The following is a 144,179-nucleotide window of genomic DNA, read 5'->3' on the forward strand; positions in this document are numbered from 1 at the left end:
ATAAGTGCCCCGAAGGACTGGTTACATACAAATTCCCAAGGATTTAGGAACCAAAAGAGTAGAGGGTTTGATGTCACGACTTTTCTTCCCTATTGCACTTTCATGGTCTATCATGGCTTTCTTTTATATTTATGATATCCCAGAATGCATCAGCTGCCAGCCTGACAGACGGGTACTACAGCCAGACTCCTCCAGGGTCTTTGTCTGACCAGCTAGATGGAAGCCAGATGACTTCTCAAGTTTCAGGTGATCAAAGCAAAAGTGTTGATTTATTGATAAATTTTAGAAAAAGATGAAGAAAACTATAATGTGGACAAGCTCATCCTCCTCACCCCCAATTTTTTTAAAACGAGCATTTTTATAGTGCAATATCCACTTAACATGCTCAATGAGCTTTACAAGGGGTCCCAAGTCAACAGCAATATTTAACGTGTAGGAGGAGACATGGCGCCTACAAGGTGATTTTACAAATCTTAAAGGATGTCGCATACAGCCTTTTAAGCAGATAGTACATTATGGACCAAAAAAAGTTGCTGCTTACACCTTGAACAACTCCAAAACCACAATATTGAAATGATGTTTCTTTTTTTTTTTTCCCAAACTGGGTTCAGTTCATCCAAAAAAGGAAAAAGAAGAAATTTAAAGGTTTCTCATGTTATGGTAAGGCTATAATAATATTTTGATGTTTATTTCATTTAACTTTCTTGTGTTCATTCACACAAATGGGCAATACAGCAAATTTGTGTTGAACGCGATAGTCAACTATTAAATCATGTTTTGACTATTTCTTGAGGAATTTATGTTTCAAACAAAAATTTTATTTAATCATTATTGTGGTCATAAATGATTCGATTTCTAAAAGTTGATTGGATAGCCACGTTTTGAAAAAAAAAACAAAAACAAAACAACCTCATAGAACTCTTCATTGTGAATGATTTTGAATCAGTCTAAAATTTTGGTTTTCCTGTAGCCATATTTTATCTACATCCAGGTCCTCTAAGTTGCTCAGTTCCTACAGCGGTTCCATGGGGCGTGAAAGATTCCATGTCAGCTGCTCGCAGTCAAAGCCCATACAGTCAGGTAATTTCTACTCGGACGACTCCGTGACATAAGGTTGTTTCTTTTGTAATGCTCGACTCAAAAATACTTCAAAAGTAAGAAAAGTGAGTGGAGCAAGCAAGAAATGAAGTGAGTAGGGAAGTTCCAGAAGACAACAGAGAATAAAAACTTTGTGGCGACGATTAGGGCTTGAACCTGCAACCTTACTGGTACGACAACTCCACCTGGCCGGGGAGATCGTGACTCTACCGTATTCATGCATTGCTGATGGTTTTTCTCGGATACGCAGAAATCCTGGATTTTGGAGTCAGAGGGAGGAATTTCCTTCTGTTAAAAAAAATGACATTTTTCCCAATCAAATGTACTGGCTGTGACAGACTTGATCTGTGGTGGAACAAAATAGGTGCAGTTGACCTACAAAATATCTCTGTCGTCTATCTAGAATTTAGTAATGTATTTGTGTCTTTATTGTTGACTGAAGAAGGGTTTTGAGCCTGAAACGTACCATGTTTTGATATGTCGTTCTTTTTTGAAGCTATTATATTCATTTTTGTTTATTACTTATTACATTCTACAACTTCTGACAGCCTAGTATCAGTATCAATGATAATAGTTTATCATCTTAATTGCGTTAAGAGTGGAGGTTAGTGCAGTACAAATGGGACTTAGAGGCAATCTTTCGCCATTTTCCTCCTTTTTTCACTTTTTTTTTTGGCCACCATCAGCACTGATTGGCTCTTTTGAAAGAAAAAAAAATGTAAAGGCTTTGAAAAGGGTTCAGTTTTTATCAGTTTCTGATAAATAAAAGAAAAATATCTGAACGTTTGGCATTTAAAAAAAATTTCTTTGGTGTTTATTTAAAAAATAAATTTCAAAGACTGATTTTAAAATTATTCCGTTGTTTGTATATATTTTTTTCCTTCTTATTTTATTCTTATTCCCATCACAGGACTCGGAATCCTCCTACAATAGTGCTGTTGACACAGAACCTGGTTTGGCAGAGAAGATGCCGGAAGCAGCAGCAGCACATCAGCCAAATTCTCCATTCCATATTACCATACCATCTTTGTCCATCCCTTCACGACCACTATCATCACCTCCATCCTTATCATCAGGAACTGGTAGGACCTCCCCCTACAGCATTAAAGCTCAATCATCTGCACTCGGCAATTTGAACAACAACAGCCCCAATTATATTCCCCACGAGCTCGTTCCAGAGGCTCACCCGTTTGACTTGTCATTCGAAACAAATATTCCACAAGCCACTTCACTGTCGTCATCTGCATTGTATCCCCCCTCCTCCTCCTCCTCCTCCTCTACCGCTGCTACCACCGCCAGACCCAAGCAGAGGTTGTCAAATTCGTCTGTCACAGGTTTGAGAAAAAATTCGAAATCAAGTTTGGAGAACAGCAGCATGCCATCTCTGGGAAAAGATTCTTGCGATTCATTGAAGGATAAATCGAAACAGTTGACGACGGATAATAAAGAAACTCCTGACAAGGACGATGGAATCAGCAGCTTGCAGCAACAGCCAGACTCCAGCCTGAACCAAAAGAGGTGTGTGTTGCAAAAGGTATTCATTCTTTTATCCCCTTCTACTTGAACTCCCCTCCACCCTTTTCGGCCTGATCTCTGCACCTATTGTGCTCTGGTATTGGAAGACGTTTTTTATCCTCTTCATTATCAAGTCTGTAGGTTTTTTGTTTTTTTTTTAATTCATTTATTTACATTGGTGGGAACCTGGTTCTAATTTGTCGCTAGAATAAAAATCAGGAATTTTTGTATTGACTATTCACCATTAAAAAAATAAGAAAATTAGGTTTTATATAGCACAATATCCATTAAACATGGTCCAAGCACTTTGCAAAGGGTCCCTGAGTAACGGCAACACGTAACTTAAAGAACGAGACATGAGGCCTGTTAGGCGATAATAAAAAAGTTTTTTCGGACAAAGACAACGCTGAAAGGCCAGGTATTCATTTTACACCCGAGTACGGTGAGAGAATGTGAGTAAAGAGCCTTTTCCAAGGACTCAACTATGTGTCGAGTGAGGCTCGAACCCAGGACCTTCCGATCTGAAAGCGAGTGTCATACCACAAGACCACATAGCTGCACAAATCATTGATAGAATGCTGTTGTTCAGAGCTTTAGCAAGAACTTAAGGGACTTTTGTTTAGTAGATTTAAAGATTTTGTTATAAGAATATTTTTTTAATTACCATTTATGTTGTTAGTTTTTGATTAAAAAAAAAAAATAGCAAATTTTGGATATTTAGCACAATTCATATTTACCAACATCTTTTCATCATCATAATGAATATTTAATGACTGATTGATGAAAAAGCACAATGTCTGCCTTATTTTTTTAGTTTGTAAATTTTTTTATTTTTTTTTCATTCTGTCCGCAAGCAAGGTCGTGAACTTCCTCCTTAATTGAAATTTGTGTTTGTTCAATGATGCTTTGCTGAGCCCATCACAAAATCGTTGCTCCAATTTTGTTTGGCTTGGTTCAAGGTGGATTTTCAATGGGTTTTTCTAAGGCTTTTATTATTGGCTGGTGGAGGTTGTCGTGGAAATGTCTGTGTACCCTTTCTCTTTTCTTGTTGGGTTTTTAATTCGTTTATTATTTTTTTATTTTTTTTATTTAAAAAAGATTATACTATGCACCTCTTGATAAACAGGTTGCTTGGTTATGTATGTATGGTTTGATCGATTTCATTAAAAAAAAAAAATCCTTTGAATAGTTATATTCTCAAATTTTCCTTGTCTTTTTTTTTTTTTGGAGGGGGAGGGGGGTGGTGATGCATACAATTAAACAGCGGTGGATGTGAAATGTGAAAGGCTTTGAATAATCAAAGTGACCCAAAATCAAATCATTTACATGACGATTGTATGCTAAAATATATGTCTGGTTATTTTAAAGGCCTTCCGTGTTACTTTTGTATCAGTTTATTTTATAGTTTCAGATTTTTAAACAGCCTTATGTCTCAGAGTGTTGTAAGCTTTCCTTTTTTCTTTTATTTTGTTATCCATATTTGAATGTTTTAAAATCATTTTTGTAGGAGGTGAAAAATGTTTTATTCGTCTTCACCAACCTGCATATTTTCCTGCCGGCAAGCTCTATTCCCACATTTCTCTTTGATTCCTTTTTTCACTGTTAATTCTAGGTTTTCATCACCACTACCACCACTTCAACATCTCATCTATTGCTGCCATCATTATCACCACAAAGCACATTACCAGAATCACCACAATCATATCATTATCACTACCATTACCTTCAGCCAAACTACCACCTGTACAACAACCTGATCATTATCATCAGTACTGATGACTATGTTGATATTATGGGGACAGCGTGGCTCAGTGGTATGGTCTTTGCTTTGTACCCGAAAGGTACAGAGTTCGATCACATGCCGCTCCGCTGTGTGGCCTTGAGCAAGTCATCTCGCCCAAGCTCAATTTGCAGCGCTGCACTGCGGTTGACACCTGGGTCATTCCAGTTTTCCCTTGGAATAGATCCTAGAGACAAATTTTCCCTATGGGGTGAATAAAGGGAATTTTATTTATTTATTTATAACCCAAAAATCAAATTATGAAAATATAACGTTTAAAGTTCCATAATAATAATCTTTCATACAACTTCAACATTTTTGTCTTTCACATTAATTACAATGGGAGTAATTTATATGCATGTTTTTATTATTATTTTTATCTTTTTTTTTGGAGGCCTTGGAAGGGGGTGGGGGAGGTGCTGAGAATTATTTGTTTTGTATTTTTGTTGAAGAAGGGCGTTGATTTAGTCTGAAGCCGGTAGGTAATTTCAATATTTTACCCAAGCCCAAGACTTGTGGGATTTTATAAAGCTCAACTATTGGCACCACTGCAATGTCCATTAAGGTTTTAAAACAATTTTTTTAAAGATTCAAGACAAACTGATCTCCTATAAATCAGGTTACCTGGAATGAAGATCGGATCTCAGACCCGATCTTTGGATAATCAAGATAAACCTTTTTTCAGAACTTTTCAAAGATTGGCTTTTATTGTTTAATAGTTATTTATATTTAGATTTTTGACATTTCATAATGATTATTTATTTTACAAATTAAACTTAATTTTTTAATGCATTTATTACAAAGGTAATCATTTACTTTACTAGTTTTACATCTAGTTTTATTTAGGTATTTTTTAATAATTTTGTTTAGAATGTACAAACCTGTCACATCCAGTTCTCCCATCCCTCACACCCATACTATTGATGTGATTTATCTACAATACCCATTTAAATTTATCATTATTATTTTTATTTTTTAAAATTATATATCTGTTCACAGTTGTTCCCCTGCTTGGGAAGAACTTTATCGGTAAAATATTGAATTATGGAAACATTTATACTAATAAATTTATTATCTTTTATCAAAGAGTATAATTTTTGAAGATTTGTTAATACAGTTTGCTAAAAAAAATATAATTTTGCTCCCATTACATGCTCAGATTCATCGTCATCTTATAACATTCTTAATTATTTTTTTTATGCTGAAAAAGAAAGAATTCTCATTCGCTCTTTAATTGATTCAACACCGCAGAAATTAATCGTCATATTTGAAATTTAGTTAATTCTTTTTGATTTAACACTTGTTTGATCTAATAAATGATTCTTTTGCCAAATTGGTTCATGGCTAAATTATTTTTATTTTAATAACTGATTGATCGTTGTTTGTTATAATTCTTTAGCATTTTCAGTCTTTTGCATGCCTATAACTATAAGACCCAATATGGGTAATCAAACAAATTTGTTCTTCTTCTTCTTCTTCGTCTTGTGGAAACCTCCAATATTGTCGAGGATCACTCCACAGTTTGTAGTGTTTTACATTTTAAACTTGCTAAAACTCTGCACATAATACTAAAACCACATAGATTAAAAAGTCACGTTGTGAACTCCAGCAATCGCGTGAAGGCATGTTGGCAACCGTTTTCAGCCACTTCAGCTGGGAGGCTATTCCATAGTCGGGCAGTGGAAGGGAAAAACGAATACATGTGGGCGTCTGTTTTTGATGTTGGGATGGTTACTCTTGCTGTGTGTCCCCTCGTATTTCTTGTGCCGATATCTTTGATGTCGTTTGGAAGTTTAAGGCACGAATTTTTGTAGTAGATCTTGTGGAACAATTTAAGTTTATCTATCTTTCTTCTCTTTTCCAGAGGTTCAAGGCCAATCCGTTGTGATATTTCAGACGCACTTGAGAAAGGATCGAATGTGTTTGTGATGCGTCTTGCTGTTTTTCTTTGGATGTTTTCTAAGGTGTCGATGTTTTTCTTTGTATATGGGTCCCAAATTGAGCTGCCATACTCCAAAATTGGTCTAACAATAGTTTTAAAAGCAAGGGTTTGAGTTGTGATTGGGCATCTTTTTAAATTGCGGGTGATGTAAGCGCTTGTTTGATTTGCCTTTGAAGCCAGGTGACATATGTGGTCATTCCATTTGAGGTTTTTAGCAAACTCAATGCCAAGGTATTTTGCTGTCTTTACATGTTCCAGGTTTTGACCATGAAGTTGGTATTCAAATGTTATAGGTGCTTTCTTATTTGTGATGGTTAGAACATTGCACTTTGATACGTTAAATTCCATTTGATTTATTGTTTCCCATTCTTGTAATTTAGCTAGATCGTCATTTAGTGTTTTGCAGTCGTCTGTTGTTTTTATCTGATTATATAATGCTGTGTCGTCAGCAAGAGGCGCACTTTTGACCTTATACCTCGTGGAAGATCGTTTATGTACACTAAAAATAGGACGGGCCCAAGGACTGAGCCCTGAGGTACGCCCGATGTCACCATCCCGATAGTGGAAGTCTCGCCGTCGACAAGAACTTGTTGGGTGCGATTGTCCAGATAAGTTGCAATCCATTGTAAGGTTTTGTTCCTGATACCAACGTCATACAATTTCTGGATTAACCGATGGTGAGGGACCTTGTCGAAGGCCTTGGCAAAGTCCAGTAGTACTAGATCAATTTGACCACCTTTATCAATAGCAGCTGACAGATCATGTGTTAATGATAGAAGTTGAGTTTGACATGAGTGGTGCTTCCTAAATCCGTGCTGTTCATCACAAAAAATACTGTTAGTTTCGAGATATTCAGTTATTGAGGATCTCACTATATGCTCCAACAGTTTGCAGCAAATGCAGGTTAATGAAATTGGACGGTAGTTTTGAGCCCTGCTTCTATCACCTTTCTTGTAGATGGGTTAGACAAGAGCGTGCTTCCAAACAATTGGTATGTCTCCCGTTTCAAGAGAGAGTTTGAACAAATGTGTGAGGGCAGGTGCAAATTCGTTACTCAATATCTTTAAGAGACGGGATGGTATTTTGTCTGGGCCACATGCTTTCTTTGGATCTAGAGTGGCGAGGAGTTTGGAAACGCCCTCTACTGTCACATTGATTTCGGCCATAGTGTTGGAATCGTTTTCTTCACCTTGTAGTTGTTGAGTGGTAATTTTGGTATGAGCTTTTGAAGCAAAAACAGAGCAGAATTGGTTATTAAGTATGTCTGCTTTTTCCTTTGCATCAGAGTATAATACACGATCATGCTCAAGGGGCGCTATACCAACCGAATCGCACCTCCTACTTTTTATAAATTTCCAGAGCTTTTTGTTTGAGTCTTCACTAACAAGTTCCTTAACATGATTATGATAGGCCTTTCTACTCTCTTTTTGTGTTTCTTTTTTCAGTCGGGCATAATTGTACCAGTCTTTATTACTGTTGGACTTTCTCGCTCTGCTCCATGCCTTTTGTTTCCGTCTAGATAATCGTTTGATGGTGGTGTTTATCCATGGTTGGTGAAATTTCCTTGAGCTTTTCTTCGTTGGTACATGTTTGGTCATCATTTTGTTTAGGTGGTCGTTGATGGCAGTCCAAACATCCTCAGTGCTTTCTAGATGTTGATTAATTATGTTTTCACTAAAAAGACGTGTTTCTGTCCGCATTTCGGCGATATTTGCCTTTTTCCAAATAGTAATAGGGTGTGATTTTTTTGTGATTTTGTTTGCTTTGATAGTGCTTTCCGTGATGAGAATGTCATGGTCACTAATGCCTGGAATGGTTGTACACTTGACAATTAAATTTGGTCGATTTGTGATAAATAAGTCGAGGATATTTGTACCCCTTGTTGGATTTTTGTTTATTTGACTCAGGCCAAAATCTTGCAATTTGTTAATAAATGCTTGGTTTATAAATGAAGGATATTGGTAACTGATTATTTTTTCTTGTTCCCAATTGATATCAGGTAGGTTCAGGTCTCCGCTTAACCAGAGTACATTTTTCGGGTCTAGGCTATCAATACAGCGTGTTATCTCAGTCATTTGTTCCATAGTTGAGTTTGAAGGTGTTCTATACATAGCGCCCACAGTGAGTAGGCCTTGTTCTGTTTTGATATTTACGATCACCGATTCTGATTTTGTTTGGATGTCAAGCTTTATTACTGAGAGGTTCGTTGTTGTTGCAACCAGCACCCCACCATACCTATCTTCTCGGTCTTTCCTGAACACGTTGAAATATGTCTCTGGTGGAAATATTTCACTGTCCTTTATTTCGGAATGTAGCCATGTTTCCGTACCTATGATTATGTCTGGTTTTATTTCTGATATCAATTTCCAAAATTCCGGTAGTTTTGGAATTAAACTTTGAAAGTTTATGGTCATAGTTCTCAACATGTTTCTCGGTTCACCATTACGGTCACTGTTAGTTTGCCTGTTTGCTATTTTAAGCGTGTTATGATTTGAGTTGATTTGGTGATTGATTCTTTTTATTTCATTTGGCCTCATATTGACCCTTCTTCCCCCCTTTGTTGTTATTGTCTTATTTTCACAAGCCACGTTCTCATTATGTTTATGCATCTCATCAAAATGATCAGGTGTTGTCATTATGTTTTGTTGATATGTTGATGTGTCGTTTACTATTGGCATGTTGTTGTGAGTGTCGTTGAGTGGTATGTTGATCAGAGACCTTGGGCACCGTTGTGTGTTATGTACTTTGAGTGCTCTATTAGTATGAAAGGGTGGTGGTCTGTGACCTATTTGAATATTTATTTTTCTTCGTTTCCGCACACCACCACGACTTGGTCGTAGCCGCTGGATATTACTGCTATTATTGTTACCGTGATACCAAGACGATTCTGTGTCATTCCAATAAATGTTGTCGTAATAAGGATAAAAATAGATATGGCACATCGTGACTAAAAATCTTAACGTAAGTGTAAACAATAAATGGCTAGTACAATACTTCAAACAATGGGATCTACACCACTAAAATGTTAATTTATCTAAAAATCCTCTTATGAATTTCCGAGAAATATATATCACAATGTAGAATAAAACTTTATTAAAACGACTGTATAAAAATATTCCAGACTTTTGTTTTAGAAATCAATAAAAATCACACAATTCGGGAGAGAAATAACAACACGGCTGCCGGTTAGGCGAACTACACACTTATACTCTTATACATGTTTACATGTTGAACTCAAGAGAAAAGATAATTGCGGAAGGTCCTGGGTTTGAACCTCGCTCAGTGCATGGTTGAATCCTTGGTAAAAGGCTCTTTACTTATTTTCACTCTCTCCAGTCTTACCTTATCATACTCATCTTCTGTCCTTCATAAACTCGTAAAGAACAAACAATGTCCCTTGTCCTTTGACCCCAAAATGATTTGGACCGGGGGGGAACCGTTAATATTCAGTAAACAATGACAGTGATTGCTGTAGTAAGCATGCTACACAGGTGTTATACATTGGTTTGCGTTTTAGTAAAATACTTACTAAATCTACCCCAAAGCAATTGAACCAACACACAAGACTATGTGTTATCGTTTTTATTTATAGCCTGATTGAGAGAATCTAGTGAGAAATCGCCCAAATAATAAGATTTAAACTAGACCTGCTTAGTACTACAAAAAATTAGTAGAATTACAAAATTTTAACTCCAATTTTAGAAGTTCACGAACATTTCTAAGTCATTAAAACTTATTGAAAATAAAAGTCGATGCCAGAGTACATAATTTTAAAGGATTTTGAAGTGTTTTCTAATCATTGTGAGGGCAAATTATTGATCTGTAAAGTTAAATATAGCGACTACAATTTTTATATCTTAAAAACTACGAATTTTGAAATTGTCAAGTAGGCAGGATTGATTTAAACATAAACAAAGAGTCACGTGACATCCACCTTCATTCATTCTATTTTTAGTAAACAACCAGCTATTTTTGTCAGAAACGGTCGCAAATCCAATGTCAAAATTTTAGTGTTTAATTTTTTCTATTGCTTTCCTTTGATAAAAAAAAAAAAACAACAATATAAATGTTTTGTTAAGCAGAAATGGTCTAACCTAGTTTGAATAGCTCTTATTTATGATTGAATTGGCAAACAGTATATAGTCCAAGCAGTTCATAAGATAAGCACTCAAGATATGGTTTTGGTTAATGTTGTCAATCATATTGATCAAGTTGATATTCATCAGAATAGTTGTAGGTAATTTAAGAGGACACTTTCAAATTGATATATAGTTAAAAACAGAAGATTTGAAATAAATGCAATTCAATTCCTTCATGTGTCAAATTATTATATGATAAATAGTTGATGCCAATAGGATTCAACAGTCGTGACGTCACTTCCCTCGTAATGACGCATAGTAATTTAGTAACTAGTTCTAAATTATCTGAACAATGGCGGACGCCCTTATGAAATACTTTTCAACAAGCATAAAAGTGTATCCAGAGGAGAAAAACATTATAAACCTGATCATATTTTGACTTTTATACATTCTGATCACATGACATGTGAAAAAGTTCTAGCCAGCATAAAGAATAAGAAGTACCGATTTTCTTTGTTTAGAACCAAGCTGCTCGTTGCATCCTGACTATTGAATCCTATTCTGCTTTAAAAATTGATTAGTTTGATGAATGTTACACATTTTAACTGGATTTGACCCTTTTTTTTTTTTTTTACATTCATTCATTTTTTTTTTTTCTTCTACTTTTCAGGAGCTGGATCTCAACTTACAATGTAACTGATCTGCCCACAAGCTTCAATAAACCTTTTGTATCTTGGCTTCACAAGCAGCTTCTTACATCGGATGACAGTGATGCCTCCTTTGTCACCCCGTCATCCTCCATCCATCCCGAACCGAGTCATTCATCCATATTGGACATCCTGTGGTGTTACGCAGAGCACATGTCTCACCCTGGTGTTTTTGTACCTTGTTGTGTTGTCATCACTCCCACCACAATCTTCTTGGAAAAACTTACCAGCGTTAATTCTGACTTCCAAGGGGTGCCTCATCTCCAACCATTATACATTCTCTCCATTAAAAACATCCAACAGATTATCATCGGTCCTTGCCACTGTTATTTCAGATTGGAAGAATCTTTTGTTGGAAAGTCTGGAACTTTTACTCTAATCGGACTGGAACCTCAAAGTGTACGAAGAGTTGTGAACAATGTCGTATCAATGTGTCGAAAATTAAGTCCAACATTTGATCTAGAATGTGTTGATCTTAGTATGCATTCTGATCTTCTGAAACAGATTGTCCTGTATGAAGAAAATTTATCTGGCATGTCATCCGATAGGCTTGTCCTGATGATTCCCATTCGAATGTCGGATAGTTCCCATTTCAACTTCCTCATTTTATCAGAAAATCAAGTTTATTGTATAGGGTTGAATTGCACGCAGTGGCCACCCCCATCTTTCCAATCCTGTCCAGATGAAAACATGCGTCTCGAGATACTTCACGAGTTTTCAATACTGAATAAAATTGTGGATCTGAAAATTCATCCAAGTACTTGTCAAGATTCCGGTCACTCACCCATTCTTTCTCTCAGCATTGGCAACGATTCAGATAGCGTGGAGTTTAACATGTATCAATTAAGTATCAATGTCTCAGAGTCTGAAAAGGATTGGATAGTTAATAGCATTACTACAGACTCTCAGCAATCAAAGGTTCACAAATGTTACGACTACCTCTTCCCCTCATCCGCTTACAGGGATCTTTTCTTAGACAGATTGTCAAACCTCCGAGCTGAGCATGAAAATCAAACCTACCCAAACGTCCGAGAGGAGCCAGAAGGTGGGAATGAACAAGTGCCTGTTACAAAGTGCCAAAATTATTCCAATGAAAGTGACAGTCAAAAACAGACGATGGTAACTGCATCTGTAACATCCGCATCTCAACTCGTCCAACAGCAGCCATTAGAAATTCCACACAACAACCCGTCTTCTGTTCAGCTTAAAACAGATGATGAACTTTTAGAAGAATCTGATTCTGTGTCAGTAGCCATTATTCCGAAATCCGAATCCACCAGCAAAGATGTTGTCGACTCATTGGCAGGATCACCAAACCATTCCGAGAGTAATGAGTCATTTCGATCAGTCCTCACTGACAGCGATATGTACAAAGAGGCCATAGAATACCAAGAACCCCACGGGAACTCTGCTTTCTATTCATCATCACCAAAAGACGATCTTTCCGTATCCCCTATGTCCAATTTTTCCAGAGCCAGCATTAGCCCTCCACCAGACTACCAAAAATCAAAATCTATCAAACCAGTGGAGGTGGAGGCTGTTCAGCAGAGCAACGATCACCAAGAGCAGGATGAAGGTTGGCGCTATGAGCAAGCCGCTGCCAAAGCAGGTTCTTTACCATCCAGTTTTGACTGGAAAAATTTTTATTTTAAGGCGCCTTTGAATCACCCAGAAACTGTTATTGAGAATTCTCCTCAAGGAGCTTCGGCAATTATATCTTCTCAGACAAACCTGGAATCCACTGAAAAGAGTTTTGGTAGCAGGCTGTTCTTGGATTTGCAAAAAGCTATATCAATGTCAGGTGGAAATGTACCCCCAAAAGATGATACAACTTCAGATACTGTAGATAACACGAAAAGGTCAAATGAGGCTGTGGTTGTAGAGTCTGAACATGACAAATTTCTGAAGCAATGCGTCAAATCTTATGACCTAATCCACACCTTGCCAACAAAGCTGAAACCTTTTTGCCTCATGAACGGAGCGGAATTGCGTAAATTTTTCTACGCCACGATTGCTCAATATTCAAATCAAGAAGGTTTACAAGAGGAATTGCACTTTGTTCTCTGGGGTAGTGTGATCCCATATACAAATCCGAAACAAGAAATTGTCACCTTGATCATGCTAAGCACCTATGCTGCTTATCTTGTTTCAGACACAGAAGTGAAAGTGGCCAAGACTTCTCGGCCATCGTGGATGTCTCACTCTCGTAACCAATCAGACTCTGCTATCGCGTGGAAAACGGAGAGAGACCTACCCGGCAGTCCAACCAGAAAACATGTCAAGTCATATGCTGTGCTGAAATATAAAGAATTACATCAGATCAACATAGGCCTTTTCGACCAGTGTGTGAGATTAACTGGTCCCAATGAAGATTCTGTTTTCACAATCGCTACGAGAGATCGTCAGGTCACCGAATCTTTAATCCAAAAACTGAAGCAGGTTTTGTCGTTGTGCGTCTCATCACCGATGAGTGATCCTAAGAGTCCAGATATAGAGCAAGACTTTTACAAGGCCAGTCGATCTCTGACAGGCAGAAGCACATCCGAGGGATTAGTCTATACTCATCCCAGCAAAGTTAATTTTATTTATCCAGGGGACGAAACGGTTCGTGATATGCTTTACCTTTTAAAAGAAAGAATTGCTTCCGCATCTTCTGCAAAACCCCAGAGTAATAGCCCATCATCATCTTTATGGTTCTACATGCAATGTTACCTTCTGCCTTCTGATGACTCTACCTCGATTCCACTTTCCACCAATTCAAGTCAGGCACGAAGCATCATTCTAACTCCCGTCTATTTTGCCATTGCTGAGGAAGACGTAGTAACCTACCCGTTACCCGACTTTGTACGAGGCTTACCGGAAAATCCGTGTCACGAAATTTTAGAATGTCGACATATAGACAGTCTGAAAAGTATTCAGCTCTACCAGTCCAATCCTCATTGGATGTGCCTCACGTTTGCTGATGAAAAACCAGGAATCATAGTCGATGTTTCCATGCAACACTTTGGGCAAGTGAGGGAGCGGCAGAAGCCGGGCCCCGAAGTCAAATTTAAATTCTACGTCCAGAGCTTGACAGAGCGTGACAAATTGGTACAGGTTATGGAAAAATTATGGAAGCAACAGGTATCTGTAGTAGGAAGAATGTTGGATGTTCACACAGTATAGCATTCTATTTTTCTTAGAAGATTTAATCTGAGTTCACAGATTTTTTTTTTTAAATCGTATTTGCCATCAGTCATATTTTTATTATATTTCAAAGATAGATAGAGAAATTTGTTTAATATGACACAGATATAATCACCATATTTATATTCACTTGTAATATTGTAATATAACAGTTATTACTCCACCCCTAGTGCTTGGAAAGTCCTACCATTTCTTAGTAAAGATATCATTGATAAATGCTTTTGAACCCGTTGAATAAAAATTTCATTCAATGATTGCGTAATGATATTGTCACTCATTTTATTGGCTGGCAAATAAAAGTTGAAACGACGGCTTATTGGCAATCTGAAATCCTGTTTTGATGCGTATGGATATAAATCCAACGGAAATTAGGGATTTCCAAGTAAGTGGAGATTTCTGATATGTTTTTATTAAGATGCAAAATTTTCTAAAATTATCATTATCAATTACTTGAATTCATTGCAAAACAAAGTCTTTTACAAGTTATTGGTGATGAAATATCTAAGAGATAGAATTAAGGGAGTCTTTCATGGCTATTGGTTTGTTAAATTTGTTGTTTTTACCCCGCATTAACACTCACTTGCAAGCTCATGATGTGAAGTGAGTGTTGCGCTAAAAATAACTCTTTTAATAAATTCAAAAGGCATGAAAGAATCCTATAATATATTGCATGTCCTTTGGTTTGAATTGAAAAATAGTCAAAAACATTGGAAGAAAATGAATGGAGGTGAATTTTATCGTGAAATTATTCATTTGCTTTTCTGTGTATTTATGTATGTGTGTGTTGATGTGTATATTCATTGAATGAAAAGATTTTCTTTTTAGAAGATAGATGTCACATATAAAGATTTTGTACCATATTTTTGTGATATGGATCGGGTATAATCTATAATACTCTTAATATTATTCCTCCCCCCCCCCCCCCTTATTATGATCAAACATGTCTATAGTCGCTACTCATTGCCCAATTTGTAGACATGTTTTCTGACTGGGTGTGTGTGAAATAGTGTCCGACAAAACCAGAAAGAAAAAAAAAAATATCCCAAACTATCAGAGCCTGTCTCAACAGCTGATATTATTTTACTCTTTATGATTTGTCCGACATTATTCATTTCAATATGCTCCTTTCTGAATCGGGTTCATGACCTCCCATAGTGGGTAGGGAGATACTTACTGCCTCTTCTATCCTCCTACATCTGTTTTCCAACATGCCTTCTGTCTTTGTATTGGGATGAAATTACTTGGTTTTGTCCTGGCACTGGCCGGATACCCTAGTTGGGAGGGAATCAGTCAAATGTATAGTTAGAGTTTTGGGAGATGATATTTTTTGTCTTATAAATCATCTCTATGTTATGCACTGTATTATGTTTTGTTTACATATTATATATGATTTGTAAACATTTGAGTGTATTCTTCTTAGTGGTGTGCTTGTGTCAGGATGAGACTTTTAAGTGATCTCAAACTAAGTACTTTGACAGTGTGCTTTTGGAAGCTACATCTCTTTCCTATTTGAACTAATTCCCCTTTGTCTTACCTTTTCTTGGGTGTTTTAATTGTAATTCTATAACTTTTTACTATCTCATTTTCTTGCTTTTTACTGGCGCTGATATGACTTTAATGAGCTGCAAGTGCCGTAAAACCCTTAAATACAACAAACAAAAACAACAATATGTTCCTATTCATATTTTAAAAATCTTACACCAGTGCCTGCTCCCCAATTTTTCACTTTCATATTTTCTGAAACGAGAGACAAAGATACCCACAGTTTGAGGCTGTGACAAAGGGTCTCTTTGGGTTTTTTTTTTGGTAACCTTTGACTTGTAAAGACTGATAGATTATTTTGGTGCTGTAGAGAAGATGGTTCTATAAAAATCATCATCATCAGATTTCATGATTGAAATGTTGGCAAGTGATTGAAAAATTGAAATTGGCAAAAAAGAGTATCAGCTGTGGCTCATTTTTTATTTTTTATTATTTTTTCTTATTTATTGAACTATATTTTTAAAAAATTTTTAAAAATTTATATTTGTGTCACGTAAGACATGATATGAAATAACTATTTGACACATCCTCAAATATCCTTTATGTATCCAACAGTGTTACTGAGCTCGTAGAAGCTGTGCACTGTAAAAAGTAATAAACAAGAGTTAATATAACAGCTTCAAAAAATGTTTCAGGCTCAAAACCCTTCTTCAGTCAACAACAAAAAAACAATAAATACATAAATACATTACTAAAAAGACAGATTGGCAACCGAGAATTATTCCGTACATCCTATCCTCTCTTTAGAAGAAAAGTCTTAGATTTAGATTTGGGGCAGTGTGGCTCAGTGGTACGGTTTTTGCATCGTACCTGAAAGGTAGTACCGAGTTCGAATACCCGCTGCGCTGTGTGGTCTTAAGCAAGTCACCTCACCTTAGCTCACTTTGTGGCGCTGCACTGCGACTGATGCCTGCCTGGGTTATTCCAGTCTTCCCTTGGAATGGACCTTATGGGATGAATAAAGGGACTTTTATTTATTTTGTTATAGATTTGTTCTAGCTCAAACTAACTTTATATTGGAGAGAGTCACATTATCGAGTTTCGAAATTTTATAACTGAAGTAATTGTTCAAAAATAAAAGATAGAACAAGGAATTATAATCATAACATGTAGATAATCTGCTAAGATTTTTGCTACGTTGCTCCTACTATAATCCTTATCATTGTATGGAAAGTTATAGTGAATGACTGTTTTCAGGCTATGTATAGAAATCAATGTAACGGTAAAAAAACATAATTTTTTAATCACAAAATATGAAAACATAAACGTTTCAGATATAGTAACGTCACATTTTTACCGTTTTTTTTATTTGTTAAAGAAGGGTTTTGAGCCTGAAACTTTCCTTGTTTGGTATTTTGTTTCTTTTTTTTTTTTTAAGCTGATGTATTCATTTTTGTACATAACTTTTTACAGTCCACAGCTTCTAACAGCTTAGTATTCACTTTCAACCATTTTCAGGGTACAGGTTCTATGACATGGCTTTCAAATTGAACAATCAATGAATGAATTATATTATGCTGAGTTTATTACCATGTTTTGATATGATTTATGAATAAGCCGTTGTTTTATTATGGTATATTGACATCTGGGACGACTAAATACACCCCATTCTCGACCGTCTCAAACTGTATTTCATAATGTGTCCTGTATTTTATTGTCTTGTAAATGAAAAAAAGTGGTTTGTATGATATTAATATGAAATAGAACGAAATACTCGCATCTTTACTTATTTCTCTTCAATAAGTCAGTAAAACTATACTTCTGTCGAAATAGACTGGGAAGAGCCATAATAAGCCAGGCAGCTTACCTTTACATCATGATTTTTTAACTCAAGGTCTAGAACATTTCTCTCATCATCTTTCTTTTATTGGTGCTGAAATGATCTGTAAAAGCAAACAAACGAGTAAAACTATACTTCTGTCCAGATAGATTGGGAAATGCCATAATAAGCCAGGCAGCTCACCTTTACATAATAAAGACTACTTCTGTCCAGATAGATTGGGAAGAGCCATGATAGATTGGGAAGAGCCATAATAAGCCAGGCAGCTCACCTTTACATAATAAAGACTACTTCTGTCCAGATAGATTGGAAAGAGCCGTAAGATAGATGAGGAAGAGCCATTTATCTTTACATGAAGTAATAAACAAAAATGAAAAAATAACAGCTTCAAAAAAGAACAAATTATCAAAACACAATTTTTTTTCTGGCTCAAGATGCTTCTTCAGCCAACAACAAAAAGCAATGAAAACATAAATACGAGAAACCAGATATATGGCAGAGAAATCTCAGTACATGTTCTGAATATTTATCTGCTGTCGATCTGGTGTTTTAGTCATGTATTTATGTCTTTATTGTTTTTTGCTGTTGGCTGAAGAAGGATTTTGAGCCCAAAACGTTCCATGTTCAGTATTTTGTTCTTTTTTGAAGCTGTTATTATTCATTTTTGTGTATTACTCTTTACAGTTTGCAGCTTTGTATCCCTTTACATAATGACATTGTTCCGATACTTAATGAATGAATGAAAAATATGACTCATTGTGTGTCAATTTGGTGTTAGGTCGGAATGAACTACAGTGGAATCCTGATAAAGTCAACTCCGCGGACCAGAAAGATTGGTTGACTTTTAAGCAAGGTTGACTTTATCCATTATCAATGGGACACACTCAGATAGATTAATAACAGAAAACTTGGGACCAACAAAAGGTGTTGACTTAAAGCAGAAGTTGGCTTTAAGAGTGTCGAGTTTATGTGGATTCCACTGTAGATGAAGAAAATACTCTTCAACAGTCATATCGTCACTCCTTTCCTAATGACGCATGGTAACTTAGTAACACTGGCTCTAAACTATCGGAACAATGGCGGATGCCCGTATGAAATATTTCTCCAGCGAGCATAAAAGCGTATCCAGAGGGGAAAAAAACATAAATTTGATCATGTTTTGACTTTTACACATTCTGAGCACAAGGCATATGAAAAGTTCTAGCCAGCACGAAGAGTAAAAAGTAATGATTTTCTTTGTTTAGAACCAAGATGGCAGCCGTTGCCGGGCGGCGTGACATCAGACTACTGAATCCAATTGAGTTGACATCAAAATGATCATAATGAGAAATTTCGACTTTTTAAAACCTTTCCCCCAAAGGTTATGAGACTAAACTTGATACCCTCAATATTTGGTACTCATTTTTATGCTTCAGGTTATGAGGAGACTAAACTTGATACCTTCAATGAAGGTATTTGGTACTCGTTTTTATGCTTCAGGTTCACTCTGACTCTGACACAATACTGGTTTGAGATGTTGGGCCACAAATGTGTTTCATCTTTTATTCAAGCTGGACCTGTGTTTTGTGCAATTTTATACTTTTCCATTTTTGATATGATATGATCTAAGAGCTCATAAGCCAAGATATTCAATTATTTGATCTACCGTCCTCTTTTTCTTGATAGAGTTGAAGGCATCTACAAGTACAAGCTAGTTAGTGTAAAATCGTTCAATGCAAAAATGTTAATGATTAATCATATGAATCTAAACATAGAAAAATAAAATTCAAACAGTGAAAGCATTTAGATTCAATCTTTTACCTTTCGATTCATGAGCAATCTAACTCATTTTTTTAAAAACCGTGTTTAATTCATGAAATTAGTTTTATCAGTTACTACATGTCAAATTGTCAAGAAAGTGCAAAGCACACATCGAGTTCTATTCCAGTTAATATGTTATAAGGTTGCCAATTTTCCGTATGTTTACGGATTTAGTATATTATAACCCTCAGTATATTTTCCAATCACCTACTAACAGGAAAAAGTAAGTGCAAAAGTCTTTTTACTATAGTTCAGCACTCATTAATGGGTCACGCGATTTGTTTGTGTAAAAGTTCAGTAAATTTTTACCTCCCGAATTGGCAACCCTGATATTAAAATTGAACAACTGCTTCCAAATGTTGTCTTTATGAAAGAATACAACAACAATGCTCCTTTGATTGAGAGAATGAATTTGTGGAGAAATACCACTGTTGCATTTACTTTCAATTTCAACAACTTTCTTCCAATTCACTTTGAATCTTGTCTACCTCTCATGGTTTGCTGTAAATATTTTTTTTTCTTCTATGTGTCTGATATTACAATAACTTACCAATTCGGTAAAATCAAATCTTTAATAATATTAAGAATTACACTTGTTCAAGCAGGCAATAGGCTAAGCTGAGCTCTTTCATGTAGAAGTGCAAATGTTACGACTAACTGGAAACTCAAAGAAAGTATTTTTTTTAACCAATGAAGTTGAAATTAAGCTCTGATTGAATTGATAAAGGTGGTTCATACAGATCTGTGGTAGAGGACTAACCTCACAAGCAAAGCGGTCAGTATCAATCCCAGGCACAGTGGATATTTTTTTGTCTTCTGAATCTCCACCCCAACTTGCACAACACCCCAACCCCCAACTCCACTCCACTCTCCTTGCCAATTCAGGGAGTGATTCCCCCCCCCCCCCCCCCCCCCCCCTCCCTAGAAATCAAATTTGAATCGAAATGGTCGTCATGGTTAGAATAAGGTGACCACCGGTGATTGGAATAAAGTGACCAGTGGAATTTCTGAAGGTTTTCTTGTGGCCTCTTTTCTTCTAAAATGAAAGATTTTAAAATTTCATATGAGCTTTTTGTTTGGGAGACGACAATTTTTCCCCTTCTTAAATCATAAAAAATGTTTTTCCAAATTAAAAACAAGAAAAGGTATAAGATTGCTAATCCTCAATTCAGGAGAGCAGGTTAACTATAGCTAAACCTCAATTCGGGAGGGCAGATTTTAAACTGTTATATAAACTATTTTAGCACCGTAATACATTTCCATAAAACATTAAGAAAAAACGCTGTGCATTACCAACCAGTCAGTTGTATGTCCTTTCTTCAAACTATAACAATACTAAAACTAGTGCTGTGTGTATTTTACTCTTACTCGCAAGAAAGCTTAATTTTCATCATAAATTTTTCATTTAGATTTAAAATGAAATTATTTTTTTTTCCACTTTTAATTCTTGGTCCGGTGATTGTATTCATTCTGTTCTTTCCAAAAAAGGAAAAGAAAACATTCCCTTCAATATAACATTCTAATCATTTACATTACACAGGTTTGTCAATTAAAAAATGACTATTGCAAGAGGAGTTTCTGATCACCCTTGTTACTGCCTCAGCGAATGCTGAATGGTTTTAACCAGTTAAATGCCATATTCTAGAAAAACATGTATTAAAAAAATTTGGCCAGAAAACTCCTCCTTTAAATATCGATTGATTTAAATGACCTTCATCTAGTCAAAAACTCTCAAACCCCAAGATGAAGGTCATTTAAATCGATCAACTTTTGAAGGAGAACTTTTCTGACCAAATTTTTAAATACACAGAGTATGGCAGTTAATTGGTTAGAAACCAACAGCTTCTCTGTATATTTCAAATAATTTCAAAAGGCATTATTTCCCTGGAAAGACTTTGCTGTGATATAACTGTACAGAATGTTGTCGGATTTTTTGTGGTTTTTTTTCTTTTCATTTATTATTAACATATGAAGCCTAAAATTCCAGAGCTGTCAAGCACATTGCTAATACTAGAAAACGAAATGGTTTGCGTCAAAAAGCATAATGAGATAAAAATCTGTGAAACATTTATTTTTCTGAACATGATAGGAAGCCAGTTTTTCTCATGAATTATTTTATTGATCGGCAAAACACATATAATATATAAATATTTTATTATTAGTGTTCACTTAGCATTTAAATTGAGTCGCTTGCAACTGTGTCATATATTTAAAATACTTAAAATTGATATTTATATTGTAAAGTGCCCAGAGCTTGTGTTTTACACGAGAATGAGCGCTATATAAATGTGTATTAGTATTATTATTATTATTATTATTATTATTATATTATTATTATTATTATTATTATTATATTATTATTACTGAATTCCTATATGCCAAAACGAAACCCATAAAAATAAAAGTTTGTTTTTTTGTGTTTTTTTTTTTGAAATACCTACCGCATCTCAACAAAATAGAATATATCTGGTCAAGCCAAAATGCCATATTTTGTTTTGTTTTCTTTGCCTCTTCACATACATATTTGACATTTTTAAATTAATATTTGGTATGGTTGTGGTTGAAAAATTGGTTTGTTTGTTTTTTCCGTCGTCACATACATTTGATATTTTGGAATTTGTTTTCATTGTGTTGAAAAATTCTCTGCTTTTCTTTTTCTTTTCTTTTTTTTCTAAATCATCTTTTCTAAATTGATACGTTATCTACCCCTGTTCACACTTCGATCTAATCCTAGCATTTTCCTTTTCCTTATGTGTTTATAATAATGATAGTTGTATAATAATAATAATAATAATAATAATAATAATGATAATAATAGTGTACATTTATATAGCGCCAACATCTCATGCAATATGCGCTCTTGACGCTTATAAATGTTATGAGTGCAATAAGCCCTTTGAATTCCTTAAAAAAAAAAAAAAAGAAGAAATAGACAGATCAGAAATGTCACCGATATTGGCCAGTTTTTAAATTGAAACTTAATTTTCTTTAAAACTTTTAAATGACACATTTATTGTACAATTCCTACTATTTTTCTTATCACTTTTCACTGGCAGTGATATGACTTTCAAGTCTCACAAACCCTATTGAATTCCTCCAACTGGGTGGGGTTCCCAGCCTCCCATATAGTAGGCAGGGAGGTACTGTGTCTTCTATCCCCTTATATCTGTTTTCCAACATGTTTTCTGTCTTTGTCTTGGAATGAGATTACTTGGTTTTGTCCTGGCCCTGGCCGGAGTCCTAACTGGGAGGGAAACAGTCAAATGCATAGTTATTGTTTTGGGAGATGATATTTTTTTACTTGTAAATCATCTCTCTGTTTTGTATTATTATATTTATTTTAAATTTATAATGTAAGCATTTGAGTGTATTCCTCTTCGTTGGATTTTGTGCTTGTTTCTGGATGAGACTTATAGGTGATCTCAAACTAAGTACATTGGTGGTATGCTCTTGGAATCTACATCTAATCCCTATTTGTTCCCAGTTCCCCTTTGTCTTACTTTCTCTTGGGTGCTTTAATTGTAATTCTAGAACTTTTTACTATCCCATTTTCTTCCTTTTTACTGGCGCTGATATAACCTAAATGTGTTGCAAGCGCCGTAAAACCGTTAAAAATAAACAAAACAAAAACAGCCTCCCATAGTGGGCAGGGAGGCAATTACTGCATCTTCTACCCCCCATATATCTGTTTTTCCAACATGCTTTCTGTCTTTGTTTTGGATTGCGATTACTTGGGTTTTGTCCTGGTCCTGGCCGGAGTCCTTGACTGGGAGGGAGACAGTCAAATGTATAGTTTTTGGGAGAGGATATTTTTTGTCTTGTAAAGCATCTCTCTGTAAGGCATTCCTTATTTTCGTTTTACATATATATAATATATATATATATATATATATATATATATATATATATATATATATATATATATATATATATATATATATATATATATATATATATATATAATATTATTTGTAAACATTTGAGTGTGTTCCTCTTCGTGGGGATATGTGCTTGTGTCAGCAGACATTTAGGTGATCTCAATCTAAGTACACTGATTTAACTATGCTCTCGGAATCTACATCTGTTTCCTATTTGAACCAATTTCCCTTAGTCTTACTTTTTCTTGAGTGCTTTAATTGTAATTCTAGAACTTTTGACTATCCCATTTCTTCCTTTTTACTGGCGCTGTTATGACCTTAATGTGTTGCAAGCGCCGTAAAACCCTTAAAATCAAACAAACAAATATCTTCCATTTTACTGACCTAAACTAAATGTGTTGCAAGCGCTGTAAAAAACAATTCCTCCAAACTACATAACTTGAATGTTTTGTTAATTTGTTTTTTCCCCATGACAGATTTTATTATTTTTATTTTTTCTACTTCATGTTTTGCAATAATTTTGATTTTACTCCGACAGAGATAAGATTTGGCCTTAGCTCTGGACTTTATTTTCCTTACAGGGAGGAGGTATAAATTAATTGATGTTGTCAAAATGATTATGATTGAATTATCCATATTTATCGTCATGTCTATCTTGGTCATCATCATCATCATCATCATCATCATCATCATCATCATCATCATCATCATGAACAGTATCACCGTCATCATTATCTACATCATCGTCTTTATCATCCCTTCAATTTTCAAAGAGGTTTGAGTTCATGTTTACGCGGCCAGTTCAATTTCGTTTATATATTTTTATAACACATTCCTAACAGATTGATTTTGTAAATGATATTATTGTTGTGATGAATCATTGTGGAACGTTGAAGGACTCCTTACCATCTACAGCAAAATCGTCACATTTGTTACGACACAGTTTACGTTTTTTCTTATTCAGATTTATTTCTGGGTGGGGTTCCTGACCTCCCATAATGGGCTGTTTTCCAACTTGCTTTCTTTCTTTGTCTTGGAATGAGATTACTTGGTTTTGTCGTGGTCCTTGTCGGATGCCCTTGCTAAGAGGGAAACAGTCAAATGTTAAGTTAGTTTTGGGAGATGATATTTTTTTCCTTGTAAATCATCTCTGTTATGCACTGTATTATGTTTTCTTTATATTATGTATGATTTGTAAAACATTTGAGTGTATTCCTTTTAGTGGGGGCCTATACTTGTGTCTGGATGAGATTTTAGGATCTCAAACTAAGTACTTTGATAGTGTGCTCTTGGAATCTACATCTGTTTCCTATTTGAACCAATTCCCCTTTGTCATACGTTTTCTTGGGTGCTTTAACTGTAATTCTATAACTTTTCACTATCCCATTTTCTTCCTTTTTACTGACGCACTTCCTCCGCCCTAAGGATGGTTTCGAAGCCACCTTCAAGTTTAGGGACTGAACAGTGGAAGACGATGTGATCGGTGGTCTCTGGGGCAGCCTGACATTTCTGGCAGGTATCACTGTTTCCAAGTTTCCATCTGCACATATTTGATGCAGTTCTGCCATGTCCAGTAAAGAGGCGGTTTGAGGAAATCCAGTATTTCCTGGCGTTATTGAATACAGGCACTCTTTTGGTTGGATCTTTAATGATGTTTCCTCCTTTTGGTGTTTCCCTGTTCCACATTTCTCTCCAGTTTTCCTCCACACTGAAGTCTGAGATTTTTGTTAGGTGGAAAGGTCTTCTCGATTTAAGTCTAGTTGTTGAAGGTGCCCCCTTTACGATTGATTTTATGGGAGTGTTGTCTGTGGCTTCATCAATTCTTGCATGCATCCTTTGATTAGTATCTTGTCGTCTTAAACTTGGTGGTGCAATGCCGCTCAGTGTTGGGAGCCACTGAGTTGGAGTTGACTTGAGACATCCTGTTATAATTCTCATTGATTCTCTTAATCAGATGTCAATGCGATTTACATGCGGGCTCCTCATCCAAACAGGGGCACAGTATTCTCCCACACTATAGCACAGTGCCAAAGCAGACGTTCTCAGCACCTGTGGTGAGGCTCCCCAGGTGGTAGTTGCGAGTTTTCTCACCAGGCTGTTTCTTTTTGCGATTTTATTTGCGGTTCCTTCAATGTGTTTGCGATAGTTTAGTTGTCTGTCCACTGACGCACTGATATGACCTTAATGTGTTGCAAGTGCCGTAAAACCCTTAAAAACAAACAAAACAAAACATCAGATTTATTTTGTACATAACAAACGTTGAGGAATGATCTTTGTTTAATTAATATGAACATAAAGTTGTTTTCTAGAGTGTTTGTTTGAGTTTAAAAAATCAATTTTTCTGCTGGGTAAGCCTGCCATTTTGGATCGGTAAGGAGAAAGTTAAGCTAGTTAGTGGCTCTTAATTTACTTACTTCTTTTTTCAACCTTAAGCTCTTGCTTGACTTCGTTTCATTGTCATCCAATTATGTCGTGGTGACTGGGTGGGGTTTCCGACCTCCCATAGTGGGCAGGGAGGTACTTACTGTGTCTTCTAACCCACTATATCTGTTTTCCAACATGCTTTCTGTCGTTGTCTTGGAATGAGATTACTTGGTTTTGTCCTGGTCCTGGCCGGATACCCTGGCTGAGAGGGAAACAGTCAAATGTATTGTTAGTTTTGGGAGATGATATTTTTTTCCTTGTAAATCATCTCTCTGTTATGCATTGTATTATGTTTAGTTTACATATTATATTATATGATTGGTAAACATTTGAGTGTATTCCTCTTAGTTGGGACCTGTGCTTGTGTCTGGATGAGACTTTTAGGTGATCTCAAACTAAGTACTTTGACGGTGTGCTCTTGGAATCTACATCTATTTCCTATTTGAACCAATTACCCTTTGTCTTACCTTTTCTTTTGTGCTTTAATTGTAATTCTAGAACTTTTTACTATCCCATTTTCTTCCTTTTTACTGGCGCTGATATGACCTAAATATGTTGCAAGCGCCATAAAACCCTTAAAAACAAAAAACAAAAAACAAATCCTTTTAATTGTACATCTAGAATGTTTTTACTATTTTATTTTCATCCTTTTTACTGGCACTGATATGACCTAAATGTGTTACAAGCGCCGTAAAACCCTAAAAAAAAAACCCAAACAAACAAACAATGTAAACAAACTTCAGATCAACCATTTTCTAACTTCCCATCCTCATCCTTTTTACTGTCTTTGAAATGACCGGGACATGATGCAAATAGTCTATAATTCTCATAGAAATAGAAGTGGTGCTTGGGTTGTAAAACTCTTAGACTCAAACAATCGGGGGCGTTAACTCTCAAGGCATGTCAGATAAATATATATTATTGTCACAGAATCTAATTAAAGATTAACTATGTATTTAGATTATTTAATATATGAATTATATTATTGTACAGGTGAACAGGCAAAAAACAGCTTATCCTTGCCCCATTTTTATTTATTTATTCTCCTTTTTAATTGTAGCTTTGCGGTAAGGTATATTTCATGTAATCAGATATATTTGTTTCTTAAGTTGTGAATTTCAAAATTAATTTTATAATTTTAATTGCTCTGTTCAGTTTTGGTTCTTCTGTAGACTGGACTTGTAGAAGAGCGATTAATTTTATTTTTGTACAAAAAATAAAATTAATATTGTGATATTGATTTCTGGCCGTTTATTATTGTTATTATTATTATTATTATTATTATTATTATTATTATTATTATTATTATTATTATTATTATTATTATTATTATTATTATTATTATTATTATAGTATTAGTATTATCATCATGATCATCATCATCATTAATTGTTATTATTATTATTATTTTTATTATTATTATCATCATCATCATCATATTTACTATTATCATTAATTGTTATTATTATTATTATTATATATTATTATTATTATTATTATTATTATTATTATTATTATTATTATTATTATTATTACATATTAATAAGTTTATAAAAGGAAAGAATATTTAGTTCTACGAGCTGTCATAACAACAACAACAAAATTTGTCTGTGTTAAAGGGGGACAGGGAATTATACATACTTACCTTGTCGGCAGGGAGGTCACTCTTCCTATGGGTCGCGCTGAATAAATGTGTCAAACATTGCAAAACTTAGAAGAAAAAACAAAAACAAACAAAGCAATAATTAGATATGTGTTAATAATTCCTTTTATTTTATGTAGTTGGACTTAATGGCTTTGCAAAATTTAGTAACGTTGTATTCAAGATAACTTACAGAGAAATATTTCATCATCATCATCATCATTATCATCATCATCAATGTCGTCGCCGTTATGATCATCATGGCCACCATTATTTATCAGCATCATTGTTTATTCTCATTTTCATCATCATCATCATCATCATCATCATCATCATCATCATCATCATCATCATTTTTATCCTCATTTTCATCATCATCATAGTCATCATCATCATCATCATCATCATCATCATCATCACTATCATCTTGACTCATGTCGCCGTGTTTGACTGTGACGTCAAGGTTGAGGTATACACATGTGTATTTAAAATTGTACATTACCATAATGTAAAGATTTCAAGTGTGTTGTCAACGTTAATTTAGGGATTCAGGTGTCTCATTCATCATAATGTCATTCCTAATTCTAAAAATATGAATAAATTACAAACAAAAAAAACAAACAAGATAACAATGTTGAATTAATGTAAGCATTGATGAATCCTTCATGATGAACCTTTTAATTTAATAATAAAGTTTTTGCTACCGTATTATTGTCGTTCGTTATCGATTTCATCTTTGGTTGATTTTTTTTTTCTTCTTTTTCTCTCATTTTTTTTTTTTCATTTTTCCTTTAGTTTAGTTTTGTCTTTTTTTTGTTTGTTTTTTTTTTTTTGCGAGAAAGGGAGGGGGGGGGGGGGGGGAAGGGGTTTTTGGGTTTTTTTTAAATATATATTTTTTTTAATTTATTTATTTTTGTTGTTGTTATCTTTTAAATAAGAGCAATATTAACTTGATATACTCAAAGCATACTGTTGAGCTGTAGTAGTAGTAGGTGGGGTCTTTGACTTCCCATGCTGAGCAAGAGGTCACTTGATATGCCTTTTATCCCCCCCCCCCTCCCTCCTTCCCTATATATGTTTACTTAGTTGCTTTCTGTCTTGTCTTGGAATGAGATTACTTGGTTTTGTCTGGGCCCTTTCACGAGTCCTGGCTGAGAGGGAAACAGTCTAACGTATAGTGATAGTTTTAGTGATACTTGGAAGCTGTGGACTGTAAAGAAAGTAATAAAGAAAAATGAATATAACAGCTCCAATAAAAAGAACAAATACCAAACACGGAACGTATCGGGCTCAAAACCCCTTTTCAGCCAACAGCAACAAGCAATAAAATATTGGCCGTAAAAGATTACTAAATTCCAGATAGTCTTTGTTATCTTCTACTGTTACATATTTTTAATTTTAAATATACATATATTGGTTTGAAGCATTTGAATGTACATATTCCTCTTAGTGGGGACCTGTGCTTGCGTCTGGATGAGACGTTAATGTGATCTCAAACTATCTACACTGACTGGGTGGGGATCCAGACCTCCCATAGTGGGCAGGGAGGTACATGCTGTGTCTTCTATCTCCCCATACCCGTTTTTCAATTGTTTCCTGTCATTGTCTTGGAATGAGATTACTTAGTTTTGTCCTGACCCTTGCCGGAGTTCCTTGGCTGGGAGGGAAACAGTCGAATGTATAGTTATAGTCTTGGGAGATGATATTTTTTCTCCTTGTAAATCATCTCTCTGTTATTGTTATGCATTGTATTATGTTTAGTTTACATATGATTTATATGATTTGTAAACATTTGAGTGTATTCCTCTTAGTTGGGACCTGTGTTTGTGTCTGGATGAGACTTTGAGGTGATCTCAAACTAAGTACTTTGACGGTGTGCTCTTGGAATCTACATCTGTTCCCTATTTCAACCAATTCCCCTTTGTCTCACCTTTTCTTTTGTGCTTTAATTGTAATTCTAGAACTTTTGACTATCCCATTTTCTTCCTTTTTACTGGCGCTGATATGACCTTAATGTGTTGCAAGCGCCGTAAAACCCTTAAAAACAAAACAAACTATCTACACTGATAGTGTGCCCTTGGAAACTACATCTGTTCCCTATTTGAACAAATTCCCTTCTGTCTTACCTTTCTTGTGAAAGCTCAATTGTTTAAAAAAAAGGTTTTGACTATCTCATTGTCTTCCTTTTTGCTGACGCTGAAATGACCTAATTCATGTGTCGCAAGCGCCTTAAGACCGTCAAAAACAAACAATATATATATATATATATATATATATATATATATATATATATATATATATATATATAATATATATATATATATATATATATATATATTATAAAGATATTAGAATACATATAGAAGCATAGTAAGCACTGCTTACCCTAGACTTTCAAGTGCATTGCCTATAATTTTGCAGAGAAAATAAGAAAAATGTTAGGTTTTTGCCAAAATAACTCATACAAGAATATTATAATATTTCCAATCAACAAATCAAGTAAGTAAAATCAATAATGAAGTAAACCAAACAATAATAATAATAATAATAATAATAATAATAATAATAATAATCATCATCATCATCTAGGAAGAAGAAAAAGCACGGGTGACGAACGGCCTAGTGTGACGCGAGAGAGAGAGAGAGAGAGAGAGAGAGAGAGAGAGAGAGAGCCGTCTCCGGTTCCATTAGCCAGAGTTTCATGACAACCTAATTAAAGCTAATAATAAAGTTGAGCTTTTTTTTATAAAGTGCAATATCCACTTAACGTGCTCAAAGTGCTTTACAATGGGACCCTGACCAACAGCAACACGTAACATAAAGAACGAGACATGACGCCTGTTAGGCGGTAATACATTTTTTTTCCCGACAGAGACAACGCTGTTAACGACCAGGCGCTTATTTCACACCTCAACTGTGCGCCGAGCGAGGCTCGAACCTAGGACCTTCCTATCCGAGTGTCATACCACAAGACCACATAGCCGCAGATAATAATAAACTGCTTCCATCACCGCGAGTACCGTGTATGTTTTGACGGGGATATTGCCAGAGGACTGGTATATCAAGAGAGTGTACTTAAAATGAATAAACAAAAATGAATATAACAGCTTCAAACAAAATACCAAACACGGAACGTTTCGGGCTCAAAACCCTTCTTCAGCCAACAACAACAAAAAACAATAAAGTCACAAATACATTACTAAATTCCAGATAGACGACATATAATATAATTTGTAGGTCTTCTCTGTAGACAAATCTTGACGCGAGGGAGACTGAGATTTTTTCCAAGATGTTTCTACAGAGAAGACCTACAATTATCTCTAACGTCTACCTGGAATTTAGTAATGTATTTATGTCTTTATTGTTTTTTTGTTTTTTTTTTGTTGGCTAAAGAAGGGTTTTGAGCCCGAAACGTTCCGTGTTTGGTAATAATTTGTTATTTTTTGAAGCTAATATATTTATTTTTGCTTATTACTTTTTACAGTCCACAGCTTCTAACAGCCTAGTATCACTTTGTACTTAAAATGAGTAGGTACTTAGAAGAACTAAGTTCTGCCTGATAGGAAAATTACTGAAACATTGCAAGGAGCAATTAATATGATGAATTCATGGAAGTTCGTAAAGGAATTAGCATGACATCATTATAAGTTTATTTTACACGCGCATTTACCTACTTTCCTATTCATTGTTTCCCTCACAGAGTAGAAGTTTATAAACATTAAAAAAAAAAAACTTTTTAAAGATCAAATTTGCATCATCAATTTTCACGCTCCCCAATGAGTGCATCGACTTCACTCAAAAACAGGCCTCGATTTAGAGATGAAAATCATAATCACCCAAGGAATTCTATGTAATCACCAGAAAATAATCAAGTATAAAATAATTTTCTTCATGTTACAATGCAGTTGTATCGGATTTTAGAAATGTCTAAAAGCACGTAGACCTCTATAACTGTTTTTATTGGAACCCCCCCCCCCCCCCCCCCCAAAAAAAAAAAACAAAAAAAAAAACAAAAACAAAAAAACAAAACAAAAAAAACAAAACAAAACAAAAACAACCCGATAAATCACTGAAAACTTGCTTACCTCTGTGAGGAGTGTTGTTTTTTCTCCAACACTGTTTTGGTTCTACTCGAGGCGCTGGTTCCACTGAAATTTCTTACGGCTATTTATAGTAACGAACAGGACGTCGTTTGAGAATTGAGAACCGAGAGAAGCGATTGAAGTGAAGATCCTAGATAGTAATGGAGAGGAAGGCCAGCTTTTAAACTAATTTTTTTTAAAGATCACAATAAAGGTAATCAAAATCTAATAAGTTCATAAGGTATTTTGCAATGTTTTGAGATAAAAGAAATCATTAAGTATGGTTTCACCATCGTTCAATAAATTACTGAAGTAAAGTAGAATAGAGAACTTATGAAAGTTTTGCTTCCCCCAGAGTGCGGGGTCAAATTCATACCTTTTGAATAACATATACATTTCAAGACTTAAATTATGGACTAGATAATTATGAACGAGATTTCCTTTCTATCCATAATCAACAATGAGCTGAAAAAAAAAATCGGGTAGCAGGACTGAAACATTGACTTCGAAGTCGAAGAACACTTCTTGCTTTTTATCACGAGGTCTATCTATCTGGGTGGAGTTCCTGACCTCCCATTGTGGGCAAATAGGTACTTACTGTGTCTTCTACCCCCCTACATCAGTTTTCCAGTTGCTTTCTGTCTTTGTCTTGGAATGAGATTACTTATTTTCGTCCGGACCGGATCGGAGTTCTTGGCTGGGAGGGAAACAGTCGAATGTATAGAGTTATTTTATAGTTTTGTGAGATGAATTTTTTTTCCCCTGTAAATCATCTCTCTGTTATGTATTGTATCTATTTTTTTGTACATATGATTTGTAAACAATTGAGTGTATTCCTCTTAGTGTTGACCTGTACTGTGTCAAGATGAGACTTTTAGGCTGTCTCAAACCATGCTCAATGATAGTATGTTCTTGGAATCTACATCTGTTTCCTATTTGTGCCATTTCCATTTGTCTTACTTTAAATGTGCGCTTTTAATTGTAAATCTATAACTTTTTAACTATCCCATTGTCTTCCTTTTTACTGGTGCTGAAATGACACAAATGTGCCGCAAGCGCCTTAAATCCCTTTAAAACAAAAACATATGTCTATCTATAGACAGAACGAAGTTGACGTCACTCTGGTTTTTGTTATTGTTTTTTGACATCTGCGTTTATGAGAACTTCTCACTAAACTGTATTAACCTGACTATAAACACATAGATTTGTGTGTTGGTCCATTATACTTCTGGATGGCAATGTTGTGAACTTCTTAGCCAAGCGCATACTATCTATATTTACTTATTTGAGATTCAAGCAACAACATTTATTGCAGTATACTAATAATTAAAGTACGTGGTACAGGAAATGTTATCTTCCTATTGGATAACGGTCATGATAGCTTGTCTTATAACTTATTTTATTGAAATTGGCGTAGATTTTTATTTACTTATAACATACACTGACTTTATTAATTTTTTTTCCAGGGAGACAATGGCTGAGGCTCCAAAGACTTCTGAAGTAACAGAATCCAACAGTGTGCTTACAAGATCTTTATCCAATATGCTTTATGTTGACAGATTGAATTCTGTAAACGGTTTTTATGGGTTTAGCCTTTGTATACATTTATAAACCTTCCAATATGCATGGCAATACTTAAAGGAACTGTGTATTTCCTACACCAGTATACTGAATAGACACCTGTGTCTTCCCTATACCAGTGTACCAAATACACATGTGTGTATTCCCTACACCGGAAGAGATTAGGTATAAAATATAAAGGCTAAACGCTTCACTGAGAAGGCGAGGTTGCCTGATGTTTTGACACGTGTAATTTTAACCAAGGTGGAGCGTGTTAGGGGTTTGCGTCCCTCTCCAGCCATTTTCTTTTTTTTTACATTTTTTTTGTACTCTCTCTCTCTCTCTCTCTCTCTCTCTCTCTCTCTCTCTCTCTCTCTCTCTCTCTCTCTCTCTCTCTCTCTCTCTCCCTCTCTCTCTATCACTGAAAAAAATTTGAAATCCATTCAAGACTCTATGTCTATAAAGTTGTTTGATTTTGGATTTTTTTCTTTTATCTTGGAACCAGATCAACTGCAGAGAAATATTCAGTATATCCAGTAAGATTTTTCTTCTACAGAGAGGACTTACTGAATATTTTCTCTGCGATCGATCTGGTTTTTTTAGTGATGTATTTATGCTTTTATTGTTTGTTTTTTTTTGTTGTTGGCTGAAGAAGGGCTTTGAGCCCAAAACGTTCTGTGTTTGGTATTTTGTTAATTTTTAAAGCTGTTATATTTATTTTTGTTTATACTTTTGATTTACAGTTGTTATGTTTGTTCTGTTTCTATACCTAATAAAGAATATATAATATAATTTTAATTGAGCTTTTATATAGTGCAATATCAACTAAACATGCTCAAAGCGGTTTACAAGAGGTCCCTGGCCAACAGCAACACTTAACATGTAGGACGAGATATGATGCCTGTTAGGCAATATTACAATTTTTTTCCGACAACGCTGTTAATGGCCATGTACTCATTTTACCCCTGTGTATGGTGAGAGAATGTGAGTAAAGAGCCTTTTCCAAGGAGGCTCGAAACCAGGACCTCCCGATCCGAAAGCGAGTGTCATACCACAAGACCACATAGCCACATATTGTCAAGTCACCACAAACAAATTTTCAGTGCAATTTTGTTTTACGGTGTGTCTTTCATGTTTGTTCTCATTACTTTTACAGTTGATTGAAAAATATGAGAAAAAAGAAGATAAAAGTGGTCTGCTATCTGAGGCTGCAGATGCTATGCAGGCTTGTTTGAGTCTACAGGAATTCATGAATGGAGATTTTGGTAATATATTTGCGTCTCTGACATAATCAGTCACATGGGGAAAATTTTTGTTTTGCGCTTTTTTTTCATTTTTAAAGCCCAATGTCTCCTGAGCAATTTAATCTTTATTTGAAGCAAATCGGGTGAATTTTCATCAAGTTATGGTTATATGCATGGGCTAGGGTGTGAAACCCTAATTTTGAGAAAATCACTTCCAAAGTTGACAAGAGTTGAAATTAAGTATAATAATTACCTTCATATAAAAATTAAAATAAAATATTTAGGAGTAGAATTCAATAAAAATATTTCTTCAATATGTAGAAAAATGTTTGATTTAATGATTTTTGTTGAGAACTCATTTTCCATAAAAATTGACCTCTTGACTAAAATTGTCAATATCTCCGTTCAAAGTTTTTCACCATGCGACTGATTATCTCAAGGACGCCCACAATATATATTGATTATTAATTTCTTGAGGCCCTCCTTAGTCACCTAGTGAATGCTTCTTTTTGTTTACATCCCAAGATTTTTATACAGAAAGGATGTGTCGACCATATTTCTTTCTCTGCTGCTGATCTGGTCTTTTAGTAATGTATCATTGTTTTTTTTGTTGTTGGCTGGAGAAGGGTTTGTATCCTGAAACATTCTGTGTTTGATATTTTTGAAGCTGTTATATTCATTTTTGTTTAATACTTTTTATCATTTACTTACACAATGATTGAAAAATGATTGTTCATATTTATATTTTAATATTTTCGAGTAAAAATTTCTTTGGGAGTGGGTGGGTGTCCTGACAGCTCAGTTGGTAGAGCACTCGCTTCACATGCAAAAGGACTGAGATCGATCCCATGTGAAGTCGAGATTTTTTATCTGACCCCTCTGTCGACCCAGCAGTGATTGGGTAGCTGGGTCTGTTAGATCTGGTGAAAAGTACTTTGTGATAGACCAGTGTCGTATCTAAAGGATAGCATGCAATTGCTATAGTCCTTTTCATGTTTTAGAAACCGGGATAAACTTTGGCTCCTGGGTGGGGTTCCTGACCTCCCATAGTAGGCAGGGAGGTACATACTGCATCTTCTATCCCCTTATATCTGTTTTCCAACATGCTTTCTGTCTTTGTCTTGGAATGAGATTACTTGGTTTTGTACTGGCCCTGGCCAGAGTCCTGGCTGGGAGGGAAACAGTCAAATGCATAGTTATTGTTTTGGGAGATGATATTTTTTAAAAATGTATAATGTAAGCATTTGACTGTATTCCTCTTTGTTGGATTTTGTGTTTGTGTCCGGATGAGACATAGGTGATCTCAAACTAAGTACATTGGTGGTATGCTCTTGGAATCTACATCTGATCCCTATTTGTTCCCAGTTCCCCTTTGTCTTACTTTCTCTTGGGTGCTTTAATTGTAATTCTAGAACTGTTAACTATCCCATTTTCTTCCTTTTTACTGGCGCTGATATAACCTAAATGTGTTGCAAACGCCGTAAAACCCTTAAAAACAAAATCAAAAAACAAACTTTGGCTCATGCCTAAAGGCTCTGTAGGACTACTTACTTAGAATATCTTGGAGGGGACGGGGGTGAAAATGTGAGCTTTTTTTTACAGCACAATAGACACTTATTTTGCTCTAAGCACTTTGCAAAGGGTTCCAAGCCAATTGCAACACTGAATGTGTAAGTTAGAACGTTTTTAATGATTTCTATTTGACAGAGGCAATATTCTTAATTGTCAAGTACTCATTTTACATCCCGAGTATGGTGAGAAAATGTGAGTTAAGAGCCTTTTCCCCAGGACTCAACTTAGCTACCTGCAGTGGAATTCGAATCTTTGACCTACTAGTTGCAAACAGAAAAACATACGACTAAACCACAAAGCTTCTCAACGTAGTTCTCCTTTTGCATTGAAGACTTCTGCTTTGAAAAGCTGCCTGTTTGACTCAAATTAATGGAAATATTTTTGATGGCCTTTTTTACGATTTATTTATTTATGTATTGATCAAATGGATTGACTTTTTCAGTTGACAAAGGTGACAGAGGTACTCAGTCGTTGCCTTCGAAAGCTGTCGAGGATCTAAAAGTAAAAGATAAAAATGAGAAGGTAAGCTTTAGGTTTAAAATATGTTGCAACAAATCTCTTTATTATTTTATCGCCAGTAAAGGGATAAGGTCTTCAAATCACTTTCACTGTGCCGTCTGTCCCCCCTATATCTGTTTTCCCCACCCGCTTTCTTCTCTGTCCTTGTTGTGAATTTAGATTATTTAGTTTTGCCACAGCCCTGGCTGCGATCCTTAGCCAAGAAAGAAACAGTTCAATGTTCCTTTATCTTTGAGAGAACAATGTTAGCCTTTTATATCATTTCTCCATCATTTATTATTACAGTTATTTTTTTCATTGAAATGTATTTTTTCATCATACTAGTATGTCCCGTCTTGGCGTTGATCCTTAACCTATGTCTGGATGGGACTTTTAAGAGGCCTCAGGCTAGGGCTAGGTACACAGATACAAAGATTTGCAGCCGAGCACAATTATAATGAACACATTTTATGTGAATTAACAGGAATAATAAACATTTTTCTATTTATATTTTTTAAAAATGAAGAATGGCTGATATTAAGAACTACTGGGTGCCAGACCTCTGGGCCCGGAATTCCAGGTCGACAAAATTTCACAGCATCATGTACTGGGTTATATAGCATCTTACATGTAAAAAAAGTAAAACGGTAGCACTTTTCATATTTTTACAATTTCAAGGTTGGAAAAATTTTGGATCTGGCACTGGCATCCATGAATAATAATAATAATAATGCTGAAGTCTTATAATATAGTGTTGTAACTCTGAAAAATCAGACTCTTAAGTGCTTAAATTACAAATTGCATTGGCTCAAACACACACACAAACACACACACACACACACACACACACACACACAAACTTATCTTGCGTCTTATACTATCCTCTAACATAAAAAGTCATCGTAGTTTTTTATAATTGCAAAGAAGTAAAGAAGTTGAACATTGCACTGTGCATCTGTTTTCTATTTATAGGTATTTTTTCATTTCTAAAGGTTCACATTAATTGATTTTCCTGTAGTTTTAAACAACATTTTTTGGCCCTTAATGTGGTAGGGTTTTTCAGGAATTAATAGGAATTTTTTAGGTTGGCATCCAGTGTACAACTAGAGTTATGGGGCCTCTTAGATGGATAATGAGGAAATTGGTTATATCCCAAAATAATGCTTTGAAAAGTTATATTTTTGAGAATAACAAGAAATGAAGAGAGTAGGAAAGTGCCAGAAGACAACAGAGAATAAAAACTTTGCAGCGCCGATGGAGGACTCGAACCTGCAACCTTACTGGTATGACAACTCCATCTGGCCGGGAGATTGTGACTCTACCGTATGGGCAATCCACAACCCCCGAAAAAAAGTCGCTTCAAACCTTAGTCTAACTAGAGCCTCTCTCCCCCGACTTCTTGAGGTCATGGGTTCAACACATACAAATGCTACGAAGTTAGTTGGCTTAATAGCTAATATTCTCAACACTATTTTTGAGACCTTTGTTGGCCTTGTTACAACACTTGTTAGGATCTTCTTTCTTTCTTTTTTTTTTCTTCTATGTTATATTAACACATCATATAAGTAAATTTTTGTATTCCTTTAATGAACGTTGACTGCCAGCAGTAATGAAAAAATATATTTGTATTTAATCCATACCCAGTTACCGAGTTCCCCAAGACAGCTTAGTTCAGAAGGTAAGGTTTGTATCTCACCACAAATTGCTCTCTTTGCTTCAACAAATAAAGTTTTAAAAAGCATGTAAGATAAGATGAACTTTTTACCCACTAATGGAAATTTACATTGGTTATTGCCATCGACTAATGAATTTCTGAAAATAATTAGGCAAATAAATGATGAAAAGAAAATACAAAGTAATGACATAGATGTAAATCAACAAAAAACTTGACAATATATATATATATATATATATATATATATATATATATATATATATATATATATATATATATATATATATATATATATATATATATATATATATATATATATAATATCTGTTTCACTCACTCAGTATATAATACTATATTCCTAAACTTCATGATAAATTTTCTTTTTCAAATTTACATTAGACTTTTGTCTTTCTTGTGTATTATAAGTTCAAAAGGTCATCACAATTTTTTTAAAGTCTTGATTTAGCCTATTTTCTAACTTCATTCAGTCGATGTTTTTAAAAAAAGTTCTATCACTATCATTGATTCCCTAATCTTAAGAATCTCAAAATTGACAAATTCAATGAAGAAACCTTGACATTTCTATTTTCATTTGATTTGTTTAAAATAACTATAAGTATTGAATTATAAGCTTCAATTTATTAAACGAAGACAGATACTGTGGATGTTTCAGGTTTCACCTTTATCAACAAAACAGGATGAATGAAACACTACAGACGAATGAGATAATGTGATAGGTGAATCATAGTAGTGTTTCATTCATCCTGTTTTGTTGATAAAGAGGAAACCTGAAACGTCCACAGTATGTCTTTATCTAGTAAATTGAAGCTTAGAATTCAATACATATAATTATTTTTTCCTTCGAGCTTGAAGCATCAACATTTTCATCATTTGATTTGTTTCAGAATCAATCCTAGAAATTGTGAATCCATCTGTCCTGGACGATGAGGAGGTGAGCCACATTTCATATTGACTATGAAATGAATTTATTTTTAATTACCGTATTTAAAAGACATTTTAAAGAAAATGAAAATTGGATATTAAATGAATGTCTTTTATCGTAAAGCAGAGCTGAAAAACAAAAAAGTTTCAATTATTTTAAAGCCCATACGGGCCCACATATATTTAGATTTATTCTATTAGTATGGAAAAGAGCACACAGAGAGAAAAAAAAAATAAAGAAAGAGAGAGAGAGAGGGTGTTGTATGTTACAGTTGAACTGTATAAATTCAACACTCTTAAAATCAACTTCTGCATAAAGTCTACACCTCTTGTTGGTCCCAAATGTTCTGTTCTTTATCTAAGTATGTTCCATTGATAATGGATAAAATCAATCTTGCTTAGTCAAGCAATCTCTCTGGTCTGATGGTTTGACCTCATCAGGATTCCACTGTATATCAAATGCTCTAGATTTTAACTCACTCAACCCTAACACCAACTATATCTGTAGTATACCCGGATTACTTTTACCCCATGCCTATTAATTACATTTTTCTGAGACAAATTATAGGCGTAGTATCAAAGCTAATTTTTTTTTTCATTTTTACATGTTAATGGCAGTTGAATAAAATTATCTATGAACGTGTTCATTTTTAATACATTTTTTCAAATTTTGAAAAGTAGCAAAAATCTTTAGGATTGAGTGAGATACTGATAAACAAATATGTAATTCTTTTTCAGGTGGAGGTGGATGGAGGCCATGTTAAAGGTATTAGAAAATTATATACAAAAGACTGTTGTAACAGCTGATAAATATTGTTGTATTTTATATTTTGATAACTGACCTCCCATAGTGGGCAGGGAGGTACACACTGTCTTCTATCCCGTTATATCTGTTTTCCAACATGCTTTCTGTCTTTGTCTTGGAATGAGATTACTTGGTTTTGTCCTGGCACTGGCGGGATCCTAGCTGGGATGGAAATAGTCAAATGCATAGTTATTGTTTTGGGAGATGATATTTTTTTCCTTGTAAATCATCTCTCTGTTATGTATTATTATTTTTATTTTGAATGTATAATGTAAGCATTTGAGTGTGTTCCTCTTTGTTGGATTTTATGCTTGTGTCTGGATGAGACTTGTAGGTGATTTCAAACTAAGTACATTGGTGGTATGCTCTTGGAATCTACATCTGATCCCTATTTGTTCTCAGTTCCCCTTTGTCTTACTTTTTCTTGGGTGCTTTAATTGTAATTCTAGAACTTTTTACTATACCATTTTCTTCCTTTTTACTGGCGCTGATATAACCTAAATGTGTTGCAAGCGCCGTAAAACCCTTAAAAACAAAAAACAATATTTTGATAAGGTAATTGACTTAAGTTTTCCTTTTAACTGTCGAGTTATTGATATAGCAAGATGAGGACAATTATATTGCAGAAAGATATTGGTCTTGTATGCTGGAAGATTTCTCTGGAAACTTTTTAACGGTAACAATTCCATTCTCGTAAAAGATTAGAAAAATTGTCATCTTATGCCATTTGTCACAATTTACTAACTCAACCCTAACACCGACTATTTGGTGATTATGATAATGATGATGATAATGAAGATGGTAATGTTGATGATGATGATGATTATGATGATGATGATGATGATGATAATGACAGTAAAAATGATAAATAATTTAATTTCTTTGATGTTCCAGATGAAGTTCATATGGGGTCAGATAAAGAAAAAAGCCTGCAGGAAATAAACCCATCTCTGCATTCCACCTCATCGGTATGTTGTTTTGATACCTTATTGTTTTAACGTTAACACATTTAAAAAACAAGCCTGAAAATCAACTCTTTACAAAGTGAATACACAACTGTTAAAAAAAAGAAGAAAACAAAATCAAAAGAAAAAGAAAACATTTCAACTATTTGGTTAAAATTACTTAAAACGAATGGAGTATAGAGAGATGTTTTAAACATTTTACGCCATATCATAAGGATACTCAATCAACCCCTTCCCCCAAATAATAAAAAAGAACAACCAAAAGCAAAGAAACAAACAAAATAAAAAAACTTTTACAAGGGATCCCTGATCAACAGCAACACTTAACATGTGGGACGTGACATGATGCCTGTTAGGCAATATTACAATTTTTCGGACAGAGACAATGCTGTTAACGGCCAGGTACTCATTTTACAACTGAATTCAGTGAGAGATGGGAGTAAAGAGCCTTTTCCAAGGACTCAACTATGCACCAGCTAGGCTTGAACCCAGGACCTTCCGATCCGAAAGCGAGTGTCATACCACTAGACCACATAGCTGCACAAGAGCCATTTATTTTATTTCATTTTTCTAGTAAAATAAATCAAAACAAATGATAATAGTAAATACTTTTTTGACTTAAGTTACATTTATATCATTCCTGCAGTGGATCTCAAGCCTAGATACTAGAAAGTTAATGGATTCAAAATGATTTCAATTTTTTTAGAAAATAGATATATGAAAAGGGCTTGATATTCATCAAGTGATAGGTTTTCTGGCAATGTAAGTAGATGCGTGGCAGATGTAGATTCAGGAGGATGGATATTTGTGACTCCCAGTCCCAAACCAATAGTCTGCAGCGGTGAATCAGATGCTATCAAGTGATTTTTAACTCTCTGACTACCGAACCTTTGGAAAAATTACATTCATTGAATACCCCATTTTCACAGTTTCGTTTCATTTTAACATTAAATTCACCTTTTTACATTGATGTCACTTTGCCATAATTCCAGTTTGATGAGATGGGTTACATTTGTATCTCGTCATTCATTTATTTCTTCTTTATTTATTTTACAGAACAGTGGCATGCTTAGTAAAGATTTGGGTATGTAAAAACATAATATCAACTCACTCATTTAAAAAAAAAAGTCAGTATGTAAAATCAAAACAGACATCCATCTAAACGAGAAACTCATCAAATCAGATTGAAATCCCAGTGAACAAGATTTTCTCTTCATTTTTAACCACCCCCCCCCCCCCAACCCCTACTCAATCTCCCCTAATTGGAACAAGGCCCATGGCTAACTGGAACAAATTTGTCAGATCCTGACACTTAATTTGACAATTTTATTGCAACTTTTCTCAACTCTTCCTGACAAAATCTGATTTGTACACTGCAACATTGCATAGGAATCACTAATGCCTAATCGAAAGGTCAACACACAGATGTATGCTACTCAATAAACGTGTGTCATAGAAAAATCATGTCACAGCGTGTCACAGTTAATGACCATTTATTTGCAAGTTCAGTGCACTCTTGAGTTCTTAGACAAAACATATCTAAAGATAGGGTGTTTAAACTTTTAAAATGTGCTGGCAAAAATAATGAAATATTAAATATTTGATTATTTTTTTGCACACGATTTTCAGAAAAGAAAAAGAACAGTCTTGGAATTGAGTCTCAAAAACAAGATGCGATAAAAGAACATCCTACAGAAGATGAAATAGAGGTGAATATTTAAATTTGTTTGAACCTAATACCAATGAAAACCTTCCAAGTGTTATGATGAATTTATACATTTTTTTCATTATTTTGAAACTTGTTTTCAATATTAATTTATAATTTAGGATCCAAAGGTTGCTGATTAACTCCCCTTACCAGCCATTTTCAGAATTTTCTCCAAAACTTTACACCCACCCAACACACAAAAAAAGATTTTTCTTACCGGTACTCAAACAGAAAAGTAACAAGTACAATTTATCCATAAAAATGTGAAAATGGAAAGGCTTTGGATGCGAATGGTACCGTTCCCATCTGAAGTCTTTCCATTTTCACCTTTTCATTAGTACTTTCACGATCCCAGGCTTCAGGCAGCCCCCACCTCTCTCTACCATTCTATCCATAATATTTTATAGCAAATTGAGCTCTACTACACTGTGTCAATTATTTATAGCTGTATCAAAAATGTTGTGATGTACATAAGAAATCAGAATGATAAGATTGTTGATTGAATCGTACCGAGTGTAACGATTTTCCCATGGTTGGTAAGGAGAAGGTTAAACTCAAAGAAAGAAATAACAAGAGTCAAATGGAATGGAAGCTGCAATTTATTTAAATTAAATCTGTCTTTTTTTACTTACTTTAACTCTCTCAAATTCACCCTCATGGAAAATCGAACAAATTTGTTTGATTTCCCATGCATAAGAACTCGAGAGAGAGTTAAGAAACTAGGGAGCAGGCACCGGTGTAAGATAAAGATCTGAACACGTGTGTGTGAAAGGTGCCAGACAAAGCAAGGAAGAAAAATACAAGAAAAAAACAAACCATCCCACAAAATCAGTCTACTTCGACTGGGGATAGAACTCAGACCTTCTGATTACCGGTCAGACGTGTTTAGCCGTGGTAGACTGATTTTTTGGGATGTTTTTTTTTTCATGTATCTTTCTTTCTTGCTTTGTCAGACACCGTTTATACACATTTGTTCAGATCTTTGTGTTACTTACTTTGAAGCTTCCAATCCTTTTGACTATTGTTATTTAATAATTTAGGTAACAATATTACCCCCTCTCTTCATTGGCTCCGTTTCATGCTTATTTTACTTAAACAGTTTCCGTTTTTGTGGTCCTTATGGTTAAGTTGTACTTTTGTATGAGATAAACTAGGGTTCCAGTCATCCTCTCTTTAAAAATGATGGTGACAGTGATGATGATGATGATGGTGGTGTTGACAATGATGAATACAAAGACGATCATGATGATAATGGTGATGGTGATGATAATGTTAGTGATGATGATAATAATGATGAAGAAAACCAAAGAATTTAATTTGATTAAATAGATTGACTTGCACCTATATAATAATCTTGTATTTTCTTCTCTTGTTACAGAATGATGGATTGCAAAACACTGGCACAGGTATACACTTTTGTTGTAATTGTTCCACTAACGTTATTGTCATCATCATCGTCATCATCATCATCATCATCATCATCATCATTATTTTTCAAGTTCAAGTGTATAAGATGCAAAAGGCACACTGCGTCCATCACTACAAATCTCATACAAATCTCCTAAAACTATCACAACACACTAATCTCTGTCACTCCAGTCATTTAACCTTACTGTGAGGTCTTTGATTTCTGCTATGACAAGTAGTAGTTTACACGTGTACTTTTTTTTTTCCATTCATGTATTGTTTGAGGAAGAAAAAAAATCTGTATTTGTATGTGATTGTTCTTGTGAATGGCTAATAGAATTTGTCAATGTTAAGAAGCCTGGTAGAGTATCTGTTGTTGTGAATTGTGATTGTAGTCTGGATTGTTTATGTCTCAAAAGGATTACAATATTACATAAACATTTTAAACATTGCTTTTGTCCACAGGCAGGTCTAAGACAGGTTCAGTCATCTCTTTGGAAGCAGTGAACCCATCTTCTGATTTCAAATCAAAAGAAGTAAGTAAACCTTGTTATAAGAATGGAAAATAAACGGTGATATTGAATGAATCTTGAGAGATCGAGTGAGTGAGAGAGAAAGAATGAATGATTCATGAATTTTTCCTTTACCCATAAAAGCCAGCCCTTGCCCAGCATTTACTACAATCTATGCCCATTAGCAGGGAGGTAACTCTTTCAAAAAATTACCTCATATCATTAAAAGATGTATACATGAGCTATTTGAAAAAAATACACAACTATAATATAACTATCATCGTAAAGGGGAATGATTGTTCTTTGATTTGAAACTATTTACATTTTATTCTGACTATTAGAAATAGGTTTAGAAAATTAAATATATTAAACATTACAAAGGAATGACACTTTCACTTTAAAAAAAATTGTAATGTGGCGACTAATTTCTCAATTCGAAACTGGTGCAGAATTGTATTGATGCCGATATTGAATGGTGGGGTCACAGATTGTTAGTGGTTAATTTGTCACATCCAGAATGTTGCAACGTTCAGATGTGTGCAGCCAAAATCCCATTTTACAATATGGTCAGAATCATTTTACTCCAGATTTATATTCATTATTAAAGGATCCTCCACTTGTCAAAAATTCTTAACTCTTTCAGCGCCATTGGCCGCCCTGTTTGGCCAGAGCACAATCTGTTCTACTGGACAATGGTCGCTCAATGCGGCCGGTCTTGAAAGGCAAAAATAATAATGTGATCCAATCCTACTTTCTACAAAAGTACTATAAATTGAACCAATGGTATCATTTCTTTCATCAGAACATTCAATTGGCCCTAAGGGGGTATTTTAATTGAGATTATGCGCTGAATTTGAATGTTGCTTTGTCGTAGCTTGTCACTCTCGTGTTGCCTCAATCAGATGTCCACCATTTTGAGGCGGAAATGCGAATATAGCCTCAGCGCTGAAGGAGTTTAACCTTGAACCTATTCAAACAATGTTTTGGTTCATCTTAATAAATGAATATTTGGAGCAAAAAATTTCTGGCTGAGATTTTAAAAGGTGGCTTAGCAGTGTACAGACGTGTTGGCTTTATTGTTTATTAATGGGATAAAACAGTGTACAGACGTGATGGCTTTATTGTTTATTAATGGGATAAAACAGTGTACAGACGTGATGGCTTTATTGTTTATTAATGGGATAAAACAGTGTACAGACGTGATGGCTTTATTGTTTATTAATGGGATAAGACAGTGTACAGATGTGATGGCTTTATTGTTTATTAACGGGGATAAAACAGTGCTTTTGAAATATGCCATTGAAATGAACAATACCTATATGAAATTATTAGATTGGATCAGGCACGTGTGTAAGATAAAATTTAGAAAATTGGTGCCATATAACTGAGAGAAAAATACTGTTTAATATGTTCTTCAGAAAAAACCGTGCTTTACTTTTTTTCTCTATTATTTTCTGACACTGCATCCAGAACCAATGTCAAAGTAATGAAACATAGTCTGAAAAAGACATTTTAAATATTTGATTTACTCTTATCATCTTTTGCTCTTGCAGAGTTCGGATGGAAGAGGTATGCATCCTGCATGTTTTTTGTTGTTTTGTTTTTTTATTATTTTTTGTTGTTGTTGTTGTTGGTTCAATTGTTTTTAGTGGGGTTTTTTTTGTTTGTTTTTTTTTTCTCTCCATTGTTTTGATTATACATACATTGGACTTGACAAACGTTATAAGATAAGATAAGGTAAGATAAGATATACTTTATTGATCCTTGTAGGGAAATTATAATTCTGTATCACAACACAATTCGGTAATATATCAAAGAAATATCAAATGTTAATAAATTAAATAAATATTGGCAAAGAACATTATAAGTCTAAAAAAGTACAGTGGAACAACAAGCGGATATATTTTTATGATGACTATGTGTCGATTATACTTATGATAAAATTCTTGTCAAATATTTTAAAAGAATCAAATGATTATGACAATACTTTATAAACTGGTAACAGTTACATGATATTATACTAAAAATTAGAGAGGGATAATACATAAAAATTCGTGGTATTACGATGATCATCATCATCATCATCATCATCATCATCATCATCATCATCATCATCATCATCATTATTTTTCAAGTTCAAGTGTATAAGATGCAAAAGGCACACTGCGTCCATCACTACAAATCTCATACAAATCATAATAATAATAATAATAATAATAATAATAATAATAATAATAATAATAATAATAATAATAATAATAATAATAATACTTTATTGCATCCCAAAAAGGAAATTTTTTGTACAGACGTGTTATAATTTACACATAAGATAAAAATACAATGGAAATAGGATGTATATATATAAAAAAGGAGCAGCTCTATAACCAGAGCTGCGCTTTATAATATGAATAATTTCAAACACTGTAAAATAGTTAAAACTGTCACTATAAATTGAAAATTGAAAAGATTGCAAAACAAATAAATTAATAAATTAATATTTATATTTTTTTAAAGTAAAAATGAGAAATAATTATATAAAATGATTATTGCTTGTTGTTATAAAGCCTAATACTGGACGGCAGAAAAGATTTTCGGTGTCTCTCTGTTTTCGTTGAAATAGAGAAAGGGCGACCACTTCTTTCTGACATAATAATTGATGGTCTTAGTGGATGATACTGGTCATTTAATATTTTAGTTATTTTATTTATACAAAATTTCTCGTATAAAAGATCTACATCGTCAACATCATTTATATAGCGTTTAATGGATTTTTTAATATTTGAATTTATTTTGTTCCTTTCCACTGCTAAGCAATTGCCTCCCCAAGCTGTTATACAAAATGACAAAACACTTTCGATGACTGCTCTATAAAATAATGTGCAGAGGGTTTTATCTATTCTAAACTGAGAGAGTTTTGATAAAAAATATGTACGTCTGCACATCTTATGCCTAATTATTTTCAAGTGTTCATCCCACTTGAGCCTGTCATCAATCGTTACACCAAGGTATTTGTAGTGAGGAACTCGCTGGACGAATTGGTCCTTTAATTTTAACGGTTCTATCGGTTCCTTCACTCTCCTAAAGTCAATCACTAGCTCCTTTGTCTTGCTTATGTTAAGCTCTAGGTGGTGGGCATCACACCAAGACACAAATCTATCAATTTCTTGCCTATAAGCCACTTCGTTGCCATTTGTTATGAGGCCTTGAAGAGCGGTGTCATCTGCAAACTTTATTAAAGGTACACTCAGGTTTTGACTTCTACAGTCATTCGTGTATATTGTGAATAATACAGGGGACAATACACAACCCTGAGGAGCACCAGTATTTGTAGTTATACAGGAAGATTTGTTTTGTCCTAATTGAACATATTGTGCTCTCTCCGTAAGAAATTCGAGCACCCAAGCAATTATATACTTGTTTAAATTCAGACTAGTCAATTTTTGAACAACCAACTGAGGTTGCATTGTATTGAACGCTGAAGAAAAATCTGCAAAAAGCAATCTGCAATAGCTCCTAGCGTGATCTAGATGCCTGTAGATGTTGTTTGTAAACAGCAAAATGGCATCCTCTACGCCACGTCCTGGTTTGTAAGCAAATTGATGACTATCACTCAATGGCATAAACTGATTCCTAATTTTAACAAGAACAAGTTTTTCTAAAGATTTCATGACTATTGAAGTCAGTGCAACAGGTCTGAGATCGTTCATAGTTTCAAGTTTTTCTTTTTTTGGAACAGGAATAATTTTTGAAGTTTTCCAAATTTCAGGGATCGAAACGCATTGGAGGGACCAGTTAAAAATATGTGTATAAATGGGGGAAAGCTGGTGGGCACATTCTTTTAATAGTTTTCCTTTCAATCCATCCGGCCCAGCAGCCTTCCTCTCGTTTAGTTTCGAAAATACGAATCTCGTTTCCTCTTCACTGACCTCAATAGTCATTTCATCTTCCAAAGCCCTGTCTAATTTATGTTTTTCATTTTCAATATCAAATTTGTTTGCTGTGTCGAAACGTGAATAAAATTTATTTAAAGTTTCAATTTCGATATCTTCTGATATAATCGTGGGCTTTGGATTATAGTTCACAGCAGTTTTAAGCCCCCGCCACGTGTCCCGTATATCCCCAGAAGAAAAGCATTTTTCAATTTTATTTTTGTACTTAACTCTACAACTAGATATTACCCTCTTTATCTCTTTTTGTTTTGTTTTCAGATCTTTTTTGTTTCCACTAGTATAGAGAGTTTTTCTTTTGGTTCAATAAAAGTTTTAGATCTTTTGTTATCCAAGGCTTGTTGTTAGGATAATATTTTATTTCTTTTTTACAAGACACTAGCTGTTCACAGAATTTTAAATACTCACTCACACAGTCATTCAGCTCATCCACACTATCACATGATTCAATAAAAACATTCCAGTCAGTGCATTCAAAACAACCACGCAAATCTTCACACACACTTCCGTTCCAGATCTGTACACTTTTCTTTACTGGTTTTACACGTTTAAAAACAGGGCGGTAGGTGGGGAGTAGCAAGAGCATGCAGTGGTCAGATAAACCTAATGGGGCACGGGGTAAACATTTATAACTATTTTTAATATTACACAGGAATAAATCTAATGTTTTTTTGTCCCTTGTCTCGCAGTCCACGTATTGATGAAGTCCCGGGAGAGTAAAATCGTTACATTGGTTAAAATCGCCAGTGACCATCAATACAGCATCGGGTGACTTAATTTGAATGTCCTGTATTTCTTTCCTCAAAATCTCCTAAAACTATCACAACACACTAATCTCTGTCACTCCAGTCATTTAACCTTACTGTGAGGTCTTTGATTTCTGCTATGACAAGTAGTAGTTTACACGTGTACTTTTTTTCCATTCATGTAGTATTTGAGGAAAAAAAAAATCTGTATTTGTATGTTATTGTTATTGTGAATGGCTAATAGAATTTGTCAATGTTATGAAGCCTGGTAGAGTATCTGTTGTTATGAATTGTGATTGTAGTCTGGATTGTTTATGTCTCAAAAGGATTACAATATTACATAAACATTTTAAACATTGCTTCTGTCCACAGGCAGGTCTAAGACAGGTTCAGTCATCTCTTTGGAAGCAGTGAACCCATCTTCTGATTTCAAATCAAAAGAAGTAAGTAAACCTTGTTATAAGAATGGAAAATAAACGGTGAGATTGAATGAATCTTGAGAGATCGAGTGAGTGAGAGAGAAAGAATGAATGATTCATGAATTTTTCCTTTACCCATAAAAGCCAGCCCTTGCCCAGCATTTACTACAATCTATGCCCATTAGCAGGGAGGTAACTCTTTCAAAAAATTACCTCATATCATTAAAAGATGTATACATGAGCTATTTGAAAAAAATACACAACTATAACTATCATCGTAAAGGGGAATGATTGTTCTTTGATTTGAAACTATTTACATTTTATTCTGACTATTAGAAATAGGTTTAGAAAATTAAATATATTAAACATTACAAAGGAATGACACTTTCACTTAAAAAAAAATTGTAATGTGGCGACTAATTTCTCAATTCGAAACTGGTGCAGAATTGTATTGATGCCGATATTGAATGGTGGGGGTCACAGATTGTTAGTGGTTAATTTGTCACATCCAGAATGTTGCAACGTTCAGATGTGTGCAGCCAAAATCCCATTTTACAATATGGTCAGAATCATTTTACTCCAGATTTATATTAATTATTAAAGGATCCTCCACTTGTCAAAAATTCTTAACTCTTTCAGCGCCATTGGCCGCACTGTTTGGCCAGAGCACAATCTGTTCTACTGGACAATGGTCGCTCAATGCGGCCGGTCTTGAAAGGCAAAAATAATAATGTGATCCAATCCTACTTTCTACAAAAGTTCTATAAATTGAACCAATGGTATCATTTCTTTCATCCGAACATTCAATTGGCCCTAAGGGGGTATTTTAATTGAGATTATGCGCTGAATTTGAATGTTGCTTTATCGTAGCTTGTCATTCTCGTGTTGCCTCAATCAGGTGTCCACCATTTTGAGGCGGAAATGCGAATGTAGCCTCAGCGCTGAAGGAGTTTAACCTTGAACCTATTCAAACAATGTTTTGGTTCATCTTAATAAATGAATATTTGAAGCAAAAAATTTCTGGCTGAGATTTTAAAAGGTGGCTTAGCAGTGTACAGACGTGTTGGCTTTATTGTTTATTAATGGGATAAAACAGTGTACAGACGTGATGGCTTTATTGTTTATTAATGGGATAAAACAGTGTACAGACGTGATGGCTTTATTGTTTATTAATGGGATAAAACAGTGTACAGACGTGATGGCTTTATTGTTTATCAACGGGGATAAAACAGTGCTTTTGAAATATGCCATTGAAATGAACAATACCTATATGAAATTATTAGATTGGATCAGGCACGTGTGTAAGATAAAATTTAGAAAATTGATGCCATATAAGTGAGAGAAAAATACAGTTTAATATGTTCTTCAGAAAAAGCCGTGCTTTTATTTTTCTCTCTCTTATTTTCTGATACTGCATCCAGAACCAATGTCAAAGTAATGAAACATAGTCTGAACAAGACATTTTAAATATTTGATTTACTCTTATCATCTTTTGCTCTTGCAGAGTTCGGATGGAAGAGGTATGCATCCTGCATGTTTTTTGTTGTTTTGTTATTTGAATTTTGTTGTTGTTGTTGTTGTTGGTTCAATTGTTTTTAGTTGGGTTTTTTTGTTTGTTTTTTTTTTCTCTCCATTGTTTTGATTATATATACATTGGACTTGACAAACGTTATAAGATAAGATAAGGTAAGATAAGATATACTTTATTGATCCTTGTAGGGAAATTATAATTCTGTATCACAACACAATTCGGTAATATATCAAAGAAATATCAAATGTTAATAAATTAAATAAATATTGGCAAAGAACATTATAAGTCTAAAAAAGTACAGTGGAACAACAAGCGGATATATTTTTATGATGACTATGTGTCGATTATACTTATGATAAAATTCTTGTCAAATATTTTAAAAGAATCAAATGATTATGACAATACTTTATAAACTGGTAACAGTTACATGATATTATACTAAAAATTAGAGAGGGATAATGCATAAAAAATCGTGGCATTGCGATTGTGTAGATAGTTAATCTGAGGAATAAATAGATTATTTTGCGCGATCACAGTATTTTGGTTATATGCTGTAGTATGGTTTATAATTATAGTCATTGAAGAAAAGGAGGTAAGATTGTTTTTTTATGACACTGAAAAGAGTTGAATAACTGTTTTATATGTTTAACTCTCTCGACTTCACCCTTATTGGAAATTGAACAAATTTGTTCGATTTTCTATTCTCGATTTTCTCAAGAGAGTTAAGGATTACAATAAGCAGGAAGCAATAAAGAAGTTTGAGGTTGTCCAGGGCTCTCTTTCCTATCCTTGCCTTACGTGTCTTCAATTATTACGTTACCTTGATAAATCAAATTGTATGAACAATGATTGAGCAGAAAGAAATACTTTTGTGAAAGTTTAATGTTTAAATTGGTGACACGTCAACATTCATCAATTCTAAGTATGGAACATGGGTGAGGTCTTTTGATCACCCATGGTGGGCAGGAGGTCACTTGCTGTGTCTTCTATCCCCCTATACCCTTTTTTCTGATTTGCTTTCTGTCTTTGTCTTGGAATGGGATTACTTGGTTTTGTTTGGAGTCCTTGGCTGAGAGGGAAACAGTCAAGTGTGTGGTGTTAGTTTTGGGAAGTGTAGTTTTGGGAGGTGATATTTTTTTCTCCTTGTAAAACATCTCTGTTATGTACTGATATATATTTTATTTTTAGCATACGATTTGTAAGCATTTAAGTGTATTCCTCTTAGTGGAATCTTGTGCTATGTCTTGATGAGACTTTTAGGTGGTCTCAAACTAAGTCACTGATGATATGCTCTTGGAATCTACATCTGTTCCCTATTTGAACCATTCCCCTTTGTCTTACTTATTCTCGTGTACTTTCAGTCGTAAATCTAGAATTTATTTTGACTACCCAATTTTCTTCTGGTGCTGAAATGACCTACATGTGCCACAAGTGCCTTAAAACCCTTAAAAACATAAAAACATAAACATAAGTATGTTTTAAAATCATCAAGAGTAAAATCAGTTGTGATTATAAATAAATAATTATGAAACTGTTGATCTTTCTCAAAGGGAAGTGCTTTCACTAAGTATCCTTATATAATTTTGATGATTTATTTTGTTTTTGTAGAAAATTTGTTTCTAGGTTAATCTGTATCGCTTGGTTTGTTTTTTTAATAGGCAGCTCTGAATTAATGGAGGATGATAGCCAAATCCAAAATGATGCCAGTCCATCAGGTGACTCTGCAGTGGATGATGTGAGTATTTTAATGGTTTGGATTCACAAATATAATCCATGATAATTAAGGATGAAATAGAATGTATATTGAAATGTATAATATTTTCTCACATCATTTTCAAAGCCTACAACTTTGTTTCAACAGCCTCTTCACAGCCGAACGGGCAAATGGTCTAACACTAATCACGCCAAATGAAGACCACAGGGGAAAAAAAGTACATTTCACAAAATAAAATTTCATGAGTTATGTCCCTTAGCATATCGTTCATTTGTCAACGTTTAATATGAAAATATGAATTTACTGAAGAAGGGGACCAATATCATGTTAAAAAGAGGAGGAAAAACAAAACAAACCAATACAGAGTAAAGGGCTTCCAAAATTAAAAATTGTGTTTTCTCAAGAGTCTGTGTGACCATGGCCTTTGTAAAGTTATGGCCTGACACTGACCAAAAAATGACGTCAAAACGCCAGTCTTTTGCCACAAAAGAAAACAAATCGTGAGTTGTATTCAATAGTTCAACCAATGAAATAACTTGTTTCCATGAGCACTACTAACGACAACTCACTAGGCGGTGTAAAAAACAAATAATGACATCAAACTGCCAGTCCTTTTGGATTTCAGTGTCAGGCCATAACATAACAATGGCTACACGATGTGACACGTCCCCCCCCCCCCCCCCTGTGGTCTTCAAATGACAACAAGAGAAATTTCAATTGCTTGAAGTCAAAGAAATAAAACTTACTCTCCTCAAGATTAAGATTATATTTTAAGTTTCCGTTTCCCTCTGACATAGTACCATCTTGAGATGACTGAATTTGGGAATTGATTTTTAAAAGGATTTTCTTTAAGGGTTTTATGGCGCTTATAACACATTCAGGTCATTTCAGCGCCAGTACGTATTGTCTATACAAAAACATGATATATCTGATCCAGGAAGAATAAAATTTTCATGGAACAAAGTCGAGCAAATAAATAAATTGATAAATATATTTGTGCTGTTCTCTGTATTTATTATCTTAAAAGTACAACTCAGTTCTTAAAATTTCTTACCAAAAAAATGGGGTGCGGGGGAGGAGCATTGATTTAAGAGAGAGAACTATAATTAAAGAGTCAAGTAAGTACAATAAATACAATTGAAAAAGGACAATGATCAAATTGAAAATAGATAGTTAGTGAAAGCAAGAAAGTGTTTGAAATACATTTTAATTGGTTTCAGTTTCAGTCTTGATGTTAACTCGGGAGACAAATGTCATTTTTACAGCAATCTTGTGACTAATTTAGAAAAAAAAATTCCCTTTATTCATCCCATAGGGGAAATTTATCTCTAGGGTCTATTCCAAAGGAAGACTGGAATAACCTAGGTGCCAGCCTCAGTGCAGCAGTGCAAATTGAGCTAGGGCGAGGTGAGGTGACTTGCTCAAGGCCGCATAACACAGCGGCGGGTGATCGAACTCAGTTTCTTTCGGGTATGAAGCAAAGACCGTACCGCTGAGCCACAGCTGCACCCCCGCCCCCCATAAAAATACTCTTTTCAAATTATTGCATCAAACCATTTAATGTTTCTCTTTATATATATATAGACCTAGCACAAACAGGCCATAAGTCGTAAGTAAGCCTTTGCACTTTTTAAAAATAGTGATGGATGGTTGATTGTATGTCACTTCTGTTTCACTTGCATGGATCAGTTTTAATTATATTATTATATTTAATTTTTCCCCCTCCAGCCTGCAAATCAGGGTGACAATAATTTGACAGGTATTTTTATTCTTGTATTTAACCTTATACTGTTTACCTCAGCTTATTCATCACTAATGCTCATTCCAAACAAAAATTTCAGATACTTTGGTCACTGCTTCATAACCCACCTTGCAATAGCTCAACTTGCATGATAATCCACCATTATCGTGTAATACAATATTTGAAATTGAAACCACCCCTCTAGTATCCAGTTAATGTCACTTGTACTATTATAGTCTACTTTGTAGTAGGGGGGGGGGGCGGGTAGTGCGGCTCAGGGGTAAGGTCTGTGTTTTAAACTCAAAATAATACCAAGATTGATTTCCGTAATGCGCTGAGCGAATCTAACAAAAGTCACTTTATCCTAGCAGTATTTTGATATGGCTTACTCCAGTTTTCCCTTGGAATAGACCTTAAATTTAAGAAATTCTCTTTGGGGATGAATAAATGGAATTTCTTTCTTTTTTTTTAAACTCAAGTTTCAATGAAAATTGTCCCAGTTTGTATTCTGCAACTGAAGGCTGGTTTTCTAAAAAAAAAAAAACCTCAAGTCGATTTTTTTACTTTTTGAGATTTTCTGTCCATGAGCTAAATTGAAATGTTAAATTTATTTTAAGCATCAATTGGCATCAGAATTTCCTTAGATTAATATGGATAGACCTATGTAATCCTTATTATTTTTAAATGGGAAAAACGGAGATAAGGAGTTTTGGAAAACCATTCTTCAATTTTAAAATGACCTCTGATTTAACACTTATATTCTTCACAAGACTACACATTTCCATTGTAAAACTCTTCCCACTCCAAAACAAACAAACATTGAATACAAAAGAACGAGGCCGAAGACTTACATTGTGAATTGTCAAAGTGACAAATTAAGGAGCAGGCACTAGTTAAAGATTGATATCTGAAAAGGTGTGTATAAAAAAGTACAGCTCACGTATAACAGCCTCGATTGCGATGGGAACTCAATCAGCTACAGCAGGAAATTTTTAAATACCCATTCTACAGCCTATATAATTCATATAAATCATGCATGGCTATAACGGGGAAATATTTCTTGGAACACTGTAACAATGGGGGTGTGAGTTGCAAGTTTAGTACCAAGTTGAGGAAGCCTACGTACTCAAGAAGAAAAGAGGAAGGTACACGTTATGACACACATAAATTATAGGGGACGGAGATGAGGTGGGAGTGGGTGAATTGCAGTTATTGTGTGTACTATTGATGTTTCTCTGTGAACTTTGTTTATCCGTGACGACACAACAAAGGGCTTTTGAGAGATGTGTGACTGACCTATCAACATGTTGATACACTTAGGCCTATTATGTTACACGTAGAGTGAGGGATGTGCGTCTCGTGACTGATTAGGTAACTATGCCCAATGAGAAGTGAGTTGGTGAAGAGCTCTACGTGAAGCCTGAGGCTAGGGTTGTGCACTACTTGTGTTTTAAAGTGTACTTAGTGGCTGTCAGTGGTGCAGTTGGAATGGGTGGAAAGCAGAGGAAAGGAGGAAGGTAGAATTACACGTTGCATTGTTCCAACAACCCACCTTGTGTCCTGAACTAATTGGAAGAAAGGGGGTGAGTTATGGTGATTTGGGGGAGTTACAGGAATGAAAGTCACAGTCATGTCGTCTGATTTATTTTCTTAGGGAGGTAACTCGAAATGTGTTCCTTGTGTGTGTGTGTGTGTTTTTTTTTTTCCCCCCAGTATTGCTTCTCTTCAAATTCCTTATGCATGGATATAACGGGACTTGGCTTCAACTGGGATTTTTTGCTAGTCCCAATATACCCGTTGTATTCGAGTTCCACTGTGTCAAACCAATGAGAAAGAAAAATAGAAGAAAAAAATCAGCTTGCCTTAACTGAAGATTGAACCTCAAACTTTTTGATTACCGGTCAAACGTGCTACTATGACACCATAGAGTCCACCCAATAGTGCCTGCTCCCTAATTTGTAACTATGCTCCTCCAGCGTACTCAATTCTGGGCCATTATTCTCAAATGTTGCCTTGGCAGTCCTACCTCTCTGATTTCTCTATCATCTCACTGCTATAATTTTCATCAATAAAAACTGAACTAAATGCACCAATAAAATTTTTTTTATAAAACACAATCTTAAGTAGGGTAGGATTGTATTGATGCTATGCATTCAGCCAAAACAATCATAACATCTGTCAGCCAGATATATATATATATATATATATATATATATATATATATATATATATATATATATATATATATATATATATATATATATATATATATATAACATTCCAACATATAAAACTATGTGTAACTTTGAGCGTTTATAGTCTGGTTAATACAATTTAGTAAGAACAACTCGTAAAAATGACTGGCTAAAAACAATAACAAAGAGCTGAGTGACCTCAATTTCATTCCTTCTACACCTAGATTTATTTAATTGCTATTTTAGAGAGCATTTGATACATGAACAATTATACAATTTCATGAGTTTTGATTTCTTTCCCCATTTTTTTTCTTCTCCAGATCGTATTTCCAGAAGCAAATTCAATGTCACACTTAAACCGACATCTCTAACAGCAGACGAATTCACAACAATTAATATGTATTGCAGCTCTAAAGTGAAATGTGCCTTTTTCAATGAGAAAACCTGCCATTACACAATCCCAGTGAATGGGAGTTACAAATTCATTGCACGCAAATTAGGAAATGAAAACTTTCAGTGTTGTATTAGAAAAGATGACGGGAAAATTGCCAATCAAGCCAATACAAAATGGAAAAGAGGCACAGCGAAAGTGGATGTTACATGGGCGTGCACGGCCGGGCAGATAGTTTGGATTGAAGGCAAAGGTCAAACTGAGGATTGTGGGATTGCTGTCATATTCAGTGGTTCTTTATTGGAATGTTAAGTTGACAAGAAATTATTTTTAATTGGAAAAAAATAAAAAGATGAAAAAGATTTCATCTCAAATAAGCCAAGTCAGTCAGGTAAATTATTTCTATTGAAGCATGTCTACAATTTCGAAATTAACTAAATTAACTTAATTGTGCTGACATTTCTCAAAGAAAAGGCAAAAAGACTATAATTGACAGAAGTGTAAATCCAATTGTGGTTGTATTGTGAGTTTGAGGTCTCCATTTGCTTCATGTATGTCTTTCACTTTGTTAATGAATATGTCAGAAAATGATTTTTTAAAATATAAATGTTTGAAATGTTGAGATTTAAATTTGAAAAACATTGATTATAAGTTAAACAGGGAGTTTCATCTATAGTTTTTGGATATCAAATTTGATTGGTAGATCAAATTGCATTTTTTTTTTGTCCAAGTCAATTCTTTTAAAAAAGTGGCAAGTCTTGAAGACCTTCTTTTCCAAAGAAAACAAGTTTCTACCCATTGAAATACTGTTGTTTTTTTGTTTTTTTGTATTTCAATCATAGAAGAGGTATCTGAAAAAATCACCACATTTAATAAAGACAGGAAATTATTTCTAGGTTATAAAAAAATAAGATGACTCTTTGTCTTCCAGTGCAAGTTATTTGATTTCTTTCGGTCATGTTAACATGAAAATGAATATTGCGGTTAAGACACAGCAAAACATGAATGAAAGATGTATTTTGATTGAGCTTTGTATAAAATTTAAAAGGAAAAGTCGATGTGCCATGCACCAACATTTTTAAAATTATTTTGAGGCGCACAGTCATTATACATAAATATTTCTATACTCTTCATTTTTCTTCATTATAAATATAAAAGCCTGCTCCTAACTTTTAAAAAAATTTAATTTGTTGTAATGTGTTTGCTAGTGCTTTTGTCTATCAAGTTCTCTCTCCCAGCCAAACAGTGGGTGTTGTAAATGTGACAATGCGGTTATGTGGTCTAGTGGTATGACACTCGCTTTCACACTGGAAAGTCAAGGGTTTGAGTCCTGTGCTGAGCGGCTCATAGTTGAGTCCTTGGAAAAGGCTCTTTACTCACACTCTCCCCATACCCAGGTGTAAAATGAGCATCTGGCCATTGACAGCGTTGACTCTGTCCGAAAAAATTGTAATATTGTCTAACAGTAACAGACGTCATGTCTCGTCCTTCATATTAAATGTTGCTGTTGGCTCAGGACTCCTTGTAAAACACTTTGAGCATGTTTAGTGGTCCCGAGTTTGAATCCTTGACTCAGATATATTTCAATTCTCTTTTTTCATCGTTGATTCTTTATTCCCTTGATTTCCCATCTTTATTGATATGTCTGCTCCCTATCATATCATGAGGTAGGGCCTAGTATTTTAAAATGGCCTTATTTCACCTTTTCATCTACACTATTTATGGAATTTATAAATATCCCACCATTTTAAAAATTGTATCCAATTGTTATTTACCTTTCGTTTTTCACCCAACATTTTTAATCAAAATAAAAACATCAATATTAATATTTTGTATAATTCAGCACTTGATCTTTGTAACTTGCCATAGGCGATGATTTGTACCTACGTGGCTTTCAAAAAAGAAATATATTGGAGGAATTATAGGCCTATTTCTCTAGTTCGCAACTGATTCTTATTTGTTTGTCATTTTGTTGTCAAGTATGCCAAATGATATTATAAATATCTGATACGATTGTATTTTTAATGAAATACAATGGTTTCATTTGATGTATGATTTTGATGAATAAATCGTCATGTTGGTTATAATTATTTTTGATGGATGAATTATTGTGATATGAACCATAAAATTATCTTTAATTATATTATATATGTAGATATGAACTTCTATGATCACAGGAAATTTAGATACTCGTATGACAGAAACTGGGTGGGGATCCTGACCTCCCATAGTGGGCAGGGAGGTACTTACTGTGTCTTCTATCCCCCTATATCTGTTTTCCAACATGCTTTCTGTCTTTGTCTTGGAATGAGATTACTTGGTTTGGTCCTGGCTGAGATTGAAACAGTCAAATGTATAGTTTGTTTTGGGAGATGATTTTTTTTCCTTGTAAATCATCTCTCTGTTATACACTGTATTATGTTTTCTTTATATTATATATGATTTGTAAAACATTTGAGTGTATCCCTCTAAGTGTGGACCTGTGCTTGTGTCTGAATGAGACTTTTAGGTGATCTCAAACTAAGTAGGTACTTTGATATTGTGCTCTTGGAATCTACATCTGTTTCCTATTTGAACCAATTCCCCTTTGTCTGCCTTATTCTTGGATGCTTTAATTGTAATTCTAGAACTTATAACTACCTATTTTCTTCCTTTTTACTGGCGCTGATATGACCTTAATGTGTTGCAAGCGCCGTAAAACCCTTTTAAAAAAAAACAAAAAAACACAAAATATGAAAATGCATGAGTGGGGATTTCCTCCTCCTCCTCCCCTCTCCCCCCCCCCCCCCCCCATCCCTCTCTCTCTCTCTCTCTCCTCTCTCTCTCTCTCTCTCTCGCTCTCTCTCTCTCTCTCTCTCTCTCTTTCTCTCTCCAATGTGAAAGAGCAATACCCCATCAACCGCCGAAAAAAAATTTTATTCTCTATTGTCTTCTGGCACTTTTCTATTCACTTCATCTCTTGTTGTTACCAACATAAGTGCCTGCTCCACTCACTTTTCTGAATTAAAAATTCACCCCATATACCGGAGCATACTCAATGTCTCAATTGTTTCTATGTTATATGTTTGTGTTGAGAATATTGGCTATTAAGCTTAACTGCTGGCCTACTAACTTCGCTGTGGTTGTGTGTGTTGTACCCACTACCTCCAGTAGTCGGTGAGAGAGGGATCTAGTAATGAATGACCTGAGTTTGATACAAATTTTTTTGGGTTCATGGATAGCTCATACGGTAGAGTCACGCCCTCACCACGGAGTTGTCGTACCAATAAGGTCGCGGGTTCAAACCCCATCACCCGCGCGGGTGGTTGGATGGGAGCATCACCCTTGAATCATATACCTATGATGTTCGCATGGGTGTACGATCCGATAGTGATGTCGTTTCTTCTTCTCTTTACTAGCCTATCCTGCTTCTTTGGTTTGTGATTGTATTTTTGACAGGGGATATTTTTTTTTCTGTAAATCTTCTGCCTGTTTGTTCTTGGTTATTTGTAATTTAGCTTATGATATTTTTAGGTTATGATTTTGATTTACATTTGTACTATTTTTGTTAGATTGCTTGTTTTTTTGTTTCAGCGGTCTCTCATATAACCTCAATTGTGTTGGAAGAGACCTAAAGCAACAAACAAACAAAAAAAAAAAACCATCACCCGCCAAAAAATTTTGTATCCTCTATTGTCTTCTGGCACTTTTCTATTCACTTCATCTCTTGTTTAAAGAGCAATAACAATTTCTTGATACCCTTTGGATCGGACGCAAGTCTAACACAGTCTACGCAGTATATATATATATATATATATATATATATATATATATATATATATATATATATATATATATATATATATATATATATATATATATATATATATATAAACATAGAAATTGCACACATTTAATGATTAATAGCCATCCATTATTCATGACGAATTATGCCATGTTTTAAATGTCTTCCACCAATCTTCAGTTCAGTCTTTTATTATTATATATGTATATACAGTTCACTCCGCTTAATCGCACACCCTCGGGAGTTCAGATTAGTGTATCGATTAAGCAGAGTGTGTGATTAAGTGGAGAAATAAATAAAAATAACATCTAAGCACCAGCTTTTACGTGCCATTCATGTAGGACCTTCACTTCAGAGTTTTCTATGGGCTTGGGGACATCGCATTCTAGACATGACCTCATTAGAATGTTTGTTTTTTATTTATTTATTTGGGCTGTTTGTTTTAAAAAATGTTCTTCTTTTAAAAATTTTTTTAATCTTTTCTTTTTCATGTTTTATCGACAACAAAATGTGACATTATTGTTTGTTATAACAGTAATTGTGAAGTGTTGATTGCTTTCTATTCTGTGCAAGTTGATAAACCTTTGTCCTGGGTGGGGTTCCTGACCTCTCATAGTGGGCAGGGAGGTACATACTGTGTCTTCTATCCCCTTATATCTGTTTTCCAATTTGCTTTCTGTCTTTGTCTTGGAATGAGATTACTTGGTAATGTCCTGGCCCTGGCCGGAGTCCTGGCTGGGAGGGAAACGGTCAAATGTATAGTAATTGTTTTGGGAGATGATTTTTTTCCCTTGTAAATCATCTCTCTGTTTTGTATTATTCTATTTGTTATTTAAAATGTATAATGTAAGCATTTGAGTGTATTCCTCTTTGTTGGATCTTGTGCTTGTTTTTGGATGAGACTTAAAGGTGGTCTCAAACTAAGTACATTGATGGTATGCTCTTGGAATCTACATCTGATCCCTATTTGTTCCCAGTTCCCCTTTGTCTTACCTTTTCTTGGGTGCTTTAATTGTAATTCTGATAATTTGACTATCCTATTTTGCTGATATAACCTAAATTTGTTGCAAGCACAAAAAAACAAAAACATAAGCCTTTGTCTCCAATCTGGCCAATGTAAATCATCTTTCAAGCGTTCTTCTCGGATGAAATGGTGTAGTTTGTCTACCATGTCAAAATTCAGGGATCATGTGTCACATTCCGATGACTCATCCTCATCTTCATTATCTAGACATTGTGTTTTGTGTGGCTGAGTGGAGTCCAGTGGTTCCTGAGATGTCAGTTCACTGCTGATGGGTATATTGTTGTCCATTGTTACGAATTGATTGAATGCTTTGGTCAAAAAGTTGTGTGGAATGGGAATAACATTGTTGATCTCATATGTCTGTTGGTTGTCACTTTAATCAAGCTGTAGTGATTAAGCGAAGATAGTGTGCGGTTAAGCGGAGCGATTATTTAGAAAAAAATCCGTTTTTCGGGAATGTGTAGCGTACCCTATAAGCGGAGTGTGCGATTAACTAATGTGTGATTAACTGTATATATAATTATCTGACTGTGTATCTGTGTGAGTGTGTGTATATATTTTACTGTGTATTTGTGAAACAGGCTTGTGTGAATGCGTTTATTTGTGTGCACAAAGAGACCACTAGAATTTTGATAATAATCTTTTACCACCTTTACACTTATATTTTTATATTTGAAAAGTATCACAAAGAATATAATTTATATGTAATTACAAAGAATATAATTTATATGTAATTTACTGAATTGGGGTTTTTTTAAACTCCACTGTGAATGTGCAATTGTATCTGATTTAAGAATGAAGTAAATAAGTATAAATAAAAATAAAAAGACATTTATATAGCACATTTCCACGGATTTACCATGTTCAATGTACTTCACAGTAGTGTCGCGCTGAGGACCAGTCCCAAGAACCGGTCCCATGGTTCCTTAGCTGGGACCGGAGGACTGGTCCCAAGGTGAAGAACCGTTGGCGGTCCTCACTTCTTATCTTTCTATTTGAACGGTCCCAGCGATTCTAGTTTCTTTACTGCCTTTTCTCAGTCCTTTTCTCAGTTCTTTTGCCTAGGTCGTTCGCCTAACCACCCATCCCACTTAATTAATCGCACCAACCCCCTCTTGCACATACGCCCTCTTGAGTGTGTGGTGAGACGCCTTGGACGATTCCATTACTTGGGGTAAATTTCCTAATTTACTACACACTAATGATCGCAATGACAATGATCTATTTTGACGACATCACCCCTCTTCTCTAATGGGTTATTCTTTGAAATGAATGTGACTACTATAAGATGTGTGTATGTGTGTGTTCGTGTGTGTGTTTCGAACCTAGCTGGTCCGATTTTTTTCTTTTGTCATTTGATGATACAATAATATTTTTATTTCGTTTAGTGTTTTTTAACTAATCAAATGATACAAGTTTCACATACTATAGCTTTCTTCAAAAATAACAATTATAACGTCTGTATTTTTAAAAACCACCATTAGATTATTTGGGGGGCCCGATAGCTCCGTTGATAGAGCACTATCTTTACACGCAAGGGGCCAGAGATTGATCCCGGGTGCAGTCGAGCTTTATTTTCTTCTGTTCTCTGTCTATTCAGCAGTGAATGGGTAGCTGGGTTTGTTAGATCTGGCGAAAAGTACTTTGGGATAGACAGCGTCCTATCCAAAGATAGAAATTTTTTTTTTATTAAAAAAAACAACAAAAAATGTGAGCTTTTATATAGTGCAATATCCACTAAATGTGCTCAAAGCGCTTTACAACGGGTCCCTGACTAATAGCAACACGAAACATGTAGAATGAGACATGACGCCTGTTAGGCGATGTTACAATTTTTTCTGACAGAGACAACAATGTTGACGACCAGGTACTCATTTTACACCTGAGTACGGTTATAGGATGTCAGTAAAGAGTCTTTCAAGGACTAAACTAGGTGCCGAGCGAGGCTCGAACCCAGGACCTTCCGATCCGAAAGCGTGTGTCATACCACAAGACCACATAGCCGCACGAAAATAGAAAAAAGGAATGGAGACAACAATCCCAACCACCCCCCCCCCCCCTCCAAAAAATAATTTAAAAAATCAAAACAAACTCTTCCCACTTCCCATACTTTTGGTCCAGCATGTCACAGACACAAAATATTAACAATCCCTTTTCCTTTCACTCCCTAACATTGACTCAACCCGCTCCATAAATCTTTGCAGACACACACACACACACACACACACACAAACACAGGCTTAATGGATAGTGTTATAGCACTATTTTCATGTTTTGAGGCAACACGCCTTCTCCGCTCTCACTTACACTTAGCGGTTCGACAACCATCTACTGCAGGACCGGTTCCTATCGTTTGACGGTCACAATGACGCCTTGTGATTGGCCAATGTCGATAAAGAACCAGTTCTTTGACGGTCCCACGAGCCTTGTGAATGGCCAATGTCGAAAAAGAACCAGTTCTTGGAACCGGTCCTTGCGGTTCTCATTTCCCAGGGACCGTAGAACCGGCGGTCCTAAACATGCTTGGGACCGCTCCGCACTACTTCACAGTGTCTCATTTACTTCCCCAGCAGGCCATAATATTTTGAAATCCCCCACTCAAGAACAAATCATTATCTTTACTCGTTCTTCCCCTCCTCCATCCGACTTTGGAACTCCCTACCTACCACTTGTAAACAAGCCTTTTCGACTGATGACTTCAAAAAATCGCTCCCTGCTTCCCTCTAAAGCCCCTGTTACTGAAAAGACGACCTTCAGCCTGAAGCTTTGGCCTTAATGGAATAAGAAGAAGAATATGAAACCATATTATTTCAATCTGATAGTCTTTATTGCCTTTCCTTTTTATACTAACTCTCATTCACATCTGAGTCGAGTGGTGAAATGTGTGTTAAGTAATTTACTCAAAGGCTTAACGTCGGTACAAGGATTTTCCATACCCATCTGGTCACTGATCATGTTTAGCATTGCTTGACATTTGTGACAAGACAGGACATCATACTGCTGACCCACCAAGCAACATGATGTGATCACAGTTTAAGCAGTCATATTCTGAATCTCTGCATTTCATTTAACTACTGAGTGGTCTTCTGACCCCTGATGGTAGGTGGAGAGTACACATTTGGTCTCTATATATGATTTCCTTTTCTATGTTGCTCTCCGTCTTTGTTCTTTTATTTCCAGGTCCTGGGTGGGGATCCTTGACTGAGAGGAAAGCAATCAAATGTATAATTTTTGAGAGGTAATATTTTTTCTCTTGTAAATCATATTTGTTATATACTATTCTAGGTTTTTGTTTTGAATATATTGTACTTTGTAAACATTTGAGGGCATCCTTTATTGGGAGATCCTTTGCTTTTGCATGAATGAATTGGACTTACAGGAAATATCAAAATAGGCAGATCGATGGACTTGTCGTGGATTCCCTGTTCCCGATTTGAACCAGCCCCTTTTGTCTGACTTTTTCTTCTGTGCTTTTAACTTCAGATCTACAACTTTTCCCCAATCATCTTTCTTTTAATTCTGGGTGGGGTTCCTACCTGCCATAGTGGGCAGGGAGGCACATACTGTGTCTTCTATCCCCTTATATCTATTTTCCAACATGCTTTCTGTCTTTGTCTTGGAATGAGATGACTTGGTTTTGTCCTGGCCCTGGCCTGAGTCCTGACTGGGAGGGAAACAGTCAAATGCATAGTTATTGTTTTGGGAGATGATCTTTTTTTTCCTTGTAAATCATCTCTGTTATGTATTATTGTATTTGTTATAATGAATTTATAATGTAAGCATTTGAGTGTATTCCTCTTTGTTGGATCTTGTACTTGTGTCTTGGTGAGACTTATAGGTGATCTCAAACTAAGTACATTGATGGTATGCTCTTGGAATCTACATCTGATCCCTTTTTGTTTCCAATTCCCCTTTGTCTTACTCTCTCGTGGGTTCTTTAATTGTAATTCTAGAACTTTCGACTATCCCATTTTCTTCCTTTTTACTGGCGCTGATATAACCTAAATGTGTTGCAAGCGCCGTAAAACCCTTAAAAAAACAAAAACAGACTTTTAGGTGATCTCAAACTAAGTATATTGATGGTATGCTTTTGGATTCTACATCTGATCCCTGTTTGTCCCCAGTTCCCCTTTGTCTTACTTTCTATAGGGTACTTAAATTGTAATTCTAGTACTTGTTACTATCCCATTTTCTTCCTTTTTACTGGCGCTGATATGACCTTAATGTGTTGCAAGCGCTGTAAAACCCTTAAAAACATAAAAACAATTTCATTTAACTGGCCCTGAAATTACCTGCAACTGCAAGTGACCTTATGACCCTAAATACAAACAAGAACAATTTCATTCATAATTTATCGATACAAGAGGTATTTCCATAGCCCAGCTAGTAAATCACGCCACTCACAAGCAAAGAGTCTAATTAAGATCTTGGATACTTGAGCTTTTATATATAGCGCAATATCCACTTAACATGCTCATAGCGATGTACACGGGGTCTCTGACCAACAGCAACAAGTAAAATGAGGCTGACGCGATATTAATTTTTTTTTTAGAGATAACGCTGTTAACGGCCAGGTACTCGTTTTACACCTGAGTACAGTGAGAGAATGCGAGTAAAGAGCGTTTTCCAAGGACTCAACTATGCGCCGAGCAAGGCTCAATCCAGGACCTTCCGATCCAAAAGTGAGCGTTATACCACAAGACCACATAGCTGCACAAGAGTGTAGAGTGAAGATTTTTTTCTCTTTCTAATGATAAGAAATATTGGGTATGGAGAAGTGCCAGATGAAAACAGAGAATAAAAATACCACAGTGTCCGAGAGCCAAACTCGGGATCCTTGCTGATTGTTTTTGGTTTTACTTTTTTGTTTGTTTTTAAAAGGTTTTACGGTGCTTGCAACACATTTACTGTAGGTCATTTCAGGGACGGAAAAAAGGAAGAAAATGGGTTAGTAAACAATTTTTTTATAGATTACAATTAAAAGCACACAAGAAAAGTAAGACAAAGAGGAATTTTACAAATAGGGAACAGATGTGGATTCCAAGAACGTATTATCAATGCACTTAGTTTGAGATCACCTAAAAAGTCTCATCCAGACACAAGCACAGGATCCCACGAAGAGGAACACACTCAAATGCTTACATTATAGGCCACATTCAAAACAACAAATATATAAAAATAGTGGTGATTTACAAGGAAAAAAAATATATATCTCCCAAAACTATTACTATATTATGCAGCCAAGGACCCCATCCAGGAAGAGGACAAAACCCGAGTAATCTCATTCCAAGACAAAGACAGAAAGCAAGTTGGAAAACAGATATAGCTCTATAGAAGTAGAAGACAACAGTCAAGTGACCTCCCTGCCCACTATGAGAGGTTAAGAACCCCACCCAGTGCCTGGCTGAGAGAGAGAGAGGAGGGAGGGAGGGAGAGTGAGATCTGATCTCATTGATATAAGTGCCCGCTCCACACCTCTGGGTGGGGTTCCTGACCTCCCATAGGGGGCAGGGGGGTACATACTGTGTCTTTTATCCAATTTATATCTGTTTTCCAACATGCTTTCTGTCGTCTTGGAATGAGATTAATTGGTTTTGTCCTGGCCAGAGGCCGAGCTGGGAGGGGAAACAGTCAAATGCATAGTTATTGTTTTGGGAGATGATATTTTTTTTCCTTGTAAATCATCTCTCTGTTTTGTATTATTATATTTGTTATTTTAAATGTATAATATAAGCATTTGACTGTATTCCTCTTTGTTGGATTATGTTTTAATTGTATTTCTAGAACTTTTTACTTTCCCATTTTCTTCCTTTTTACTGGCGCTGATATGACCTAAATGTGTTGCAAGTGCCGTAAAACCGTTCTGACTCATTAACTGTTTCCCTCCCAGCCAGGACCAAGACAAAACCAAGTAACCTCATTCCAAGACAAAGACAGAAAGCATGTTGGAAAACAGATTTAAGGGGATAGAAGACACAGTATGTAGCCCCCTGCCCACTATGGGAGGTCAGGAACCCCACCCAGAAGCCAACACTGGAAAGTTTGCGCTAAAAATAAATGGAGACCCAGCGATGCAAAATATTATTTTATATATTTTGATACTGATCTGTCTTCTTAACTCTTTCTTAAGTTCAACATGATTGAAACAAATTTTTCCAAATTCCCATTCATATGATGATGGAGAGAATTAAGACGCAAATGATACAAGGATGAACCTCAAGAAATGAAAAAAAATAATGAAGACAAACAATTGTGAAGTCATTTTCATCACTCATAAAATTCTTTTAATCCGATTTCAAATCTTATTGCTGCCTTTGGGGAAAAAAAATCAACACACCGATAAATAATCTGACCTTCTATCAAGCTTGCGCACATGATATTTTCATTAAAAATAAAATGATAAGATTATATACAGGAGCACAAAACCTTATTTTACAGCCATGTACATATTTGCATTGTATCAAAATAATTTACACATTTAAAACTTAACTTTCATTATTTATTTTTCATTAAAATTCCAAACATCTTTTACAAGTCAAAATTATAGGTTTGTTGAACACAAACTGAAAAATGCAAGGGTTCCAACGACTGTATCAAACTGATGGAAATGACCACTCAAGTGTGGGTCCCTTCAGAGATTTATTCCCTAAAGTTGTGCCAATTCTATCTCATTTAGGGACAAGGTGGCACAGCAGTATGGTCTTTGCTTTGTACTAAAAAAAGTACTGAGTTTGATCGCCCACTGCATTGTGTGGCCTTGAGCAAATCACCTCCCCCTAGCTTACTTTGTGGCGATGCACTGCAGCTGACGCCTGAGTTATTCCAGTTTTCCCTTGGAATAGACCCTAAAGACAAATTTCCCCATGGGGATGGAAAAAGGGAATTTAAAAAATTTTTTTTTTTTAATTAATCATTTTTCAGTAGATACAGATAATGAAAATATTGCTGCTTGAAGCTCAAAGAAATAAATAACGATAGGAAATTGAATGGAAGGTTCAATTTAATATACAAAAACAAATAATATGTGGACATTTTGGGTTTCCCATTTATGAATAAAACACGATGAATGAAATGCAAAAGATGAATCAATCTTTGATGTTTCATTCATTCATCATGTTTTGTTGATAAAGGGGAAACCCAAAAAGTCCACATGTTATCTGTTTTCGTATATTAAATTGAACCTTCCAATCAAATTCAGTAGATAAGGACATAATTTATGGTATAAAAAAGCATTTTAATGTCAATGTGAGAATATCGAACCCATCATTAAATTGCTGTAAATTGCTGTATAGTGAAGGACACGGAACAGTAAACCGAAATTATTACTGTAACTAGAAGATTTACATTATGGTACTGGCCAATTTGAAAACGAATAACAGGACCAGGAAAGTTTGACGAAACGTTGCTGCAGACTGAAGCTTATCTTTTCACGTAGTGTGAAATGGAAATAAATTCCACATAATAACAATATATTATAAAATCAGATACATTTACATAGCTTACAGTAACCCATTAAGAAGAGCTCTCTGGCAATAGCTGAGAAAAAAAATGTGCAATACGGCAAAGCATGGTGGAAATCATGGTAATATCAAAAATAATATAAATATGTATATTTTTTCAATCATAATTGCCCTTGACAGCTGAAAAAAAAATACACATGAAGAATAGTTGTCCAAAATTCATAAAAGTCCATATTTTTTTTTATTCTGATAGTTCTTTACATATAATCAGTCTATTTCTTTATTCCTTTTTTTTTTTAATCTTACATTTTTCTTGATCTCCAGATTGCCAAATCAGAACAATTGCGATTTTATTGGGCCAGTTGGCTTCTATGATACAGAACAGTACAGTACATACATTCGAATACAGTTTCATCAAACTAATTTGAATATCCCAGATTTTTTCCTTATTATTCTTTGTATACGCTTCCCTCAAGTTTTTTTTGCATGTCCCAAGAGATTTGTAATGGGAATGGTGTAATGGTAGCACACGTTTGACCAGTAATCTGAAGGTCTGAGAATCAATCCCCAGTCGAGGTTAGACTGATATTTTTGGGATGTTTTTTTTTTTTCTTGTATGTTTCTTTCTTGCCTTGTCTGGCACCTTTCATACACACTTGTTTCAGATCTTTATCAAGAGATTTGAGGAAACCGTGCTAGAGTGTATTGCATTCTACTACGATAGTGGAGACCCTATAAGGTATGATGCAACACACACAATAACTATTATGAAAAGTGGTTTCAGTCCTCAACTAATTTTGTCCCACATCTTTTGTGTCTGGCTAAGTGTTCAGGTTCAGTAAGACTTTTATCTCAACCCAAAGTCTACGCATAAATAATCAAATCAGACCTGCCTAGGACTACGAAAAATTAGTAGAAATACGAACTTTTGACCCCAGCTACAGAGCTATATTCGCCTTTTGACTCGATGAAATCTTTTTGAAAAGGAAAATTTAGTTCCTTAGATCCTATATTCAGGACTTTGGTGCATTTGTGGATCATGGTGATAGCAAATCATTGATTTGTAAATCTATAATGACTTTTTTCCCTTGGAAACTACAAATTTTAGCAGCTCTGTAAAAGAAAGTTCGTGTTAAACTGAAATAGAATAATAATAAAAGCAGTATAAATCATTGGTCCTTAATGTTAATGCATCAATTGCCTTTTAAAATGGTCTTCATAAGCGACTAGAGTCTGTTTATTTGGGGTAAGGTGCTATATTATATGCTATATTTATTAATTACTATTTATGATGTAAAAGAATGAAAAACCCAACACGGTGACCTACATTAAAAACACACTGAACCTTCATGATTAATTTAGCAATTGGGTTTATGACTACCCAGTTTAAGTACATTCCTGCTCCCATTAAAAAAATAAAACAATAATTAATAAAAAATTTACCTACAAATTTGACTACGACATGATAAAAAAAAAAATCAAACAAGCAAAAAAAAAAAAAAAATTAAAATTTTTAATTGAAATTTTGCAGACAGAAAGTGGCATATTTAATATAATATATCAACATCTCCCACAAGCCTAATGTAAAGCACAACCGTATCGAGTATTCATCATAATTAAGTACACAGTCTTCTTTGAGAAACTTTTGCAATTTGTTCAGAATGGTATTAGGAAAAACCAAATAAAACATGAAAGAAAGGGTAAATTTAAAAGGGGAATGCTTAAAACAGCACATCGAATCACAATAATTCATTTGTTAGCAGTTTAACTGGGCTTCTTTCAACACTTTTAATGGAGGGACACAAAAACGAACATTGGTACCGTATTTGAGGGAGGCTGTTTTTGTTTGTTTTTGGTTTTGTTTTATGGCGCTTACAACACATTTAGGTCATTTCAGCACCTGTAAAAAGGAAGTCAATAGAAAAGTCAAAAAATTATACATTACAATCAAACGCACACGAGAAAACGTAAGCCAAAGGGGAATGGTTCAAATATGGAACAGATGTAGATTCCAAGAGCATACTATCAGTGTACTTAGTTTGAGATCACCTAAAAGTCTCATCCAAACACAAGCACATGTCCTCACAAAGAGGAACACACTCAAATGAAATGTCTACAAATCATTATTCATGTAAAAGAAAAATAATACATAATACATTCCAGAGAGACGATTTACAAGGAAAAAAAATATCATCTCCCAAAACTAACTATAGACTATTTCCCTCCCAGCCAGGGCCAGGACAAAACCAAGAAAACTCATTCCAAGACAAAGATAGAAAGCAAATTGGAAAACAGATATAGGGGGATAGAAGACACAGTAAGTACCTCCTTGCCCACTATGGGAGGTCAGGAACCCCACCCAGAAAGCCACATGGAAGGGGAAAACAGATATAAAGTGGATAAACCAAACTGCATGAGTTGACTTCCCTGACCTACAATAAATCACATTAACCCACTTGGTAATGAGCGTTTGAAAATTGTAACCTTTTGCATCCGAACAATATTATTTATGGATGACAAAGATGCTGAAAATTGAATTTATTATCAAACAATATCCGACTTGGGTTGCGTTTATATGTTTTATTGAGGAGAATGATTCTTGTATTTTAGAGTGATAAAAACCAACATTTCATATTTTTTTGATCAGTTTGGATTTAATTTGACCTTTTAGAATTTGGATAATCTTGCCGTAATACAGTTTTGAGACAAAGGGGCACAAATCTTTTGGGAGAGAGGAGTCAGTGGACAGATAGCACGGAGGTGGAGAGAATTATTCAAGAATTTTGACATATTGAGGGTCTTCTCAATTCGTCCAGTTTTGGAAATTTTAATAATTTGTGGCCGAAATGAAAAGAGGTGTTTTGGGAATGTATGACCTGTTAGTATTCCCATAAAAGACAGTGAGTGGATTTGCAATTTACAATAAAAATTTCAATTTTAAGACAATCTTCGTTTCCCAGAAATTTTTTTTTTTAATAGCGCAGAGAAATTGACAATGAAATGGCATTCATAATTCTTACAATCAACAAAAATTGTAATATCATATTTATATATATATATACAGTACAATTAATGTAACATTTTATATAAATAAAATGTACTATTTACAATTCACAATAAAATCTAGGAATTTTTTAAAAAAGATTTCATATCAATCCAGCATTTCAAAACACCATCTTCTTTATCTTTAACAATTTTCCGAGACGCTGCTTTGCAGTTGCCAAACCTTTCTTTGGTTTCTTAGCTGGAAAGAAAAAAACAAAGAAAGTAAAGATTATATAATAACAAACATAGCTGTCCGTTCAATGAACGGTGCCCATTCAAGGAATATGATGATAAGTCGATCAACTAAAAATTTATGAATCAAGTGTTGAACTCATTTTCTATTGTCTAGACAATAAATTTTTCTACTTCATATGGATTCCACTGTATCCTCCTTGGAGACGGGCCAAAATTTACAATTATTTGATAAATTCGTTTCATTTAATTTCAAAAGAGGGAAAGTTGTTGCATTTGGTAAAGAGAATAGTTCTTACCTTTATTGGATTGATTGAGTAGTTCTTTGTTGGCACAAGGGTCGACTGGTCTCTTGATGCCTGGTCTAAAAGCATTCACTGAAAGGCAATATCCAAATGAGAATCTGTCACTGAACATCTTTATACATGTAATCTTTTGTTGAACAACTTTTGAGTGAAGTCAATTAAAAGTTTGATTTTTCGTCATTCAATTAAAGTTAAGGATTTTTACATCTAAATAACAATGTTTATTTCTTGGAGCTTCAAGTAGCAATATTTACATTAAATATTGAAATGATCTTTCATCTTTAAATATTATAATCCTATCATTTTCATCGGGGGGGGGGGGGGGGGGTAAATACAATCAAATTCATACCTGGTTCATCCTCTAAAGTGGAAGAGGGTCCCGGCAACGGCTGTACTTCAAAGTCTTTGACAACCTCTGTCGCCTTGACCTTCTGAGATTTCTTGAGATTCTTTTTGTCCTTCTGTTCAGGCAGTAAAATATTTTAGGGTTTTAGTGGTTGACATAACAAACTTCAGTTCATATTACTCATGATGATGAATATCAATATCATCATCCTCATCATAAACAACAACAAACGTCATCATCACCCCCTTTTATTATCAAATTGTGTTGTGTGACATAATCAGTCAGAAGATGGAAATTTTGGATTTGCAATTATTTTGCATTTTCTGAACATATGCTCACCAGAGCATTTTAATCGTTACTTGAAGTTAATCGGGTGATTTTTCATGAAGTTATGGTCAGATGTATGGGAAAGGTAACAAGCAACTTTTTTTCAAATTTCATACTTTTTCAACTTGACTAGCTGTAAAAAATATTTAGAAGTGAAATTAAGCTTTGATATTTCCCGAAGATGTCCAAAGAGTTAATCATTTATGACAAGAACTCATTGTTGATAAAAATCTTTCCTTCTAACTAAACTTGGCAATATGTTGATGTAAAGTGTCCGAGAACAATTTCGTTGGAATAAGTTGCTAAATAAATCCTTTTATTATATTATCATACCTGCCAATTGATGCTGATAAAAAATAGGAGTCAAACTAAATAAATACGGGTAAACCTAAATTTTATTTAAAAGACTTTCATTTTCACTATAATATCTGATACTTTTATGAAAGTTTCCCAGCATCCCTTAATGAGTATTACCTAGTAAGACAAATTTTAAAAAGTTGCACTAACCAACATAAAAAATCAGTTTCGCAATTTTTAAATTAAAAAAAAAAAATTTGGTCAAGACATGATGGATGGAAAAAAATTGGGAGTGTTCCATATGACAGCGGGGTACTCAAAAAGGAGAAAAAAAATCGGAGTAAATCCGATTTTATCAGGGTACTCGGCATGTATGTATCATTAATACATTACTCAAATCATGAGCACGGATTTGGATAAGGAAAACTTACCAGTGGCTTTTCTGACAACTTTGCTGCTGTGACTGCCAGATTTTCGGCCATGGATTTTTTCTGTACCCCTTCTCTGTGGTCTCTATCTGTTTTCACAAGACCCGAAGTCACTCGAGCTGCAATGAAATAATAGAATAAATGAGCTTTTATATAGTGCAATATCCACTAAACATGCTCAAAGTGCTGTACAAGGGATCCCTGGACAACAGCAACACTTAACACATAGGACGGGACATGATGCCTGTTAGGCGATATTACAGTTTTTTTCGGACAGAGACAACACTGTTAACGGCCAGGTACTCATTTTACACCCGAGTATGGTGAGAGAATGTGAGTAAAGAGCCTTTTCCAAGGACTCAACTATGCCCAGAAAATCCAAAGAATACAGATCAAAATACTAGTAAAAATATTGTAACACAAAAGAACAACGAGAGTGACACAAATAATGTTGGCCTGCCAGGTGGGTTACATACGTCTGAGTGTAATTGTATAAAATTAAAGAAATGATGTCATCGAATTCTTCAACCGCATGTCACGATAATAGAAAGAAAATGAAGGAAGAAGATTATCCAATGTTGATAATGTAAATGTAAAACAAACAGACAAATAGTTTTAATAAAACGTACTCTCCACATCTCTCAAATATATATTATTACTTACCTGGGTATAATCCTCATTTCCGAATAATGTAAAGGAACAAAAAATTGTAAAATTCTATAAAAATGATTCTTAGATACAGTAGACTTTTTAATGTTGACATTCTTTCTAGCAGGCTAAAGTAATAAATAACCTGGTATTTTTTCTTTTAGTTTTCCAACATAATGGAGAAATGAAAACAAATATTTGTAATTTACGAGTGAAAAACAATATGAAACTACTTATTTTTGTTTCAGTTATTATTCTGATTATGTTGGTGATTGTTTTCTGTTAAAAGAACATTAATTTTTCCAGTTTTTAGTTAGAACAATGGTCTAAGGAGGTGTTAACTCCAATTCAATTTTTTTTGGGGTGGGGGGGGGGGGGGGAATGGGTCATAAAATTGCCTCCTTTTCAAATTATTACTGTGTAATCCAGAATTAAAATGCAACAATACAAATGGTATCATTTGAAAGAACAACACAATCAAGTTTATTTGTTAGTTTTTAAATCTGTTTTATTATCATTAAAATTGTGAACATGCTGAATTTTTTTAAAAACATGCTAAACCTCAGCAGTCAACGAGTTTGCAATTCTGAAAACCTCAGCAGTCAACGGCTTTGCAATTCTGAAAACCTTGGCAGTCAACGGCTTTGCAATTCTGAAAACCTCAGCAGTCAACGGCTTTGCAATTCTGAAAACCTCAGCAGTCAACGGCTTTGCAATTCTGAAAACCTCGGCAGTCAACGGCTTTGCAATTCTGAAAACCTCGGCAGTCAACGACTTTGCAATTTTGAAAACGTTGGCAGCCAGTGAGTTAACTGACTAACCTTTCGGATTCCAGTTATCATCTTTGCCTTGAGTTTTCTTGGTGGGAGATGAGCCACTGTCCTCCTCGTCAGACAACTCAAAAGACGGGTATACTGGAAAAGTGTGGAAATTAGATTATTTATAAAAGTTTCCATGACAGAAATCATTTATTACCTCTTCATACAACAATACGGTGGAAATTAGATTTTTTTAAAAAATGAGCTTTATATAGCACAATATCCACTAAATGTGCTCAAAGCGCTTTACAAGGGGTCCCTGGTCAACAGCAACATTTAACATGTAGGACAGAACATGACGCCTGTTAGGCGATATTAAAATTTGACGGACAAAGACAACGCTGGTAACGGCCAGGTACTCATTTTACACCTGAGTATGGTGAGAGAATGTGAGTAAAGAGCCTTTTCCAAGGATTCAAATATGCGCCGAGCACGAGGCTCAAACCCAGGACCTTCCGATCCGAAAGCGAGTGTCATACCAGAAGACCACATAGCCGCACATTTTCATGATTCATTTATTTATTAACTTTAAGATATACAAGCAATTTGATTTTTACCTGACCAATTAATTAATTCATATATATTTTCATACCTACTGCTGAATTTCTATGTCGGTGACAACTGCTCCAAGCTTTTGCATATCGATGGCCGGCAGATCAAACTTCTGAATCCAGATTTTCACTATCGGCAGATCAAAACTCCGATGTCTACATACAAGCTTTGCGCACCGTGTTTTATTTAATTTTGGGCAGATCAGACCTCTAATCCGTCCAAAATTAAATAAACATGGTGCACAAAGCTCGTATGTAGATGAGACTTCAGAGTTTTGATTCGCCAATCGTGAAAATCGGGACTTCAGAGGTTTGATCCACTGAGCATCGATGTACTATTTTTATCAGGTTAAATATCATTGTCAATAAGAACAATAATCAAATTGTGACTGTCACAAATTACAAGTTTCTTTCAGTTATTTTCTTGGATTGATTGCAACAATAACAACAACAACAACAAAATGATGTGGCAGAATGAATAATCCAACATTAACATTATAGAGAATAATCGTTGATTATTCGTTTAAACAATCTTATTTATGACTAAAATGCAGAAATACAGATCCATAATGCCGTTGAAAACACCTAAAGAATTGGAAGACAAATTTTTTTTAAAATCAAGATTTCGATTTTAAAAATCAGGATTACAAATTTGTTTCTTTTTAACTGAGATAAACTGGGATAATAAAGATTTCTGCATTTGTAATGAAATTTAACAAAAGTATTTCATGAACAAAATTCAAAGACCCAGATTGATTCCTGTAACAAGTGTAAAGTACTACACTTATTCCTTTTCTTATGAGTTTGCAACATCGACAGTAATATGCACTGAAACTAAATCAGCTGTTTTATATGAAGAAGAAGAAGAATTAAATCATTGCTGATAGTGGCAAAAGTGAAAAAGGAGGAAAATTTTGAACGATTGGCTTTAAGTCCCAATTTCACTGCACCGACCCTGACTTTTAGAGCAATTGAGACGATAAACTATCACTGATACTCTAGCTAACTTCTGGAGAGTGGAAAATTGCACCTATTTGTTCCACCACACATCAAGTCTCTCAGTCCACTTCACACCAAGTCCCTCAGTTCCACCACACATCAAGTCTCTCAGTTCTACTTCACACCAAGTCCCTCAGTTCCACCACACATCAAATCTCTCAGTTCCACTTCACACCAAGTCTCTCAGTTCCACTACACATCAAGTTTCTCAGTTCCACCACACATCAAGTCTCTCAGTTCCACCACACATCAAGTCTCAGTTCCACCACACATCAAGTCTCTCAGTTCCACTTCACATCAAGTCTCTCAGTTCCACTTCACATCGTCCCTCAGTTCCACTACACATCAAGTCTCTCAGTTCCACTTCACACCAAGTCCCTCAGTTCCACCACACATCAAGTCTCTCAGTTCCACTTCACACCAAGTCCCTCAGTTCCACCACACATCAAGTTTCTCAGTTCCACCACACATCAAGTTTCTCAGTTCCACCACACATCAAGTCTCTCAGTTCCACTACACATCAAGTCTCAGTTCCACCACACATCAAGTTTCTCAGTTCCACCACACATCAAGTTTCTCAGTTCCACCACATATCAAGTCTCTTAGTTCCACTACACATCAAGTCTCTCAGTTCCACTACACATCAAGTCTCTTTGTTCCTTATAATTAGGTACCCAATCAGTGAAGAAACTAGAAATGGTCAACCAGTTTGTTTACAATATGAGGCAATCGAGATGTGCTTGTTGCAATCATTTAACTTTCGATTTGAAGGTGTTTGAATTTTTCTTTTTCATACTTTTACAGGGTGTCCAGGGAAATCCAACCTTAAAATTTCCTACCTAGAAGTGAAATTTCCTACCAAGTATTTTATCAATTCTTGCCATACCCAGTGTTCTATACGCTTATAAAGACAATCCTACTTAAAATAGGTTTTACCACCTCAATACAATCCATATTTTAGAGTAAGAGCAGAGGTGAAAATGACTGGTCACAAAAAGGAGGAAATTTCTCAGCGCACAGATCATGACTCATCCATGCGACTATAATCTAGAAATTTTTTGACAACATTCGGAGAAATTTCAAAAGTTTAAAAACTGACAGCAACATATAAAATCTTATCTTCTTAGAGAATGGTACCATGTGATTATATTTATACAATGTTAAGAGCCACCACCCACCCCCATTTTCACTTTTTAAAAATACTCTTATGAATTGTTGGTAGGGATGATGATGTGATGGTAGTTGTAGTAGTGATTGTTTTTTTTTTTGTTTTTAAGGGTTTTACGGCGCTTGCAACACATTGAGGTCATATCAGCGCCAGTAAAAAGGGAAAAAATGGGATAGTAAAAAGTTCAAGAATTACAATTAAAGCATCCAAGAATAAGGCAGACAAAGGGGAATTGGTTCGAAAGGGAACAGATGTAGATTCCAAGAGCACACTATCAGTGTACTTAAATAGAGATCACCTAAAAGTCTCATCCAGACCCAAGCACAGGTCCCCACTAAGAGGAATACACTCAAATGTTAACAAATCATATATAATACATAAATAAAACACAATAGAGTACATAACAGAGAGATTTACAAGGAAAAAAATATCATCTCCCAAAACTAACTATACATTTGACTGTTTCCCTCCCAGCCAAGGTATCTGGCCAGGGCCAGGACAAAACCAAGTAATCTCATTCCAAGACAAAGACAGAAAGCATGCTGGATTGGAAAACAAACATAGGGGGATAGAAGACATAGTATGTACCTCCCTGCCCGCTATGGGAGGTCAGGATCCCCACCCAGTTGTAGTAGTGAAGTGGTGGTGGTGGTAGGAATGATGATGGTATAGTGGTTGTAGTAATAGTGGTAGTGATAGGGATAGTGATGTGGTGGTTGTTCTAGCAGTGGTGGCATTGGTGGTAGGCATGGTGATGTGGTGGTGGTTGGAGTAGTTGTGGTGGTGGGTATGATGACGTGGTAGTTGTAGTGATGGTATGGGATGTGGTAGTGGTGGTGATGGGGATGATGATGTGGTGGTGGTTGCATTTGTGAGTGGTGGTGCCAGGGATGATGATGTGGTGGCAGTTGTAGTAGTAAAATAATAAAATTTTGTGCACAGCAGTTGTCCTTCATTCATTTTTGATATCTCATTTTAAGCAAGAAATTCCTCGTTTTTCTCATTTTACAGGAAATTTCACCCTCAATCTCATTATTTCCAACATGTCCGACCAAATATGAAATTTCCGACCAATTTCCAACTTTCCGACTTCCCTGGACACCCTGTTTTACTTCCCTCCAGGTAAATGTGGTCAATTTTGGCTTAGACGAAGCAGTGAAATTTATCGCTCAGCGGCTCAGTTAAAATTGGCTACCATTGGGATCACGACAGGTTTGGAAAGTGAAAAAATAATTTCACGAAGGCTGTGTGCAGATACAGTAATTCTAAAAAGCGTCGCTTAGCCTTGGCAATATATCCATCGTTAATACAGATGGCCCATGAGCTATGCGCAGCGCTGTCGAACATTCCTAATTAACTTTACGGTAATTCGACTATGATTCATGAATTCTTTCTTTATTCAATTCTTTCTTTCCTTCTTTAAAATAATTGAATTTGACGAATTGACTGAGAATTTACAGGTCTATTAATAGGCATGGGGTAAAGGTAACCCGGGTAAACTATGGATATAGTCGGTGTTAGGGTTGAGCGAGTTAATCACCGATCAGCACCTATTACTCCCAACTTAATAGGAATGGAAAATCTCACCAAACTCTTCGTCCTGATAGCAGTCAGCCATGAGCTGCTTCTCCTCTTCTGCAGCAGAGAGTTGCGAACGCGCCCCTGAGTCCTGGTCACCTTTGGCTGTAAACAATCCTCCTTCACCATCGCCTCTGCCGCCGCCACCTCCTCCCTGGCCCATTCGACTCATGGTCAACATACCAGCGATGGCATCGCGCATCCCACTGGAGAGAATAAGGTTTGAATATCTACCATTACAATCACACAAGGAAATCATGTAGCAATCCAGATGATTTAGAAATTTACAAAACTGAAATAATGGATACTTTCTCTTCTTGTATTGTAAATCAATGGTATTTCAATGAATTAATTTGGTATGAAAATGTGCAATGACAAGAACAGGAAATACAGGAAGAGAACTATCCATTATAACCTGATTGATAATATCACAATTATATTCAACCATAATTCTTTTCTTTTTTTTTTCTCTTTAATTTCAACTTTTACATGGCGTAATAATAATAATAATAATAATAATAATAATAATAATAATAAAAAGAAGAAGAAGAAGAAGAAGAAGAAGAAGAAGAAGAAGAAGAAGAAGAAGAAGAAGAAGAAGAAGAAGAAGAAGAAGAAGAAGAAGAAGAAGAAGAAGAAGAAGAAGAAGAAGAAGAAAAAGAAGGAAGAAGAAGAAGAATATGCTTGTTATATAGCCCCTTACTCTGTATCTTAAAAAGCTCAAAATAAAAAAAGAACAAACAAAAAATATAAGTAAATAAATTATGAAAAATTGAAAAACAAAAAGTAAATAAAACCAAACGCTGACCTTTGGCTGAAAATAGCAAAGGTATAATTTTATTTTATAAAAAAAAAAAATAATAATCCCAAGAACCGTACCTGCCATCGCTGTCTACCCTAAAAGCTGTTTCAGTGCCGTACCCACTGGCTGTAAGGATGTCGCTGATGCTGCCATTGAGTCCTCCATGAATCGTGTCCAGTCCCAGTCGCTCGCTCATCTCACTCTTGTCTGAAAATGAAATTGAGAAAAAGTCATAGAGAAAAGAAAGCCCAGTTTCATTCATTAAGGTTCTCAGCTGTTTACCTAATTTCATCAAATTTCAAACACATTTCTTATGAAGTCATTTAAAACAAAAATTTTATAAAATTTTTAAAAACAACATAAAAGAAAAAAAAAATATAGTTCAAAGTTCACAGATAATCATGAAAAGCAGAATGTAAAAGATTGATTTTAAGATGCCGTTTAAAGACGTGACAGACTTTCACATTGTCTGTTCTACCGTTGTAAAGAATCCCATACAATTGGAGCCAAAAAAGCAAAATCACATAAGCAAACTTTACTTTTAGGATGTTTTTTTCTCTCATTAGCGAAGAGCAAGTGGATCGATGAGATTGAGCTGGTTATACAGAGCTGCCAACTTAAAATTCCAAAAATGTGTAGTTTCCAAAGGAAAAAATAAAAAGTCATTTTAAATAGCTTTAGAAATAAATAGTTTGTCCTTAACATTATCCAAAAAATGCTCCAAAGGCCTGAATACAGGTTCTAAGGAACTAAACTTTCCTTTTCAACAAGAATTATTGAGTCAAAGAAGTGAAAGTTGTTCTGTAGCTGGAGCCAAAAATTCGTATTTCTATGAATTTTTTATAGTACTAGGCAGGTCTGCTTCATAGTTGTTTTATATCTATCTGTGAGGCTATGTGGTCTAATTGTATGACACTTGCTTTCAGATCGGAAGGTCCTGGGTTCGAGCCTTCCCTCGGTGCATAGTTGAGTCCTTGGAGAAGGCTCTTTACTCACATTCTCTCACCGTACTCAGGTGTAAAATGAGTACCTGGCCGTTATCAGCGATGTCTCTGTCCGGAAAAAAATGTAATAATATTGTCTAACAGGCGTCATGTCACGTCCTACATGATAAATGTTGCTGTTGGCCTGGGACCCCTTGTAAAGCGCTTTGAGCATGTTTAGTGGATATTGCCGAATATAAAAGCTCTTTTTTTTTAATTTTTAATTTTAAATTTTTTTTAGATAATACGATGTGTTGAAGTAAATGGCCAGAGAGCAATATGATTGGAACAAGGAGCTATATAAATTCATAGTTCAGTGGATATAGAACAATATAAAAGCTCAATTTTTTTAAAAATAATCTTTTTATATCTATTTTCCACACTTACCCCCAACAAGTGAGTCACTTTCCTGACTACCCGGTGGGAGTCTCATCTTCAAGGAAGCTGGTTTTGTGGTGGAGGATGTCTTCTGACTCCTCGGTGTCTTCTTGGGGTTCATATCCACCACCAGATTTCGGCCACTTTCACTATCGCTATCACTGTCTTTGTTATCTTTTATCACCTTATCAATGTTATTTTTGTCTTTATTAACACTTCCACTATCTCCTGACACACCGACACCACTACTCTTTCGTTCTGAGGATTTTTCTTTCACACGCGATGACGAGGACGATGATTGTGATTTCGATGACGACGATGAATTTTTCTTTTTTTCTGATGCAGACGATAAATTTTTCTTTTTTTCTGATGCAGATGATGATGAATTTTTCTTTTTTTCTGATGCAGACGATGATGAATTTTTCTTTTTTTCTGATGCAGAAATTTTTAACTTCTTTTTCTTAGATTCTTTTTGGGAAGATTGTTTGTCTTTTGATGAAGACGTGTCGGATTTTTTATTTTTTGATGAAGACGACGATGATGGTGAAGATAGTGATTTTTTATCAACGGGTTCTTTATTTTTACTTTTTGTAGTTCTAACTTCTTTTTCTTCCTTTTCTGAAGACAGCGAATTCTTTTTCTTTATTTTTCCTACTTCTTTTGGTTCCTCCTTTTTAACGTCTTCCCCAAGAAGTAAAAATTCTTTCTTCCTCATTTTCTTTGGTTTGGATTTTCTGTCCGTACTGAAAAAGTAAGAATTATTTTTAAAATTTGTTTTTAAAATGCTGCTCAAAGTTCAACAATGGTAGAATACATAAAGAGAAAAGAATAGCATCTACATGATGAATTTGATTTCCTGAAAATGCAAAAGAAAGGAAAAATAGTTTTATAATTACACAGGATCTGAAACAAATCTCCCATATCAATTAATGAATGTAGATTAACTCTTTAAGATTCAACCCGACAAAAACCGACAACGGCCAAATATTCATGGGCAGAAAAGAAAATATGTTTCAAAAATTGCGATTTGGATCCTATTTTATTTGCGGGTGAAAATCATTGACATGGCACTTTGTTTGGTAAAAATCAGTAAAAAATTATGACTTTGGTGATGAAAAATGACTTTGAAGACAATTATTGCAAACTTTAAAATATTATGATATTTAAACTCCCTATGTGTGGGTCGATTTTGTCATTCGAGGTATCAATTCTATTGTAATAAAGAGATAGGAACTTCAGAGTTATTTTTTCTGATGTGAAATTATTACTTTGTAATTTTAGCACCAAGAAAAATAGTCGGTAAATAAATTTGTTACACCTCTTTGATAGACCGCCAGGGTCAATTCGTGTAGAATTGTGAATCAAGCGTCTCAAAGTCTTCGACCAATCACAGGCTATCTATCCAGCTGGTCGAAACAAAGACGCTTCTCCCCGTCGATGTATTATGCTATTGTTATGCAAGGAATATAACACCTTATTCAGTAGGCCTAAAAGCTAAAATCTAAAAGTAAAAAATATAATTCTGAGGAATTTGAAAGTCACATTGCTGAAATCAGCTTGAAAAAAGAAGTACATTGGTCTTTGTTCATAAAAATCGGTTGAAAACCAACTGTTTTACGAATAAATTTGATTTTTAAAATTGCTTTTGTTTATTTTAGCTTTTTTTAGCAACTTTTTTATTTATGAGACGAGATCAGTGATATACTTTGTTTGTTTCAAATGTAACGAGAACATAATTTGGCTTTTTTACCTATCAACCATGCCTGGGTAATTTATTCATCAACGGTGCGATTGTGACGCAACCTCAACGATGATTCAATTCATTGTTGACGGCTGTTGACACGTGAGCTGCCAGAACGACCAATCATTGAAGGGTCAAGATGCTCAGTAGCCAATCGTTCTTCGGTCAAAAAACTTAAGAACTCACAAGAACAAAACTTTGATATTTGGTGATGGACGGACCTATGAAATCGTTTCTGGGCGGAGTTTAACCATGAGTGACCGTAGAAAACGAAAAGGCGACTACAGATATCAAAGAGTAGGCTTATATCATCAACGGATATCTACATGATTGACATGGCCATATAGGGAACTCATTATCTACTCCCCCAAAAAGAATCTGAACACGAGAGGGTTAAAAGGAAAAGAAAACCATTTCAATAGGTCAAAAGAAAAAAAAAGAGGAAAAAAAAAATAAATAAAATACGAAAAAAAAAACTAACTTTGATACCTTTTTTTTTAAAAAACGTTTTTAACCTATATTAAACTCAAATCGACGGAAAAGATCATTATCATTATGTTTTCATAAATATAGAAATAATTAAAGAGCAATTTTCCTTAACTGTCTTCAACAATTGCAAAAATGATAGAAAAACAAATTTCAGTTTGTCATCGGTCACAGATTATTTCAAAAAGCGTTTATACATAAATGTCACAGTATTGTACTAATAATTAACCAAACTGTCACCAAAATATAGTTGCAGAAAGTCTGAGCATTGATATACGGTGATGATGAAAATAATCCCTTTCTATTTCTATTTTATTTCACTGAACTAATTTAATCTCTAAAAAATACTCCTTAACCATCACAATGAACAGTATTACATAGAGGTCTCAATTCGACCGGTATTATTAACAATTCTTGATAAAACAGCACTTATCCTTGTTTCCAGGGACTCTTTGTAAAGCGCTTTGAGCACGTTTAGTGGATATTGCGCTATATAAAAGCTCTATTCTAAAAGATTTTTTTTTCAATATAAGTACACTTCAGTTCCATCCCAGGATTTTCTCATAGCAGTGACTCACCTAACCATTTTCCCATTTGAGAGCTTAAATTTCAGACACTGAGGCACTTCTTTCATAGGAGAACTGAGATCTGAGCTTTCCTCGGATTTTGTCTTTTTCTCCTCTTTGACTTCCTCCGCCTGCTCCTCCTCCTCTTTGATTTCAACCTTTGCCTTCTTGGCAGCTGGTTCCTGTTTCTTCTTACTGCTCCCTCCTGCTCCGGCTCCTCCTCCCCTTTTCAATTCTTTTTTAACTTTAACTTCTCTGTTTTCTTTCTCGCGATTACTTGCAGAATCAGTAACAGCACCTGCGGTGGGATCTGGTTGGTAGGCACCGGCCTTTGGGATTCGAACCTTGAGACTCAAAGGTAGCTCTTCTTCTTCATCCTGATTAGAGAGTGAATAGATACACTTTTAAAATTTGGGTCAAGATTAAATAAGAGTAACTTACACAATTTTTTTATATTTCATACAGGGCTAGTCATTATGCTAACACTAACATATATATGTTGAAATTGAGAGGGAAATTTTTTTTTTTTTTTTCAAACATATGGCCTTATGATGTTGTTTTGTTAATCTGAAATTGGGACTAAAGCAGTCCCAAGTTTGCTACCAGTAATAACACATGAAAAAAATATTTCAGTTTAATCCATAATACATTGACTTCTTTTCTTATTTTTTGACATGCACCTTCCTATATTCATTTGCACCCTGCACTATCAAAGACTGGAACGCTCTTCCCGAATCATGTGTGAACACAACAGATTTAGAAACATTCAAACGAAAGATTATCAAAATTCTTCAGCCTAAACAACAACAAAGGCTGTCACACTCAACAACTCTCTCTCCGTCCTCGAATACAAATACTCAGAATTGAGTCGACTTCGAGTAACAATCAGATTCAGATTCAAAATGTTGGAATCGCCCGTAGAGCCCCATTCGCTTCGGTGCAAGTTTTTACCATCACCCTTCAATACTGCTTTTACTCTACAGCAAAGACCACTATACCAAAATTATAACAATATAAAAAATCTATTACAACTTTTTTTTTGTACTGATGGGAGAAAATTTTTCTTGTTATAGAAAAGTTGAAATAGTTTGTGTTAGTCTATTTTGACAAGCTCTGTACAATTATTCCATGATAATAAACTAACGCATGTATCATTGATTATCATTATTGTTTATCATCAACACATATAAGAGTGTGAATAAGGATGTTGATGAGAATAATAAGAATGAGAAATGATGATGATGATACTAATGATGATGATGATAATGACGATTTTATGAAAATAAAAAACATAATTGAAAAAAAAAAATAGCTTACAGCATACATGATCCCAACCAATGCATGGGAATGAAAAAGTTGTTTACCTCCAGGATAAAAACAGAAAGTCTCATAGAAGGGTAAAAAAATTTCTAAAGAGAAATAAAAAGAAGAAAGACTGGATCAACTGCATCCATCAATCTCACGTAACTGATGATGAAGTTAAAAACAATAATAATGGTGATGAGGAAGAATACTGATGACTTTGTAACGATGGTGCTTCAGACCTGGAAATTGTAAATGCTTTCCCTCTGTTTCCGTTCAGAGGCCTTGAGTGTTTCCTTGGTATGTTCCTCTAAGACATCCAAGCCCATAAGGCTTTTTTTCTGAGCGGTGGGCTTCGTGGGGGACGTCGTCTTTTCAGCCTTCTTGGTCTTTTTGGTTTTCTTAGGGGTTGGGGGACTCTGTGGTAAAACACAAATCATTTTAATTCAGAAAAGCGAGTGGAACAGGCACTTATGTTGATAATAACAAGAAATGAAGTGAAAAGGAAAGTTCCAGAAGACAACATAGAATAGAAACGTCGTGGCGGCAATGGTGGCTCAAACCCACAACCTTACTGGTACGACAACTCTGCCTGGCTGGGGAGATTGTGACTCTACCGTATGAGCTATCCACAACCTCAAAAAAAGTCGCTTCAAATTCTAGTCTATCAAGAGCCACTTCTCCCCAACTTCATGAGGTCACAGGTTCAACACACACAAATGCCGTAAAGTTACTAAGCCAGCATTTAAGCTAATAATTATAAATAATTTTTGTTTTCAATGTTCCTTTGAAAATTGTTTTGCTGACGAAGGTTTGTACAAAAAAGGTCCATTGTTTGAACTGTTTCCCCCCAAAGCCTTTCCATTTTCAACTTTTCATTAGTAATATATTTCCACTAAGCCACCCTATTCATAAGACTATACTAAAGATTCAGGACATCAAAAAACATCTGAAAATAAACAACAAAGAGTTGACTACCTTAATCTCCTTAGCCAAATCATTCAACAATTTCCCATATTGGATGTAATTGAACTTTGTACCTTTTGGGTACGAACGTAAGACCATACCGCTGAGCCACGCTGTCCCATTCCCATATATGACTATAATAAAAATTCAGGACATCAAACACATTTGAAAATAAACGATCCTTACCAGGGAGTCAACTACTTTAATCTCCTTAGCCAAATCCTTCAACAATTTCCCATACTGGATGTAATCCGCAGCATCTTGTTTTCCAATTTTTGCGTACTGAGGCAGTTTGAAAATAAAACAAAACAATAATTAAAAGTAAAAGTAAAACGACAATGAATAAAAAGTTTTTATGCAAAACATAAAATTGCCATACAATTGTCTTGATGCATGACAGCCTTATTAATAGCTAAATAATTATATATATATTTTAAATAACTATATATAATAACATACAATATATATATATATATATATATATATATATATATATATATATAATATATATATATATATATATATATATATATATATATATATATATCTTGTATATAATATAAAAGCATATTTGGAATATTGCTCCATGCAATGGTGATAGATAATAATGATTACAGAAAAAAACTGCTCAACTAACTCACTCACTTTTCCACTCTTTCTTCTTGATGACTGATGTACAAAATTACACCTTTACTTACTTATAAGCATTGTTTTTTCAGCATTTCGGTTTCAATATAATCAATTAACAACAACAGCAACGACAACATCCACAACGTTTAAATAAGAGAGCCTTCCACAACTTCCATTATGAGAATCGTGAAGCCTGCCAGGAGCATTAGTTTAATTTTCTTTCTTTTAAACTGAGTCAATGCTGTTTTAAGCCAGGTACTCATTTTACACCTGAATGCAGTGACAGAATGTAAGTGAAGAGCTTTTTCCTAGAACTACACTTTGAGATGCCTAGAACTGGACTTGAACCAGAGACATACAAGTCCAAGCAAGGACAAAGTACCATACCACAAAACCATAAAACCGCGCACATGCAAAAAACAAAACACACAGAACAAATGATCCAAGAAACCAGCAGATCCTATAAGGGTTTGAAACCACACTTCATTGAAGCTTTGTTTAAATTCACAAATTCAGAGTTTCTTAGAACGCTTTCACTCTGATCTGAATTAAAGCTATGCATTTAGTTTTAAAACTCACAACATGTGCCAGCCAGATATAATGAACAAAAAACAACAAACTGTGTGTAACATTAAATGCTTAAAGTCTGATTAATACCATTTAAAGAGAACTACTCATAAAAATGGCTGGCTAAAAACAATTACAAAGAGCTGAGTGATGTCAATTTCATTCCTTCTATACTCGCATTGGATTCAAATTAACTCTCTCCAGTTGACCACGTTTTGAAAATCAAATAAGAAATTGTATGATTTTCCATTCATACGAGAATGGGAGTGATCTATATTCAGGTTTTCGTTAAACCGAGTAATCAATTACCTGTTTTATTGCTGTCCAACAATTGGATATTTCTTAATAAATGTAAACACGTTGCTTTTGTTTATGAAAGTTTAAGCATACCCATGGGTCAAGCTGAACAAAATGACCAATCGTGATGTTAGGTATATCAAAGGTTGTGAACATCAATGTGACCAATGACCTCAAGCACATGGAAAGGTAATTTAGATCATCTTTATTAAGGCAAGGTGGTGGTGAATTAATTACTTTTATATTCCCACAATCAAAAATTCTAGATTGTCTCAAAGACTAATAAAAATGTGGTGGGGTTGAGGCATTAAGTCTAAAAGAAACCCACAAATTCCATTTTTTTTAAAATATGGATGAGCTAATATGTTCATGAAGCTTCATAAAAATCAAAAATTAAAATTAAAATAAAATTCCCTAGATTCATCCCCTAGGGGAAATTTGTCTCTACGGTCTATTCCAAGGGAAGACTGGAATAACCCAGGGAGTGCAGCGCCGTAAATTGAGCTAGGGCAAAGTGACTTGCTAAAGGCCACACAGACAGAGCAGCAGCAGGTGATCGAATTCGGTATCTTTCGGGTACGAAGCAAAGACCGTAGTACTGAGTCACGCTGCCCCCTAACATCTGACACAAACAGCTTTCAGAAGATAAAATAATAATCTCTACCTAATTCCTGAAATCAAATATCTATCGTCCTACTCACTAAGCTCTAGGCTTTAATGCAATGATTACAAACAAAGAAAGAAAAAAAAATACTTGAGTTTACAAATAATTCAACATGTTCTAGTGTTTGAGATTAGGAAGCCTTTTTTTTCTTCTTTAAATCAAAGATAATACATACATTTAAAAAATACTTTACGAGGAATATTTACACTAGCAATCGGGCAAACAAAACGTATCTCTTCTTATCACTATAACATTCGTATGTCACCACAGACCAAACTACAAACAACAAAATGGCTGTATATATAACAATTTTGTGTATTTTGTTTAATGATGAGGTAAGATTTACTACGTAACTATACATATATCAATATATCACCACTACATCACTAATAATGTGTTGTAAATGCAACTCCAGCAAAAAAAATTTAAAACATTTTTAAATCATTACTTAACATTAAAGAACCCCCCCCCCCCCCCCCCCACCCCTTTCCCCTTTAGATAAAGAAAAAGGAAAACAAGAAAGAAAAAGGAATAATCCCCCTATTTATTTTTTTTCAAAGGTCAAAAACGAACAAGATAGCTTTGTTCAGGCAGCATGCAAAAATAAACTGTTCATTAAAGAAAAAGAGAATTTTTATGTTAGTAAAAGAGCATTATGATGCCAGTTATTATTATTTTGAGAAAAATTTATTTTTCATGGAATCAAATTATTCAATATTGAGTATCCAATCAAAATCATAGTATCGATATTGTAACTGAAATTGTATCGATAAGTGGCCATCACTTCTTCATGGGCTTTTTGCCTCGCCAACGTAGTACAAAACAGGCCATAGGAGTCTGGTGAAGGGAATCACTTGAATCTGCCTGGAAATCAATGCTAAGTGGCATTGCTATAGATTATAGACGTCCTCATGAGAAATAAAAATCCAAGACAGTGCTCTAATCCAGACATCGTAGCAGCCAAGTTTTCAAAGAGCTACAATGGGACACCCTACCGCACAATACCGTTTTGACCCAAAACAACAATACAATTGGAAAATTGTGTAACATAATCTATATTAATAGCTTTTTCTGTTCCTTGTTTTAATTTTCTAGTTTTAAAAAAGCATAATCCTGGGACAAGCAAGGATCATTTCCATACATATAAACAATCCATATTTTTTTAAATTACTTTTTTTATTTTTATTTTTGTTTTTTAAATTTTCTCCAGATTGTCAAATCGGGACCATCCCGATTTTATTAGGACAGATGGCCGCTATAAGACATAAACTGGAAAATCTTAAATGAGAAGCTTAAAAACAAAGAGATCTGAGAATCTCAGAATTTGATGTATAAATGAGAATCAATACTAAGTATAGGTGATTTTAATTAAACTCCAGAATTAAATTGTTACATTAAAAACTTGTTGCATCTACAGATTGAACATTGCAGCCAACAATTTGCGAAAGCAGGAAATCCAAAAAGCAGCGCAGCACATGAAAATGGGAGTCCCAAAGATATTCTTGTTCTAACTGGAAAGAACGTTTACAAATAACTCAGTGGTTGATCTAGTTCAAACAGAGAGTAGTAAACAAATGAACAAATTTGAAATGTTACGGGACTGTAGGGGATTGCAGAAAATCAACTAGCACGGGGAAGAAGTAATTTACTTGTTGCCAACGGACAAGTTACAAAAATAAATAAATAAATAAATAAATAAATTTTTAAATAACTAAAACGAAACAAGTGGAAATAAAAAGGCGTCCAATGCTAAAATGTCTTACAATTTGATAAAGTAAAACTACTTTTAAGAAATTCTTTTAGAATATGTTGGGTTTTTTTTTTTTGATGGTTCACAATAATACAAGACTCGTATGCCGAACTGATCCGATGGCAGACAATGTGTGATCAAACTGAAAGATGGTCTCCCAAATTGCATAATAAAATTAGACCAAATTTATTCAGGTACTTTCAATTTTTATTCAATAACAGCTTTTTTTTCTTTAAAAACACAAGAAACAAATTTTAATGTTTATATATACATACAGACCTGCCTACCTGAAAATCTAAAAATTCGTAGTTTTTAAGCTATACAAATTGTAGTCGCTATATTTAACTTTACAGATCAACAATTTACCCTCACAATGATTAGAAAACACTTCAAAATCCTTTAAAATTATGTACTCTGGCATCGGCTTTTATTTTCAATAAGTTTTAATGGTTCAGAAATGTTCATGAACTTCTGATCAAAATTTTGTAATTCTACGAATTTTTCATAGTTCTAGGCAGGTCTGTATAAATCAATCTGTCACTCTAATCAAGGAGTTAATTTCATTGTTTATGATTGAATCGGTCTGGAAAAGAAATAAATGAAAGGATTACGAGTCTCCACAAAGAGAACAATAAACAAAAACGGTAAGAGGAGTTGAGATACATGAGATTGGTCAAGAAGCATTTCATCGAAATAACTCAGGGGAAAGATGCCCAGCATGCAATATTATAAAAATGTAAGATTACAATTGAAAAATTAAGAAAAGATCAAGAAAAAAAAATTCCATGACAAGAAGATTCTAATACTAATCTACGAATGATAGAAGTCAGCAATGCTTTTTTTTTCCTTTAAATCTTCAATGAATACAGTTGATTTCTTTCAGATTCTGTTAAAATTCTTTTGATTGTTAATATTAAAAGCTTCGTAATGCAGGTAAGTAGAAACAAATATCTGTGGCTTTGAAAGGCATTAATTACACAAGCAGTTGGTTTCAACTAAGCTAAAAAATAAATCACACGCTAAAGATTTAAAAAAATAAAATGTCCTTGTTTGAACAATTCAAGAATACATATGGTGTCTAAAAATTCAATACAAAATAATTTTATTGCTCCAACTTTACACGAGTTCTACAGTTTAAAAACATAAAAATATCGCCTTCTTTTTCAGCTTTGACAAACAATACTCAGTGAACCAAAGCCAAAATTAGTAAACAATCAACTTTAAAGAGCAAGTTTGACCAAAATACATAACAACTTAGATTTTTTTTTTCACTCTCTTTTCTATTCCCTTCTTTATTTTTCGTGTTATTGGTTTTAAACAGTTACAAAAATTAAACACCAGAAAATCAAGATATGTTTTAATTATTCCACATTCAATATTCAATAATTGCTCTTAAAATTTCACAACAGTCAACAAGACTGACGGAAACGACAGCAGCCACGATATATACATCATAAGGTGAAAAGCGATCTAACAAAACTAAGTGCAGAAATTTTTTTAAAAGCCTTTTTTTTTGTAATTAAAAAGGAAAATCATTGATAAATCAGCAGAGGTTTGTGTTGTAAAAAGGACACACAAAGAGTACATGGTTTGATTATTTTTGTATTCTTAGCATAACAAAGAAAAATATAAAAGTGTCCGATTAAACATTTTGAGACACAAGATCACTCTGACTGGCATGTGGAAATAGAAAACGTGTGTGTCAACTCACAACATATTTGCTGGAGAGCTGAAAAGGAGATTTATGGCTTGGTCAAGCTTTGATGCATCATTTATTTATTGCTCTTATAAATAACGATATCGAAAACTCTGTTAATTCAACCATTGGATAAATAGCAAATTTTATAACTATTACAATAGAATTATAGAACTAAAATTGTCCCTGGAGTTTAAAATTTCAAATTGCTTGCGAGGTAGAGTGTCAGTGAATTCTTATAATTATCAAGCACAAACAGTTCCGCATATAATTTGCAAGCCTATTGTGTTGTTTTTTTTTATTTGTTTATCTTTGGAGCAAAATTTATTTTGGTAAAAGCAATTAGATGTTAAGAGATTAATAAAAATATATAATACAGAAAGTTTTTTTCATGTTATTGTCAAACACATTATAAAAGAACCTTTGACTCATAAATAACAATAACGTTGGTTTTTTTTCAAGTCCAGGGCATCAGGCCATTGACCTGATTTTTCTTCTCATAACGTATTTGTCATTGCAATAGTATTTGACATTAAAGCATCAAAAAAAAAATCATAGATCTTCAATACGTTCAAAAATTTAAAAAAGATGAACAAAGAGAGCAATGTTGATGTAAAAATGTGATCTAATCAAAGCAAGGAAAGATCTTCCAATTCTCATTCTCTGACATTAACTGTTAGGTAAAAAATCTTTTAAAAAGAATGTCAGGCAGAAAAAAAGAAAGAAAGAAAAAAAGAATTTAAAATATAAAAGAATAGAAAAGAGTAATATAAACTCAATGTAGAGAGAGGAGAGAAGAGAGAGAGAGAGAAGAGAGAGAGAGAGAGAGAGAGAGAGAAGAGAGAGAGAGAAGAGAGGGGAGAGAGAGAGAGAAGAAGAGAGAAAGAGGAGAGAGAGAGAGAGAAATAAAGAAAGAGCGAGAGAGAGAGAAAAAGAAAAGGAGAGAAAAAAAAAAAAAAAAAAAAAAAGAGAGAGAGAGAGAGAGAGAGAGAGAGAGAGAGAGAGAGAGAGAGAGAGAGAAGAGAGAGAAGAGAAGAGAGAGAGAGAGAGAGAGAGAGAGAGAGAGAGAGAGAGAGAGAGAGAGAGAGAGAGAGAAATAAAGAAAGAGCGAGAGAGAGAGAGAAAAAGAGAAAGGGAGAGAAAAAAAAGAAAAAAAAAAAAAGAGAGAGAGAGAGAGAGAGAGAGAGAGAGAGAGAGAAAGAGAGAGAGAGAGAGAGAGAGAGAGAGAGAGAGAGAGAGAGAGAGAGAGGGGGGGGGAATTGGCTGTTGGAGAAGAATAAAGAGAGATAAAGAAACCGATAGACGTTGCGAGAATAAAGAAAACCAACTCGATAAAAGATTTACAATCCACCAGTGACTGTGAACAAGATTTAAATAACAACTTACATCTTTTCTCTGTGTCCATCCTTTGAGAGAAGACATGAGAGCTCTTGCCCCGTTGGCCATATAATTTGGTGGTGCTTTCTTCTCTTCTGTGTAGTCTGAGATAAATTATTTTAAATGATCATAAAATAATGCAGTTTCACATCAAATAAGTACAGCAAATATGAAACAGAACAAGATGTAAGAAATGAAATAAAAGAAATAAATAAATAAAATTCCCTTTATTCATCCCATGGGAAAATTTGTCTTTAGGGTCTATTCCAAAGGAAGAATGGAATAACCCAGACGTCAACCACAGTGCAGCGCCGCAAAATGAACTAGGGCGAGGTAACTTTCTCAAGGCCACACAACAAGGCGGGGAGTAGAACTCAGTACCTTTTGAAGCAAAGACTGTACTGCTGAGCCACACTACCCCCCCCCCCCCACTAAATAAAAAATATTTAAGATACAACTTTTTAAGTTCAAGACTTTAAAAAAATAAACAAATTCTTTAATATTGGAATACTTCACGACCTTTTACCAACGCTACACTTCTGAATTTTCTATTGATTCATTCATTTTCTTTCTTATTTTAGGGGTGCAAAGGTGGGGAAATCATGCCATAGGTTATGTGGCTATGTGGTCTTGTGGTATGACACTCGCTTTCGGATCGGAAGGTCAATGGTTCGAGCCTCACTCGGCGCATAGTTGAGTCCTTGGAAAAGGCTCTTTACTCACACTCTCTCACCATACTCAGGTGTAAAATGATTACCTGGATGTAGAAAAGAAATCAGAACGATAACATTTTTCGGTGCATCGCAACGAATGTGACGATTTTCTGATGGTTCTTAAGGAAAGGAGAAGTGTCAAATAAAATGTCATAGGGGGAGGCAAAGGTGGTAGCCAGAAATCGTCCCAGATGGAGATCCGATGTTTTTGTTTTTAAGGGTCTTACGGCGCTTGCAACACATTAAGGTCATATCAGCGCCAGTAAAAAGGAAGAAAATGGGATAGTAAAAAGTTAAAGAATTACAATCCAAGAATAAGGCAGACAAAGGGGAATTGGTTCAAATAGGAAACAGATATAGATTCCACACTATCAAAGTACTTAGTTTGAGATCACCTAAAAGTCTCATCCAGACACAAGCGCAGGTCCCCACTAAGAGGAACACACTCAAATGTTTACATAATACATAAACAAAACATAATACAATGTATAACAGAAATATGATTTACAAGGAAAAAAAATATTATCCCCCAAAACTAACTATACATTTGACTGTTTCCCTCCCAGCCAGGGCCAGGACAAAACCAAGTAATCTCATTCCAAGACAAAGACAGAAAGCATCTTGGAAAACAGACATAGGGGGATAGAAGACACAGTATGTACCTCCCTGCCCGCTATGGGAGGTCAGGAACCCCACCCAGTGATGGAGATCCAAGGTGGACGCGCTATGCTCAAAGGGAGTTAAAAGGAATAAGTCAAAGTAAGTCAAATATTAAGGGTTAATGGAGCCCATGCTCAAAGGGAGTTAAAAGGAATAAGTCAAAGTAAGTCAAATATTAAGGGTTAATGGAGCCCATGCTCAAAGGGAGTTAAAAGGAATAAGTCAAAGTAAGTCAAATATTAAGGGTTAACAACAGATTTCTACGGTTCAATGCATCCCAAAAGACTTAAAGATTTTTGTTTTAAAAAATAAATCTAATGAAACCAACCTTTCATCATGTCTAGAATGTATTTTGCTGCATACCAATTCATCGTCTCGTAGTTTGGAAACATGTATTTGTCAGGGGTTTTCACAAGTCGCTCTATTTCATAACATCTGGGAGAATGAAAAATATATGAATTATCAAATCAGTCTCGTGCCTCTTTGCATGTGAAACGAGCACTCTACCAACTGAGCTATCAGGACCCCTATTGAAAGAGGTAAACTGTACCATCATTTCTGTCCATCTGATATAATATATGTGCGGCTATGCGGTCTAGTGGTATGACACTCGCTTTCGGATCGGAAGGTCCTGGGTTCGAGCCTCACTCGGCGCATAGTTGTGTCCTTGGAAAAGACTCTTTACTTACATTCTCTCACCGTACTCAGGTGTAAAATGAGTACCTGGTCGTTAACAGAGTTGTCTTTGTCCGAAAAATTGTAATATCGCCTAACAGGCGGCATGTCCCGTCCGACATGTTAAATGTTGCTGTTGACCAGGAACCCATTGAAAAGTGCTTTGAGCACATTTAGTGGATTTTTAGCTATATAAAAGCTCTTTTTTTAAAAAAAAATATATATATATAATATTAAAATAAGAGTTGGATGGATGCTTCTGATATCCACATGTAGAATTGGTGAATGACATGAAGAGAGAGAGAGAGAGAGAGAGAGAGAGAGAGAGAGAGAGAGAGAGAGAGAGAGAGAGAGAGAGAGAGAGAGAGAGAGAGAGAGAGAGAGGGATAGAGGAAGCAGAACATCTGAAATAATTTTCTATTGGAAAGATAATTGGGTCAGAATGCATTATTTCATTATTATATTAATTTCTGAACGTTTTTTCCCATTATCATATTTCTTCCCACTTGAATTGTAATCTTGAATTTTGATCAATACATATGTAGAAAGTAGTTGCTATATAAACAGTGAAGTAAAATAAATCATGTTAAGAGAAGAAAAGAGGAAAATAAATAAAATTTTAAAAAATAAAAAATAAATAAATAAATAAATAAATAAATAAATCAATCAATCAATCAATCAATCAATAAAATCAACTTGAAGAAAGAACCTTACTGCAACTGTAATGGGATGTTAAAGTTATGCAGGAAATTTCCTCCAAAGACTAGAGAATCGATTGGGGTGAGCACCGCATGAATCCAACCTGTGGGTATAAATAGAGTTTGTCCCTGTCTCACCACTTGACGGTAACACTTGTCGACCTGAAAATGTAAAGATTTGTACTGAGAAAAATTGAAAGACTTCATTGCAGAAGAAGATTTTTTTTGGTGTTGAAAATACAGTTCACTCCGCTTATACGCTACACAATCCCGAAAAACACAATTTTTGCTATATCATTGCTCCGCTTAATCGTACACTATCTCCGCTTAACCGCTACACCTTGATTACAGTGACAACCAACAGACATATGAAATCAACAATGCTGTTCCCGTTCCACACAACTTTTCAGCCGAAGCATTCTATCAATTCTTTACAATGGACAAAAATATACCCATCAGCGGTGAACTGGCATCTCAGGAGCTATTGAGCTCTATTCAGCCACATAAAAAGACAATGCCTGGATAATGAAGATGAGGATGAGTCATCGGAATGTGACAAACCACCCCTGACAAACACTGAAAAACTTGACCTGGTGGACAAACAACGTCGCCAAGTCGAAGAAGGACGCTTGACAGATGACCCACAAAACAGTTTGCACAGACTAGAAATAAATCAACGCTTCACGTTACTGTTCTTACAACCAATTGTGTCACATTTTGTTGTCGGTAAAACATGGAAAAGAAAAGAAAATTTTAAAAAAAAAACAACAAATAACAAAAAAAAAAAAATAAAAAAAATAAAAAAAATTAACAAAACAAAATAAATAAATAAAAATTAAGAAACAAACATTCTAATGAAGCTAAGTCTTGAATATGCCGTTTCCGAGCCTGTAGAAAACCCAGAAGGAAATGCTCTACATGAATTGCACATGAAAGCTGTGATTTAGATGCTATTATTAGCTTCTCCGCTTAATCACACACTCTGCTTAATCGACACACTAACCCGAACTTCCGAGGGTGTGCGATTAAGCGGAGTCGACTGTAACATGCTTAGTCTATACATTTCCTTAGGGGGGGGGGGGGGGGGGGGGGGGAGAAATAATATGATTTTATTCTCACCCCCCTGTCCACCCAGCAGTGATTTGGTAGCTGAGTCTGTTAGACCTGGCCAAAGTGCTTTGCGATAGACTAGCATCCTATCCAAAGGGTAGCAAGCAATAGTCATTGTCTGCTTTATGCTATAGAAACTTGGATAAACTCTGGCCCCATGGGCCTAATGGCCCTGAAAGACTACTTTTTTTTTTTTTAATATTCTTTTCCAGTTTGACCAGATCAATTTCAGTTGATTCTCAATAAATAAAAGCCTGAATTATGAAGCATTGAATCAGTTCGTCATAAAGACAAGGTTTTAGATCATTTGAATTTACAAAAGATTAAGTAATGATAACAATTCCAAACTAAACTCAAGCAGATATGGACAAACGCTGTTCATTTGCCAAACAACATTTATTATTGTTTTTAGCGGTTCCATCAACTGGGGGTGACTTTATCTCAACTGATTTAGAGCATTTTGAGTTTTCTCAGGATTGTTGCCGTTATTTCCATTATTAAAGGACTATATTTGTATCAAAGAAAATATAACTGTCACAAAACTAAGTATAATCTAATTTGTTCTAATTTATAGAGGCAAAGTCGTCTCAGTTGATGACGATGTAATGTTTGCTTGTTTTTAATGGTTTTACGGCGTTTGCAACACATTAAAGTCACATCAGCACCAGTAAAAATGAAGAAAATGGGATAGTAAAAAGTTCTAGAATTACAATTAAAGCACCCAATAAAAGGTAAGACAAAGGAAATTGGTGCAAATAGGAAACAGATGTAGATTCCAAGAGCACACTATCAAAGTACTTAGTTTGAGATCACTTAAAAGTCGCATCCAGGCACAAGCACAGGTCCCCACTGAGAGTAATACACTCAAATGTTTACAAATCGTATATAATACGTAAACAAAACATAATACAGTGCATAACAGAGAGATAATATAATCTCCCAAAATTATAACTATACATTTGACTGTTTCCCTCTCAGCCAGGGCATCCAACCAGTGCCAAGACAAAAGCAAGCATTCCACGACAAAGACAGAAAGCATGTTGGAAAACAGATATAAGGGGGATGGATAGAAAATACAGTAAGTACCTCCCTGCCTAGCGATGCAATGTGATTGACTACTGATTAAATGAAAACATGAGAAGAAAGTGGAAAGTGTTGGATAAGTCAAGTAACAGTGACAATAGTAATAGTTATATCTTGTCTTCAGTTAATCATGAACAGATGAGAGAATTTTTCATCATGGAAGCTTTTAATATCCATTGTTCATTTAACTTACCAGATCTCCGAAGAATGTTTCACTTTGTTTAGATGAAGACAACCAGTGTTCATACAGAGTAAGATTTCTCTCTGTAGGACGAATGAAATAGAATACTTTTTCTCCCTGAAAAATGAGAAAAACACAAATATTGTCATAAATCAGAACTAAGAAAGACGTATCTAACATATCAACAAAAGCAACCACCTGTAAACAATTAAGACACCCCAACATAACTTGTTTCCTCCCACCCCCCGCCTCCCCCCTTCCCCTAACTGCTCCATGCAACAAATGCTAACGTCCATGGGTGAGGTGAAAGTTCAGAGGGATCAATTTGCCTGAAAAATAGATCAACAAAGCCAGTTTGCTTGAAATAGACGATATTCTAAAACAAGGATAAATAAATTAATAGCCAAAATGATGAAAGTTGATTATCATTATAACCAAAATACCGACACAGCCAGCATATGCAAGCAAAATTTCACCCATGCTAATGTCACGATCAGTTCATCACATTTCAGTTTTCTAAAATATTAAGGAAATAAAAGACAAGATTCTTTTCAACTTAAAATAAAGAAATTTACGTTCTATCTTACTTTAAGTATGACGGTCCCGATAGCTCAGTTGGCAGAGCACTTGCTTCACATGCAAAGGGACCAGGATCGATCCCAGGTGCAGTCAAGATTTTTTCTGACCCCCCCCCCCCCCAGCAGTGAATAGGTAGTTGAGTCTGTTAGGTTTGGCGAAAAGTACTTTGAGATAGACTAGCATCCTATCCAAAGGATAGCAAGCAATTGCTATTGTCCATTTCACTCTATAGAAACCAGGTTAAACTCCAGCTCTGAAGGATTACTTTACTTGAAGTATATTATGGTACCAGAGCTTTCTATCTTACCTTGAGTATATGGTACCAGACAGAGGTCCCACCAAAGTCTATGTGGAAATCTGTAAAACTGTCTTTAACGCCCATCAGACAATATTTCTGGACCTCTGGCCGACCCATGCCGCTGTCCTCCGGAAGTTGCTCTGGCCAAATATTACGAGCCCAGCTGACCTGTCGGACAATGCTCGGAGGTATAACTAATTCGGACATCCTGGAAATTAAAAATAAATTATCCATGAAAGACTGCCGAATATTTGCTGCAATATATTCAGGGTTGCCAATTCACGAGGCAAAAATTTACTGAACTTTTAAGCAAATATATAGACGAATTCCTTTCTGAGTGCTGAACTCCGGTAAAAAGACATTGTGTACTTACTTTTTTTACCGTTTAGCGGGTGATTGGAAAATATACTGAGGGTTTATAACATACTGAATTCCATAAAAATATGAGGAAATTGACAACCTTGTATATTGACAAAATTTAAATCCCTCCTGGAATGGTATAACCCCAGGCTATCTGTTTCTATCGGAAGGGGGGGGGGGGGTGAGGAGTCCTGATAGCTCAGTTGGTAGAACACTTGCTTCGATATCGATCCCAGGTGAAGTCGGGATTTCTTTCCTCTTGCCCAGCAGTGATTGGGAAGCTGGGTCTCTTATAACTGGTGTAAAGTAGTTTGCAATAGACTAGCATCCAATCCAAAGGGTAGCAAGCAATTGCTATTGTCCTTTTCACTGAAATAAACTCTGGCTCCATGGGTCTTACGGCTCTGAAGGACTACTTTTTATGTTCAAAATAGACTCTTAAAAGCAACCCAACACAAAAATCACAAAACAGCTTTTGGTACCTTGTGTCCGAAAACTCCAGACTGATAACATTCAACACTTTGTCTCGGTTTGTACTGTTGTAATATTCAGTCCATTCTCTCATGATCATCTTGATGTCTTCTTGACGAGAAACATCTATGACATCAATTTCTCTCATGGGACCTAAAAAAGTATAAAAATAAATGAATGAATAACAGTTTAAAACCAGACTGTTGAAATATATTTAGCTTTTACTGCTTTTAATCAATGTATTATGCTTAAAAAAGCAACTGTACAATCTGACAAATCTAAACATGGTAAGAAGAAGAAAAAGCAAAAAAAAAAAAAGTAAGAAAGAAAGAAGTAGAAGTAAGAAGAAGAAGAAAACGTATTATCCGACAATATGACCCATTTGATATGGGTAAAATAATGGAATTGGTTCCACTGTGTTGATATTCAAGGCTGGAGTAAGTCCACTTAAGATCAAAATATCATTTTGTTTTCAAAACAATTTTCTTTGCTCTGGATGGCAAATAAATATATGTGACTTTTTATATAGACTCTGTTTGAAAACCATGATGACTGCCAATCTTAAAATGAACAGAGCAAACAAAAGGAATAGCACTCATACCATCTAAATTCGTTTTCTCCAAGCACCAACCGAATATGGAATTCTCTGCCCGAAAATATTTAAAAAATGAATGGCCAAAATGAATTTGACAGAGAAATCGATAAAATCAAAATAAAAGCCTACACACGTCCATTTGTTCCCACCACACTCACAGTCCCGATTATCTTCGATGCACAGAGTTGCGACTTAACTCTCTCCTTACCGACCATATTCATGATTTTTCAAGAAATGTTATACCTACCCAACACAGAACTTGACCTTTTAAACTATATCATAATATTTTGCAGCAGAACAAGCTTTATAAAACAAAGATTTTTTCATAAAATGTCATGTACAAAACAAATCTGATTCAGAAACGTATTCATTGTATCATTAAAAATGTGACAAATTTCCTGTAGTTGGTAAGGAGAGAGTTAATGACAAGACAAAGAGAGTTTGGATGACTTACCAACCAGTTCCTCTACATCCCTGATAGTAAAAGTAGTCGGCGGAAGAGTCATTGTATCATTAAAAATGTGACAAATTTCCTGTAGTTGGTAAGGAGAGAGGTAATGACAAGACAAAGAGAGTTTGGATGACTTACCAACCAGTTCCTCTACATCCCTGATAGTAAAAGTAGTCGGCGGAAGAGTCAGACCCAGTCCATCCTTTTTCTCACACAGTACAGGTACATCGAAGCCTTCCTCATCCAGATAGTGTGGGGTCATTTGGGTTCCATGCACTCGCTTTATGGGGATCTCGTCAGCACTAGTAGAAAAAAAAAATCCCAAAGAAAACATGTTTCTTTCCCTGAATCAATGATTTTCAAGGGTTACTTTTAGTTAAACCCCGTGTGGTGTCCGGGGTCCCTCAACTGAGAGGGTCAAGAATAGCCCAACGCCAAGCCAGCGTGTCGTAAAAGGCGACTAATGGTGTGTGATTCCTCCATCTTTGAGTCACCTGGTCCTCCAGGTTGGGGGTTGGCAAAGGGTTAACACCCTTTCCGTTAAACTCTAACCGTTACAGAAACACAGACAGACAAACCAAATCCTTTTTTTAGCTTGGGCGACCGAAGAGTTTCTGGAATATCAGAATTTATGAAGGACAACAGACAAAGCCGAAAGGACTCTGCTGACCCGATGACGTCTTCGCCAAACAAGCAGCTTCGAATTGCGTCGTGGAACGTTCGCACCATGTATGAAGCAGGAAAAAGCTCTCAAGTTGTGACTGAGATGAGAAGATACAGGCTGCATATACTTGGAGTAAGCGAAACCCACTGGATACAATCCGGACAGAAACACCTCAAGTCTGGGGAGAAGATTTTATATTCAGGAGAGGGGACGGGATTCATACACAGGGAGTAGGAATAATTCTAAGCAAGTTTGCCCAGAAGTCACTGAGAGGATGGGAACAATGCGGAGAAAGGATCATCATGGCGTCCTTTACAACACGGAGTAAGAAGATCAGCATGAACATTGTACAGATCTATGCCCCAACAAATGATGCAACAGATGAGGACAAAGATACATTTTATGGTCTGCTACAACAAGTCATTGACAAGTTGCCAAGGAAAGACATCAACATATTGATGGGAGATGCTAATGCAAAAGTGGGACAGGATAACGTAGGCTATGAAGGTATCATGGGACGTCATGGCATGGGAGAAATGAATGATAATGGTGAGAGATTTGCAAATTTCTGTGCATTCAACAGTTTGGTGATTGGAGGATCAGTGTTCCCCCATAAGAGGATCCACAAAGCAACTTGGGTCTCACCAGATGGTATGACAGAGAATCAGATTGATCATTTTTGTATCTCTCGTAGATTCAGACGTTCATTGGAAGATGTGACAGTACGGAGAGGGGCAGATGTTGGATCAGACCACCACCTGCTATTGGCAAAGCTTAAGCTCCGACTCAGAAAACACGGGGCCAGATCACATACAAGAAGAAAATTCGAGGTGAATGCACTTGATGGGGAAAAGAATGAGGAATTCAAACTACAATTGAGTAATAGATTCCAACCTCTTACTGAGCTCGAGGAGGACATAGATGTAGAGTCACATTGGGCAAAGATCAAGGAAGTCTACATAACAACTTGCCACGAGGTATTGGGGGTAAAGAAATCAGAACATAAAGAATGGATAAGTCCAACCACCTTGGACCTTATTGAAAAGAGGAGAACAAGGAAGGAACAAGTGAATGCAAGCCGAACAAGGGCTTCAAGACTGGATGCACAAGAGCAGTATCGAGCCATAGCTAAGGAAGTCAAAAGATCTGTGAAGAAAGACAAGGAAGCATTCATGAACAGACTTGCAGAGAAAGCAGAAGCAGCAGCGACTGGAGGACACATGAGGATCCTTTATCAAACTACCAAGACACTTGCTGGAAAATATGGGAAACCAGAGGTACCAGTCAAAGACAAAGATGGGAAAACTATTTTTGGAAAAGAGGCTCAATCTGAACGATGGAGGGAACATTTCAACTGCCTTCTGAACAGACCACCACCAGACAACCAGCCAGAAATTTTGCCTGCAAGGAATGAGCTACCAATTAGCTGTGATCCACCATCGATAGCAGAGATTGTGGGTGCCATTAACAAGATGAAAAGGGGGAAAGCTGCTGGACCAGACCAGATTCCACCGGAGGCTCTAAAAGTTGATGCGGAAAGAAATGCTGAGGCCCTGCACCCACTATTTGAGAGAATCTGGAATGACGGGATATTCCCAAAGGATTGGAAGGAAGGACATCTTATCAAGCTTCCAAAGAAAGGGGACCTCAGTAATTGTAATAATTATCGAGGCATCACTCTTCTTTCTATCCCAGGAAAGGTTTTCAACCGTATTATTTTAGAGAGAATTAAGAATGCAACAGATGCTAAACTGCGGGACGAACAGGCAGGTTTTCGAAAAAACCGTTCAACCACCGACCAGATTGCCTCTCTGCGAGTCATAGTGGAACAGTCTATAGAATGGAACTCTCCTCTTATTGTCAACTTTCTGGATTACGAGAAGGCTTTCGACAGTATTGACAGAGCAACATTGTGGAAAATTCTGGCACATTATGGACTCCCTGAAAAGATAGTAAACCTCATTAAGGAAATGTATGAAGGATCAAGTTGCAGGGTTGTACATGAAGATCAGCTTACTGACAGCTTTGAAATTAAGACTGGTGTCAAGCAGGGATGCTTGCTCTCTCCATTCCTGTTCATCCTTGCCATTGATTGGCTAATGAAGGAAACCTCCAAAGGGAGAAGAAATGGGATACAGTGGACCCCCTGGACACAGTTGGATGATCTGGATTTTGCAGATGATCTGGCTCTTTTGTCCCACACCCAGGACCAGATGCAAGAAAAAACCACAATTATAAACAGCCTGTCGGAATCAATTGGTCTAAGAATTCACCCTGCAAAGTCAAAGGTCTTGAGGATAGGTACGCATCAAAGGGAGCAGATCAAAGTTAAAGATCAGGAACTCGAAGATATAGACACTTTCTGCTATCTCGGAAGTATAATTGACAAGGATGGAGGCACGGAAGCAGAGGTGAAAGCACGAATAGGAAAGGCACAGGCTGCATTCACATCTTTGAACAGAGTTTGGAGAACTAAAGATATCTCCCTTCAACTAAAGCTAAGACTTTTCAACTCAAACGTGAAGTCTGTCCTACTGTATGGATGTGAAACTTGGAACGCATCACAGGCATGTATAAGGAGGGTACAGATTTTCGTAAACAGGTGCATGCGTAAGCTACTCAGAATAAAATGGATGGATAGAATAAAAAATGAAGAAGTATGGAAAAGAACACAACAGAAACCAGTGGGAGAGGATATAGGAAGAAGACGATGGAGATGGATTGGACACACGCTTAGAAAGAATGACTCAACTATAACAAAGAAAGTATTGGACTGGAACCCTCAGGGCAGAAGATCAAGGGAAGGCCACGAGGAACATGGAGAAGAATTAAAGAAGCTGATATACAGAGAAGTGGTAAGACCTGGAATGAGATAAAAAAGTTGGCTCAGGATAGAGAAGGATGGAAACTGTTTGTCTGTGGCCTATACCCTGACCCAGGGTGAAAAAGGCAATGATGATGATGATGACTTTTAGTTAAGAAGTGAGGGTCCTGATAGCTCAGTCGGTAGAGCACCCGTTTCACACACAAAGGGACTGAGATCGATCATGAGTGCAAGTCTAAAAAATTTTCTGACTTCTCTGTCCACCCAACAGTAATTGGATAGCCGGGTCTGTTAGACCTGATGGCAAGTACTTTGTGATAGACTAGCATCCAGTCCAAAGTGTGGCTTAGAAACCAGGATCAACCACAGCTAATTGGGCCTATTTGTTCTGAAGTTCTACTCTATTTAAGGAAAATATAAATTAATCTGTCAGAAGCTTTAGATTAAACAAGCATAATCAAGAGCAAATATGGAATAAGGTAGTAATGGGGTCAAACCTTTTCAGCCAAAAAAATAAAATAATAAAATAAATAAAAAGTAATGTTAGATTATAATGAAACACTTGAGCTTTTCCATAACAAAATATCCCTGAAATGTGCTCAAAGCACGTGACAAGGAGACCCAAGCCAATTTATTCAGGTACAACCCTGTTAGTGACCAGAAAGACCCAAGCCAATAGCAAAACTTGTTATGATGATGTCTGTAAGGTATTACTTTTACAAATTTTCCTTTCAGGTACAAACAACCCTGTTAGTGACCAGAAAGACCCAAGCCAATGGCAACACTTGTCATGATGATGTCTGTAAGGTATTACTATTACATATTTTCCTTTCAGGTACAACCCTGTTAGTGACCAGAAAGAATGTGGATAAAGAGCCTTTTCCTAGCACTCAACTTTTCAACGCACAAAGCGGGACTTGAACCAAGCTTACAGTTACAGCGTCATACATCAAGACAACAACAACACAGTACAATATTTACATCCCCCACGTCACAGACCTCTGCTCAATCTTTAATACTGTGGACATTGTGTCACTGTCCAAGCATGCCCACCCTTAATTTCAAATTTAAGGAAACATGTTACGGATAAAAGAAAGAAACTGGAGGCAGCAGAAATGTGGTTTCTTAGAAGGATGTTAAGAATCTCATGGACAGAGAATAAAACTATTGAAGAAGTATTAGAGCAAGCTGAAACTAAAAGGTTATTAATTTGTACAATAAGAAAAAGACAAATGCAATTTTTAGGGCACCTAAAGCGACATAAATGTATTGAACATCTTGCTCTCACAGGAAATATAGAAGGTAAAAAGAGTAAAGGTAGACCAAGAAAAACATATTTGAATAGTTTGAACAGCTGGGTGACAAAGAAAGAGAAGAGTAATATTAGTTTTCTGAGGTGATCTGATCAGAGAGATGAATGGCGTACCATGATCACTGTATGTCTGGCACAGACTTGGTACTTGAAGAAGAAGAAGAAGTTCCAGATAAAACCTCCAATGTCAAGAACAATATGGCAGGTAATATCAATGGTTTAAAGGATATAATATGTCGAAAAGTGTTGATGTAGCATTAGTGGTGGTAGGGATGATGAAAAGAAATGAAGTGAGTAGGAAAGTGCCAGAAGACAATATAATAGAGAATTAAAATTTTGCAGCGGAGGTGGGGACTCGAACCCGCGACCTTACTGGGACGAAAACTCCGCCTGGCTGAGGAAAGTGTGGCTCTACAGTCTGAGCTATCCACCACTGATGATGATGATGTGGTGGTGGTGGTAATTGTAGTATTGATGGTAGGGATAATGTGGTGGTGGTGGTTGCAGTAGTGGTGGTTATGTGATCTATCTTTTACAGGTCTATAAAATTATGATGAGAAATATCAATTATCATTGCTAAAATATGTTCCGGTTTCAAATACCAGTGCAATGAAAACAAAGAGAATTGTGGAAAAACAAAAACGTCATAAGGTCAGGAATATAAAACTGTTACTTACTTGGGAAAAGAGTGTTTTTTTAACTCTTTGATAAAAACAGTGGTTCCTGTTTGCACAGCCTGTCGTAGAAAGAGATGAGAAAGGTCACACTGGAGGAAGTAATACTGTATTCTAAACCATTAAGATACTATAAACAAAATAACAATTTCCTCCAATTGATTCACGGTTCCAATTGTGTGATCTTGCAATGAATGTTGTGTGAGACAAACTTTTCACAATATTCTACATAATATGTTCTCCACAAACTGACTGAGACAACAATATGATTAGAGGTTTCTCACTTAAATGAATTTAAAAAAAAAAAACAACAACAAAAATCCAACCCTACACTCTCCCTAAAAAAAAAAAAAGAAGAAAAACGTTTTAAAAAGAGCTTTTATATAGTGATACTAAGCTACAAGAAGCTGTGTACTGTATGTAAAAAGTAATAACAATAATGAATACAACAGCTTTAAAAAAAGGACAAAATACCAAACACGGATCATTTCGGGGTCAAAACCCTTCTTTAGCAAACAGCAAAAAAAAAAAAAACAACAAAACAATAAAAACATAAATACATTACGTCAATCTGTTTTGTTTTATTAGGATTGTATTTTTGTTTTTATTGTTTTTTGTTGTTGGCTGACGAAGGGCTTTGAGCTCGAAACGTTCTGTGTTTGGTATTTTGTTCTTTTTTTGAAGCTATTATATTCATTTTTGTTTTAGAGCTTTTATACAACACAATATCCTCAGATGCGTGGACAGAAACAAAACTTAACATTTTATACAAATAATGATGCCTGTAACATGCTGTTACAATCTTTTTTTCTTAAAAAAAGAAAACACTATCACTACCCAAGTACTCATTTTCCACCGAGTATGATGAGAAAATGTGGGACTTAGAGCCTTTTCCAAGAACTCAACAATGGACAATCACAGCAGGACTTGAACTGAAGACCTAAAGGTCGCATGCCGATTGTCATTAGCCAAAGACTATTTTTTAAAATATAATGATGTATAAAACACTGCATTGCATAATAAAAAGTTAGTGAAATTCATTGGGTACTCACACTGCTTGAATTGGGATCTTCCTCCGAATAATCATGGCGATGCCAGTTTCTCCTTTTCTTCACTAAAATAAACAGAAATTAAAGAAAATTCTACACACAAAAAAAAAAAATTAAAACAACATAATTTTATACTAATATTAACACCATGAAATGAATACATTGATCCTGTACACATCTCATAAAATACAATTCTCTCTATCTCAGAGGTCAATCTGCATACGACAAAGGTTTAAACATGAAACATAAAGCTTCAATAACATACATTGACTCCTCCAAAAGTAGAGAGACAAACTTACACATCTCAGAATTGAAACAGAAGGGTAATCAAGTAGTTCATCTTTCTTTAACACTGTTACATCAGTCAAACCTCCAATATGGAGTTAAGGATGGCAACGATAAACAGCATTGACGAAATATTCTTCATCTTTGAAAATATTCAATTTGAGATTGTGTGACAAGTCCAGATCAGATAGTCAGTGGATAACAAAGTAAAAAAAAAAATTTTTTAAAGAAAAATATAAGAATCAACCCAAATTGCTTGATTATAAAACTTAGTTACATGAATTATCACTTTAAAATTCTGTAGAAATTTGATTTCTTTCAAATTTAGCCAAAAAATATGTTCTTTGTTTTTGTTTTTAAGGGTTTTACGGCGCTTGCAACACATTTAGGTCATATCAGCGCCAGTAAAAAGGGAAAAAATGGGATAGTAAAAAGTTCTAGAATTACAATTAAAGCACGCAAGAAAAGGTAAGACAAAGGGGGATTGGTTCAAATAGAAAACAGATGTAGATTTCAAGAGTACACTATCAAAGTACTTAGTTTGAGATCACCTAAAAGTTTCATCCAGACACCAGCACAAGATCCCTCTAAGAGGAATACACTCGAATGGTTACAAATCATATGTTAAAAATTAAAAATAACAATACATTAACAGAGAGATGATTTACAAGGAAAAAAATATCATCTCCCAAAACTATAACTATAAATTTGACTGATTCCCTCCTAGCCAAGGACTTCGGTCTGGGTCAGGACAAAAACAAGTAATCTCATTCCAAGACAAAGACAGAAAGCATGTTGGAAAACAGATATAAGAGGATAGAAGACACAGTATGTAGCCCCCTGCCCACTATGGGAGGTCAGGAACCCCACCCAGAAAAAAATATGTATATATCGATTAAATATGTATCTGTATAAATGTGACAGGTCTGTCATATATCTGACTCTCACTCAAGTAGTAATTGATAAACAATCTGTGTAAGTATACGTGAGATGATCAGTCAGATATCTGACTCTCCTTCAAATAATAAAAAGGATTAACGAGACATTGATAAACAATCTGTATAAGTGGCAGGTCTGTCAGATATCTGACTCCTTCAAGTAATAACAATGATTAACAAAAATCTGTATAAGTGACAGGTCTGTCAGATATCTGACTCTCATTCACACTTGTAATAATAATATCTATTCCCATAACATTGATTAAACAAAGCAATTAAGACTACAGATTATATGGACTGAACAATGAATTTATATGATTTTATGTATTCCACAACAAAATTCAAATTGTTTTATGGAGTTATCTAAAAAGATTTTTATCTCATACTGTGTGTTGATAGATGCACAGGACAGAAAAAATTATTTAAAATGTTTTAAAATGTTTTTAAAGTTAAAGGGTTTTGAAATCGTAAAACTAACACTATTATGCAATGCAAAATATGCCATAGATAAGTAAACATCTAAGAACTGAAGGGATCAGTGCTGATGGTGCCAAAAACTGAAAAAGGAGGAAAATTTCGAATGATTGCCTTTAAGCCCCATTATTTTTACAGCATTGAATGATTGAACCCCCCCCCCCCCCCCCCCCCACACACACACACACGCATACATTTTTAGAGCAATTGAGATAGAGAGTGGGAAACTGCACCTATTTGTTCCTGCACACATGAAATCTTTCACTGCCAGTACATTTGATCGAGGGAAATATAACTTTTTAAAAAAGAGGAAATTCCTCCTCTGACTCAAACATCGCGGATTTCTGCAGATCCGAGGAAAACCATCAGCATTGAGGGATCACATTTAATTTACAGAAGGCCTAGTAGAAATACTCTTAGCCTAATTTATTTAGGGCTCTAAGAAGTACCATGGAAGAATTATCGAGCCCTGAAAACAGAAATGTTGCTATCTAACGCAATCAAGGGAACTAATCACTTATTCGACAAATCTCCTAATCTTCAAAATCATTGATTTCCAAAATAATTTTCATTTAATGATTGATTCATGTGTTGACGGATTATTTTTTTCAATATTCTAATAATAGAGCATTAGTATTTTCTTGCCAATAAAGTTGAATTGATATTAAATATAAAAGTAAAAGCGGACAATTTTATACTGCCTTTGAATCCAATAATTTCTTGATGGAAGTGATCTTATCTAACTCTTTTTGGAGTTAAAGAAGGTCAATTCATGTCATGATACTTACACACAAGGGGTCCGTGCTTCCGTGAGCAATTTGGGCAATGGTAAATTTCTATGTCAGCCGCTTGGTGCTCCTGCACACCAACACATCTGAAAATAAAAGAGGGAAAAAGGTAATGCTAGCTGGAAATTGACCAATAAAGTTTCAAATTGAGAAATTAGGGAGCAGGGAGCAGGCACCGGTGTTGTGTAAGATAAATATCTGAACAAGTGTGTATGAAACTGTGCCTGACAAAGCAAGAAAGAATAATCTAAGGAAAAAACAAATCGATTGAAATAATCAGTCTTCCTCGACAGGGATCGAACCTCAGACCTCCTGATAGGTCTTTATTAGAGAGAGAGAGAGAGAGAGAGAGAGAGAGAGAGAGAGAGAGAGAGAGAGAGAGAGAGAGAGAGAGAGAGATAATTGATGTCATTTGCTTGGGAGGCCTTCTGAAAGCTCCTTTGTCTAACATCTCTTTCAATTTGAATTTTTCACCTTGGGTCTTTTGTCAGGTATTTATTTATTTAATTTGTAAATATATGGTAACATTTTAAAAACTCTAGAACAAACCTTGATAGATTAGGCAATAGTAAAAGTTTAAAATTTCCTAATTGTTTGGTGGTTTTCGCCGTCATTTTGTTTTTTGAAGTATATTGAAAGGTAGTGGATAGCAGTCCTAGGTTTTATTTTCTATTAGGGTTAGTTTGAGGTCTGAAGATTTTTCTACTGTTCGTTATAAGTCTTCGTAAAAGGTGCCAGGGTGTTTTAGTTTTGTTTTTCCTACTAGGACTAGGGTTAGTTAAAGGTACTAGTACTAGTACTCGATAAGCTTTATTTTTTCTAAGGGTTATTTGAGGGAATATTTGAGTCAGCGGCGTGGCGTATTGACGGCATATGGTGGTGCCATGATTAGAAGAAGAAGAAAAATTATAAAACAGTGAACACGGTTAAGAGGAGAGAGCACATGTTAAAAACTCTCTTTTTTGGAAGGGTGGGGGGAGGGTCGATGGTTTCTACGAGTGGACAAAACTCACAAAAACAAATAATTCATGAAAACAACAAGCCACAACACTGAGATACAAGTCGCGTATGAAAAGGTCTTTGTAATTATTCTTTGTCCACCGTTTAAAGGATTGGATTTGGTAGATAATGCAATCAATATGTGATAAATGTAAATCAAAAGAGAAAAAAAAACCTATGACAGAAATTACTTACTTTTAGTACTTGTAAAAAAAATCTGCACGGCGATGTTTCATCTCTGCAAATCTTTTTATAATGTGTTTATTGAAATCTGGAATGGCATCTATTTCAGCTTTGTGAATTGACAGAATCATTAACAAATTTAACCGCTCCCGTTTCATTGAATTTCGCAAGAAATTTTTCACTCTTTTAAGGGTGCTAAAACAACGTTCAGGAGGTCAAGAAATACGATGGAAGTCGTTAAGGTCACTATAGCCTATAGATGTCCATGATTTGTCATTGTTTGTTGTATCTGTAAAAAGTAGTCAATAAAAACAAAAGAAACGGTTTTTTTTCTAAACTAACTGTGAGCCATTCATGCCTGTCATACCATGTCACTGAAAAAGAGCGTTTTCGAGATTTCCACACCTGTGTTAATTCAAAATCAGTTGGTGAGGAACTAGTCTTTTTATTTCTAATTTGTCATCTAGTGTCAATCTCCCAAACGGTCGGTGAAGTAAAGAGTCAACTTGATTCATTGCAATTCATTGTTTAACAAAACAAAACTTCAAAGTATATCTCAAATAATGGAAATCAATGGAATACGATTAATGATTGCACAAATAAAAGGTAGATTCAGATCTTAAAGCATCACAAAGAAAAAATCTCTCCACTTAAGTACTTAAAAAATCTAAAAACACACCAAAAGTAAAACTGTTGACAATCTTCGCTTTCTTTCTCTGACTGACACAAATACACACGCACAAACACACACACACAAATAAACACTCATACACACGTAACCATCAACTCGGCACTACGAGCAAGAAAAATGTTGGTAAATTCGTCCACAATGCTTCGTTGCAAAGAATTACTTTATTCAATAATCGTGAAAATGAGGTGAGGGGGGGGGGGGGGAGATTTTGATATGTCATATTTTAAAGTTTTATGTTGTTTTTCTTTGCTGCTTACAAATAAACTTGACAATGATCAGTGTTATATCAGTTAATGTAATATTTTGGATGGCCGAAGTTACCCTAATTTGGCACAGCCCCCCAGTCCAACGGTGGAGCTCTCAGATCCTGGCACAAGTCGAGGGGTTTTCTGCTATTTGAAGATAGTATAATTCGACCTAGTTTCTCGCTCAATCAGCTGTAGCGATACTAATGGATAGAGCATTAACTGGAGCTTGGATTGCTTTGCACCACAGTGTTGATTCAGTCGCCCAGTGATGTCACCAACACACGAGTCGGCGCAGTGCGTGATTCGGAATCTTATAGAGTGGAGACTAAAAAGGTAGTATGTTGTTGGTGAGTTGGCGAAAGACAGTGGAGTTAAAATCTCTCAGTTTTATTTTAAATTAAATTATGCTGTTAATGATTTTTTAAAAGATTGGTGTGGTGCCTGGCACCATTCTATCCAATGGCTCCACGCCACTGATTTGAGTTGTTTTCCTTAGCACAAGGAGCTTTCAGAAGGCCTCCCATTTAATTTCATTTTGTGTTAAATATCACTTAACTGATTTGGGACTTGGAACACAAATTACCTCTGGCATTTTTTCAGATTATTTGGCATGTTTCAGTTTCACAACTTAGTTTGGCATTTTTTGCATAACAAAATTTATTTCTGCCAATGTGTCTGTGTATTAAAAAAAGGCAGCGTAATAAAAAAAAACGTGTTGTCTTTTCTTATTGGCAGACACTGGCTGTGTAATAAAACGAAGCCTGGTGTTTTCTTACTTATTGACGGACACTGTCTGGTAACGCTGTGATTATTCCCAGACACCTGTCTGGGAATAACGAAAATTGGTTATCCCCAGACACCTGTCTGGGAATAACGAAAATTCGTTATTCCCAGACACTTATTTGAAACTCTGCCCTTTTAAACAATTATCCACATTCCAGAATATGGAATGTTTCTAAATGCACATAGAAATAAGGAAAGTTAATACAATATCTTATAAAAACATAAAATTAACCAACAATAAATCAGTTGTTTCTACATATACACAACTTCGAAGTGGGTGTCATGGCCGAATGGTTAAGTCATCTGCCCTGGAAGGTTTACCAGAATCGACGTCGTGGGTTCTAATCCTGGTTCTGCCACTTTTTTATTTTTTTATTCCATCTTCTTTTTACAGACCTTTCAAGGGATAAATATCCCATCCAACCCCCCCCCCACCTCTTTTTTTTTTTAACTCTCTCTCTCTCTCTCTCTCTCTCTCTCTCTCTCTCTCTTTTGTGCCTTTCTAGCAAATTGTCATATTCGTCCCCACTCCGATCTCAAAAAAAGTATCTAAAAAGAATAAATAATTAAAAAACAAAAAGAAATATTCAGAGCGACCAAATGATCAGATAGAGGATAAAACAACAAAAACAATAATAGATCTAGAGCAAATTAAATTATGAAATAATATTATCGGAGAAATAAAAAATTCAACTGAGTAAAAAACTTTGCTCTGAACAAAAGAGAAAACAATGAACATCAATTGGGAAGAAAAAAAGAAAAAAAAAAGGTGGGGGGGGGGGGGGGGGCGATTGGATTCGAATCTGTGCAACTAAAAGTAAAAGGAGTAAAATGAAAGGTGGTCTAACCCACTGAGCTGTCTAACCACACCGGTATCAATGTATCTTAAAATTCATATATTATATATGAGCTAGACAATTTTCCACCATCTTTGCTTCCTTGTTTTGATAGTTATTTTCATCTCTGATTCGAATATGTTGTTGGATCTAGTTTTGTGGACGTGTGATAATAAATTGTATTGTCTTGTGTGAAGAAGACAGGAAAATAACAGGTGATATCGGTTTTGGGCTTTCGGGCGAACAACACCTTGGCCTAGGAATTCGTCCTCGAAATAAGAAAATTCCCGGCCATCATCAATATCCCCAAAATTGTGGCCAGAATGAACAAATTATAGAAACAAAAGATGATCAATAAAGTTAACAGGTAGGTAGGTAGTGAAAATTTAAATGGTTGGTGGACTATGAACAGATTTGATGATTGACAACTTTCTTCCTGGTTGAAAATAAAAAGACGAATTGCCACTTTGACGTTTTCAGATCAAAGTGACAAAAGAAATTTCATTGATCCATTTGCTTTAAAATAATTTTTTTTAAAAGCTGGATTTGACATTTGATCACTATATTTACTTTCATCTTGTGTTAAATATCGCTTGATATTGACTGTTTTGGGACACAAATAACGTCTAGCATTTTTTTTCAGATTTGGTAGTTTTCACGCCTAGTTTGGCATTTTGCATAAAATCTTTCTGCCAACACCTGTCTGGGAATAACAAAAATTGGTTATTCCCAGACAGGTGTCTGGGAATGATGACAGCTGTGATTATCCCCAGACACCTGTCTGGGGATAATGAAAATTTTTTATCCCCAGACACCTGTCTGGGGATAACCAAATTTCGTTAACCCTAGACACATATTTGAAACTCAACTCTTTTAAACAATTATCCACATTCCAGAATATGGAATGTTTCCAAATGCACATAGAAATAAGGAAAGTTAATAAAATATCTATAAAAACCTAAAATTAACCAACATTAGTTGTTACTACATATACACAATATGCGTCAACTTCGAAGTGGGTGTCATGGCCGAATGGTTTAGTCGTCTGCCCTGGAAGTTTTACCAGAATCGACGTTGCGGGTTCAAATTCTGGTTCCGCCACTTTTTTTTTTTTACATTCCGTCTTCTTTTTACAGAACGGTGCAAGGGATAAATGTCCCAACCATCGTCCCCCCACCTCTTTTTTTTTTTTAACTCTCTCTCTCTCTTAGTTCCTTTCTAGTTTCTAGCAAATTGTCATATTCGTCCCCACTCCGATCTCAAAAAGTGTCTAAAAAGGATAAATAATTAAAAAGCAAACAAACAGAAATGTTCAGAGAGCGACCAAATGGTCAGATAGAAGAGATAAAAACAAACCATAATTTTTTTTTAAATAAAATTTTTTTAAAGAAATTCATGCTCAGAAACGGAACAAAAGGTCAAACAAAAAGGAGAAAAGAATAGACTCGCACAAAAAAAAAAAAGAAGTGGGGGGAGGATGGATGGGACATTTATCCCTTGCAACGTTCTGTAAAAAGAAGATGGAATTTAAAAAAAAAATTTTTTAAAAAGTGGCGGAACCAGGATTCGAACCCCCAACGTCAAATCTGGTAAAACTTCCAGGGCAGATGTCTAAACCATTCGGCCATGACACCCACTTCGAAGTCGACGCATATTGTGTATATATAGCAAAAACTGATTTAATGTTGGTCAATTTTATGTTTTTATAGAAATTGTATTAACTTTCCTTATTTCTATGTGCATTCGCCTAATTCAGCATTCGCAAACATTCCATATTCTGGAATGTGGATAATTGTTTAAAAGAGCGGAGTTTCAAATATGTGTCTGGGGAACACGAAATTTGGTTATCCCCAGACAGGTGTCTGGGGATAATCACAGCGGAATGATGACAGTGACAGCCGTCTGAATTGAAATTGTCCATATTGAGACTGTAACAGGAATGTCTGTCAATAATCTAATAACGACAGTCGCTTAAATAAGTTAGATTTGATATAAGTACAAGTAATTGACATATAGGGAGTCAATTTTTCGGTTTGAAGTTTCGTTTCTGCCTAACCCGAAAAAATGCAAGGACAACTGAGTCACTACTGAGGACAGACTTCTCAGGAGATCCCAGCCAGTGACTGCCAGTATTTCAGTCCCCATACGTCGCTCCATCTATTGTTTTTAATTCATTCTCTCAGCTGATTGATTTCGAATGATGATTTTAATTATCAACACAATGTCGCTTACTCACCCTCCGTGAAACCAGTCTTTACAAACATCACATTCGATCATAAACTGTGTTTCATCGTACGGTAAGCGACACAAACAATAGATCGGCTCCCCGTCGGACGCCATGTTTACTGTTTTTCTTTGAAAGAAAACAAGAATGGTCGGAAGAAAAACTAGGTCAAGGAACGTTCAGTTTCTGTGGGCAGACAAGTTGAAACGTTGGCGACTGTGATATCCGAGTCCTCAGTCCTCCATGCACTGGGTGTCTTGTCCTTTGGTATTAAATTTTAAAGCAATCATGGCTACGTGTACATTTATCAAAGTGATACTAAGTTTCTAGAAGCTGTAGACTGTAAAAAGTAATAAACAAAAATTAATATAACAGCTTCAAAAAAGAACAAAATACCCAACATGGACTGGTTCAGGCTCAAAACCCTTTTTCAGCCAAAAAAAAAATAACAAACAACTAAAGACTAAATTCCAGATTGACGACACAGAAATTTTGAGGTCGTCAATCTGGAATTTAATTATGTCTTTATTGTCTTTTGTTGTATCAACAACAACAAGAAAAGAATTAAAATTAAAATTAAATTCCCTTTATTCATCTCACAATGGTAATTTGTCTTTAGGGTATATTCCAAGGGAAGACAGGAATAACCCATGTGTCAACCGCAGTGCAGCGCCGTAAACTGAGCTCGGGCGAGGTGATTTGTTCAAGGCCACACAGCGCAGCGGGTATTCGAACTCGGTACCTTTCGGGTACGAAGCAAAGAGCCACGCTGCCCTTATAAGAGCTCAAGTATGTTGGTTCTTTTTTGTTTTTTGTTTTTTTTTTTATCTTTCCGAGAAGCTGTCTCTCATAATTTAAGACATAAAATACATTACTAAAAATAACAGATCGACCTCAGAGAATTCGGTACGTCAGAATGTCTCTTTCGCCGATCTGTTTTTTGTTTGTTGTGTTTGTTTTGTTTTTTTTATAGTGAGGTATTTGCTTTTATTGTTGACTGATAAGGGTTTAGATCCCGAAACGTTCCGTGTTTGGTGTTTTGTTCCTTTTTTAATCTGTTATATTCATTTTTGTTTATTACTTTTTACAGTTCACAGCTTCTAGCAACTTAGCATCACTTTTACTCGTTTGACGTAGTGAGTCATGAAGCACGGGGGCCAACTTTACGAAAAGCAAACAGGGGACACCCAAACGTGCACTATTGTCATTACCTAAAATGGCAGTTAGTGTTTGTTTTGGACTACTGTATTATCAAATATAATCTAGATTTACAGATAATATAATATCTATTTGTCTTGTTCCTAACTTTGATTTGCTAGTGAAAAAAAAAAATTATTGTCCCGAGACATGCTAGGGTCATAATTTCCTCATGATATATATAAACTGTGCGGCTTTAGTGGTTTGACACTCGCTTTCGGATCGGAAGGTCCTGGGTTCGAGCCTCGCTCGGCGCATAGTTGACTCCTTGGAAAAGGCTCTTTACTCACATTCTCACACCGTACTCAGGTGTAAAAAGAGTACATAGCCGTTAACAGCATTGTCTAGGTCGGAAATTGTTACGTGTTGCTGTTGGTCAGGGACCCCCTGTAAAGCGCTTTGAGTACGTTTAGTGGATATTTGCTCTATATAAAAGCTCATGTTAAGTTAAAAGTCCAATATTTTCTTTAAAACCTTTGTCTTTTTTCTTTTTCTTTTTCTTTTCTTTTTATTTTTTTTACTTTTTTTTTTTTTTTGGCTTTCTTTTTCTCCATATTGCCAAATCGGGACAGTTGGCCGCAATGAATGAAGTTATATGAATATCTATATTATATCCGAAGGATCAGTTGGTATTGTTTGTTTGTTTGTATATTTTTAAGCGTTTTACGGCGATTGCAACACATTTAGGTTATATCAGCGTCAGTAAAAAGGATGAAAATGAGATAGTTAAAAGTTCTAGAATTACAATTAAAGTAAAGCACCCAAGAAAAAGTAAGACAGGGGAACTGGAAACAAATAGGGATCAGATGTAGATTCCAAGAGCATACCACCAATGTACTTAGTTTGAGATCACCTATAGGTCTCATCCGGACACCAGCACAATATCCAACAAAGAGGAATACATTCAAATGCTTTGTACATTATACATTCAAAATAACAAATATAATAATACATAACAGAGAGATGATTTACAAGGAAAAAAATATCATCTCCCAAAACAATAACTATGCTTTTGACTGTTTCCCTCCCAACCAGGGCCAGGACAAAACCAAGTAATCTCATTCCAAGACAAAGTATGTGCCTCCCTTCCCACTATGGGAGGTCAGGAACCCCACCAAGCAGTTGGTATTGCATCAGCCTCACAAGCAAAAGGACCAGAATAGGCATTGATGCTGTTGCTTGATTGTTTGATTTTAGAGGTTTAGAAGAAACAGTTTGTTTTGTTTGTTGTTAAGGGTTTTACGGCGCTTGCAACATATTTAGGTCATATCAGCGCCAGTAAAAAGGAGGAAAATGGGATAGTAAAAAGTTCTAGAATTACAATAAAGCATCCAAGAAAAGGGAAGACAAAGGGGAATTGGTTCAAATAAGAAACAGGTGTAGATTCCAAAAGCACTCTATCAAAGTACTTAGTTTGAGGTCACTAAAAGTCTCATCCAGACACAAGCACAGGTCCCCGCTAAGAGGAACACACTCAAATGTTTTACAAATCATATATAATATAAAGAAGGCATAATACAGTGCATAACAGAGAGATGATTTACAATGAAAAAAATATCATCTCCCAAAACTAACAATACATTCAACTGTTTCCCTCTCAGCCAGGACCAAGACAAAACCAAGTAATCTCATTCCAAGACAAAGACAGAAAGCATGTTGGAACACAGATATAAGGGGATAGAAGACGCAGGATGTCCCCCCCCCCCCCCCCCGGCCCACTATGGGAGGAGAAGAAACAGTAAATGCCTCGCTGCCCACTATGGGATGTCAGGAATCCCACTCAGATAATAATTATTATTGGGGATAGAAAAGGAACAGCAAAGTGACTTCACTACCCCCCCCCCCCCCCCCCCCCCCCCCCCCCCATGGGCGCGATGAGTAGACCCTACTCAATCAACTTCTGAACTGAAGACTCAAAAAAAAAAAAATTGAGCTTTTATATGGCGCAATATCCACTAAATGTGCTCAAAGCGCTTTATAAGGGGTCCCTGACCAACAGCAACACGTAACATGTAGAGAGACACATGACGCCTGTTAGGAGATATTACAATTTTTTGGGGACAGAGACAACGCTGTCAACGGCCAGGTACTCATTTTACATTTGAGTACGGTGAGAGAATGTGAGTAAAGAGCCTTGTCCAAGTACTCAACTATACACCGAACGAGGCTTGAACCAATGACCTTCTGATCCGAAAGTTTGTTTTGTTTTGTTTTTAAGGGTTTTACGGCGCTTGCAACCCATTTAGGTTATATCAGCGCCAGTAAAAAGGAAGAAAATGGGATAGTAAAAAGTTCTAGAATTACAATTAAAGCACCCAAGAGAAAGTAGACAAAGGGGAACTGGGAACAAATAGGGATCAGATGTAGATTCCAAGAGCATATCACCAATGTACTTAGTTTGAGATCACCTATAAGTCTCATCCAGACACAAGCACAAAATCCAACAAAGAATAATACACTCAAATGCTACATTATAAATTCAAAATAACAAATATAATAATACATAACAGAGAGATGATTTACAAGGAAAAAAATATCATCTCCCAAAACAATAACTATGCATTTGACTGTTTCCCTCCCAGCTAGATTCCGGCCAGTGCCAGGACAAAACCAAGTAATCTCATTCCAAGACAAAGACAGAAAGCATGTTGGAAAACAGATAAAAGGGGATAGAAGACACAGTATGTACCTCCCTGCCCGCTATGGGAGGTCAGGAACCCCACCCAGTGATCCGAAAGCGAGTGTATGTTGTTTGTTTTTGTTTTTAAGGGTTTTACGGCGCTTGCAACACATTTAGGTTATATTAGCGCCAGTAAAAAGGAAGAAAATGGAATAGTAAAAAGTTCTAGAATTACAATTAAAGCACCCAAGAGAAAGCAAGACGAAGGGGATCTGGGAACAAATAGGGATCTGATGTAGATTCCAAGAGCATGCCATCAATGTACTTAGTTTTAGATCACCTATAAGTCTCATCCGGACACAAGCACAAAATCCAACAAAGAGGAATACACTCAAATGCTTACATTATACATTTAAAATAACAAATATAACAATACATAACAGAGAGATGATTTACAAGGAAAAGAATAGCATCTCCCAAAACAACTATGCATTTGACTGTTTCCCTCCCAGCCAGGGCAGGGACAAAACCAAGTGATCTCATTCCAAGACAAAGACAGAGAGCATGTTGGAAAACAGACATAAGAGGATAGAAGACACAGTATGTACCTCCCTGCCCACTATGGGAGGTCAGGAACCCCACCCAGAAAGCGAGTGTCGTACCACAAGATCATATAGCCGCACAAAAAAAAAAAAGGTCACAGCTACAAAGGTTGTTATAATTTTATTCAGAAACAGTATACATACTTCAAATCAAAAAGCCAAAATTATTAAGTATGAATAAAGTACCATGCGAACATTCTATATTTATATAATATGCATCAAACATACCTTTAGACATGAATCCTACAATCCGGTAACATTATATTGTCATGTCTGTCATTTGTTAATATTGAGTTCAATCTGTCATGTCAACTGTCTAAATCTTAATAAATTGGCACATATCGATGCTCTGCGCTTAGCTAAATACTAAAATACTCATAACATTTGCCAACCGGATATAATATAAAGTACCAACACACAAAACTGTATGTGTAACCTTGAACGTTTATATAGTCCGATTGATACACTTTAGTGAAAACTACTCATAAAAAATGGCTGGCTAAAAAAACAATAACAAAGAGTTGAGTGACGTCAATTTCGTTCTATCTATACCACGACGAACTATCTTTCTATATTGCAACCAATTAACAACTGGCATTAAATACGAAGTGACAAATTCATACACATCTATTAATATTTTTTGTCAGTTTATATTTAAAAAGAACAAAAAAACTTTCATAAATAAACTTGACAAAAAGTTGGGTTTTTCTTCCCATTATATTATGATGTTCCACAGTTAATCAAACATTTCTGATCTACCCTATAAATGCGAGACTACAGAAAAGCCCCTGCTGGCAGCATGCCCTAACATTTCAGCTTATATATTATTATAGCTCCTTGAAAAAAATTCAATGTTGGACGCAAGTGGTGATTGGTACAAAAATCTACATCACAAAACATATTGTCTAAATCAGATTTTTCTAAAAAAAATAAAAAAAAATTAAAAAAATTAAAAGGAGCCAAAAAAAAAAAAAAGAAAAAGAAAATTTATAACAAAAGACATCATGTTCAGGATTCAAAAAGTAAAGTAAAAGGAAAAGAAAATAATAATAACATGTTATTTTTTAAAATGACTAAATAAAATTTAATAAATAAATTAAAAAAATAATAATAAACAACAAACCATTAACAAACTTGAAATTTAGCATCTTTTGCAGTCAGAGTCAGATGTTATCTATATGTACATATTCAAAATAAAATTAACAAAAAATTTATAACTCCTATTTCCAAATATAAAAAACAACAAATATGAAAAAAAACATTATAAAACAAAAAAAAATATTAAAAAAAAAAAACAAACAAAAAACAAAACAACAAAAACGGTGAAATATAATATTATGAAGTTTTTCTCTGTATATAAACACGGTGTATATAATATATTTATATTTATATATATGTATATATACATGTGCATCAATCATCACATATGAATATCTTATGTTGGACGATGACCACTCTGCTCTATGACTGACTGTATGGTGAGAAAACGTCTTCATTCGGTATATTCTGTCCAGAAAACAGAAATGGTGGAAAAAAGACACAGCAAGTGACCTCTCTGCCTACCATGGAGAGTCATCTTAATTTATCCATATAAAAAAGTAAAAACTTTTGGACCATAATGGAAAAAAAAAATAATATTTTTTTTTTCATATGGAAATCATTTATTCATTCTAATCACAGATAATACATCTAACTTAACCGAGTAACAAACGATTAAACAAAAAAAACAAACAAATTGTTTTCTTTATTATTTAAAACTTTTTTCCAGAAGTTTTTAAGTTGTCTTGATCTAAACAGATGAAAAGTACAGTAGAACTCTTATAAAGTGGCCACCTGTCATAGACTTTGCAAGGTGAGCAGTAGGTATTTTCACCTCTATTTTGACTCCTTACTTTTAAACGGACACCCGTAACAAGTTGATTGAAATGCAAAATACATATATACAATTGGGAAAAAAATCAGAGAAAAATCAACGGAATCAAATTTTTAATATTCTAATGTTGATAGTCATCCTTAATTCTACCTTTCCAAACACACATCTTTTATGGAATAACTTTGCTACTACTCGTAGTACAAAGATATTAAACAACGTTGAGACCTTCACAAGTACGAGTAATACGATAATCGCTCTCTAAACTGGTATTTTTGTGATTTAAACACTGGTATTCTATTTATAAACAATCCATTTTCAGTAAAGGCATTTCAAAATATGAGTTTGTTATCTTTCAAAAGAAACTTAATAAATTAACATATATCTTAAGACATAGTAAAATTAGGTATGAATAGCCATTTACAATTCTACAATAATATAGTAAAAAAAAAAAAAGTGCATGATTATGTGTCAACTGACTCAATCACATGACAGAACCTAGAATGAAATTTGAAAAGATGTAGTAAAAAATTTCAAAACTATATTTTCTATGAAAGTGATAGGTGAAATGTAACATAAAATTATAGTTTATATCGATTTTATGAGGGGCTGATTTGCGATTCTATTACATTTAGACATTGTATTACCTACAAGGAAATTAAGACCGTTTTCAATTTCTATGTGAATCAATTTGTAAATGTATTGTACAGAGATAGTATTAGTCAATAGAAAGTTAGAACCCCCCCCGAAAAAAAAATTTAAAAAATTTGCACTTCTTATTGCACACCTCTTGTTGCTATTATACAATAAGCGTAGATGATACTCTACAGCTAATCGTTATAATATGCCATTGTTTTTTTTTATCTTATAATTTTTTTTCGTTTGAATTTACATCTTTTGATCCAATGACTCAATTGAAAAATAAAACGAAAAGGCCTTGTCCCACACATTTATTCTTATTAACTCCATTGGCCGCACTGTGCGACCAGAGCAGAATCTTTCATCAGAACATTCAATTGGCCCTAGAGGGAATTTTAATTGAGATTTTGCGCCGAATTTGAATGTCGATTTGTCTTAGCTTGTCATTCTCATGCTGCCTCAATCAGGTGTCAGCCATTTTGTGACGGAAATGCAAATATAGCCTCAGCGCTAAAAGAGTTTAGCAACTCTTCTGAAAAGTATAGAATTCGTGCAAGACACTTGTTGGATCAGCTCCATTAATATTTCCATCCTGGTGAATCTAATAACGGCTTATCTAAGCCCACGATACACAGGATTCCAGTCAATCAACATATTGTATAAAGTAAATCAGAGGATTTGTAAATAAACAATTATTTTAAATATGCGTAAGAAAATAAATATTTCAAAACCAAGTCAGAATAAAATTGATTATGTATTTAGCTTTTCGTTGAACTGAACTTTTCAAAGTTCCGGATTTAAATAAATTATAAAAGCTGTTGGAAAAGTGTTGAAAAATGTATTCACAATTCAAACTTATTCAGGAAACAGAGCCATTATTCAATTTAAAGCCATTTTAAAACCCCAAGAAACATCAATAAAAGCATTTGAACAGTTAAATATGATATTGAAACTCTTGTCGTGAAAGCTGTGTCCTTCATTCAGCGAGCCAAAAAAAAAAAAAAGCATGCCATCTTACCAAATCTCTCCTTGCGAGCTCCAGTAGCTCCAAGCAGTGTATACTTCTGTATTATTACGCTATTGTTTAAATATTTTAATCAGATGATTGGATCAGGAAAGTAACCACGAGTGAAAATAGACATAAATTTCTTCTATGACTGAAAATTTAAAAAAGACAAAGAATAGACAGTGTATTTCTCAAACAGAAGCTGTCCATTCAAACTTTATCAATTATCAATAAATATTCATTCGAGTACGCTGATGATAATAGTTTGAAAAAAAAAGACACAAAAAACCCAAAAAAAAACCAATGATTGTAACGATCTGGATCTGAATAAATATGTTACTCGCAGTCGACTCAATTCTGAGTATTTATATTCAAGGGCAGAGAGAATTGTTGAGCGTGACAGCTATTGCTGGTATTTAGGCTGAAGAATTTTGATAATCTTCGTTTGAATGTTTTTTTTTTGTTTGTTTGTTGCTTTAGGTCTCTTCCAACACAATTGAGGTTATATGAGAGACCGCTGAAACAAAAAAACAAGCAATCTAACAAAAATAGTACAAATGTAAATCAAAATCATAACCTAAAGATATCATAAGCTAAATTAAATAACCAAGAACAAACAGGCAGAAGATTTACAGAAAAAAAAATATCCCCTGTCAAAAATACAATCACAAACCAAAGAAGCAGGATAGGCTAGTAAAGAGAAGAAGAAACGACATCACTATCGGATCGTACACCCATACGAACATCATAGGTATATGTTTCTAAATCTGTTGTGTTCACACATGATTCGGGAAGAGCGTTCCAGTCTTTGATAGTGCAGGGTGAAAATGGATATTTGATGTTTTGAGTTTGTAAAAGCGTGTATTTCATTGTAAGTCTAGTTGTTCTGGTAAGATGGCCATCATTTTGTTTGTAATTATATAACAATATCTCTAATGTCAATCAATTTGCCAGATTTTATAACATTAATCTCTTGAGCAAAAAATAAAATTCCATTTATTTAATGACGACAAAACTGAAATAGAAGATGACTGTGATGATTACTGTCATATTTCTAATATAAATCATATACACAGGCACATTAGTCATTCTTATGCATTTACGAAACCACTTGAGTTAAACGACCACCCTCAGTGTCTTTTCCATCAGGTCACTTTTGTCGAAGTGCAATCACAATAAACAACTAACTACAACAACAATATAAATAACTTTATTTTAAAAATGGTTGTGGTCATCATTGAAACAGATATGGTTCTACACTCTACAAGGGTAGCAGAGAAAACATGACGAGAATCGTGGTATGAGAAATTCATATGGTAGCCATTTAGCACATCAGGTGTTCATTCATGACAACACATATCGTAAGCAGGAATCTAATTATCATTGTTTCAGAGGAAACAGAGCATTAATTCTGGGCATTCTTCAGTCTATTCAGATATAAGGCTGTGCCAACAAGGTCGTTTTAGTGACGATCGCCACAAAAACATTCCAATTTTAAATTATTTGGAAAAACTAATGAAAACAATCCTTTTTTGGGTTTGTTTTTTTTTTAAATGATAATTGGCACTTCGGTTATCGCATACTTAAATAAAATGTTCCTGAATTTGTTGTCAATCTTCATAGTCATCATGTGAATAGAGTGAAATTCCCACCCATGACATACAATAAAAGAGCGTTTTAACAAATTCAAATTGAATTGGGGGGTGGGTCTCAAAAGTGTTGCTGTTAGGGAACTTGTTTCACAAGCATAAGGACCGAGATCAATCCAAGGTAAAGTCCAGATTTTTTTACCCGAACCAAACCCTTGTCGACCTAGCAGTGATAGGGTGGCTGGGTATGTTAGATCTGGTGAAAATTACTTTGCAATAGACTAGTATTCTATCTAAAAGGTAGCAAGCAATTGCTATTGCCCGTTTCATGCTATAGAAACCTGAAAATATCCGGATCCATGGGCCTAATGGCTCTGAAGGATTACCAAAAATGAGAATTGAATTGAATCAAGTGTTGAACAATTTTGTAGTTAGTTTTTACTTTTTTGTTTCTGTAACATCACACAAGGGATAGAAGCTGCAATGACAATGATGAATATATTACAATGTATAGGAAATGAATGGTGGCTCAGGATTGATGCTAAATCTGACGAGTTTAAATTGAAAAGTGGTCATCCAAAATCAGTTCATAACTTCTCTCAGGGGCAAACAGACGTCTTAAGTAACAAGCAACAGGCAAAGAGTCTTAATCACAATCATGACTCTCAATCCAAGTACAGGTCCAAAATAACACAACAAGGATTATATAATAATTAAAAACAAAAATCTATTTACATGCAATTGATCCCCCCCCCCCCCCCCAAAAAAAAAAAAAAGCAAAGAAAAAAAAAACAAAAAACAAAAAAAGAAACAAAACAAACAAAAAGCCGAAGAAACTGAATCAAAAAACCACTCTTCAATAAATGAAAAACAAAAAGCCATCCATATATTATGATCATTATAAATTTATATACAAAAGAAATGAAAGAAAAGGAAAATAAAATTATTCAGTGGTAGCTATGTTGCTATTTTTAGTCCCTAATTTTTCACGCACACCATTTAGAAAAAAATTCATTCATATCATTATTCCTCACCTAATTCAATTTCTTTTTTTTTCTTCTTTTTTAAAATATATTCTTTACATTAAAAAAAATCTAATATACTTCATTCAGCCATCCCTCAACATGAGTCCATGGATGTAATTAACAATAGCATTAATAGTAATAATAACAATAATAATAATAATAATAATAATAATAATAATAATAATAATAATAATAATAATAATAATAATAATAATAACAATAATAATAATGACAATAATAATAATGATGATGATAATAATAATAATAAAAATAATAACGACAATAATAATAATAATAAAAACAATAACAACAATAATAATCATCACTATCATAGTAATACAGGACGATGCATTGATGCCATACATAGCTGATGTACGTAATGTAATATCAATAGATCAATTTATCCATTGGAACATAAAATCGTAGTTGAATTAATTGTCAATAAATGAGAAAGAATGTTTTCAGCACTGGCTGATCTGTAGGTACCTGTTTTCCACAAAAACGTATATGATATTATTTTTTTTTCTCCCTCCTCCCCTCCCCGCTACCCCTAACAGTGAAAACAAATAGGTGTGACTGTCTTAATGCTTCTAAAATTTCCCTATTTGCCAGTTAAGTAAAGCGAATTAAAGGAATGCCTGAACTTGAAGCTGTGGACAGTGAAACTGTTTGAATAAAAATAGCTTTAACAGCTTCTTTAACAGGGAAAAAAATACAAATAAAAAAGAAATGGAACAAAATTTATTTTTAAAAAACAAGATTTTGGACTCGACTTAAAAAAAAAAAGAACCCCCCCCCCCCCCCCAAAAAAAAAAAAACAAAAACAAAAAACAAAAACAAAACAAAACAAAAATAACAAGACAGAGGAGGGGGTGGGAGAGAGAGGCAGTGAGAGAAAGAGAGAGAAAGAGAGAGAGAGAGAGAGAGAGAGAGAGAGAGAGAGAGAGAGAGAGAGAGAGAGAGTGGGGGGCAGAGGGAGAGGGAAGGAGATATATTGGGAGAGAGGAGCATTGGGAGAAATAAAATTGATTTGAAGTCAATTTTCAGAAAAGTTGCACCGTTATTGCTTGTCATAACATTTGACATGAAAGAATGAAATGTATCACAAAATGGTTGCTTATCTAACCCATCCATCTGAGTTCACTAAGCACAGGTCTGAGGTAACTAACAAGATATTGAGAAGAACTAGTGTGCCATTGGGAGCCAAGAAGTCAGCACTACGTACTGACCACTTGAATTTGATCAATTTACTAATTTTCCTGCAAAATTTACATTGAAACGAAATAAAACAAGGTTCAAATACAGGCTTCAAATATTGATAAAATAACCAAATGCAGCAAATAACATGTTAATAAAATTTTCATTCTAAACATTGACCACTATCAAATTGCTCGGCAAAAATTTAACTTTCAGCATTCTTTTAATTTTTACACAAGAAAAAAAAAAAAAAAGAGATTCAAAAAAAAAAATTCTTTTTTTAAAATCAGGTAAATTCCTGATTTATAAACAAGTAAAAAAAAAAATAAATATTGACCACAAGTTCCCTAAGTCTAAGTTGCAGGTTGCCAAAAGTATGAATCAAATTTATGACACTATAAGCCAGAAACGGAATTTCTTCGCCTCATGGTATTATTGTTTCTTGGCTGCTTGGAAGCTTTCAATCTCTTGATAGATAAGCTCTGAGGGAGAAAGAGAGAAAAAATTATTTAAAATAAATATATGTATAATATATATATATATATATATATATATATATATATATATATATATATATATATATATATATTTTTTTTTTTTTTAAATTTTATTTATTTTTTATTTTTTATTTTTTTTTTTATTATTTTTTTTTTTAATTTACTTTTTAAAATATATATATGAGGTTGTGCCAAGATGTCGTTTTTGTGACGATCGTCACAAAAATACTCCATACATACATAACACATAAGATGAAAACACCAAAACATCACAAAATACCCCGGTTAATCGAGTGATTTTAAGTGTAATATCTGTAAATCTATGTGATATACACAAAAACACAATACTGAAAAAAAAAGGTTTTGTGATCATTGCTACACATCAAGTCTCTGACCACACTAAAAGATGCTTGACTTTTGTTACAAGTCAAGAAACAGTGCAAACTTATTTTAAATGCTCCAATTTAAAACTAAAAATCAAATTGAAAAAAAAAAGTTTGAGCTTTTATATAGCGCAATATCACTAAACGTGCTCAAGGCGCTTTACAAGGTGTCCCTGACCAACACCACTTAACATGTAGGACAAGACATGATGCATGTTAGGCGATATTGCAATTTTTTTTTTGGACAGAGACAACGTTGTTAACGACCAGGTAGTCATTTCACACCTGAGCACGGTGAGAGAATGTAAGTAAAGAGCCTTTTCTTAGGACTCAACTATACGCCGAGCGAGACGAGGCTCGAACCCAGGAAATTTCCAATCCAAAAGCGAGTGTCATACCACAAGACCATATCGCCGCACAAATCAAACAATGAAGAACCTTACTCTTCCATTCCTGTATACTCAAATCCATCTCCTCAAAGGACTGGTCATAGGGCCCCGAAACCGGTTCGTCGGTCGGGTCTGCATACTGGCTCAGGTAAGGATGGGCTAAGGCAGCCGTGGCATCTACCCGGGTGTCCGTGTTCAAATCCAGCATTTTCTCCATGAGATCAATTGCTGTGGTAGAGTAGAAAAATGAAAATAAGTCAGTTTGTGTTTTTAAGGGTTTTACAGCATTTGCCACATATTTGTCATGCCAGGGCCAGTAAAACAGCAAGAATATGTAATAGTGAAAAAAAAATAATAATAATCAAAAATTAAAGAGTACTCAAGAAAAATAAGGATAAAGGGGACTGGTTCAAATAGGAAACAGGTATAGATTCCAAGAGAAAACTATTAGTGTACCTTGTTTGAGATTACCTAAAAGTCTCATCCAGGCACCAGTAAGGATCCCATTATGACGAATACACACATGTTTACAGAATAAATCCCAAAAGAAAACATAAATTACAATATCAATAACAGAGAGATGATTAACAAGGGGTAAAAAAATGATCCCCTTAAACTAATACTAAACATTTGACTGTTTCCCTGTCAGCTAAGGACTCTAAGGACAAAAACGAAATAATTCACAAGATAACGACAGAAAGCAACTTGGAATAGAGATATAAGGGGTTAATAATAATAATAATAATAATAATAATAATAATAATAATAGATCTTTATTGTCCATAAATATGGCAATTTGTCATTTAGTTACACTTGTTATAATGTTAAACGATAACTAAGATTGAACAGATATTTCACTCCTACTTATTTTCTCTCTCTCTCCCTCTCTCTCTCTCTCTCTCTCTCTCTTTCTCTCTCTCTCTCTCTCTCTTTCTTTCTTTCACACGTGCGATATACACAACATAAACATATTCATTTCGTTTTCAATTTGTTACGATTGTGGCAATTCGACACCAAAAATTATCATCATTATCAATTGGTCAGTTAATCTTACATTAAATAAATTAATCAGTTAATCAGTCAACGAATCAATCCTTGGTTTTTCTGTACCATATGAAATATTCAAAATTTTTATTGCTGATGGAACGAACGTTGATTTATACTTGTTAGTTCTGCATTTAATCTGACAAAACCTTCTCCCAGATGGTAAAAGACTAAATTCATGGTATAAAATATGTTTTTTATTGTTGGTAATTGAGAATGCTTTCCTTTCTATTGCTTTTCCATGAATTCTTTCTACTCCATCAAGAGGATGGTTTATTATTTTTGATGCCTCTTTGATAGATTTTGAAATTTTTGATTTATCTTTAAGTCGGCATCCTCCAAACCATATGGTGCAGCCAAACGCAATTACACTTTTAATCAATGAGTCATAAACTCTTAACATAGTTTTCTTCCTTACTTGAAATGTTCTCAATTTCCTTAGGATGTATAATCTTTGGGCAACTTTCTTAGATATTATATTAATATGTTGAGAGAAATTGAGGGAACTATCAATGGTTATTCCTAAATATTTAAAATAGTCAACTATCTCAACATCATCTTTACCGATCGCCACACACTTTAAGTCGTTTTTATTTTTTACACCAAACACCTGTTCTTTCGTTTTTTCAACATTTAATTCAAGCTGATTTTGTTTACACCAATCGGTGAATATATTTATTTGTTTGAAATAATTCTTTTCGGTAACTTTATCTTTTAATAAGCCAAGAATAGCAGTATCATCTGCATATTTCACTATAAAACAATTTTCAAAGGATGGTCTGCAGTCGTTGGTGTATAAGATGTACAGGATTGGGGAACTCACACAGCCTTGGGGACATCCGTTCGACAACGTTCTTTTGTTGGAGATATGTTCACCCAATTTTACACATTGCGGTCTATGGGTCAGAAACTCTTTATACCATTTAATAAGGTAGTTTGGAATATCCATGCTGCACAACTTTTGAAGCAAAATATCTGTGTTCATGGCATTAAAAGCTGACGAAAAGTCGACAAACAGGATTCTGGCGTAATTCGAGGGCGTTTGGTCAAGGTGTTTCGAGATCAAATTTGTGGCGGTTAATAGTGCGTCTTCAACACTGAGATGTTGCTGGTATGCAAATTGGTACGGATCTAGCAATTTCAGGTCATAACATTTTTGTAGGAGCTCAGATTTTAAAATTTTTTCTAAACATTTCATTACAAGCGATGTAAGCGCCACTGGACGGAAGTCATTCAATACGGTTGGACAACGCTTTTTTGGAACTGGAACGACAATCGATGTTTTCCAAAGTACTGGCACTGATTAGAAGACAGGACACACACAGGTGACCTCCTGCCCACCTAAAATTGTCCTTCAAAGCCACGTGGGTAGGTCTTGCTTGACCAAAGGCTAAGAGAAGCCGATCCAAATGGAAAAGCAGGACAAAGATGGAGCAGCTTGGTCGAAAGGCTAAAATAGCATGGACACAGGCGTAACGGCTGAACCAGAAAACTGGAGCAACACGCACACACCCCAACAAATCAGGGTATCAAGTTTGAAAGAAAATTGAAACCCATGGGTGAAGGGTAAGGAGTGAAGAGAAACAACGAAATCAAGTACATGCACACTGAATTCTTACCCAGTGGATTGGCTTTCATGAAAACTTGCTTGAAATCTTTTTTCGGCATGTAAGGTAGCGACTTAATGAACAACTGAGCCTATGGACGATTAGGAAAAAAATAGTCCGAATTTTAATTTGGATTGTTAGAATATCAAGCAAAATATGAATTGATTCCCCCCAAAAAATAATTGTTTAAAATCAAAAACTTGTTTGTTTAAAAAAAAATATTTAAAATGTTTAAAAAGAAATTAATTTAAACAAAAAATTGGAGTTCATCATAATCAAATATAATTTAATTTCTTTTTTTTTTAAATTTTCCGCTATTTCTTCCTTCTATAAATGCTTTCCTCCCCAAAGGCATATAAAGCAGAACATCCAACTTACTTCATTGCTTTGGATTCTGTTCATCAAGTCTTCATTAGGTGTTCCAACCAGACTTAAAATTCGAGTCAGCTGATCAATATCTGGGCAGCGTTAAGAAAACAGGGCAGCACTGTACAATGTACTATGTATATCCAAAATCATAAACATCACGATTACACGTGTAATAAAAATATTCCACCCCTAATCGTGGATAATCCTATTATTTCTTAGTTAAAATAATCGTTGAATAATGTTTTGAACCTGTTAAATAAAAATTTGATTCAACAATTGCACAATATTTCCGTTCAGGACAGCTGATTGGCCATCTAAGACGCGGTTATGTGGTCAAGTGGCATGACATTCGCTTTCAGATCAGAATGTCCTGAGTTCGAGCCTAGCTCGGCGCGTAGTTGAGTACTTCACAGTGGTTTACCAGCGGATCACTTAGTTGAGATGCTAGGTCAAGAGGTCACTACTCTCCTTCTCTTTACCTGCGCTCTGGTATGGTGCCTGCAGTCAGTGAAGCGAGTAGTCTAATTGGTCTGATAAATAATGGCAAAGCCAAGCAACAATTATCTTAAATGTAAACCTATACCACTCATGTTAAAGATTGAAATCCCCCTCACACAGTGGACTAAATGTCATAGATATCATCAGTATATTTCTTTCTCAGGAAGACAGCAAAGTAGAGTCACATTTTCACTACATTTATCATTTAAATCAAATGTTTTTGGAATCCCTACAACAACAATCAGACGTTGCAGTTTATTATTATTCACAATAGTACATAGTACAAACCGTCTACTTTCTGTTGCACTAATGTTAATTCAGTTCAACAAATATGTAACAAGTGTAGGGGTGGGGTATCAAATTTCACTGGGAATATCTAGCAGTCTATGAGATGTCTAGGCTATCATGGGTGATGAATTTGGACCAGTTACACAATGTAAACAATGTCGTAATCATTTCCTGGACTCCCAACTGACCATGGAACACTTTACTACACCAATTCTACAGTTTTATCATTAAAAGTTCCCACGAATATGGTAAAGGAGTGAAGAAGTCATACTTATTGTAGTACAGGAACGTGTATATATATATATATATATATATATATATATATATATATATATATATATTATATATATATATATATATACATAAACACACACACACACTCTCTCTCTCTCTCTCTGCAAGTAGCCCTACAATAATAGTTCTTAAAGACACATCTGTTACTGATTTAAGAAATATGAAATGAATGGGTTTGTTTCAGTCCCGTCTCTGTTGATTGGTGTGGGAAGGTTTTATTCACCAGCTGCACTACTTGTACATTGTGACTATTGAGAATAATGTCTGAATTCTGATAATTCCTAGGAGGTGCCACTATTATTTTCTCTATCTTGGCTATGTTTGAGTACTCCCCCCCCCCCCCCCACTCCCCTCTTCTTATTTTCCCCAGTCAAACTTGCCTTTGTGGAATACTATCTGTACTAACTGTTGATGTTATATCGTTGTTGTCAGTGATATGAATTAGGTGTAGTGTGAATGTGATGCATTTCTCTTAGACTGTCGTTTACGTTTGTATGTGTGTATATGGCGGAAAACACAATAATGACAGGAAAAGCATTTTCTGCATGGGCGACACAATAAATCAAAATCTAATTGAGATTTGGTGATTATAGTTGCTGTTTTTGATAGATCAACTCTTCCTGGAGCTGTGGTAGCAAAATGGTGGCGAAATTTTGCTCCTTTATATTTTTAAAGGATTTTTTACCGAGCGAAAGTGGCATTTTGAAGACACGAAGGTTTTACTTTCGTTTTTAGAATGGATCAAATGAGCTAAGTGAATCAACAGTTTCCATTTAAGGTTAACTTTATGTTTTGTTTTTAACAAAAGTTAGATGTATTAACTACAATTTGTATGATTTAAAAATTTTAAAAATTATCTCCATCTTTGTTTATAAGTTATTTTCTGCATATTATGTAATCGCGTTATTTTCGTGTCTCCGATGGGACAAAGGAAACTTAATTTTATATATCAGGCAAGCCTTGAAATTTTTAACTACAAATTTGTTCAAGTGACTAAAATTAGGTCTAGGAAACTTGTAAAATTAACAAAACAAATAAAATTAACATTTTTAGTTGTTTTTAGAGTGAATAATCGGGTATGGGAGATTTCGTGTCTTCAATTTTCTGCCCGTGCACCAAATTTCAATATCCTATTTTATTATTAATTATGATAGAAAGTGTTTGAAAATTGATTGGAGACATTAATCTTGCTCTGACTTTGTATTTTAAAATTTGATTTTTGGCTTGAAACTTTTGAAAAAGTTTTTTTGAGCAAAATAAAGTTTGGTGTCACCTGCGTGGGTACCATCTGCATGGGCACCAGAAATTCTGAAATATGTGAACTTGGACATTGGTGATGAATATACAGTTCATAAATGTAAACTTTGGTAACATATGCTGAACATTTCAATGTAAGTACAAATCTGAACATTTCTAGCTGTTTAAGAACACAAATTGCTAAACAATTGAATTTTGTAAACATTTAATATTAAATATATTGATTGCCTCTCTTATCTCATAATTTTTGTGTCACTACAACATTCACTCTGCTTTTAGGGAGGATGCAGCGTTGGGATCTGACCATATGATCTAAAAGCATTTTATCCAGTATGAAAATTTTGTAAAGCTACAATACAAGATACACAGGCTTGAGAGATCTTGCTCCACAACTGTGAATTTGCTAACCGATATGGATAAAATCCGTAATAGCAACTAAGTACTGAATTACATGTTGAAAGGAAAAATGCTGTACGACTTGCCAAAATGTTCCAGAAAAAAAATTTGTTATCAGATTTTAGACTTATTTATAAATATCTTTTTATTAGATTCATATGCTACATCATTTCACATCCTCACACTTGAACCTCTGTGGTGTAGCAAACAACAGTTATAAGTGTGAGTATTTGTTCTTAAAAACACCTTTCGTATGCGCAATTATAAGCCTTATTTTCTCAAGAGAGTAATCAAATATGTTTAAAGCAGTGGAAATCAAATATGCTTAAAGCAGTGCTTTTGTCATCAACTATGTCTTTATATATTGCTTTTACTTTTATACCAGGTACTGGAGGAGAGGGAGTTTCACCGTGCAGTTCTCCCAAGGAATAGCGGGCCAATTTATTTATGAGCATGTGCAGAGCAGAGTGTGTGATTTGTGAAAGAGGATCCTCCAGACACATATTCCTGGGTTGTTGTCACCCGTTTTGACAATACAATTGAAAACAAGGACCCATTTTTTTTTCAAAGTTGAAATGAAAGTTTAAAATACTACAAAAAATATTTTTTCGTTATTTGTCTCATGTAATTATCCCCCTTGTTGTATAATAAAGTTAGTTTCTATACAAAGTACAAAATATAATTCTGTTTGTTATTTATTTTTAAAAAGTGGACCTGTGTACGTGTATTTTGAGTCATTTTTCACTTCAGATTGTTAACATTTCTTTTCATTTTGCATTTCCATGTAAATCAGGGTCACCGTTGATTGACCTACTTTTTAAAGTTACATAATCGTCTCCTGCTCATAATTTTTACAAATTCTGAATCATCATATTTCAAGCTTTAAAATGATATATGACACTTATTTGTAGATAAAAGATGAAAATTGACAAAAATGGGCCTGTCAAAGTAGATGATTTCAGATCTAGTCTGTTTTCCGCCATATGCAGGATGTAGGTGTAAATGTATGCATGTGTGTGTGTATGTATGTGTGTGTGTGTGTGTGTGTGTGAGAGAGAGAGAGAGAGAGAGAGAGAGAGAGAGAGAGAGAGAGAGAGAGAGAGAGAGAGAGAGAGAGAGAGAGGAATACCTTTTTCTACCATATTCATTGCTTCTATTATCTACTACGCCACTGTGATGGTGTTGTTGTTTGGTGTAATGATGATGGTTTTGTTTCTATTTGTAATAGTGAAGTAAAACCTACACACACAATATATTGCTTTATATGTTCTTTAGGAGTGTGTTAAATTGTTTAATCCACTTATCTCCATATCTTTTAAATACAATACAAAATACAAATGAAGAGAACATACCTTATGTCCAGCCCATTACATTTATGGCCATTAAAAACGTAGTTAAAATGTGTTGAATCAGAAAATGAATGTTTTACTGTGTGTAATAATATTAAGACTGGACAAAGCATTAATTAGTTTCGGGATCCAACGTCTGATTTTAAAGATTTGAATTTTTTATTGTCCGCAAAACAACAAAAATATTTTAAAATAGTAGGGATTTTAAATTGCTTATAAAACCTATAAGAATAATCACAATAAAACGAAAAAAGAACCAACATAACAAGTGAAAGTAGTACTGTCTGTTCCATAAGTTAATATCATTGTAATGTAAGTGGTCATCTAGATATGGTGTTATATTACATCACGAAAATGCAATACTTTGCGTCTTAACCCTCAAAAAGGGGAATCCCCGTCCAGGTAGCCAATTTTACAGCATGCAGCTGCTGTTGTCAGTCACTTGCTGGGTTCCAGCAGTATAACTAAGTGATCCGATTTTATGAAGAAATAAACAGCAGTGACTTGGAAAAGGTTCTTTACTCACATTCTCTCACCATACTTGGGTGTAAAATGAGTACCTGGCCGGAAAAAAATTGTATTATCGCCTAACAGGCGTCAGACAAGTCTCGTTCGATGTGGTAGGTGTTGCTGTTGGTCAGGGACCCTTTGTAAAGCGCTTTGAGCACATTTAGTGGATATTTCGCTATATAAAAGCTCAATTTTAAAAATAATCTTTTGGTGCGTATGAATAGAAATCAAACGTAAAAATAGAGAATTGCAAGGGGTATGTTTTGACCATGAAGCAATTAATTTCTAAAATGATCCCTTGAATTCATTGCAAAATAAAGCCTTTCACAAGACCATCCCATTTGAGTTAAGGGCCTGTCGTCAACAACAACTAGTCAATAATAGCGAAATGAAAAAAAAAAAAATATTTCATTTACATCTTATCACTTTTCTCTCTTTATGTCATATATATTTTGAAAAAAAAACAACCCAAAAATGTCAAAATAAATGTTGAAAATTCTAAAACACAAAATACACCTGGCCTGTAAAGAGTCGAACATGAACTGACGAGTTACGTGATCCTATTCAAATGTTCCGAATTCCGAATTGGTATACAAGACATGTATGACAAAGAAGACATCTTGACTTCATAAATATAATTTAACTTAACCAAATTAAAAACAATAAATGCCCATAATTTCTAACCTAAACATGGATACACTTTGCTAAAATCAAAAAAGCCTGAAATTATTTCTTATAATGGGCATTTATGAAAATTTTTCGTACTAAACTTCTCTTAGGGGCAGTGTGGCTCAGTGGTACGGACCTTGCTTCCTACTCAAAAGGTACTCAAAAGGTACAGTGTTCAATCACCCTGCCAATGCGCTGTGTGGCCTTGAACAAGTCACCTTGCCCTAACTCAATTTGCGGCACTGCACTGCGGCTGACGACTAGGTTATTCCAGTCTTCCCTTGGAATGGACCCTAGAGACAAATTTCCCCTATGGGATGAATAAAGGAAATTTTTAAATTTTATTTAATTGCTTTTTTATTTATCAAATGGTATCATTCTCAAATCATAGAAAAGGAAACCATCTCTAACTTCATATAAACTGTTGCCTTTAAACATCCAAAACTTTCATCTAAAAAAAAAACCCCAACAAACTTATCAATACCTAACAAGATCATCTGGAAGATTTCTAAAGAGCCAGTCATTCAGCTTTAGCTGAAACAAGGGCAGGAATCCTGCTTAAATAGATAGGGTAACTAATAAAAAAAAATCGAAAAAAAAATATAAAGAAATGATAATATAAATAAGCACCTCCCCATGGTGCTAATGACATATTTTTGACAAAGGATACGATCACTGCCAGGGAAAAGGGGTTTGCCTATGATCATCTCCGCCATAATACACCCCACAGACCAGATATCGACTGGTGATAGAAGCCAAAATGAAAAATATAATATAATATAATATAATATAATATAATATAATATAATATAATATGATATAATATAATATAATATAATATAATATAATGTGAATTGGCAGGACCAAAAATATATTTATCATATAAATCAACAGGACAGTGAATTGTGATGTGTTGATGATAAAAATGAACCTGGGGCAGTGTGGCTCAGTGTTAAGGTCTTGATGTCGTACCCAAAAGGTACCCAGTTCGAATACTTGCTGTGCTGTGTGGACTTGAGCAAGTCGAGCAAGTCACCTCACCATAGTCAGTATGTGGCACTGCACTGACAGTGAATTGTGATGTGTTGATGAAATAATGATGTCGGGGCAGTGTGGCTCAGCGGTATGGTCTTTGGTTTTATACCCGAAAGATACAGAGTTCGGATACTCGCTGTGCTGCATGGCCTTGAGCAAGTCACCTCGCCCTAGCTCAGTATGTGGCGCTGCACTGCAGTTGATGCCTGGGTTATTTGACGTATTGCCTTCATCAGCATCATGTAGATTGATCAACATGCCGGAAAGAAATTAAAATACATTGTGTGGCTATGTGGTCTTTTTGTTTGTTTGTTTGTTGCTTTAGGTCTCTTCCAACACAATTGAGGTTATATGAGAGACCGCTGAAACAAAAAAACAAGCAATCTAACACTAACAAAAATAGTACAAATGTAAATCAAAATCATAACCTAAAGATATCATAAGCTAAATTATAAATAACCAAGAACAAACAGGCAGAAGATTTACAGAAAAAAAAATATCCCCTGTCAAAAATACAATCACAAACCAAAGAAGCAGGATAGGCTAGTAAAGAGAAGAAGAAACGACATCACTATCGGATCGTACACCCATGCTAACATCATAGGTATATGATTCAAGGGTGATGCTCCCATCCAACCACCCGTTATGTGGTCTTGTTTTTGTTTTTGTTTTTAAGGGTTTTACGGCGCCTGCAACACATTAAGGTCATATCAGCGCCAGTAAAAAGGAAGAAAATGGGATAGTAAAAAGTTATAGAATTACAATTAAAGCACAAAAGAAAAGGTAAGACAAAGGGGAATTGGTTCAAATAGGGAACAGATGTAGATTCCAAGAGCACACCGTCAAAGTACTTAGTTTGAGATACCTAAAAGTCTCATCCAGACACAAGCACAGGTCCCAACTAAGAGGAATACACTCAAATGTTTACCAATCATATAACATAATATGTAAACTAAACATAATACAATGCATAACAGAGAGATGATTTACAAGGAAAAAAATATCATCTCCCAAAACTACAACTATACATTCGACTGTTTCCCTCCCAGCCAAGGAATTCCAGCCAGGGTCAGGACAAAACCAAGTAATCTCATTCCAAGACAACGACAGACAACGACAGGAAACAATTGGAAAACGGGTATGGGGGGATAGAAGACACAGCATGTACCTCCCTGCCCACTACGGGAGGCCAGGATCCCCACCCAGGCTATGTGGTCTTGTGGTATGACACTCGCTTTCGGATTGGACGATCCCGAGTTTGAGCCTCGCGCGGCGTATAGTTGAGTCCTTGGAAGCAGCTCTGTCTTTACTCACATTCTCTCACCGTACTCAAGTGTAAAATGAGTACCTGGCTTTTAACAGCATTGTCTACAAATTGTAATATTGCCTGTCAGGCATTATGTCTCGCTCTATATGTTACGTGTTGATGTTGGTCATGGACCCTATGTAAAGCGCTTTGAGCACTTATAGTGGATATTGCGCTATATAAAAGCTCACGATAAAATTTTTTAAAACATTTTTTCTTCACAAAGCCAGAATTCTGGGTTAAGGAAATCTTGCACCCATGTGTAAAAAGGTAATAGCAGGTACCTGCCAGTTTGCAGTACATCTACTTTATACGATCAATTGTAGTTAAAAATCACAATGACCCTGCATTACTGGATAGGAAATTTAAAAAAATAAATTACTTCTTCAGAGCCATTAGACCTGTGGAGTCAGATTTTATCCCGTTCTCTGTAGCATGAAACGGACATTAGCCAATTGCTTACTACCCTTTAAATAGGACGCTAGTTTATCGCACAGTACTTTCTGACAGATCTAACAGACCCAGCTACCCTGAGGGGAGGGGGGTCCAGAAAAAATCTTGCTGCAATCGGGATCGATCTTGGTCCCAGTAATTGTGGAACGAGTGCTCTACCAACTGAGCTATCGGGACCCCTAACTGGATAGAAAAAGGCATGAAATAACTTTTTTTCACAGAGAAAAAAAAACAAACAAATAAAAACAGACCTGTTTGATTGTAGTGCATCCAGTTGAGCATAATTTCAGGGGCCCTGTACCAGCGAGTAGCAACATAGCCTGTCATCTCATCATCGGTGTGTCTCGCCAACCCAAAGTCAAGGATCTGATAAGAGACATATTTCTTTTTTATTTTGTTCTTTTTCAAAACTAATATATCAATACTTGTCTTACCGTAATATGTTTTGTTTTATATCACTGTAAAGCGCTTAGATCCTGTGACAACGGGGTAATGTGTTATATAAATGCCATTTATTATTATTATTATTATTAAATTCATTTGTTTATTTTTATTTCATTTTAAAATTATTTATTTGTTGTTTTTTAGGTATACTTGTACGTAGGTATGTATATGAGGTATGGCACATGTGTGTTAAAGCATCACACAAACCTTTCACAAGGAAACAAAATGTCTTGTAACAGCCCAAAATAAACGAAACTTGAACTTACAAAAATTCATACCCAGGGTTGCCAATTCAGGAGGGGAAAATTTACTGGTCTTTTATGCAAACTGAGCCTATCTGAGTGCTGAACTCCAACGTAAAAAGACATCATTTACTTACTTTTTTTCTATTTAGAGGGTGACTGAAAAATATACTGAGTGTCGATAACATACTGAATTCCGTAAATATACAGAAAATTGGCAACTTTGTGTACCTATTACCATCAGTTTTCGACACGCTTCCAACGAAGACTTAAAGGCCTCCAAGGTTCCCAATGCAACGGCAAGCTTATTCTAAAATCTACTCCATTATAATATAAAATTTTTTTAAAAGTATTAATAATAACAACAGGAATTTTTATCACAAAATGCTATCTTCTTCCTCCACAACCCCCCCCCCCCCCCTTCCCCAAACCAATGGGCGTGTTACAAGCAGTGCGAAGAAAAATACAGATCACGAAACATTTAATGAACATCAGTATGCAATGTTACCTCTCTAAACTTACAAGAGGTAAGAATACAGAATTTCAAAAAAATAAATAAATAAATAAAGTAATGGGAGTTTAAAAAAAAACAAAAAACGTGGGAAATGTTGAACTAACCTTTAATTCACAGTCTTCGTTTACAGCAATATTACTTGGTTTCAAATCCTGTAACAAAATACAAATTTGGTAAAAACAAAAAACAAAAACAAAAAAAAAAAAATAATGAAAAAGTTTAGTAGTAACTACTAGAAGTAAACAATTTTTTTTCTTCATTCAATTCAATGATATTTTTCAACTGCCCCGTAAAACTGTTTCCACATTTGACAAAATGTGATTTTTGGTAACCATATATATTTGTGATGTGTTGTCTGTCTCCTAAAAAAGGACGAGGCCAAAACGTGGTTTGTTTTATGTTGTCTTCTTTTATATACAAGTCACAATTACACTCATTTTATTTTTCTCTCCACCAAGTATTGGCTAATTTAAGCACCTCTTGCTTTTCCTTTATCAGCAAAATTACACACGACCATACCAGTCATGAAATAGAGACCATATTACAACAGGCTCCGATATATCAGAGATCCGTTTATGACAGGGATTTTTTAAACCCTCATTTTTTCTATTTCTCGATATCTTGTATTCAAACTTCTTCTTCCCTCTCCTCCTCCACCTCATCCTACTAAAATTACAAACTACTACTTCAACTACAAACTACTACTACAACTACAAACTACTTACTACAACTACAAACTACTACTACAACTACAAACTACTACTACAACTACAAACTACTTACTACAACTACTACTACAACTACAAACTACTACTACGGCAATGACTACAACACTGATTTTACTTAATATCCTTTAAAATAGGCATTGGATGTGACAAACAGTTCATTTTGCATTAAGTCCCATCATCCCTGTAACATCGGGTTTCCACACTGCACCTGATGTAATGGACTAAGGATTAGCCTTGTTGATATGGTTTGCTTGGGCTATAAGGTAATGGGTTGAAGAAGGGATGAAGAAGTCTAAAATATACAGAACGTTTCAAAGAAACGATAAAAAAAATATCATTAGAAGGGAAGGAACTCTACTTACCCTATGTAAAATGTCTGCAGAGTGGATATACTGGAGAGATTCAAGAAAGATAAAAAAGATTTCAAAATCAGACACCAAATAACTATAAATTTTATTTCACAATTCAAAAATCACTGGTACGAAAATAGCAATCAACATTTGATATAAAGAAGAGATCACTCTTAAAATTTCAAAATTAAACAAACTTACCTCAGATGTTTAATTGAGACTCTTGCGAGTCCAATTCCGAATGGGGAACAAATGAATAGAATCACGTGACTTGTCAGGCTTTAACGTGTATGCACAGACAAGCAGAACAAATGATATGGGAAGAGAAAATCCTAATCTAACTAATCATGGTCAAATCTATAATGGGTGGGTATTCCCCATTCAGAATTGGAGTCTCAATTAAACATCGCAGGTTAGTTCTTTTAATTTTGAAACTCTATCTCGTAACAACAAAATAGATTAAACAAAAATCTAAAACCCTACAAACAACTCAATCTTTAAAAGCAATATGTAATTCAAGTATTCCTTCAGAGCCATGCGCCCCATAGAGCCGGAGTTTATCCCGGTTACTGCCACTAGGGGCAGCGTGGCTCAGTTATAAAAATAACATTTTTTGGAATATTAGTCCAGTCTGAGAATGGAAAATAAACAACCTTGATAAACAGTATGTTACGATAAAGACATTGAGAAACAATGTAAATATGCAGCTATATGGTCTTACACTCGCTTTCAGATCGGAAGAACCTGGTTTCGAGCCTCACTCG

At 35.0% G+C, this 144,179-nt stretch overlaps 4 protein-coding genes across 17 annotated transcripts in view; 2 read left to right on the forward strand and 2 right to left on the reverse strand.

Annotated features, from left to right (window-relative positions):
- Positions 1-16,525, forward strand: part of LOC144975123 (uncharacterized) — a 37,279-nt gene extending 20,754 nt beyond the window's left edge. Inside the window, exons 14-17 of the mRNA XM_078918881.1 lie at positions 144-246; positions 992-1,080; positions 2,009-2,616; positions 11,085-16,525. Coding sequence (XP_078775007.1) covers positions 144-246; positions 992-1,080; positions 2,009-2,616; positions 11,085-14,286 — 4,002 coding nt within the window. The 3' untranslated portion in view covers positions 14,287-16,525. The remainder of the gene's footprint in view (positions 1-143; positions 247-991; positions 1,081-2,008; positions 2,617-11,084) is intronic.
- Positions 16,526-31,543: 15,018 nt separating this feature from the next.
- Positions 31,544-59,114, forward strand: LOC144975125 (uncharacterized). 10 transcript variants are annotated; one of them, XM_078918884.1, is made up of 18 exons: positions 31,555-31,669; positions 32,922-33,024; positions 34,172-34,280; positions 36,274-36,353; positions 37,974-38,007; positions 38,910-38,956; positions 39,685-39,712; positions 40,646-40,719; positions 41,773-41,800; positions 42,346-42,425; positions 43,803-43,830; positions 44,297-44,367; positions 45,897-45,912; positions 49,409-49,479; positions 50,960-50,975; positions 52,645-52,721; positions 54,429-54,459; positions 56,957-59,114. In XM_078918884.1, exons 2-18 carry the CDS (start codon positions 32,929-32,931, stop codon positions 57,337-57,339), a joined length of 1,269 nt encoding a protein of 422 aa, XP_078775010.1. In that variant the 5' UTR covers positions 31,555-31,669; positions 32,922-32,928; the 3' UTR covers positions 57,340-59,114. The 10 variants fall into 10 exon arrangements, with proteins under 10 accessions (XP_078775014.1, XP_078775015.1, XP_078775016.1 ...); XM_078918886.1 differs by having other exon boundaries at positions 32,922-32,973; XM_078918887.1 differs by having other exon boundaries at positions 32,922-32,955.
- A 10,468-nt stretch (positions 59,115-69,582) lies between these two features.
- Positions 69,583-117,181, reverse strand: LOC144975127 (uncharacterized). Of its 5 annotated transcripts, none has more exons than XM_078918898.1 (23): positions 117,061-117,181; positions 111,085-111,170; positions 108,603-108,664; positions 107,554-107,612; positions 102,215-102,378; positions 101,042-101,183; positions 100,209-100,407; positions 99,335-99,439; positions 96,965-97,110; positions 95,904-96,010; positions 94,212-94,306; positions 92,841-92,858; positions 87,408-87,503; positions 86,498-86,674; positions 84,966-85,330; positions 82,170-82,903; positions 80,877-81,006; positions 80,007-80,227; positions 75,705-75,797; positions 74,239-74,354; positions 73,187-73,298; positions 72,832-72,909; positions 69,583-72,539 (listed from the first exon to the last, which is right to left on the reverse strand). In XM_078918898.1, the coding sequence occupies exons 1-23, from the start codon at positions 117,162-117,164 to the stop codon at positions 72,460-72,462; spliced, it is 3,489 nt and encodes a 1,162-aa protein (XP_078775024.1). In that variant the 5' UTR covers positions 117,165-117,181; the 3' UTR covers positions 69,583-72,459. The 5 variants fall into 5 exon arrangements, with proteins under 5 accessions (XP_078775024.1, XP_078775023.1, XP_078775021.1 ...); XM_078918897.1 differs by having other exon boundaries at positions 80,007-80,203; positions 84,966-85,354; XM_078918895.1 differs by having other exon boundaries at positions 84,966-85,354.
- Positions 117,182-129,020: 11,839 nt separating this feature from the next.
- Positions 129,021-144,179, reverse strand: part of LOC144975128 (mitogen-activated protein kinase 14B-like) — a 36,095-nt gene continuing 20,936 nt past the window's right edge. Inside the window, exons 7-14 of the mRNA XM_078918900.1 lie at positions 143,428-143,457; positions 142,442-142,489; positions 141,389-141,503; positions 139,014-139,085; positions 133,092-133,171; positions 132,726-132,804; positions 130,117-130,290; positions 129,021-129,275 (exon numbers count right to left, since the gene is read on the reverse strand). Of these exons, the coding sequence (XP_078775026.1) occupies positions 129,226-129,275; positions 130,117-130,290; positions 132,726-132,804; positions 133,092-133,171; positions 139,014-139,085; positions 141,389-141,503; positions 142,442-142,489; positions 143,428-143,457 (648 nt within the window). The 3' untranslated portion in view covers positions 129,021-129,225. The remainder of the gene's footprint in view (positions 129,276-130,116; positions 130,291-132,725; positions 132,805-133,091; positions 133,172-139,013; positions 139,086-141,388; positions 141,504-142,441; positions 142,490-143,427; positions 143,458-144,179) is intronic.

The sequence above is a fragment of the Berghia stephanieae genome, chromosome 6, assembly GCF_034508935.2.
Source record: "Berghia stephanieae isolate SIO BIC M18660-M18661 chromosome 6, UCSD_Bste_1.3, whole genome shotgun sequence".
In the NCBI taxonomy this organism is placed as follows: domain Eukaryota; kingdom Metazoa; phylum Mollusca; class Gastropoda; order Nudibranchia; family Aeolidiidae; genus Berghia; species Berghia stephanieae.

Bases quoted from the DNA above. Each gene is read 5' to 3' on its own strand.
- LOC144975127 (XM_078918895.1), bottom strand. From the start codon at position 117,164: ATGGCGTCCGACGGGGAGCCGATCTATTGTTTGTGTCGCTTACCGTAC. The intron at 107,613-108,602 runs GTGAGTACCCAA...TTTCTACGACAG, and splicing joins AAGATCCCAATTCAAGCAGT to GCTGTGCAAACAGGAACCAC. The intron at 80,228-80,876 runs GTACGGTTCTTG...TTGTAATGGTAG, and splicing joins AGGGTAGACAGCGATGGCAG to ATATTCAAACCTTATTCTCT.
- LOC144975125 (XM_078918884.1), top strand. From the start codon at position 32,929: ATGGCTGAGGCTCCAAAGACTTCTGAAGTAACAGAATCCAACAGTGTG. The intron at 38,008-38,909 runs GTAAGGTTTGTA...GATTTGTTTCAG, and splicing joins AAGACAGCTTAGTTCAGAAG to AATCAATCCTAGAAATTGTG. The intron at 40,720-41,772 runs GTATGTTGTTTT...TTTATTTTACAG, and splicing joins CTCTGCATTCCACCTCATCG to AACAGTGGCATGCTTAGTAA.